This window comes from Paramisgurnus dabryanus, chromosome 2 (genome assembly GCF_030506205.2).
Source record: "Paramisgurnus dabryanus chromosome 2, PD_genome_1.1, whole genome shotgun sequence".
Lineage (NCBI taxonomy): Eukaryota > Metazoa > Chordata > Actinopteri > Cypriniformes > Cobitidae > Paramisgurnus > Paramisgurnus dabryanus.
The window spans coordinates 24,375,239-24,495,545 of NC_133338.1; the positions used below are offsets into that span (position 1 = coordinate 24,375,239).

At 37.3% G+C, this 120,307-nt stretch overlaps 8 protein-coding genes, 1 long non-coding RNA gene and 6 other non-coding genes across 22 annotated transcripts; 13 read left to right on the plus strand and 2 right to left on the minus strand.

The window, feature by feature from the left end:
- Positions 1-2,352: 2,352 nt before the first annotated feature.
- Positions 2,353-19,783, minus strand: rcor2 (REST corepressor 2). 3 transcript variants are annotated; one of them, XM_065248753.1, is made up of 13 exons: positions 19,673-19,783; positions 16,934-17,056; positions 16,603-16,662; positions 16,227-16,307; positions 14,414-14,466; positions 14,130-14,291; positions 13,647-13,771; positions 13,477-13,543; positions 9,949-10,185; positions 7,341-7,418; positions 6,556-6,613; positions 3,851-4,068; positions 2,353-3,678 (listed from the first exon to the last, which is right to left on the minus strand). In XM_065248753.1, exons 2-13 carry the CDS (start codon positions 17,052-17,054, stop codon positions 3,328-3,330), a joined length of 1,611 nt encoding a protein of 536 aa, XP_065104825.1. In that variant the 5' UTR covers positions 17,055-17,056; positions 19,673-19,783; the 3' UTR covers positions 2,353-3,327. The 3 variants fall into 3 exon arrangements, with proteins under 3 accessions (XP_065104825.1, XP_065104826.1, XP_065104824.1); XM_065248754.1 differs by lacking the exon at positions 19,673-19,783 and adding an exon at positions 18,328-18,681 and having other exon boundaries at positions 16,603-16,659; XM_065248752.1 differs by lacking the exon at positions 19,673-19,783 and adding an exon at positions 18,328-18,681.
- A 1,748-nt stretch (positions 19,784-21,531) lies between these two features.
- naa40 (N-alpha-acetyltransferase 40, NatD catalytic subunit) lies at positions 21,532-29,702 on the plus strand. Its single transcript, XM_065248755.1, has 8 exons — positions 21,532-21,908; positions 23,100-23,195; positions 23,570-23,622; positions 23,745-23,840; positions 24,190-24,348; positions 25,120-25,203; positions 25,309-25,386; positions 28,639-29,702. Exons 1-8 carry the CDS (start codon positions 21,903-21,905, stop codon positions 28,781-28,783), a joined length of 717 nt encoding a protein of 238 aa, XP_065104827.1. The 5' UTR covers positions 21,532-21,902; the 3' UTR covers positions 28,784-29,702.
- Positions 29,703-31,270: 1,568 nt separating this feature from the next.
- b3gat3 (beta-1,3-glucuronyltransferase 3 (glucuronosyltransferase I)) lies at positions 31,271-35,090 on the plus strand. Its single transcript, XM_065248756.2, has 6 exons — positions 31,271-31,434; positions 31,640-31,754; positions 31,859-32,018; positions 32,191-32,545; positions 33,823-34,113; positions 34,394-35,090. Exons 2-6 carry the CDS (start codon positions 31,667-31,669, stop codon positions 34,490-34,492), a joined length of 993 nt encoding a protein of 330 aa, XP_065104828.1. The 5' UTR covers positions 31,271-31,434; positions 31,640-31,666; the 3' UTR covers positions 34,493-35,090.
- Positions 35,091-41,342: 6,252 nt separating this feature from the next.
- Positions 41,343-44,181, plus strand: LOC135730816 (uncharacterized). 3 transcript variants are annotated; one of them, XM_065248758.2, is made up of 3 exons: positions 41,343-41,481; positions 41,562-42,241; positions 43,119-44,181. In XM_065248758.2, the coding sequence occupies exons 2-3, from the start codon at positions 41,645-41,647 to the stop codon at positions 43,263-43,265; spliced, it is 744 nt and encodes a 247-aa protein (XP_065104830.1). In that variant the 5' UTR covers positions 41,343-41,481; positions 41,562-41,644; the 3' UTR covers positions 43,266-44,181. The 3 variants fall into 3 exon arrangements, with proteins under 3 accessions (XP_065104830.1, XP_065104831.1, XP_065104833.1); XM_065248759.2 differs by having other exon boundaries at positions 41,347-41,481; positions 41,605-42,241; XM_065248761.2 differs by having other exon boundaries at positions 41,391-41,523; positions 41,605-42,241.
- A 1,366-nt stretch (positions 44,182-45,547) lies between these two features.
- Positions 45,548-49,294, plus strand: LOC135730817 (uncharacterized). Of its 2 annotated transcripts, XR_010526095.2 has the most exons (12): positions 45,548-45,582; positions 46,112-46,153; positions 46,628-46,674; positions 46,857-46,911; positions 47,097-47,138; positions 47,322-47,371; positions 47,540-47,590; positions 47,775-48,090; positions 48,210-48,258; positions 48,436-48,477; positions 48,640-48,677; positions 48,855-49,294. It is a non-coding gene; the product is annotated as an uncharacterized lncRNA (long non-coding RNA). The 2 variants fall into 2 exon arrangements; XR_010526094.2 differs by lacking the exon at positions 45,548-45,582 and having other exon boundaries at positions 45,618-46,153.
- Positions 47,410-47,474, plus strand: LOC135730940 (small nucleolar RNA SNORD29). Its single transcript, XR_010526149.1, has one exon. It is a non-coding gene; the product is annotated as a small nucleolar RNA SNORD29 (small nucleolar RNA).
- Positions 47,634-47,704, plus strand: LOC135730941 (small nucleolar RNA SNORD30). The gene has a single exon (XR_010526150.1). It is a non-coding gene; the product is annotated as a small nucleolar RNA SNORD30 (small nucleolar RNA).
- Positions 47,842-47,968, plus strand: LOC135730889 (small nucleolar RNA SNORD22). Its single transcript, XR_010526103.1, has one exon. It is a non-coding gene; the product is annotated as a small nucleolar RNA SNORD22 (small nucleolar RNA).
- On the plus strand, positions 48,299-48,369 carry LOC135730943 (small nucleolar RNA SNORD31). The gene has a single exon (XR_010526152.1). It is a non-coding gene; the product is annotated as a small nucleolar RNA SNORD31 (small nucleolar RNA).
- Positions 48,508-48,579, plus strand: LOC135730942 (small nucleolar RNA SNORD31). The gene has a single exon (XR_010526151.1). It is a non-coding gene; the product is annotated as a small nucleolar RNA SNORD31 (small nucleolar RNA).
- LOC135730888 (small nucleolar RNA SNORD31) lies at positions 48,715-48,792 on the plus strand. The gene has a single exon (XR_010526102.1). It is a non-coding gene; the product is annotated as a small nucleolar RNA SNORD31 (small nucleolar RNA).
- A 1,458-nt stretch (positions 49,295-50,752) lies between the features above and the next one.
- On the minus strand, positions 50,753-53,033 carry arl2 (ADP-ribosylation factor-like 2). Its single transcript, XM_065248762.1, has 5 exons — positions 52,805-53,033; positions 52,531-52,641; positions 51,471-51,633; positions 51,300-51,380; positions 50,753-51,184 (listed from the first exon to the last, which is right to left on the minus strand). The coding sequence occupies exons 1-5, from the start codon at positions 52,867-52,869 to the stop codon at positions 51,050-51,052; spliced, it is 555 nt and encodes a 184-aa protein (XP_065104834.1). The 5' UTR covers positions 52,870-53,033; the 3' UTR covers positions 50,753-51,049.
- Positions 53,034-54,417: 1,384 nt separating this feature from the next.
- Positions 54,418-58,245, plus strand: batf2 (basic leucine zipper ATF-like transcription factor 2). Its single transcript, XM_065248554.2, has 3 exons — positions 54,418-55,869; positions 55,976-56,083; positions 57,364-58,245. Exons 1-3 carry the CDS (start codon positions 55,792-55,794, stop codon positions 57,700-57,702), a joined length of 525 nt encoding a protein of 174 aa, XP_065104626.1. The 5' UTR covers positions 54,418-55,791; the 3' UTR covers positions 57,703-58,245.
- A 269-nt stretch (positions 58,246-58,514) lies between these two features.
- On the plus strand, positions 58,515-89,394 carry ppp2r5b (protein phosphatase 2, regulatory subunit B', beta). 3 transcript variants are annotated; one of them, XM_065248764.2, is made up of 14 exons: positions 58,520-59,142; positions 59,755-59,952; positions 69,104-69,300; positions 72,253-72,354; positions 72,849-72,941; positions 75,213-75,343; positions 75,457-75,516; positions 77,775-77,883; positions 84,023-84,076; positions 84,171-84,221; positions 84,425-84,544; positions 87,854-87,981; positions 88,095-88,196; positions 88,488-89,394. In XM_065248764.2, exons 2-14 carry the CDS (start codon positions 59,757-59,759, stop codon positions 88,654-88,656), a joined length of 1,512 nt encoding a protein of 503 aa, XP_065104836.1. In that variant the 5' UTR covers positions 58,520-59,142; positions 59,755-59,756; the 3' UTR covers positions 88,657-89,394. The 3 variants fall into 3 exon arrangements, with proteins under 3 accessions (XP_065104837.1, XP_065104836.1, XP_065104835.1); XM_065248765.2 differs by having other exon boundaries at positions 58,515-59,952; positions 88,095-88,215; positions 88,488-88,622; XM_065248763.2 differs by having other exon boundaries at positions 58,523-59,952.
- Positions 89,395-94,923: 5,529 nt separating this feature from the next.
- On the plus strand, positions 94,924-117,390 carry LOC135730667 (NACHT, LRR and PYD domains-containing protein 3-like). The gene is made up of 16 exons (XM_065248555.1): positions 94,924-95,068; positions 99,798-99,896; positions 100,120-100,233; positions 100,391-100,504; positions 102,737-102,850; positions 103,078-103,191; positions 103,436-103,507; positions 103,676-105,463; positions 106,781-106,954; positions 108,292-108,465; positions 108,820-108,996; positions 109,201-109,377; positions 109,876-110,049; positions 112,174-112,347; positions 115,592-115,765; positions 116,582-117,390. The coding sequence occupies exons 2-16, from the start codon at positions 99,847-99,849 to the stop codon at positions 116,598-116,600; spliced, it is 3,609 nt and encodes a 1,202-aa protein (XP_065104627.1). The 5' UTR covers positions 94,924-95,068; positions 99,798-99,846; the 3' UTR covers positions 116,601-117,390.
- The last annotated feature ends 2,917 nt before the right edge of the window (positions 117,391-120,307 follow it).

A 120,307-nucleotide genomic window follows, 5' to 3' on the forward strand; every position in this document is an offset into this window, starting at 1 on the left:
AGGTCATTGAAAGTGCTTGAATCGATTTTGAGTTTTCTGGAAAAAAAATCCATATTATTATCTGTGTAGTGAAGGATAATATTATAAAAATTCTAGACTTTTTATGAACACATGCTAAACTGTTCGCTTTAATTCCTTATATCTTCTGTATGCGAATGTTGATTCATACCAAAATGCTTTTTGCATAGTTGTGTTTGACACATGAAAACGTCTCGGGTTATGTATGTAACTGTTGTTCCCTTAGAAGGGAACGAGACGCTGCGTCTCCCTTGCCATTATTCCTGGGTCCCTGAAACGCCGTCATTGTCAATATTTCAGATAGCGATATACTTCCTGGCTCCTGTGTCACCCTGTCTTTGTTGTTAAGCCTCACCATTGGTTGAATTTGATATACACATTCAGACGCACTTACCCCCTGGAGGCGTCCCCAAAGCGTCACTGCAGTGATGCAGCGGGAGTTCCCTCAAAAGGGAACTGTAACAATGTATCTTAAAAAGTAACACGATGTAACCTTGTTCTTACTTGAAATGTGTCCCCACATTTAGTCCTTGAGTTTAAGGGTATTGGATCTGGAAAGTTCTTGAAATGGTCCTTGAATTTGAAGTTAACTAAGGTGTGGGAACCCTGGTTTTCCTACCTAGGGCCAAAAATCAAACATGTCTGAGGGACGGGGGCCGAAAATAAATGTTGCTGTGTCATATTAAAATTATTGTTGCCCAGATTCTCCTAATTGATAATTTTCTAATATTTAAAAATTAGCAAACATTATTCTGTTTATGCATAACTAATGCAGTTTTATTTTCAAAGGTAACTTAAAAAAATTGAATTTATTTTGCCAGTCATTTTTAAATTTCCCTTTGCCTGTATGCCACTGCCTCGTCCTCTCCATTATTAGCCTATAGTACCCGAGTTTGTTGAGTTTTGTGATGCATGCTATACAATTTCAAGTATGCATGTACATGCAAAAAATGTTTACTTTAATTCCTTACATTTAATTTCAAGTTATATTTTCCAATGTACAAATAAAACAAAAATTTGTAGATGTTTAATTAGAAATATGAACATCTGCTTCAATGACGTTTATCCTTTTTCCTTATCTCACATGCCATGGGTCAAATTAAAGGTCATTGCGGGCCAACTTTGGACACCTCTGATATCAGAGTACCACCAGGTAATTTGTTTATATAACCTGTAAGTGTTGCATGATGTAAACTATTTGCAACAATTAAATTGCTGGTGTTAAAGGGATAGTTGATTTACCCTCATGTTGTTACAAACCTGTATTCATTTTTTTATTAAACACATATGGGTGATTTTCATGAAATCCAGATTTAGAAGGTGTCCAGCATCAGAATTTTTAAAAAGCCCTTGAAGCCATTTTTTTTCTGCACATATAATAAGGTATGAACTTACTATAGCCATTATTAATAGGATTTGAAATATATTTACATTTTTTAGATTATCATTATCAAAAATGATCATTACCGCAACATGATATTACATTAAATATATGCATTTACAAACTCATGTTTCGGTAATGAGAACTAAAAAGTTCTCTTCTATCTGAAGAGAAAAAATAAGAACTGCTTAACTGGTAGCCATCTTGAGTGTCACAGTTAATTATGTCCCTTCCAACAATTTTTTTTTTGAAAATGTTAGTTCCTTGAGGGCTTAAACAATGACTGAAAAATGTTGCGGAGGATGAGAAAATTGGTCTTGGACACATTTATATTCCTTATTATTGTCTCTACATTTACCAATGATCACCAAAACCACATGTTTCTTTATTGTAAATGTTTATAGTATAACATGCACTGAAGCTTTTTATTTTTAGATTTTTTTAATTATAAATATTTCCATGTCAAAGAACCAAAATCCAGTCATGGACACGTTGCGGTAATGAAAATTTTCCCCTTAAATATGAAAAAAAAAATTGGTTTGTATGATGTCATTTGAAATCATGAGCAAAATAGTACATGAAGAGATGTTTGTAACTCTATGCTTATTTTGATACTCTTTGCATTTACTTTTTTATCAAAATGCTTCATGACACCTCATAAGTCTAATTTCGCGAGAATCACCCATATTTGTAATTAAACAGAAAACAGGAGCACCATTAACTTGCTCAAAGACTGTTTGGTTACAAACGTTCCTCAAAATATCTCTTTAATACAGGTTTGTAACAACATGAGGGTGAGTAAATCATGACAGAATTTTCATTTTTTTTGGGGTGAACTATCCCTTTAACACAGGTGATTTAATTGTTGCAAACAATTTTCTTCTTTAAATAACATGTAAAAATGACAAAGTACCTCAAGGGTTTTGTATGCAAAATGTAACAATCTCATTAGGTAATTTTCTCTTTTTTTATTCTGAAAAATCTGAAAACAAACAAAAAATAGTCACAAGCAAATTCAGTTGACATGTAAACAGTTCTCACGTACGACATTTTGGAAGAAACGAGAATTCATCTTATCAGCGTGCTTTTTCAGCAATCATCTTTAGTGTTCGATGTCTTATGTTTGTGCCTTTTAAGAGCAAGGTGAACTCCAGAGTGTATTCCAGAGTTGCAACAAAAACGATCAAGTATTTTGCATTATTTAGTGCTTAGTCAATATTAACTAGTACTACATAAATTCACTACCTAACAATATCTTAAGGACCTAATTATACAAACAACAAAAACTGCTTCACCCAGTATAATGCTATGAACACAATTTCCCAGTTTCCTGATACTGGGTGCATTTCAGAACACTCTGTAGCGTCTTTATAGTCATACACACTAGATGATGTCCGGCTGTTGCCATAGAGATGACGATCGTGCCATTGCAATCCAGTGTATAAGGTTTTCTACCCCTCAATTTTGGTTAAAAATTATACTTTTCTACTTTTTTGCTGAGCTTTCTATAACTGATGGTGTTTCAATAGCTGTAGTTGCCATGGAAACAGTTGTGCTTGGGATTGGTTTCGAGGTATAACTGTAGTACCTGAGGACAGGCGAGTTTGTGGGGCAGTAGAGTTTCTTGGTTTTGGCAACACTGAGTTGTATTTTTTTCATAATATATGCATGTATGTGAAGGGCCTTCACTTCTTTTGTCCTGAAGAGAAGTGTGATTCCTTGGTAAGTACACCGTAACCTCCTGATCTGCGAGTCTAACTCACTAAAATAAGCATATTTTGGTGCATTTCCATATTTCAAACCCAGCACTGCTTCCTGTTAAATTCTATGTTTATTTTTGTCTCATGCCCTTTTACAACCATTTTGCAAATTTTCCAGTAAGACAAAAATTCTTAAATCATTGTAAAAGGGCAAGTACCACATGGCAATCAGTGTGACTGAGGGGATTCCACCTTCAGCCCAACCAGCGAGGGTGGCAGCTGTCCAGCAGAGGAGGAGTTCCTCGCTGCCCCCTGGTGGATTGATGATGCCACTGCAGGTCTGATAAGCGGTGGGGGTGGGTGATTGTGGGGCGTCCGGTTCTGTAGAGGTCGTGTTTGTAGCGGGGGAGGCTGGCGCAGCAGGCTGGGAGGCGCTGAGGGGGGAACAGGGCGCAGTAAGGGTGGAGGTTGAGTGAGGGGTGGGGAGGACTGCGCAGAGTTGGTGCTGCCAGTAACACTGGTGTCAGAGAAGGGCAGAGGACTGTTGGAGTGAGGGGGAGAGACACCGTCCATCCTCACCTAAAGTAACAATGAATAGACAAAGAAGGAATAGATGAACTGATTTTACAATAAATTTCTAGGACAAACATTTCTTCATTGTTCACTCTTTCACCAGACATAGGCACTACAATGTCCAACTCAATTATAGTGTACTTGATAATTTGAGATAATGTAGCGTTTCATTCCTCACCTCATCCTCTTCCACTCCTGCCGACCCATTCAGGTCCACGTCTGCAGTTCTCCCGCTGTTCCCCTGAACCACATCCTGTTCTGCCTGCCATTCACGAAGCACCTCGTCAAGATTAAAGCGTCTTCGGTAGCTCACGAAGAATGAGCTCACCTGTGCTACCGTCTTGTTGCCGATCACATCTGCTATGGCTGCAAAGTCTTTACCGTATTTCCTGACAGCTGTAAAGGACATGGAAGGAAAATAAAGACAAATGAACAAATGCTTAAAGTGTCAAACATGCCATCTGTTATACTTCAATAAACATAAATACTATAGACCAATTTCGTGTTTGCAAACAGAGATGACTTTTTTTTGTGGGCGGAGCCAAACTGGTTGCAGAAAGTGACTGCTCCGCAGTAGGGTTGTGAAGTGTTTTAGCATTAAACCGTGATTGTCGAAGTCTGATTCCCCTATGTTTCCCTTTAGTGCAATGTTTCTTATAGCATTTTAATCACGTTACGTTTATTTTTTAGATAGATAAAAAGTTTAAATGGCTTGGCTACTGATATGTATGTAATGTATATGTATTGTTCTTTTTTGCTAAATCAATTATTTTTACAGTCTGAATCGCTAAAGTACATACAGTATTGTTCAAAATAATAGCCTTACAATGTGACTAACCAGAATAATCAAGGTTTTTAGTATATTTTTTATTGCTACGTGGCAAACAAGTTACCAGTAGGTTCAGTAGATTCTCAGAAAACAAACAAGACCCAGCATTCATGATATGCACGCTCTTAAGGCTGTGCAATTGGGCAATTAGTTGAAAGGGGTGTGTTCAAAAAAATAGCAGTGTCTACCTTTGACTGTACAAACTCAAAACTATTTTGTACAAAAAAATTTTTTTCTGGGATTTAGCAATCCTGTGAATCACTAAACTAATATTTAGTTGTATGACCACAGTTTTTTAAAACTGCTTGACATCTGTGTGGCATGGAGTCAACCAACTTGTGGCACCTCTCAGCTGTTATTCCACTCCATGATTCTTTAACAATTCATTCACATTTCTTGGTTTTGCTTCAGAAACAGCATTTTTGATATCACCCCACAAGTTCTCAATTGGATTAAGGTCTGGAGATTGGGCTGGCCACTCCATAACATTAATTTTGTTAGTTTGGAACCAAGACTTTGCCCGTTTACTAGTGTGTTTTGGGTCATTGTCTTGTTGAAACAACCATTTCAAGGGCATGTCCTCTTCAGCATAGGGCAACATGACCTCTTCAAGTATTTTAACATATGCAAACTGATCCATGATCCCTGGTATGCGATAAATAGGCCCAACACCATAGTAGGAGAAACATGCCCATATCATGCTCCATGCTTCACTGTCTTCACTGTGTACTGTGGCTTGAATTCAGAGTTTGGGGGTCGTCTCACAAACTGCCTGTGGCCCTTGGACCCAAAAAGAACAATTTTACTCTCATCAGTCCACAAAATGTTCCTCCATTTCTCTTTAGGCCAGTGACTCTTTTGGCAAATTGTAACCTCTTCTGCACATGCCTTTTTTTAACAGAGGGACTTTGTGGGGGATTCTTGAAAATAGATTAGCTTCACACAGACGTCTTCTAACTGTCACAGTACTTACAGGTAACTCCAGACTGTCTTTGATCATCCTGGAGGTGATCATTGGCTGAGCCTTTGCCATTCTGGTTATTCTTCTATCCATTTTGATGGTTGTCTTCCGTTTTCTTCCACGTCTCTCTGGTTTTGCTCTCCATTTTAAGGCATTGGAGATCATTTTAGCTGAACAGCCTATCATTTTTTGCACCTCTTTATAGGTTTTCCCCTCTCCAATCATCTTTTTAATCAAAGTACGCTGTTCTTCTGAACAATGTCTTGAACGACCCATTTTCCTCAGCTTTCAAATGCATGTTCAACAAGTGTTGGCTTTATCCTTAAATAGGGGCCACCTGATTCACAAATGTTTCTTCACAAAATTGATTTCTCAGTGATTGAATGCCACACTGCTATTTTTTTGAACACACCCCTTTCAACTAATTCAACTACTTGCCCAATTGCACAGTCTTAAGAGCGTGCATATCATGAATGCTGGGTCTCATTTGTTTTCTGAGAATCTACTGAACCTACTGGTAACTTGTTTGCCACGTAGCAATAAAAAATATACTAAAAACCTTGATTATTCTGGTTAGTCACATTGTACTGCTATTATTTTGAACAAGACTGTATAAAAGCAATACTATCATGTATTATATATAATAGCGTTTATTAAATATTTCATAATTTTCCTGTTTTCTATTATTTCTTCCTTATATTTATCTTACGTGTTTGTTCTAAAACTATTATAAATTATTATGTTTAAACATACATTAAAAAGGCCTGTTTATATATTAATAACACTTTATATCATGTGTGTGTTTGTGTGCTATATTTATATATTTATTAAGTATGTAAACATAATAATTTTAGAACAAACAGGAAGAAAACATAAGCTAAGATATAAGGAAATAAAAAGAAATAATGAAAACGAAAAAATTATGAAATATTTAAAAACGTTGTGATATTATTGCTTTTTCAGTATAAAAAAACTTGATAGCCTTTGGGTTACAAGCCTGACTCTCTATTACCATTAGGCCACAATTGGCCACTATACAAAATAATACATTTATACAGTGATGATCAGAGATGATGATGATGATGTAGCTCACCCTGAACAGCCAAGAGCTGCTCCTCTGTCGTCCAGCGTGAGTTCATTTTTTGGTTGGGCTGAAAAGCAAAGCAAAATTGACATAAATTAGCCTTTCCCTGAGTACACAGAGAGGCTGTTTACACCTGATGATAAAATGCGTTCTGGTCACCACTTAGTCTCCAACTCTTAACTATTTGCCCACCATTGATGAGTTATCTCGTCAATCTGCAATATTGCTGTTATCTTCCGCAACTTGTAAAACCTGGAAGTATCGCCCTAGGGCAAACAGCTGTATGTCCATGTACGTTTTGAGGATCGCTCTGAATCTGATCTCTATCAAAAGTCCTTTACAAAAATGGAATTATCTCAGCTTTTAACTCAAAATGTGATGATTTTGAAGAGACCTACCATATTTGATAGGTGATAAAAAGGGAACTAATGAAGGTAGATGATGAAACTTTTTTTTTGAAAGCAGAGGGTCTGTTCTTTATTGTATATAAATATTGTATATCTTTAAAGAAGAGCATTTTCTGGGAGGCATTAAACCTTTGTAAAAATCATGAAAAATGCTGTCGGGGAAAGAGTTAATACCACGTATAAACAGCCCTATACAGATTTCTTAAAACTTGCACTTTAAAGTGTTTGGAATTCACAGCTTTACCTGTGACCCTACAAAAAACACTCAACACCTTGTATTGTTACTTGCTCTGGGAAACCTTTGTGCTACAATTAGTGCAGTTACACAATGTTAAGATCTCAGTGAAGTGTCATGTGTGTGCCTGAGAAGTGCATGTGAGGAAATACCTCTGTGGCTCTCACTCCATCAATTCCTTCACCTATGTTGTGCTTGAGAACGCTGTTGCTTTGCTTGATACTTTGGACCTGATTAAAAGTAAAGTCATAAAAGAAAGATTAAGATTGATACGTTACGTGTGCCTGTTTGACACAGTTCTAGCATTAAACCTCAAGAAACTAATTCCACAACGGGTAACAGGGTTGCAAATAAAGCTGCTATTTAGCGGTTTATTTATGTTCGTTTGTAAATACTGATAAAGAACTGTTTAGTACTGCATTGTCTATTATTAAATTGTTCATTAAAATTAAACATTAACTAGGGGTGGGACAGTTGTCATGACCACCGCACCACCGTGGTGGTGCATTGCCACCGCAGTGGTGAAGTGCCACCGGCGGTTGTGTGACGTCACATATCAGGTGAATGATTAAACAAAATAATAAGTAAAAATTGCAGTTTTTTGTACACGTGAAATAATAATAACAAAAGTTGTACAGTAATTTATAGCCTAAGATACAAATTTATAACATTGTTTTATGTCAATCTCCACTACATTACCATGTATGGCGTTTCCACTAAACTGGTGGATTTTAGCATAACTCAGCACGTTGGAGTTTAGCCATGTCACTGTGTTGTGCGTCTGCGTTTGTTTCTTTTGGTCTCCAGTGACAGTGAAATAGATACACATCATGTTTGTTGGACCCCACCACCGCAACACCGGCGGTTGTTGTTGATGGTTCCAACGCGGTGGTAAAAATTTGTCACCGTCACAGCCCTAACATTAACAAGACCTCCTGCTCAGGCACGTGCACACATAGACATCAAAGGGGGCTTGAGCACCTGCCCTTTTTATTCCTGGAGAAAAAGTGCCCTTTTTTTCTGGGGTGCTTTAAAAAAAAAAAAATATGATCTTTATTCATATAACAACTGATGTCTGTCTGTTTCTTGTGTTTTTTACTTGTTGCTTATTTAATTTAACATGAATTTATTCAGAAATCATTTAAATGAGATTTAAACTCTTATATAAAGAAAAATAGCGCTTGTGGCACACAAACGGTTAACAGATGAGTCCCGCCTCCAAAATTCAAATCGCTAATATGATTGGCTTTACCTCTCCTTAGTCCCGCCTCTCTAACTTACTTCGCTTTATGATTGGTCTGTCTACACTCGTGCTGCATCATTCGCGCTTCAAGCGCCAAAGCTCAGCCTGCCCTGCGAGACGCGATCATGTGCATGATTATGCAGGCAGGCAGCTACCGGTAAGTGTGTGAGGAAAAAAGCATTCTTATATTAACAGTTTTATGCACAAAATATGGGACACGTTGTTACACATAACGATTCAGGGACATTGTTTTCCATGGCAATCCCATATTAACCTGAAGAATTGCAAACTTGTAACAGTGTAGTGTATGTAGTTTAAATAGACTGCTCATAAAATAATAAAGCACAAACAATAATATAATTGCTAACTACAGTAGTAAGCTTTTTTGTTTGCGTTTTTTGTAATGGCTGTTAAATAAGTATAATGTGTTATACTGGAGTGCTGGAGTAGATTGGGAAGAAATCTAATGGTTCAGTATTTTACTTGCCCAGTCTGAATTTTCACTGACATCACAAAAAAGTAAAATAAAAAATACAAATAAAATAGGCCTAATCTATATTTGTTGTTTCTGACATGTGTAACCCTAATAAATATGAAACCTAAGATTAAAGGTGCCATAGGATGTGTTGTCATAATATGTTAAATTGTTCTTTGACAATTACATAGAAGGTATGTGGCTTTATTAAGTGCAAAAATTATCCAGAAACGTTTTTACATGTCTATTTACAACCCTAGAATTTGTCATTTTAATGAAATGGTCTATTTTTGCCCTATTTGAAAGGGTCATGAATAATAATGTTGAGCTCTGCTCTGAGGCTCATGCCAGAAGCTCACATAAGTAAACAGACCTTATATTTTGAGCCCTTATCAGACAAAAATACATTTTGAGTAACAACTAATCAGCTAAACGCTAGCATATGATATAGCATTTATTGGCATGAAGCGCTAACTCAGCAGTCACAACTTTGTTTTTAGCATTTTAACAAATTTGTAATTAATGTGTAATTTAATGTTTTCAAAACATGCACATTGTGTAATGGCTTCCTTTGCTGCTCTATAAACCTAGACTACTAAGGAGACCATGGTGTCTGTGTGAACAACTGATTATTTTGTAGACATCTTTTGAAAATTAAACAATTGCGTGAGTTTGAGGAAGATAAAATTAATTAACTTTTTTAATATTTTTTTAAAAAGGAAGTCAGAATTGCGTTAATATATATATACTTTTTTACATAATTATGAGAAGTGCCCTTTATTTCACTTGAGCCCCTGCCCCTCAAAATGTCTGTGCACGTCCCTGCTCCTGCTCTTATTTTATGGTTCATTACAAACTTCAAATGCATAAAAAAAACTTTACAACTGCATTTTAAAAATGTTGTCTTAATTGTGTTTTAGTAATCTGGATAGTGGAAAAACAGCACGTTTACATTTGACTCTCCATGATTTATACCAAAAGCACTGTGATTTATTCATTGGATTATGTTTTACACAACTGACTCTATGCCATATGTGGTCACCTGTCTCTTAAGTGACACCAGCTGTGTATCCAGGTGTCTGACAGTAACTGCTCCTGAATCAGTGGAGGCCGAGAGGGCGACAATGTCCTCCTGGCCCAGGTGCATGCCTTTAGGAGGCCTCCGGCGAGCCCGTAGTGGGTGGTGTCGGTACTGTGCACCCTGGTTTTCTTTCCGTGTTGGACCAGACTTGCTTGAGCCCTTATCGCTCCCTCCATTTCCAGAGTGCTGCTTTCCAGCCTGAAAAACAATACATATGAACTGTAAAATAAACAAATTATTAAAAGAGGAATGTAAATTTACTTGCTTTCATGTGGCTCTAAACGTTTTCTGTAGCTCAGATAAAGTAAAATTTGGAAGAAACTCGACATAACTTACTGCCATACAATGACAGTTCATAGTGACCACCACTCCAAAAAGGACTTTTTACATAATATGAAGTCTTAAAGGGGACATTTCACAAGACTTTTTTAAGATGTCAAATAAATATTTGTGGTCCCCAGAGTACATATGTCAAGTTTTAGCTCAAAATACCATATAGATCATTTATTATGGCATGTTAAAATTGATACTTTGTAGGTGTGAGCAAAAATGTGCCATTTTTGGGTGTGTCCATTAAAATGCAAATGAGCTGATCTCTGCACTAAATGGCAGTGCCGTGGTTGGATAGTGCAGATTAAGGGGGCATATTATCCCCTTCTGACATCACAAAGGGAGCCAAATTACAATGACCTACTTTTTCACATGCTTGCAGAGAAAGGTTTACCAAAACTAAGTTACTGGGTTGATCTTTTTCACATTTTCTATGTTGATAGAAACACTGGGGACCCAATTATTATATTATTTGAACATATTGTGTCCCCCAAAAGACATAAGGGTAAGTAAAGAGTGACATCATTTTACACCCTTAATATCAGAATAATTCAGCCCTTACCATCACTTTGGTGATATTTGTTATGAACAGTTATTGATGATAGGAATATATCCTGTAATAGGCCTTAGACCATGGGTCTTCAACCGGGGGTCCGCGGCCCCCAGGGGGTCCGTGACGGAACTGCGGGGGGTCCGCCAAATAATGATGTTCAACAACAAGCTATTTTTTGCTTAAAACGTAAAATATATGTTCAAAACGTTACATGTCCCCTTTAAGTTGTGCACGTGCGTGGCCGCATAGGTTTGAAGGCGCGCGTTCAGTTTAGCCAGCGGACCAAAATAAAATATCTAAAGATTATAAATGTCCGCTCAGGAAGCAGCAGTAGCGACAGATAAATCATCATAAAACAGGTAAATCTTATGTGTGTCTTTCTTTCAGAATGTCATTTTAGAATCAGTGCGACATGTTGTCTCATCTATATTTCTGAACTTGGACGTACGGCTGTTTCACCCGGTTCAGATTTAAAGCGCTAATTCAACAGGCAAATGACACCACACCGCGTCTGCATTTTAAACTGTGACAAAACTATCGCTCGCAATTAAAAATTACTGAAACGCGCGCCGTGATGGTGCTTTGTGCAAGATTCATAGTCATGTTGAAATCCGCCTCTCAAACAGTTTCCCCAAAGAGATGCGCTCGGACTCGTTGCATGTTGTTCTCCTGAGTCCAGTGTTTCCCCTAGGTTTTCATCTTTGGGGGGGGGATTGGTTGGGTATGTATATACAGGGGTTAAATTGTGATTTGTTATGTGGGAGCTCTGTGGGGAGGGGTACTTCGAGGGGTAACATGTTTAATCCTGATGACAGCAAAGCCACTGGTGTGTTTCAACGACATTCTGGACTTCTGATAGGATTTGATAAGTTTCAGCTTTAAATCTGTGTCAGAGGTTGACCCAAAATATTTTAAAAAGAGCGTCTTAAATGATGCAAGTCTATGAGTTTGACACCCTATATCCATTTGTTGCACATGTCATTATGCACAATTGATCAAACGTTGAAGGAAGTTAAAAGAATCAAGCTCCTTGAATAATTCTAGGCATAAGATGCTACCCCAAAAGACTAAATTAACAAGAAAAGGTACAACACACAGTACTGTATCAACAACATGTCTTAGAAATTAGCCATAGAGATTCCCTATGCTGGTCAGCAGCTAGTAAAACAATCACTATATGTTTGATTTGTGTAATCAAAATACATTATTTTACTAAACTATACAATGAGTTATATCCAGTGTTATCCAGTTAACATACTGTAATTAGATGAATGACATACATACTTTAGTCTTCTATTAAGTTCTCTCAACGTGGGCACCATTCTTACCTCTCTCACACAAACACAAAGTCAAAAGATCCTGCGTGCTCGTTCTTGAAGCTGCTCTGAGTTTTTTCGCTTGAGCTGCATATTTTCAACTTGCGCGAAGACGTGTTTAAAGGGAAAAGCGCGTGTTTTCGCGGCAATTGTGCCGCCCGATTCGCGTCATTCGCAAATTCAGAAATATGACAGCATACAATGTTACTGTTACACAGAGTTACTACAAAACACGTGCGTGGGGCGGGCATGTATAGCATGAGAGAGAGGGAGATAATGCGCGCGTGTGTGTGGGAAAGTCATGATAAACTCGAGCAGTCGTCTTCTCTGTCAGTAACATCCGTGACTGTTGATGTTTACGCAGAAAAATAAAGTATACGGAGGCAGACTTTCAAAACACCGTCACCAGTTATGGGAGAGAGAGGCGCGTGCTGCACAGAGAGAGAGCATGCGCAGTAAATTAAGCCCAACAGTAAAATATAAATGTGCGCACTCAATTGGATAATTGTAAGTAAACGCGCAAACACTGACAGAATCATGCCATCGTGGAAATAAGATAAATAACATATTACTTGAGGGCTGTTTAGTTTGTTTAATAAAATAACAAATTGTTCTCTGGCACTTCATAGAAAATCAAATCAAATTTACTTGACCTTCAAGGGGGGCGGGTGGAGCCGTAAGGAGGGCGCGGCGCCCCCCTTATATAATGGTAGGGGAAACACTGGAGTCTGATATGAAGCTATACAGAAAATAAACCTGCGTTACTCAAACTCGTGACAAATATGATACACGAGAAAGGCAACAAACCTCAAAGTTATAAAGTAGCACAACCTCTGTCCCCACCAGAATAGACAGTCTTTGTGCCATTCACCATGATCAGTCATCTTTATAAACTGAAAGCCCTTGTCCAATTCACAGTAAAATGAAAATATATTACATTGCAAATACCTTAAAATAATATTATTATATTATTATTATATTAAAAAAAACTAAATCTACTTTAACAAAACAATTATGCATTTTAATATAGTATGGCTGTGTGACAATATGGTTTGTTTCTATTTATAAAACAGTTCCAGTCCTTGATTCTGATTGGTCATCAGTTGTACTTTACTCCACTTTGCGTTGTGCCCAATACAAAAAGCCAGCCTCTCGTACCTTACTGCTTACTTAAATATCTCTGTTTTACACATTTAGTATTAGGGGGTCCCTGCTCCATGACTCTCTAATCTAAGGGGTCCCCGACCCAAAAAACGTTGAAGACCCCTGCCTTAGACGGTAAAGGCTCACCTCTTTTCTGGCATTAATTTCAAAGTCACTGTCGCTGCCTGGCTCCCGTTCCTCCATCTCATCATTACTGGCAAGTACAAAAATAAACACTTAATAACTGTGTATGTCTGAAAGCTGTACCTTTATATTCATAATTGTTTTCCCTGTATTTTTCTCTCCACTCGTCTCACCTCTCATCCTTTTCTCTTTTGCTGAGGAGCTTGCGTGCTTGGCGGTCCATGACGCTTGTTCGGGTTCTGGTTTTCTTCCAGGAATAGTAGTATTTCACCAGACTTGAGATCAGCTTGTCAGGCAGCTGCGAAATAAATATTACAAACGGTTAACGTAATCGATACACAATGTAATTTTAGGCTTTATCATTTAAGCTTTTAGTTCAAGCTCGATTCCTCTACCATATCTAACGTTGTGATAGTTATAGTGTAATGGGTGACTGTGATTAGAGTCGGTCACAGAGCTCACAGGAACCCTCAGGTCAATACAAATCAATAGTTCAAAAAGGCGAGACCTGGCTATGAGTCAAGGATGTGTGAATCTATACTGGGCTCCATCTACAGACGCCTGCTCTCCTGTAGCAGTAGGCAGATGTAAGAGCAGCAGATGACTCTTATATAAACCATCTTGCCTCCATCCCTCCCGCTCTCTCTCCCTCTCACCATCTGTTGGATGCGGTGGAAGCTCTTGCCGTGAAAACTGAAAGCCTGTTCGAAGAGAACTTTGTCTTCCACTGTCCACTCATCAGGAAAGGGAGTAAAGTTGGCGAGGTCAGCCAGTGACTTCTCGACATCATGCTTGTGCCACAGGAGCATGCCAAGAGCCTGTTGGGATAAGACCAGAACATCTTATCAAGGGCTTTCGTAATACTGCATGCTTTTATCTGAATGATGTGGTTTAAAATTAAAAGTCTAACATTGATATAATGTGGATTGGCAGCCTATACCTGTTCCATGTTGTACCCATGCTTCTCTTTGGCCATCACGATGTACTCATCCACTGAGAGATTACAAAATAAAGTTAAATCAAACCTTCTAAAAAATATATACAAACATTAAAATAATTACAAACCTTTTTGACGTAAATATGCCATTATGAGCTATTTACATTGGTGTATGGTTTGCTAGGATTGGGCAATATTTGACAGAGATACAACTACTTAAAAATATGGAATGCAAGTAAATAAAAATGCATAAAAGAAAAATTTATAATTTTGACGCAAACAGTGTGTTTTTGGCTATTGCTACAAATATACCCGTGCTATTTGAGACTGGTTTTGTTTTACATTTCTAACAAATATAATTGGTTACGCTTTAGCTGCGTGCACACATTTAAATACAATCTTGGCAAGAGGACGTGTCCAACTACGCGACTAACCTAGAAAAGGTCAACTTTATGCAAATGATGAGCGACCTTCGGGAGTGAAGTCCTACCAGTGGAGTTAAAGCAGTGGAGCTCACGTCATCCGTCTCTCTTTTTATTTACTGAGGCTGCGTCCAAAACCTCATACTGTGACAGTAGGTAATGAATTTGACGTTTGTTAAAAAGTTGGTTCTAAATAGTATGAATGAATTCGGATGTACAACATCCACCATGTTTATACATCACATGACATACGTCGCCATGACAGCAAGTTAATCGTTAACTGGAATGACATTAAAGGGGACATATCATGAAAATCTGATTTTTCCATGTTTAAGTGCTATAATTGGGTCCCCAGTGCTTCTATCAACCTAGAAAATAAACAACCCAGTAACTTTGTTTTGGTAAACCATTCTTTGCAAGCATGTGAGAAAAATAGGTCATTGAAATTTTGCTCCCCTTGTGATGTCAGAAGGGGATAATACCGCCTCTTAATCTGCACTATCCAACCACAGCACTGCCATTTAGTGCAGCGATGAGCTCATTTGCACCCAAAAACAACACATTTTTGCTCACACCTACAAAGTGGCAATTTTAACATGCTTTAATAAATTATCTGTATGATATTTTGAGCTAAAACTTCACATATGTACTCTGGGGACACCAAATAATTATTTTGCATTTTAAAAAAGTCTTGTGAAATGCAAAAAAAAAAAAACACAAGGGACAGCTGTTTAATAGATGTATTTGCATTTGAATAGAGCCACTTTCCTTTTTTTTTTTTTTTATAAAACAAAAACCCCTCTGTCTTCTTTTCGTTGGGGGCTCACGGGATAGCAAATGTCCATCGAATGAACACTTCGCGATCTTGTCAAAAGTAGTGGGTCATCAGGATTTTTTTCGCCAACTGTTTTTTGAATACTATGAATTTGGACATAGTACTCACCTCGCCTACTGCTTTTTGCCTACTATATAATATAGAAGTAGGAGGTTTCGGACACAGCCTGACAGTATGATTACTCATTTTTTTCATAATTGTTACTAGGACAACTAGAATTAGGAACGCCTCCTAACAACCTTATTGAAAGAGACGGGTAACACACAGCGACTGTGTTGCTGGCGGTGTGCACCCAGCATTAGAGTAATACTGGATGAATAAACCTGAAGAGAAACATTTTCAATTCAAATGTATTTGTACTATTGACAATAAATCTTGTTTCATAGCAGCTTTACAACGAATACTGCCTTACAAACCCCAGTGAGTAAGATAAAGAGGACTGTAATAAGGAATACACACTAAAAAGCCATTATGGGTATTATTATTATTATGACTAAGTGTATTTCGTTCACTCATCAGCAGTTTTAAACATTTCTGTGTGTGAATAATGGTTTCTTACGCATGGCATCAGACACTATGGTGTTGGGTGACCAAACCAGCATGCTCCTCTGGTCCTTCTCACTGTAACGAGTTGCAGAGTCTGCCAACACATCCAAGAAAAATGTCTGTCACGTAGCTGCCTCTTTCACGCCTGTAATCCTCTTGAGTGACATACAATCCTGCATGGTCATGTTTTATCTTTACACCTTTTTGCTGTTCTTCTAACTAGTATGTTCTATATGATTTATGTTTATAAACGTTAGCTGCTTTTGTGCACAAACACCTACAGTATCCTTCATCCCTTTAACTTAGACTTCTCTTTACCATGCTGTAAAAATGGTAACAGCTGCATCGGGTGTATATTTTAATGAAGAGGATCTTATTTTCCATTTTACCTGGGTTGAATTCTGGGATCTGTGCCTGGTAGTCCCCACCAACGCGAATCATACTGTCTGCTAAAAAAAATGAAAGAAGGATAGTCAAAGAGAGAAAGAAAAAAAACACAAGCCAAGGGCAGAGGAGGAAAAGTGAGAGAAGGAGAACAGGGGAGGCCAGCTCGACCACGGACTAGTGGGGGTCTGCTCATAGAGACATTGATTTATAGAAATATTCGACATTTTTAAGGAAGCATTTCGGGAATGAATCTCTTCGCTGCCATACAAGTAAACGAAGGTGCAGATGGTGCTTTCGGGTTGCTGAGATGGTGTGTGGATGTGTCAGACGTACCATGTGTGTGTTCCTCATCACTGCTCTCGTCGTCAGAGTGTTGGCTGTTGCCATTTGTGACTGTTTTGGCCCTGCTTCGGGACAGAACACCAGAACCGGATCGCTCCATCACCGATGGCATGGCTGGAAGAAAAAAAAAGAATACATTTGCTTTTGTTTTTAATGGCAAAACACAAATGCGCAGCTTTGAAGCAAATTCAATTTAATGCATAACCATAACGCACACAACGGCCTCATGAAAGGGAACTTGATTTTTTATTCATAAGACACATTTTTACTAACACTATTACACTAAACAGATAAGAAACAGGAGAACGTGTTAGAACTAGTACTTGACTGTTACAATAACAGTATTTCAAAAGCCTTTAAAATGTATGCAAATTAACCCAAATTCGTTTTTTGGCTTTAATCAGCATAGATTTGCAATAAAATTATCTGTAAAGAAACCATATGCTCTTGGTCACACTGTGTGTTTAGTAGGCTGGTGATGGAGTCCATTATGCTGTATTCATTTAGTCTTACTAAGGAAACAACTTCTAAAGCGCGGGACATCAATATTACAGTACGGTTGTAATAAACGTTTTAAAGCAGTAACAAAATGTTTGTATTTTTTAACGTCTTGTGGTTTAGATTTTTTAACTTTAATACACTCCATTGCTTTACTAAACTTACAAACAGTTCCAGAAAATATATCGTGTTTTAGAAAGCGGAGACTTATTACAGAATGTGAAAAAAAAATGTGATAGCTAACCAGAACTGAACCGCTCGTTTACCTTCGCAGCTTGAAACTTTTAAAAATGTGCCCTTAAACATACAAAAACTAGCAAAAAGTAAAACCGATCTTGTTAAGTGAACACAAAGACTTGGAGCAAGATGCATTTAAAAGAAAACTACCAGTGAAATCCATAATATAATCAATTTTACAATATATATTATTTTGTATTACGTATCATAAACATGTAAACTACAGTTAGTTGAATGGTTTATAGGTAAAATAATTCGGTGCGTGTCATAAAATGACCCCATCACGACCATTGACTGGGGTTGTGACGTCACGTTCAGGGTCTCATTGATTGAAGTTGCCGTCCGGTATATTGCGAATTAAAACATGCTCTTCAGGTGCTTCAAAAGACTTCATTTGTGGCAGTTAGAGGTACTTCGCTAAACAAACTGTCCCCATCGAGTCTTAATGATGCTTCAATTGGAAAACAGTTATCGATTGCCCCCTTAAACTCATCTGAGAGGTCGCATCACTCCGTCCACCGTCCAATCAACCGTTCCTTGTTCATTTAAACATATCTGAAAGTAAACGCGCACGGATTCTGTGTGCTCTACGATGATAAATCGTCAAACTTGGAAAGTACAGAAAAATTAAAAATCTTATTTACCCTCACCTTACTTTTGGTACAGTCGCTCACTCAAGTCTGAGTCCTTTTGTGTGGAGCCACGCTTATGTCCCTATTCCAGTTGTTGGCTAGCTGTCGCTGAACATTTGCCTTACAACGGTAGTTACAAGTCCGAGTAGCAGTTCATTGCCTGGCTTGCTTTCTCTCCTATTCAAATGTACAAAGCGACACAGAAGTGCTCTAAAACATCAACTCCAGCCACGTATGTTAGTATTGCTTCAAATACATATAAACCTGAATGGATATTCACACGTTTCTCATTCTCTCCAGTTCACAGCATCGGTCGCATACGGATTCAATCCGTGTGTATGTGCCGGGGAGACCTGAGAACCTCACAACTGAGAAAACCTTCCGCTCTGTTCGCCTCTCCCCAACAAACTTCCATGTCAATTATATAGTCCGTTATACTAGCGTCGGATTATAAACAAGAGATTCAGTCGACATGGGGTCTGTTTCATTGTAAGATCATCTTGCATTCATAATTGCGATGTGCGGCATAAATTGATATGTTACTAAAATTCCATAATAATATCGGTTATTCGTGGCTTCTGTGTGCTTAGGTTTAACGTTGAAAGATATATTTAAATCCATTATGAGTATAGCTCTGATAACGCTATCAGTATTTATATCAACAATGTTCTTCGTGCTTTACCTGCGGTGCACCCATATTAAAAATCATACGGAACTACTTCTTGCTGTGTGCGCGGATGGATTCGTCAGCTGTGCAATACAGTGCTGAGGCTGTCCAGACCTTTTACAGGAGATTGAAAAAAATGCTAGAACTTGCTCATATTTGTCATATTAATGAGCATTTCATTAAAGAATCACATATTGAGCTTCAATTATGTCTCATTTTCCATATTTAGTTAAATAGGGGTGAATGAGCCTTAAAGAAATCAATATCATATACACAGTGTAGGCCATAGTTGTTGGTCTACATTGATTAAACACAACCTAGAGGTATTATAGGTAACAACAAACTTAATATCTGGACACAACTCTTATACTGAAATACATATTGAAATAAACAGACTGAAAACTGCATTCAGTTTGATCTCAAACACCTCTTGACACAGCAGGCCCAAATGATGGACAGATCCTTTCTGGCACATCCTCCTTAAACATTAATATCCTGTTTTTTGACTCTTTTTACTTGCAAACAAGAACAGAGGCAGACATACCAGCACTTGTGGCACAAGACCCCTCCCAGCCATCCTCTCTCTCTCTCTCTATCTCTGCTTTTCTCCCTCTCCTACCATATCTTCCCTCCCCTCCATTGTGCCATCTTCTCAGTTACCTTCAAAAGCACCATCTCCATTTGTGTCCAACTCACCTTAGTTGTCCTTTTATGATAATCTTTCCTTGTTTTTTCTCCTCCTTCTCTGTTTCTCCTCTTCCTCTCTGTTAGACTTCCTCCATCCTCCTCATCACCTCTGAGTTCCTCTTTCCTCCCCTCCCCCTCTCTATATTCCTCCTCTTCTTGCACCCCCCCCCCAACGCGGGCGTGCACGCGCGCACATACACTAGGCAGAGAAAGAGGGAGAGTCTATTCTGTGCTCTCAACCACAGGCCTGTAAAGTGTCTCTACCAAAATTTCCAACACACAACAACCAAGCGTCAGATGTGCACTCTGGGCAGTAACAGGAAAGCACATCCTATTGTTATCTTACATTACTATATTACTGTGCTCTTGTTAATACTGGTTTCATGATCTTTTTGCAGAAACGTGTATGTTTATGTATATACCACTGCTAAGACTAAAGACCTGAGTTTGGTGTAAGTTGTGGTGCAACGGAAGCAGCGATTTTAACAGCAGTAAACTCTGTGACCCCCTCCCTTATTTCCCCTCCTGAAAATGCCATCTCTTCCCCGTCGCGAGACAGATTACCCGAAAACAAAAGACTAGAGGAGGGGCTTTGTGACGGGCCATCTGCGAGAGGGGCGGGGCCAGGAATATAGAGCATCCACAGTATTCATCAACATATAAGAACCCCTAAGTTATGGATGTTACCTAATTTTATTAGTCAAAACATTGGCCATTAAATAAGGAATATTGCTAGAGTTAAACTGCTCCCATTTATGTGTGTGGTTAAACATTTACATTTTAATCGTTTTACAATGAATAACAATTAGCTTTCAAATGTACACGGCAATGCAATCCAAAAATCATTCGATCATTGTCTATCTATAGTTATGATACACAGTAGCCGGTCATACAAAGTAACAACTTTAATTGTTGCCCCGTTGTCAACTACTGCTGCCACGTGGACAAAATAGGTACTGCGGTGTTTGTTGTCTTTGCCATTACCAATAGGCCTGTATGTATCTTTTCATGAAATTGCACGACATTTCATAAATCTGTTTAACTGAGATAAGCTCAAATGAAAGTCTGTCACCTCTCAATATCACCAATGTTTTACATTTATTCCCTTTATTCCAAATGTATAGTGCATTCAAGTTATACATTTTAAATCAGCATGTGAACCCACAAGCTGTGTACTTTTTCATTGTAAAACTTTCAATTTCAATTACATTTATCAAACTTTAAATTGTGGGTAGCACTGCTAATATTGAGTATCCCTTATGATATAACAACTTTTTTTTTCATAATTCCGAGACATTTTGCATTAAATTTCATGCAAAATCAATAAATGTTAATAGATAACTCAGACAGATAAAATGTTTGTGTATTCAGCTGTATACATAATACATGAATTTGAAATCACAAATTTAATCAGTATTTGTTTTTTCTTTAAGAGTAAGTAAAGGGTTAATTGCTGAACATGATCACAGTTTTGGTCTTCATCCACTGGTTTCATATCTATTTTGTCAACAAAGCAAACTGTCCTTCTCAAGGATTTACAACATATTTGGCATTGCTATTGATAAACATAATGTTGAATTTCTGAATGTGATAGAAAATAAAAGCAACTATTATATTAATATATAATAATACAGTGAATCTGATAGAAATAAACTATTTTACTGTAAGTACAGCTGCGACATCAATGTTGGCAGTGGCCTTTGTAATATCGTAACAATTTTTCGTGATCTTAGGTTTCAATCATCATCCTGCTTTTATTATCTTGTAATTGGTATTTAAATCAATTAATCCTCATAGTTTCAGGTCATGAAAAACATATTTACGCGAGGAAGCATGTGGCGAGAGCTTGACCCTTAACCCCAAACCCTATGTCGTCATTTCCCCAAGACTCAGCGGCTGCAGCTAATGCCCAATGCTGCTGCTGAGAGGGAAAGAAAGAGTGAAGAGAGGGAGGGAGGAAAGGAGAAGAAGATAAAGAAAGGAAGAGTAGAGCGCGGAATTCACGTCCCCGCTTCTTGGCGCGAACCTGGCAGGAAAAATTTAAAGAGATCGAACGTAGCTAGATGCTTATTTTCTAGATAGCAGACCTTGAGTTGTTGTCTTATTGCAGACTAGCTCGGTCGTTAGCATTTTTAACATTCTTTACCTCAAGCCCCATCTCATCTGTGATCTCTTAACTTCTTTAAAGCATTTAAGGGTACAGTAGTCGCGTCAAGGTGCTCGTATAAAAATCATCACAATGGGGGTGAGTTTGTCCATGTTGTGTCTTGTTAGCTTTGCTCTTACTTTGGTTTTGATAAATGCGTGCAACAATTTGAACAAAGACTGATGGAAGCAAATCATGATCCCCGGAAAGTGTGTGTGGTGTGTGATCGAGCTCATGAATAGCGAGGGGGTGGTAGTGAGAATGTTTAAAGATGTCCAGGTATTGGGACATTGTTGTAGTGACTATCCGAATGCACGCGTGTTTCCTTTAACGTCGAGCCCTCGTTTCTGGATCATTTTAGGTAGAACGTCGACTGCGACATAACACTGATCTATTTAACACGACAAACTGTTGCTTTTTTGTTAAACCTTAAAAAAAACGCAATTATAAACATGTCGATACATCAAAGCCAAATAAGGATATGAAGAACGATAAGTGTAGATGATCAGGGTCTTCATACAGATATTTCATCAGCGGACATGATGCCAGCCAGACGCCGCGAGACTAAACCCCTCGCGCCAGCCCCATATTAATATACTACAACAATGCTAAATCGGGTTTGAATTATACATTGATGGCTGGTTTAAGTAAAAGGAAAGTGAACTTTAACGATATAGAGCACTTCATTGTGAATCACGTAGAAAAGTATATTTAAACACGCGCATCTCCACGTGCTTAACGTCTACTCGGCACCTGTTTCCTGCTTTTTTGCCAGTATACCTGGATCTTTCTTTTTGTTCCCTTAAATAAATGCAAAATCTTCCTCTATTGCGTATAAATGATATACAGCACATTTCTTCAGAGACCCACGTTTTAAACTAAAAAAAAAATACAGAAATATATTTACCTTATTGTCACTACAACGACCAATTCCTGCCATTGGGGACAACTGATAACATGTGTTAAAGTAAAATAAATTACATTTTCTTGCATGTTTTGTAATACAGGTGCTTATTTTATTTCTCCAATTTTGTTTGATAATTTGTATTAGCCTTTACATTGATGTCCAAATGAGACCAGTCAGATTTGCTTTACATCATTTCCCCAGATATTTTGTCATGGATTTGCACCTCGCATGCATATTATATCAGCCAGCCTGTTTTTTTTAGATACCCCACCACCCTATTCCAGAGTAGGATTTTTAAAGTTGGAGTACGAATGACTTGGGCATGGTTTTGTTCAGTTTATGTCTGAGGATGATGTTTGACCTGCTTCAATATTATCGTTTAGAGAAAGTCAAACAGAGCAAAGGAGAAAAAGCAGAGAAGGCTTGAAGAAAGGGCAGCTATGGATGCAGTGTGTGCCAAGGTTGATGCAGCCAATAAGGTATGCATATATGCAATAATGCATTCTGAGAATGATCAAAATTACAGTTTGTGTGCATTGTTAAAGGAAAACACCACCGTTTTTCAATATTTTACTATGTTCTTACCTCAACTTAGACAAATTAATACATACCTATCTTTTTTCAATGCGCGCACTTGATCTGTGCACAGCGCATCGTGAATGTGTTAGCATTTAGCCTAGCCCCATTCATTCCTTAGGATCCGAACAGGGATGAATTTAGAAGCCACCAAACACTTCCATGTTTTCCCTTATTTAAAGTTAAACCTAGTAAAATATTTAAAAAGGGTGGTGTTTTCCTTTTTAAGGTGTTCTTATAATAGAGAATAATTAATAGTGTTATGGTTTGGTTTCAGCTTGAAGATCCCCTCTCTGCCCTTCCAGTGTTCAAAAAATATGACAGAAATGGGTATGCAGTCCTTTTGTCTGTCTTTTCGACTAGCTTCTTTATGATTTAGCAGCAAACTAGTAAAATTAGTTCACTGAGTTTATGCCTTACTAATATTGTGAATTTGTGTAAATGTGTTACAGGCTAAACCTGGAGATTGAATGTAAACGGGTAGCTGCGTTAAATCCAGACACGGTGGAGTGGGCCTTTGAGTTGACTAAAGCCAACATGCAGACGCTGTAGGTATTGAGCAAGTCCACATGTGGGAAAATCCAACATCCCACAATGTTAATGCTTTAGTAGCTTGTGCTTTAATTGCCCCATATTTATACCATCAGACTAGCTTTTAAATTGACTATTTTTAGCTTTTCATGTCCCATTGATATCATTTAGACTGTACTGAAGTTGGTAAAATGTTTACAAGTGAAATTTCAAGTCTGTGTTTTATAGCTGCTCCACTTTTGTAGTCCTTTCATAATTTAGGGTGTTGTTTAATTAGAAGTATCTTTATTCATGTAAGAGAAATGTGGTGTTTACTTTTGAGAAATGTTTTATAGTGTTTTTTGTTACGTTGTTGTGTTCTGCCAGATATGAACAGAGTGAGTGGGGGTGGAAGGAGAGGGAGAAAAAGGATGAGATGAAGGATGAGAGGGCGTGGTATCTCCTGGCCCGGGATGCTGACTCCACACCTCTAGCATTTTCCCACTTTCGATTTGACGTAGAGTGTGGAGACGAGGTTTTGTATTGGTAATGTTTCTTTATTTGTTATACAGGCACGCAGGGCAGCTCTGTTACTTAGACCAGTGGTCACAAACCCTGTACCTGGATATCTACCCTCCTGCATCCTTTAGTTTCAACACACCTGCCTTAAATTTTTTTAGGTAGCCATGAAAAGCTTGATTAGCAGGTTTGTGTGCGTTTCATTGGTATCGGAGCTGAACTATGCAGGTTAGTAGATCGTCTGGAACAGGGTTGGTGACCACTTACTTGGGCAATATCAGTTTGGGGTTAATAAATATTCATTTTTATACGTATTGTAACTTTAATGTCAAGAATCTATATTTAAATTACAATTACATTATTCTTGACTGTTCCTGAGAAGCTAAAACTTATTGTAAATACAGGTGTTTGCACCCAGTACCTATTCAGTTAAGGTCCAAACACATAGCTTTGTGTTTGTAAATGTGCACAACTGCAATGTTCAGTCCAAATTTAGTTGTAATAAGCAAGTAAATGATTGCTATAATTTAGTTTTTAATATCTATGCACTAATCAAATAGGATTGGAATATTGCATAATGACAGTAATGTTATATAATGTTATCTTGCCAAGGGCCTGCTGATTCATGTCCTACTATTCCTATCTGCCTATCTATGAGTTTTTCTCCTATTGTGTGTGTGTGTAGGGGTGCCTCATCTTTGCTTTGTGTAACTTCAGCGATTGTCTGAATCATATTAGACATATGAAAGCAGAGATGACAGTATGTACCTGACTGATACGAGTAATTTTTCTCTTCAGTTATGAAGTTCAGTTAGAGAGTAAAGTCAGACGGAAAGGCCTTGGGAAGTTTCTCATCCAGATACTTCAGCTTATCGCAAACAGGTACCACATCCAGCACGGCACTTCTCAAAGTGGCTTAATTTTTGTCAGTGCGATACTTTTGCTATAAATCTTGCATCAACGTTTGTGGCTTCGTATCTTTTTCAGCACACAAATGAAGAAGGTCATGTTGACGGTATTTAAACACAATCATGGGGCTTATCAGTTCTTCCGGGAGGCTTTACAGTAAGTCACAAGCTTCTGGACTAATATGCTTTCAAAATATTATCATTATGATATTACTATTTCAAATGTCAATTTTAGGGCTGTCAATCTATTAAAATATTGAATCTAGACTAATCGCATGATTGTCATGAGTTAACTTGTGATTAATTGCACATTTTTATCTAGTCTCCACTGTAAAATTTACACCTGTTGCACCAGCTTGGCGTAGGTCACGTCTGAGACTAAATCTAGCGTCTAGTCAAGGGTAGGTGTAAGTATAAAGCCTTGATTTGTTTCTATGGCAAAAATAGAAATAATTAAATTTGACGAGACATTGGCGCGTCTAATGCGCATGATACACGAGCAGTGTGCTTTCATGCATGGCAGAATGAGAGACCGCAGCACTACATCCTTATATATCATAAAATACCTAAATATGTACAAAGACACAGTAAAGTATTAACAGCTTTCAGTTAATTTCGTTTTAATCCAGAACTGTTAGAACTAATCTGCAAATAATTACCTTTTGTGCAAACTGTAAAGGCTTTAGTTTAGTTATAGGTGTGGTGATGGAACAGTGGTTTAAGACACACGCCTTTGGTGTGAGAGACCTGGGTTCGAATCCACTGTGACACACCATTGTGTCCCTGAGCAAGACACTTAACCCCTAGTTGCTCCAGAGGCGTGCGACCTCTGACATATATAGCAATTGTAAGTCGCTTTGAATAAAAGCGTCAGCTAAATGAATAAGTAAGTTAAAGGGATAGTTCACCCAAACATGATTCTGTCATCATTTACTCACCCTCATGTTGTTACAACCCGCATACATTTCTTTGTTCTGATGACAACGAAGGATGATATTTTGAGAAATGTTTGTAACAAACCCTTTGTGGACCCCATTTACTTCCATAGTAGGAATAAAGAAAACTATGGAAGAAACATTTCTCAAAATAATCATCAGAACAAAGAAATACAGGTTAGTAACAACATGAGGGGGAGTAAATAATGACAGAATTTTCTTTTTTGGGTGAACTATCTCTTTAAAGAGCAGGTTGTGTTTGATGGGTCTGTCTCTATATTGTCATGGCGGCAGAGAGTGTAAGGTCATAACCATAGTAATACGTATGGTATGTATCTCAACATCACTGTGGTTAAACGAATACCCAGGGAAGAGCATCATTTTTGCTGAGCGTAGCTGCGCCTGGTCATAGTTTCAGATGTACAACCGGCATAACATGGCTAAGCCCGATGTAGGACTTAAACCCAACTTTGTTACGTCTGGCTGGTGCAACCAGGCCCAGAGTTTTTTCCCCAACAGTTAAAGGTCCCGTTTTTCCTGTGTTTTTGAAGCTACGATTGCGTTTAAGGTGTGCAACATGTGGTCATGTTTCTTGTGTGAAAAAACGATGTATTTTTGACACAATTTACTTCTCTCTATATCGCTGTTTTCAGTGTCCTAAAAACAGGTTGATGTCTTCCTTGTTCTATGAAGTCCCTCCTTCAGAAATGCGTAACAAGTTCTGATTGTGTAGTTTGTTTAGTGTGTTGTGATATGACAGCAGCTTAGCTTAGCACAGCCATTTGAGCTTAGTTGGTGACTGACATATTCCTGTGGGTGAAGTTTTGTCAAACACTCTTGCTTTGATGTCATTCAACCAAAAACTAGAGGGTTCAAACTGGCCGTTCGCTGTAGGCTTTGAAGGGGAAATTCTATTTAAGAAAATATATCGCTTGGCATTTGAGCTTTATCATTTTACAGGTATTATTTATGCTCTAACAGCAACATTACACACCAACTAAAGTTTGCTCAGGAAAATGGGACCTTTAATCAAACGTTTGCTTAAAGGGATAATTCGGCCAAAAATGATATTAAACCCATGATTTACTCACCCCCACGCTGTCAGAGATGCATATGTCCATCGTTTTTTCAGATAAACACATTTTCAGATATTTTAGAAAATGTTTTAGATCTTTCAGTTAATCAAATGTAAAGTTATGGGGTCCACGACCTTGAAGTCCAAAAAATGTGCATCCATCCTTCACAAAATAAATCCAAATGGCTCCAGGATGATAAACAAAGGTCTTCTGAGGGTAATCCGCGCGGTGTTGTTGTATAAATATCCATATTTAAAACTTTATAAACGAAAATAACTACCTTTCGGTAGCGCTGCCATCTTAGACTCCTCTGTATTCAGGAGAGAGTATTAGCGTAGTGTACTCACTTTTCTTAGTGACGTATGACAAATCTGGAGGGCGGGGGCACAGAGCAGTAGCAGAGAAACCTCCGTAAGCTGCGTAAAACTCTCATCCTGAATTCGGACGCGACTAAGATGGCGGCATTACCGGATGCGAGTTATTTTCGTTTATAACATTTTAAATGTGGATATTTCTACAACGAAACTGGGCAGATTGCCCTCAGAAGACCCCGTTTATCATTGTGGAGCCGTTTGGATTTATTTTGTGAAGGATGAATGCACATTTTTTGGACTTGAAGGTCGTGGACCCCGTAACTTCACATTTGATTAACTGAAATATCTAAAACAAGTGAAAATGTCATCGTCTGATAAATGTTGGACATACGCATCTCGGACGGCTTCGGGGTGAGTAAATCATGGGTTTAATATCATTTTTGGCCGAACTATCCCTTTAAGACAAAAAATTATATCAACATGAATTCTTGTCAAAACTGATTTTATTAGTCTATGTATGCATAAATCAGGGTCACAGACCTATGTGCATGTTTCAGATGTGCTAGGAAGTTCATTTTTGAGTCTTGTCACTCTTAATAACTCTCTTAATATCAATCAGGTCCAGAACTTTATCTCTCTTAATAACTATTTTAACATCAAGCAAGTCTTGCACTTTATTCTCTAAATCCTGCATGTTTTAAAACCAAAACTAAAATGTCAGATGTGCAAGTAGATGGACACGCATCTTTGTATTAGTTAAGGATTTAGGACCGTACACGTTTTAGAAAACATACAAATAAAAATAATTTTGGATGTTTCATGAATATTTACTGTCTAAGGATGCGTCTCAATTTATCCAACGATGGGCTAGGCCAAGGTTCAAACAGAAATTGCATGTTGCGTTAATTAGTGTTTTTAAAATGATTTAAATTTTAATTTTGACAGCCCTAGTATATTTATATGATAAACTGGATGGATTATAATGGCAACAAATGCTGAACAAACTACCAAACTGTGTACTTGTATCCCTATAATATATCTTAAAGCATGAATAGTACTTAAATGTCCATCTGCATTCTTTCAGGTTCGAGATTGACGAAACTTCACCCAGCATGTCTGGTTGCTGCGGAGATGACTGCTCTTATGAGATTCTGAGCCGAAGAACAAAATATGGCGAGGGTTCGGGGCACGCGCACGGTGGCGGGCACTGTGGAGGCTGCTGTCATTAAAATGAAGCAAGCCTACTAGTATTTTCTCTGAGCTTCCTCATCCTCATTCCCTACCCACTTAGAAAGCTCTTATAACAGTCTGTCCTGATCATTACCACCGATTTAAGGCCCCTTTACGCTTGCTCCTGGTTTTAACCTAAACTCATTTACCATATCACATAGATACAGTATTCCATTCTCAGTTTCATTGAGGTTTAAATGGCCACTGTGAACCAAATGTGACTTCTCTCACCTCAGGTATCAGCATGGTGAGGCGCAGTTGTATGTCTGAGTTGTACATTCTGTTGACATCCCCCCCCCAAAAAATTGTGTTTTTCCCCATACAGACTGTTGGTTTCAGCTATTTTATTACCATAGTAAGTGAATGCAAGTGTTGGTCACAGTGGTTATTAAAGCCATGGAACTCTATACCACTTTTCAGGGTAAATGTATTTTAACAAAAGCTCAAGTTTGCTAAAATATCTTCTCACTTTAAGAATTAGAAAACAATGATTGGTACTGTTTATAATTCGTAATCACTGAACTGACACAGTCTGTCTCAGGTCATTCAACTTAAGCTTTTAATACGGCTATATTAGGGAATTGGTGGATGAGGGTTATGTTGTTTGTTTGCTAAGAGTTGGCAACTTAGTTATGGTGGACCTTTAGTGTAGAATTATTCTTTCATTTTACTGTTTTTTAATGTATCATTTTATCATGTTACTGTATATTTCCATTTTCTTCACTGTATATATATATTCTGTTTTCCATGTACATTTTATTTGCCTTCACAAATCATTGGAAGAATGATATACAGACTTTAAAAGTGACGAGAGTTGAGCGTTCCTGTCTTGTGCTCTTATTGAATTGAAACGAAAGATTATTACAGCTTTGTCATGTGTTTGATTTGTATGCAACAAATAAAGGAATCTTGTTTGAATTGCTGATTTTTGGGTGATGTTTAAAACCCCTTAACGGGTTGGCCTAAATTATAAAACGTTAATATTTTAAAACTAAAATAATCTTGACAAACTATATATTTTTGGAAAAATCTAAAAGTGTAGTTTTCATATTTCACTCATGTTTTGCAAAACGAATGATATAGGAATAGTTATTTAAAAAATACACATCATGGACCCATACAGGTGTCATAGTTATGACACTACTATACTATTCTAAAAAAAAAATGGAAAAAAAATCTTAAACTTTTATATCATTGAAAAGCTCTGAGTGAAGTTTTCATATTTTAAAGCCATTTGGTGATAGAAATAATGTAGTGGCAGTCATTTTAAGTGTAAATGTCACTAACCCCGTAGAAATGCATATTAATATCTATTCATGACTAATATCCTATTATAAATCTTTAATGATCATGACAAACTAGATATCATTGGGAAGCTCTAAGAAAGTAGTTTTCATATTTTAAAATCTTTTCTACACTAATAATAATGTAGTGACCGCAATGTATCTATTTGTGACAGGAGTATGCAATAAACCAATGACACGCAGTGCACGTTGTTTGTAAATCTAATAGTGTCACAGAAAATGTCAGATTTTAACTTGAAATTAATCTTATCATTGCTGGAGAAAAACAGCATAGACCAGCATAATTCCCATGCTGGTTTGGTGCTGGTTTAGCTGGTGGTCACCAGCATACCAGCAGGGGCGCCGTAAGGGGTGGGAAAGTTAGGACGATTACCAGCACAAAAACACAACATTTGCTGGTATGCTTTTTTTCCTGCAAGGATGGCTTTATTTTTAAGCATATTTGGCATGAAACATTTTCATTTTTATAGATTTCGATATAAAATATATACTTTATACTGTTGTTTTTTATAGTTAATATTAACAAAATACTAGTAGGCTTGCTTTTTATAGTTAATATTAACAACTCCAGACACTTAAGTGAAAAACTTTAAAGTGTCTTTAAAGGGGACATTTCACAAGACATTTTTAGGATGTAAAATAAATCGTTGGTGTCTCCAGAGTACATATGTCAAGTTTCAGCTCAAATTATCATATAGATAATTTATTATAGCATGTTAAAATTGCCACTTTGTAGGTGTGAGCAAAAATTTGCCACTTTTGGGTGTGTCCTTTAAAATGCAAAAAAGCTGATCTCTGCCACTTCTGACATCACAAGGGGAGCCAAATTTCAATGACCTATTTTTTCATATACTTGCAGGGAATGGTTTACCAAAACTAAGTTACTTGGTTGTTCTTTTTCACATTTTCTAGGTTTGATAGAGACACTGGGGATCAAATTGTAGCACTTAATGGAAAGTCATATTTTCATGATATGTCCCCTTTAAGAGACCAAGATTAGCAAACAATACCAGAGTTTATACTGATTTGAAGTCGAACATCAACAACCTTTAAAAAAAAGGGGGGTGGTGACAATTAAAGTGATTAAACTTTATATTTATATAACTTTTAAAAACCACTTGTTAGTAGTACAAAAACGGAACTATGTTCAGTTGCACGTTTTTTCCGGTCGTTAGTCGTGTTGCACACTCTAAGCGGAACTTGTTGGTAGTGCGCAGTAGTTGAATGGGAGCGCTGTATGTTACTATGCGACAGTTAACCACTATGCTCGAAAGCAAAATATTATTCAAAATATACATAATGAAGAAATAGCAAAGGTCTTATTCACCGAAGCTTTACGCCTCACCGTGAGTAATGCATACCTTACGTATTGTGACAGAAGGTTAACAGAGCAATTTATACACCATCTAATATCAACATATCTGATCAAATTGTCACTCAACCCGTGGGGAGCATTTGGGAAGCTGGACCGATTAGCCTTGTGGCTGTTGTCGTTGCAATGCATTCACATGAGTTGCCTTTGTGATCAATGATTTCATTCCCCCACTTCAGTCTTGATTTCAGCATCAACAGATCATCATGAGAGTGAGACTGAAGCTAAAGACCGTGTTTGTCTTTTACTTCACTGTGTCACTACTAGGACTCATGTATGCGCTAATGCAACTGGGTAAGACGCTCTCTTATGCAATTATAATGACGTAGCTTCTGTCATATTCATGTGAATGATGTAAAATTTAGCATGGACGTTATGATATTAACTCTTTAATACAGGTCAGCGTTGTGACTGCAGAGATCATGACTTCTCTAAAGATCAGCAGATCTCTCAACTGAGGGGAGAGATGCAGAAGCTACAGGAACACATTAAAACATCAAAACTGTCAAAAAACTCTGATGTACCCACAATTTATGTGATAACTCCAACATATGCAAGGTATGTAACAGGTTAGGTAGAGTTAGGCTTTTCAGATTATGGTCACTGGGAAGAAGATTTATTTATATTTATATATATATATATATATATATAACAAAAAAATTATCAACTACGACGTAGTGTAAAAATACAGTATGTACAGTATGCTTAAAATTCTCACTTGTCTTTTCAGACTGGTGCAGAAGGCAGAGCTCACACGTTTGTCCCACACCTTTCTTCATGTTCCTCAACTACACTGGATCCTGGTGGAGGACGCCGCCCAGCCAACTCGACTCGTCACAGACTTCCTAACTGCATCTGGCATGACTTACACCCACTTACACACGTTGACCCCCAAAGATCGGAAGCTCCAGGAGGGTGATCCCAGTTGGCTGAAGCCTCGGGGTGCTGAGCAGAGAAATGAGGGTCTGCGCTGGCTCAGAGAGATGGGTGCTGCTGCAGAGGGAAAAGAGGCGGCTGCCTTTGAAGATGCTGTTGTTTACTTTGCTGATGATGACAACACTTACAGTCTGCAGCTTTTTGAAGAGGTGAGCTATTTCAGAGTTGTATAGCAAAGGATTATGCTCATTTTCCAGCTCCCCTACATTTGATTTTTACCGTTTTGGAATCCATATAGCTGATCTCCGGGTCTGGCGCTACCACTTTTAGCATAGCTTAGCATAATCCATTGAATTTGATTAGACCATTAGCATCGCACTAAAAAATAACCAGAGTTTCGATATTTTTCCAATTTAAAACTTGACTCTGTGTAGTTACATCGTGTACTAAGACCGACAGAAAATAAATAGTTGCGATTTTCCAGGCAGATATGGGAGTATAGTTCATACCCATATTTGCCTAGAATATCACAACTTTTAATTTTCTGTCGGTCTAGGTACACAATGTAACTACACAAAGAGTCAAGTTTTAAATAGGAAAAATATCGAAACTCTGGTTATATGTTAGCATGATGCTAATGGTCTTATTAAATTCAATGGATTATATTTAGCTATGCTAAAAGTGTTACCACCAGACCCAGAGATCAGCTGAATGAATTCCAAAAAGTAAAAAATCTAATATTTAACTCTAGGGGAGTTTAAAGGGACAGTCCTTTTTTTTTTTTAAATAGGCTTATAGAAAATTAAAAGTTGCCATTTTCTAGGCCGATATGGCTAGGAACTAACTATATTAATTCCGGCGTAGTAATCAAGGACTTTGATGCCTTACCATGGTTGAAGCAGATGCAATGATATTACACAGTGCCTGAAAATAATCCCCAGTTATTGAAAATTACCAAGGGGACTATATTCAGGTCCTGTGTAATATCATTGCACAACAGGACATGATAAAAAATATAATTAAAAACACAGTTGCAACAATCCTGATCCAAAACCATATGGTGTCTGCTTAAAGAAACGTGTTAAAAACCATATGGCATCTGGTGTTTTCCCTGTACATATTTGATGAGGCATTTTTATGTATCATTTCTTTATGAGGTATTTCATGAAAATACTCCAGTAATTCAGCCAAAGGTCTAGGTAGTATTTCATAAGATCCTAAACGCCCAAGTAAACTTTGTGTCACAGACTTCACAGCCTTGAAATGTATTGCGACATTGCAGTACTTCTCCTCATCTACATACTACATATTTCTGTACATACATGCACAAGCTGCACATACAAAGTGCGTGCGGTTACAAAAATCTTGCGATGTGCATACTATTCTGATTGAATTTGCGTCACTAGACCCGTAGGCGTATAGTGATACCCTAAAGTAAATTACTCATCTGTTTTTATTTAATACTTTCCTACCCTCCTTATCTCAGATGCGATACACACGCCGCGTCTCAGTTTGGCCTGTGGGTCTGGTGGGCGCCATGAAGTTTGAAAGCCCTGTGGTGCAGAACGGAAAGGTGGTACGCTTCCACACCGGTTGGCGCCCCAGTCGGCCCTTTCCCATAGACATGGCTGGTTTTGCAGTGTCCCTGAGGCTGATTCTGGCCAATCCAGAAGCATGTTTTGATGGTGATGCCCAGATGGGGTTTTTGGAAAGCAGCTTCCTTCAGCATCTGGTTACCATGGAGGACCTTGAACCCAAAGCCGATTTGTGTACCAAGGTAAGTCTAGTAAGACTCGCTTAAGCTTGCACTGTAATTGTAGGCCCCGTTTTTGTCTAATATTAAGCTCTTTTTGGAAGATTTTTATATTTACGTTTATATTTTTACATATTTACAAATTTTAAAGCATAACTGTATCTTCAGTTGCATTGTCATGCAAGTGATATAATTGACCAGTGATGTATTAGTACATTCATCTGCCATTAAATCATTTGGGATGAAGTGTAACAAGTGCACTGAACTACATAGCTTTAATTACCATTACTCTCCTCTTGCTCAGGTGCTGGTGTGGCACACCCGAACTGAGAAACCAAAGATGAAGAGGGAAGACGCAATGCAGAAGCAGGGGTTGGGGTCAGATCCCGATGTGGAGGTGTGAGAGGCAAATGCTTAAAACATTCTTGGACTTCCCAGTCACACACTTCCATAGTGCCATGGGGAAATTCTGATATGCTAAAGACACACGAGCAATAAACTGATTCCTGATCCCTACAGATACTAAAGACACTTTAGACTTTGGTTCAAAAGTATTAGGAATGAAAGGAATGTGTTCATGTCAATACAAGCAACGGATCAAAGGAAACTACCGAAGAAATGGATTTCCATAAATGGTTTCGGTGTATCTCATATACAGTGCTTATCATCTGTATACTTGAAATGTATTTAAAAGAGAATTTTACTTATTGTTGAACACAGGTTGTATTTATATATTTGTATTTATATCTTTAGACATGAATGTGTTTAATGTGTGATATGCTGGGTTAGCCTGTGTTATGAAGTGTTAATATCTATGCTGGCTATGTCTCTGTAATGTTTTCTGTATGAACGAGTAGTACCTGCTTGTAGTTTTGTCTATGGTTACAATAGAAAGTGCGTTTTCTTTTTGTCCTATGATTTAACAGTGGTTTCCCTTTTGTCACGGATACATGTTTATTTATGTAATAATTAATCTCTTCTGAATCTGTTTTTGTGTACGTGGCACTCAGGGGCGTCATGCACCAATTTTTTTTAAGGGGGCACAGTGTCAACAGCTCACAGAAATTTGTGCATACACAGACATCAAACGAAATATTATAGAGCTTTCAGTCTTTTCCATGGCACTTACATTTCTAACAATCTGAAAACCCCTGCTTTCATGCAAAAACCTCCAAAATAAAAGTGATGACTACTTTCATATCATATACTATTCAATCGGAATAATGACACATTTGCATCATATTCACATCTGAAACGGCATGTTTTATTTAAGTCTTAATGGCTTGTTTAATTGTGTCATTAATGCATTTTGCACAACAACTACATTATCATATAAAATTAATGTAATTTTAAATCCATAAAGTATATAAACAACGAAAATGACATAAGCTATAGCCACGTGATTGATTTTAATGTTCAATAATGATTTTAAAAAATATGTTTAGATAAAATTATTAGAGGAACGGATTTTTGCATTAAATCTTACCGCATGTGAGATTCCGCGCCCGCGTGAACTTTGGCGAACTTTGGCGTTGTGCCAAGAAGATGAATCTCTGCTAATATAACGTTGAGACGGTCACATTTAAAACCATACATTTTCTACACAGAGAAGGTTAACTGCACATTAGCGTACTGGGGTTTGGAAATGTTGTGAGCGTTTCTAACACGTTTTAATTCCTCAGATAGCCAAATGCAGCAGCAAGCCAGCAACTTCAGCGAGCTCGTGAGCGCGCCCAGACACTGATGACGTCTGCGACTGCGCTCTGACTGCAGCGCCAGCTGCCGCCAGAATAAAAGTAATGTAACATGATCAAAACACTATCAAAACGGCGAAAATCTCCGAAAAGTGACAAGGATGCAGCACAGAATGTATAATATTGTGCATATTAACAGATTAAAAGTCAAATAACAGATTAATGGACGCTTATTTGATTTTGAGGTTGGATGAAAAATCCATTGGCTCAAAAAAACCAAGGGGGCAGGTGCCCCCTCAGTTTGAATGGGCATGACGCCTCTGGTGGCACTGATAAGGCTTGGAGAAACGGTGTGTAAGGTTCAGTGACTTTATGATGTCATTTGTACTTGCAATGAAATAATGAAATTATTTGAAGAATTTAAGAGCATTGCACATCACTGTTTACTGTACAGGTAGCGGTGTAAACAATGTAGCAGATATGATCCTGCACCTTGTGGTGTAGTTTTATATCTATTTACATTTAGGAACTTTATCAGTTTTATCCAAAGTGAGGAAGAACAATAAATCTCAAATGATTTAAAAGCATTATATTCCAGCAATTTAATATGTTTGACTAAATCCAAGGGACATGTCATTAAATGGTTAAGTGCTATAATTGGGTCCCCAGTGCTTCTATCAACCTAGAAAATGTAAAAAAAAAAGATCAACCCAGCAACTTAGTTTTGGTAAACCAGTCTCTGCAAACATTTGGAAAAAAAGGGTCATTGAAATTTGGCTCCCCTTGTGATGTCAGAAAGGATAATAATGCTCATTAATTTGCACTATCCAACCACGGCACTGCCATTTAGTGCAAAGATGGACACACCCAAAAATGGCAATTTTAACATAATATAAATTATAAATAATAATAATAAAAATAATAAATTATCTATATGATATTTTGAGTTAAAACTTCACATACATACTTTATTTTACATCTTAAAAAAGTCTTGTGAAATGTCCCGTTTAATATTGAGGGATCAAGGCCACAAATTATTAACACATTAAAAAAAGCTTTTGGCTAAAGTTAACCAATCAGTCAGTGGCTGTGGGTAGGGCTTTGTTAGTGTGACATAACATTAATTACCGAATCAAACTGCATGTCTAATTGTTTAAAGTGGTTGAAAAAGTAGTAGTGGGTGGATATTTTTCTTTGTTGGGTGGTTGTGTTCACACCATGCCAAACACACATTTATGTCCAAACACCTTGTAAAAGTGGATTTTACAATGATAATATGGGCCATTTTAAGCATGTTAGCTTCTATTTAAGTAACATACAGATGATGTTATATTTTTTTGGTTATATAATGTAAACTAAAACAAATGATTTTCAATGGTATGCTGATGTACACTCTAAAAATGATTGGTTGTTTCCATTATAATTTAAACCCAATGGTTGGGTTTGTCCATATTTGACCCAACCATTTAGGCCTAATCTTTTACGCTCCTTCACAAAAAAAAATCTCTGTTTCCACATGAACACGCAAAACCCGGTATGAAGCTCTGTCAAGAGCATGACAAACATACAGATGGCGATATATCCCCAACCGTAAAGCCATGCTAGCCAATAAGAAAAGTCTTACCTTGGCATAAACAACGATGTAACAAGCCAAAAACTTTGGGTTCGCCTGGCTACACAAAAATGCTGCACCCAAAATTTCTGAAAATCTTCACCCTGGCAGGTGTTTTAATAAGAGTGCGTTTTCAGTCACATGCCATGTGGACGAATGGCCAAACCGCATAGAAAAATCTACAATTTTAAAAAGATGGTGTCCGTGTGGACAGGGCTTTAGAGTGCATCTATGTGTCATCCTTTTCAATAGACTGACTCATTTGGATCTTTTTATGAAATCTTTCACCAGCTACCGATTGCTAAGACGATGTTGCCATGTGAGTTATACCGAAAATCAAAACAAATGAATAAGCAGTACATGCCGTCAGCTTTATGATTCAATACTACACCTCTGCTAGGCCCCTCCACCACACATACAATTACACATGCAATGGCAAACTCATCTCCTGAACAGCTGTTTCTGTTTGTGCCAATATCACCTAGAGGAAGAACATTGTACAGTGAGACACTCCCGAAAGTGATTGTGCAAAGGTAGAAGATACTTTAAACTGCTGTTGCCTTAAGTTTTTAAAAGAAATTAACACACTTGTGTAAAATTTCATGGAAATATTCATGTCCACATGCATTTTCTTAAGTAGGCTATTACCGTGTAGCCAACTGACCATTCGCGGAAGTTTGATTGACAGGTGACCGGTCTTCCATAGTAGAAAAAACTAATTCTATGAAATTCAGTGGGAACCGTCAACTCTGTTGTTTTCATCAGCTGTGTGTTATCATTATTTATAAAAATTTCTGAATATATAGTAATAACTTATATATTCAGTAATTAATAATTTTCACAAATAAACAACATGCGTGTTGCATACAGTGTGAGATTTTCGTGAAGAAATATTTTTTTGACAGTGCAATGCAATCACATCTACAGTGAATTTCCAGTCATTCAGATACTTTAGTAATATATCAATCTTGGCAACACGTATTTAGGGTTAGTTTGTGCAACAAGAGTTTTGTACTGAGATGCTGTGTATTTTGGGAATGGTCGGCTGATACTTCATAAAGGGGTTTTCTTTTCTGTTGGCTGCTTTACCTTCTGTAGGTAATTAAATGGGAGAAGGCAGGAGATACGTCAGCTTGAATGTTGACAGGATCAGACAGTGTGACGATTGTGTGAATCAGAGAAGGTGAGTTGAGCACTGAAGAGAGAGAGAGAGAGAGAGAGAGAGAGAGAGAGAGAGAGAGAGAGAGAGAGAAAGAGAGAGACCAGAGTCACATGAAAAAACAGCCAGCAGGTAAGCTCACTCAGCTTCTTTATCTTCACTTTGGTTCTTTGTACATATATGTGTAAACATTTCAATCTATTAATGGAAACGACTGGTAACTCTGTTGATGTAGTTAACTTTATTGGTCAGTACCTTATTTTCTACACAACAAAACTCAGGTGTACAAATAAACATGATGCTTTCAAATCAGCAATAAAACATTGATCATTCTTGTAATGTGAAAATTATAGCATTATTATTATTATTATTAACATCTCCTAAATAAATAAGTTTTGTATTTTTTTAGGTAGTATTGTATCTTGAACATTGTCACAGACGAGGCTTAAGGCTAGTCCTAGACTAAAACACATGTTTAAGCTGTCTGAACTGAAAATAACTTGCACTGACAGATCTTAAAATATGCCTTTGCCATTGAATTGTCTCGAGAAACCTGGAATGTCTTTTTCTAAGGCATATTTATAAAACATGTTAATTTAACTAAGGCCTAGACGCCTAGTCCTGGCTTTAATTAAGCTAAGACCGTTAGTTATAGGTATAGCTACCATCTATTTGTCCACTGTATTGTGTTTGCTATTTGTAAAGTAGCGTAAAAATCACAGACTTATGCAATTCCTGATATAAGATAAAATACAACAATGATAATATTTACAGGTGCTGGTCATATAATTGGAATATCATCAAAAAGTTGATTTACTTCACTAATTCCATTCAAAGAGTGAATCTTATATTATACGATTCATTACACACAGACTGATATATTTCAAATGTTTATGTCTTTTACTTTTGATGATTATAACTGACAACTAAGGAAAATCCCAAATTCAGTATCTCAGAATATTAGAATATTACTTAAGACCAATACAATGAAAGGATTTTAAGAAATCTGGGCTCACTGAAAAGTATGAACTTGATAAGTATGATCATGTACAGCACTCAATACTTATTTGGGGCTCCTTTTGCCTTAATTACTGCAGCATTGTGGCGTGGCATGGAGTCGATCAGTCTGTGGCACTGCTCAGGTGTTATGAGAGCCCAGGTCTTCTGCATTGTTGGGTCTGGCATATCGCATCTTCCTCTTCACAATACCCCATAGATTTTCTATGGGGTTAAGGTCAGGCAAGTTTGCTGCTGGCCAATAAAGAACAGGAATACCATGCTCCTTAAATCAGGTACTGGTAGCTTTGGCATCGTGTGCAGGTGCCAAGTCCTGTTGGAAAATGAAATCTGCATCTCCATAAAGTTTGGTCAGCAGCAGGAAGTGCTCTAAAAATTCCTGGTATACGGCTGTGTTGACTTTGGACCTCAGAAAACACATTGGACCAACACCAGCAGATGACATGGCACCCCAAACCATCACTGACTGTGGAAACTTTACACTGGACCTCAAGCAACAAGGATTATGTGCCTCTCCTCTCTTCCTCCAGACTATGGGACCTTGGTTTCCAAAGGAAATGCAAAATTTACTTTCATCACAGAACATAACTCAGCAGCGGTCCAGTCCTTTTTGTTTTTGAAATGCTTCTGATGCTGTCTGTTTTTCAAAAGTGGCTTAACACAAGGAATGCGACAGCTGAAACCCAGGTCTTGCATACGTCTGTGCATAGTGTTTCTTGAAGCACTGATTCCAGCTGCAGTCCACTCTTTGTGAGTCTCCTCCACAATCCTCTCCAGGGTGTGGTTATCCCTATTGTTTGTACACTTTTTTCTACCACATCTTTTCCTTCCCTTCGCCTCTCTATTAAACACAGAGCTCTGTGAAAAGTCTCTTTTGCAATGACCTTTTATATCTTGCCCTCCTTGTGCAAGGTGTCAATGGTCGTCTTTTGGACAACTGTCAAGTCAGCAGTCTTCCCCATGATTGTGTAGCCTACAGAACTAGACTAGAGCCGTTTCTCAATACCAAGTATGCCAAACTCGGACTTGTGTCCTTCGTAGTTCGAACTTGCAAGTTCAGACTCCGAAGAACGAACTCGTGACGCGAAATGCATTCTGGGAAACTTCACTGTCATTCACTGTCATAAGTCCACACAAGTCTCCTCTGATGCATCCTTGATAAAATGAGCGGATCAATGGATTTTATGTGAACTTGGGCTTGATGCGAACTTTGATTTGGAACAGTACTTGGTCCGCGACTGATGACGTTTCACAAGTCCACAAGAACACAAGTACAGACAAGAACACATATTGAAAAATGGTTTAAGAGACCATTTAATGGCCTTTGCAGGTGTTTTGACTTAATTAGCTGATTAGATTGTGACACCAGATTAGATTTTAACCAGGTTAAAATAAGATTTTAATATTATGAGATACTGAATTTGGGATTTTCCATAGTTGTCAGTTGTAATCATTAAAATTAAAAGAAATAAACATTTGAAATATTTCAGTCTGTGTGCAATGAATTAATTTAATATACAAGTTTCACTTTTTTAATGGAATTAGTAAAATAAATCAACTTTTTGATGATATTTTAATTTTATGACCAGCACCTGTATCTATGTCTATGGCACCAGTCGAAGTTCCAGCAAGACCAATTGGAGTCAAAGTCAAAACCAGGCTGTGGTTCATCTTATCTAAGTCATAAAGCGTAGTGTATTCCGCTAACTTACTAGACATACTGTCCCTAAAAAGGAACTAACTGATACGCTGTACACACACAGATTGAACTTTGAACAGTGTGGCTATGATGACGTGACTGATAAACACACATTTCTGAGGCATAGAAGGGAGAGATAAACCTCAAGCCATGTAGATTTTCATTTCAGCTGTAGCTTGAGGAATCCAGCTGTTGTTATCTGCCTGATTATGTAAGGAACATTTCTATCAAGTCTTTAAAACCTCATTGACTGGTATATATATTTATAATCTTTGTCCAATGTTTCCACAGACGACAAGCGTCACATGCTAAAGTCATTTTCCTTCCTCTTCAGATGACAAAAAACTGAATTAACTTCTCAAGTTCACAAGACCATGACTATCGGCAGAAGCTCCAAGAAAAACAAGGCCCCTCGTTCTCCTCCTTTTCTGGACAAGGCTAATGGATTCTACGGCCGTCTGGATGAGATAGGTGGAGATGATGTACAGGTCGAGGGTATAATCACTGAAGACCAAATGGGAACCTCGAACAGAGGAGAGAACCAGACAGGGACGGACAACACATCAGGCTGGATGGAAGAGGAGGACCATGCGATTGACTTTAACCAGGGAATGATGGATGACGATGGTACCACCTTACTGAAGAGAAAGCCAAGCCGACTAAGTCGCCGCTGGAGCAGAAAAAGTTCCAGGAAGCCTAAATCTTCCCCAGGAAAAGAAGCACAAAAGCAAAGCGCTGAGACTGATAACAAAGAGATGCCACCAACAGCCCAAAGTCTGGAGGCAACAAACAGCGGAGAACCAGAAATGGTCCACTTTTATATAAAAGAGCATGCGGATGATCAGATTCTGATTTCAAGAAAGAGCGAACGGGAAAAGGAGCTGGAAGATGCAAGAAAAGAGACGGAAGGGAAATTGAATGGAGATTCAACAGAGATTGTAAAGAGGAATACTCTCAACAATTATTGCAAGGTGAGATTTAGCTGGATGACTTTGTGCTTGTGTCTTGTTTCTTTTCATTAGATTAACACACAAAAGCTGAAACATGCTTTTAAAAGTTTGGCTTTTAACCCGCTCAGATGTTCAGTGAGATAAATTCTTGTCATTGATTTTATTGTTGACTGACCAGAACACAATGTCCAAACAAGTTTTATACACAAGTTGTATACAGTATTGTAAGTTTAACCATATTATTTGACTCCTTTTATAATGAGCTAAATAGAGTTAAATATTACTTAAATTGCAAATATTTAAAGTGCCCTTGAACAGGGAGGGCAAAAGTTATTCTGTAACCATCTTTGGTTCCAAAAGGGAACATACTGTGAAAAGTCATGTGGGGTAAAGTTCCTTTTCACAATGTGCAGAAATAAGCAGTCTATTCGTGCCACCAGATAAGACACCATGTAATCTGTTTACTTGTGCTGCAATATATCATGTCAGTCCATTTCAGAAAAATAATCCTAGGTCCTAATATGTACCATTTAGGTACATATGTATATATTTGGAACCAATATGTACCTCTGATGTACGAATATGTACTATTTGGTACCTCTGAGGTACTCAGACATGAACTCTTTAGGTGCAAAGATGTACATTTTTAAAAGGGCACTGCCCCAGTGATAGGGACCATTTTCTGATATAGTAATTGCCCTCCTGTCTACTAGTTTGTAATATCACTTAGTGTTCTTTTTGCATTTTAATATATTCATAGGAAAGGCAAGTGATGCAAGAACAACACTCTTTTTAATCTAGATTTAGTTGACCTTGGTCTGAGAGTTTCCATGATGAGAAATTTCTGCAAATAACCTAAGAACTAATTTGTTAATTTCGTTTTTTATGTCTTCTGTAGGCTGTTGACAGAGCTTTCCGAAGAGGATGGGAGACTTTCATTACCAATCTGTATAGTGTGACCCTGACACCGATCTCATCAACATCTTCCTCACCATCAGTCAAATCCAAACTGAACAGAAATCGTGCTTTAGCAGAGTTCAGATAAAAGCAGACTGATTGTAGGTTAAAATCTAGCAGTTTTTTTGTTTAATTTAAATGCACTCTGATATTTAATATGCTTCTATCTTTGTGTAGAACTGATCAGCACTTAATTTGTTTTAGACTGATCATTATGTAACCAGACAACAGGGGTCAATATGTTTCATCAGTTTATTAAGTTATTGCAGTAAGTATAGGGGCATGTTGCTGATCTTTGTTCCCTCAGGGGAAAACATGAGGCCTGTGCTCTTGATAATCTCATATGGAAAGATTGTTTGAGTCCGGATGGGATTATTTTTTGAGCTGTGAACATTATTGTGGCGTTTCTGTACTGTGGCCTTGAACTTGTGTTCTTTCCAAATACCAAAGGGTTAACTTTAACAAAACAATTTTGGGAGCTCAAAACGCTTTAAAGAAATTATTTCAACAGGTACAACATTATTGGCAGTGAAGTATGTAATAAAACTGAGCCACGAAATGAAGTAAAGATGTTAGACTGTGTTCTGTAGCCTTATTTCACTCCACAATCTTCTAATTCACCAATATGATGTTAGAAAACTGTGGGTTTGTATGTTTTAAAGGTGTCTGTCTTTTTGTTGTAATGTCCTGTTTTAAATGCATTCACATCAAGGCAATACTTGTAATAAAAAAGCAAAGAGAAAAACAATATTGTCAGTTATTTAAAACTTTACAACCCTTAATATTGCATACCACTGGGCATCTTTAAATGAAAAACGAGCATACTGTTTACTGCATGTACACGTCTCAGTATACATGTAAAGAAATGAAACGGTACAAGTATAAACGTGCAATTATAAAAATGTTATAATTTTTTAATATTACTTCTTGTATGCTACATTGTTGTTACATGAGCTTGTTATGTACTGTACATTTGTACCTTAGGGAGTGATGTCGCTGTAATAAAAAATATTTTTCATTTCCAATTTGTGTAACAGTGAACTTTAAGTAGAATGATTGTACAGTAAGTTAGGGAAGTAATGTTAAAAATCATGACTGTTAATACTAACTTGACTCATTCACTACACTAGAAATGTAAGGTAATGATTGATTGATTGATTGATTGATTTATCCTCAAGAGGAAGTTTGTTTCCACCATCGATGCGTACATACATGATACAAACATACATAACATATTACAACAACATAAACATATACACATGTACATATATGGAGAGCATACCTGACATGTCAATGGCCAATTCCTATTTATTTAGAGCTCGTAGAAACGGGAACAAAACTCTTACTAAAATTTTTTTTACTAATGTTGGGCACATTGCTTTGTGCAATAAAATGTGAGAGGTCATCAGAGAAAATGTATGAAATAGGAGTATGCTATGTTTTGTTAAATATGGCCTGTTTATTGGTTCTTCCTAATAGACCCTTTTACTGTTTGTACACAATGATGACGTGGCAGCGTATGCGCGCGCATTTAGGCAACGGAAGTATCGTAAGAATCAACAGTGAAGCAACACAAACAGTAAGTTATTTTAAAAAAGTTGACTTTATCAACATTTTCAACACAGCTACCAGATCCGTGTACTATAGTGGAGTGGATAAAAGACGTTAGCAGATGGCCAAAAATAAAGTTGCCAGATACACATATACGTATATTAGTATATTATATTAGTGCAACCAAACGCAACAACGGGACATTTTGATGTTGAGAAACCGTTTTAATAAACTTTCTGAGTTGCTACCACGTTAGAACCAATGGGGAATAACACCACTTCTGTTGCCCAAATGCGCGCGCAGGCTATTTGATCACGTGAGCTGTAAAAGGGTCTATTGCTGCAGATATTATGCCATCTAGTGGGAACATTTTAAGAAACCTCCAGAGCTCGCACATGCAGGCTGCATAGTGCATACGTCATCAAACCTGTTTTTTTTTTTATTACTTAACTGAGCATAACATTCTCAAGTCATAAGCATATTAAAACAATTTACAATTAAGTAAGAATAGTCAACATTATAGTTGTTAATTTTCTGAAATAAGTCAGTCTTTATGACGTATGTAGACTACAAATGCGACTTCTGGAGGCTTGAAAAACGGCACAAATAAAGATAGAACAAAGTCATAACTCAATAAATAAAGTTTTTAAAATTGTTAAATGCTTAAACCAAAGTTATTTAAACGTTATTTGATAAGGCTCTTAATATTTTTATGCGGAATGAGGGAATGAAACCTTTTGTGAGATTTTTGAATCTTATTGGTTGTTGCAAAGTGGGCGTATATTTCACATGATGACATGTATAAAACGCGCCGATTCCATTTCTTCGTCCATTTTGGAGCAGCATTTGTCTAGGTAAGATGTTTCTTGGTTTTGTTATACTTAACGTAGTTTCTGCACGTGTGTTATATTTCTTGTTCAGCTACGGTTTGATATTTAGTAACAACAAATAGCCAGCATCTCATTGGTTTTAATTTAAGACTTGCATTTTGTAGATGTTACTTCCTTGCACGGCCCCTCCATTGGTGCGTCCTACCGGTTGCGATCAAGCCTATCACTTAAATCTTTATCCATCCGTGCTAGTTTGTCAATACTTTTGTTATATCATGGCTTTATTTTAATGTCGATTAGTTAATCGTCGTTAAGATCATTGTATTTTAAGTATAGCAATTGTAAAATGTCTGTTTTTTTCTCTATGCCGTGATCTCTCAATGATGATAATTTCACAGACCTGTACTGAAACACTGTGATTGTACATTTTATTTATCTGATGAGAGATTGCACGTTTTTACTTAATTCATGAAAGTAAAAGTTGGCGAGTTGCACGTGTTCTGGAAGCGTCACGTGGAATTGCTTGACCTAACCGAGATTTTCTCTTTTGCAGCCATGCGGTCCAAAATGAGTTTGCAGCTTATTGGGTGGAAAGGTCAGTATTTGTATTCGGTCTAATCATTTTATACTATAACTCAATTTATATTCGTGAGATCTAGGCAGTGGTTTGCTACATTTTAAAGCACCATTGCATAATCTTGGTTAAACGGGGCATCTTGTGCCCTCGGCTATCACGCAAGAAATCCCAAATGCTGCACATCTATTATCGTAATTTTGATTGTGTTGTTCGAATTCAGCCAAGCGTAATTAAACTTCCACACTCCTAAATAAGCTTTTCAATAATATTACAGTAATAACACTTGATTTGAGTAATTTAAGTGCATTGGTTTAGGCTTCATCCAGTGCTACTGTGATGACTTAAAGAATTCTCTCTTCCTGATTTGCGTTGAAGACGCTTTTCTTAACTGAGTAGCATTGGACATCCCCCCTCACATTTACAAGGGAATTTCTGGATAATTTCTGTGTGAACAGGGCCTGTTGTTAAAATGCTTTTATGTATGTTTTGCAGGTTCACTTGGTTCTAGTGCACTGAAGCTAAAGCTTTTTATTATAATGGTAAGTTTTGTTGAAAGAAGTTTCATATTTTGAATATTAGAATGATGATTACAATGACAAGCATATGTCTGAGTTTCAGTGATGTTTGCCTTTTTAAATTCTGACTTGATGCAAAAAACTTAACTTGTACTTCAGTAATTTCCCTTTTGTGTAGTATTAATGTTTTATTTACTTTTTTAAAGGGTGTCTACACGTGATGTTGGGGTGTGAAGTGTGCCTAGTGCCTGGATTCTGTTGGTAAGGTTTTTTTTGTTTAAGTCTTGGTCTAACACTTTGTTTGAGATGATTAAGTTTATCTTTTTGAACTGGACGACATTTGTCTCATGGCATTCTAGTCACCAAAGTATGATCAGACATAATCTTGACTATGTTCTTATCTGTGCTTTCTACTTCATACACTTATGCCTCATTTTTGTTTTTAGGTGCTTTTGGGTGTTTATTGGAGTGCAGTCACTGACTTAGTGGTGAGTTCTTATTCAGTCTGCTTTCATGGAGTAGTCTGAGAGGATGAACAGGTTTTAGCCTTAATATCTGGACGGCATTATTGCCACATGGCCTTTTAGTCACCAAAGCCCCGATCAGACAAGAATAAACTTGTTTTCCTTTGTGACCGTTGAGCGAGTCCTCAAGTTTGATTTCTGTTTCAGGTGGTGCCTGCACAAAATGACCATTAATGGATGGGCTGCTCGTGTCAAAGGTATGTTTAGTTTTTTTCTGCCAAGCTTTGTGATGTAGTCTCTGTGATGAAGATACTTAGCTCACTTTGAACCCATGTGAAACGACACGAACAACTGAGAGATTGATTTGGGTTTTGTATTACAATTCTGGCTTTGTGACCGTACTTAACATTGCCATCTCTTTTCAGGATTGGCCATCGTGTGATTGGTCATGGGTTGAATACTCCTAGTACTTTCAGGTGAGATTGTGGCTGCGTTAGTGTAAAATTTAATCCTTCTGTAACTTATGATGATTTCACTTTTGGAATCTCGTTCGTCTGAAATCCTGTTGATAAATCTTATTTCTGATGTTACAGTACTAGCTTTGTCAATATGCGTGAGAAAATGTGCTCTGAATAACTTGTAGCGTTTTTTTTCTTCAAGGTATTGTGCCTGATATCTGCACAGGTGAGTTTAGACATCTGCTATATAAAATGCTTTGCAGCTAGTCCTTTAATGATGCAACTTGCACACGTCTTACGCCCTGTGTCAGCACCAGAACCTGAAAAGGTGAACCCACTGGCGTTGCCTGGGCAAGAAGGGGATGACTTGTTGGGGTTACCAACAGTCTGAGAAGGACTAGCTTTAGTAATAGGCTAAATTTGACTTTATCCCCACAATTCTTTAATATCTATCTTCCTGCTCTCTCTAGTTGTGCAGAAGATGAGTTCTCCAGGAATGGCTGCGGCTTTTGACTTGGGTAAGATTACATGCTTACCGCCCCAGTCTGAATTTAAGTGACTAATTGGTAGCCCTCTGACCTTCAATCGTTTGTTTTTCACTTAAGTTTATTTAAAATTAATGAGTTCATTTCTTCAGGTGAATCCATGGCTCGCATGTGTTGTGGTGCTGTGTAGGAGTTTCTAAGGTATGTAGACAACATTGCATGTATGCAATACAAATTCACACAGACATGATGATTTGTGACTACCGCCCCAGTCTGATTTTAGCTGACTGATTGGTAACCCTCTGACCTCCCAGTAGTTAATGGTTTACTTAAAATTTGATTTAAAATTCTAAGTTTAAACTTTCTTTATTCCCTCAGGTGACCATGCCTTGCGACTTGCTGTCCAGATTGTAATTTAAGGTGTGTAGTTGCAAGTATGAAACAATTTGGTATGGATGTGATGAGTTAGGATTACCGCCCCAGTCTGAAGAGTCATGATTGATTGGTATTCTCTGATCCATACCTCATATGACTGTACTGCATGTTTCTTTGTGCACTAATTTTGGTATTTTGCTTTTCCAGATTTGCCCCAGACGTCAACTGATTCTGAAGTTTGACAGGTTTGTACTGTCAGTGTTGGGTCACTACCATATTTTACTTGATAAATGATGATTTTAAAAATGTACCGCCCCAGTCTGATGTTTCATGACTGATTGGTACCACCTCTGATACAAATGATTAGTTAAAAGTACTTTTTTTACTGTACATCGTTGTACTAATTACTTGTTACTTTTTAGGCAGAAATTGAACTCGTTATGGTCCTAATGAAGTTACTGAAGATTCCAGAGTTGGCAATTGTGGTAACGTTCACTGTACCTTTATGCCACTTAATGCATTCAGATGTTTCTATTAGACCTCATTGCTACAGGCAAATAAAATTACAATTAAACAAGTCTAGTTTGTTTGACCCATTCTTCAAATGTTTTCTAAATGGCTTTGAATTAAAGTATGGTACTTTGAAAGGATGTCATCTTTAACAAGTCAGTTTGTGAAATTGTCATTTATAAATAAAATGCTTAACTGTAAGTGGTAAAATCGGCCAATGTTATGGTCTCTTGGATGAGAAAAGTCTTAATGCTTCATACAAATACCTTTTTGGTAACAATTTCTGTTTTGAAGTTGGGACCTTGTCTGTGTATGTTTTTGGAAGTGTTAAACAATAAATGGCTGCTTCCTATCCCTTTTGTGTTGTCTCTTGAAATCATGCATATTATGCGAGTATGTATCGACAACCTAGAACAATGATTTCCATCCAGGGTCTATGTGTTTTTAACCCTCAAGGGTGTTTCCCCAAATTACATCATTGGGTCTTTCTTGAACTAGGATGTTTATCTGGTACAAAATGGTCCTAATATTTAAATTATTTCAGTATGACAAAGCATAATTTTATACTTTGATTTGTCATCAAATGTGCTAATGTACAGAGTTAAGTTAACACAATCACTATAATAGTTGGAGCACTACAACACTTGTATTTTTGTACATTTAAGTCCATCAACTGATCCTACACAAGGACCGAGGAAGGTTAAATCCTATCCCAGGCTCTTTGGCCACATGCACGGTACATTCTGCATAGCAGAGATGTATACTAAAAGTATTTTAACTTTCTACATAAAAGTACATTTTTCTTTGGAAAACATACATTCCAAAGCATAATCTTACTTCACTACATTTCATAATTGAAAGTTTTTTTATGTAATTAATTACACAGAAATTATGTACTTTTAGTCAAAGTAAATCTATGTAATTTGGTATAAAATTTTTTTTAATATGCAATAAATGAATAAACAGTATAATTCTATGCTTTAGAATGTAGTGAACATTTATTAAAGTAAAGCCCAAATGCTTGGAAAATGTAACCAAAATAATTTAGTATACACCTCTATGTATAGGTTATTAGTTTATCCCAGGGAAATTGGTGACTCCGATTTACCTCATCTGCATATTTTTAGACTGGGGAACTGATGTACCAGAAGGACATCCAATCTAACATGGATAACACATGAAATATACCATTCAAGGGGTGGCTTAATTAAGGTATTTATTGAAATTCACTATTGAGCCTTACTGATTGGCTATGGGGTTGTCTAAGAAATAATCGAGTAATTAATTGGTCATCACATTTACAGATTTCTGCTCTAATACTTACAAAGTGGAAACTTAAATTAGGCATTTATGGTATGCAAAACATGGATACATGTTAACCAATGTCATGATTTGTATTGGAAATGAACACGTCTCCAAAATAATGATGCTTAAAAAATATCAACTTTTGCCAGAAATAAAAGCATGCATATGAACTTTTGAGATATCCAAAGATACATGCAGTGAATCAAGTATCTCAAACAAAACAGTCAAAAAAAACAACAACCTGAAGAAGGTAAAATATAGGCTAAATATATGGACAGTAAAGAGTGACCAAAGACTTTTTCCAAAAGGGTTTTGTACTGAAAAAGTCAAATTTATTTCAATTTCTGACGTATAACCTTTTCATTGCCATTTAAGTAAATCTACTGAACCTCAACATTTGAGCCTGATAAAAAAGTTAATGTCAGACACAAATGGAATTGCATCTGACCCAGAGTCTTTAGTTTTAAATTGTAGGATCTAACACAACTTCTTTCAAACATTGCAGTGATGTTAACATTTTTCAGGTTTAATAAAACAATGAACCAAACACTACATATATTATTAACTTGGAAAATGTACTTTTTTTAAAGCAAGCGTATGGTAATTTTGTTCGTATTTCCTTGAGGCTCAACACTTCACATGCAGCCAAAAGCTTTACAGAAAGCAGCTTTGTTGTGCAACTCAAAAATGTACAAACCCTGTTGGTTGTACAGCTAGTAGGTCTCTGAGATATATTTGCACAAAGCAGGTTCAGCATGAACCTTTTGTACTGTCCATTATTTGTGTTGAAATGCTCAGTCCATCAATCAGCTGTAAAGATCCGAGCTGCTATATCATCAAGTAGCCAATCCACACCTGTCAGCAGGTTCTCACCAGTCACAGCACTGCATCCCACTATACACCAGTGATGGGTCTTGATGTCATCAAGGGATAAAACCTGTATAAAACAACCAATCAAAATATGACCACCAAATTATTGATCATTCACAGTTGTGGCATGTATGCAGGAATAATGCGTTTGTTAACCAGAAGGAATGAAAAAAGAAAATTACCTCTCGTATGGCATCTTTTGATAAAGCACCAGGCAGGTCCTGTTTGTTGGCAAACACTAGTAGAGTGGCTCCTGCTAATCGCTGTTAAAAAGAACCCAAATACATTCAATGGTAATGTGAATCTACAACTAAAATAACACACAAACACATGCTTTAAAAAGATAATCTTACCTCTTCTAGTAACAAAACATCCAACTCTCTTCTGCAGTCCTCCATTCTCAACCTGTCGGCACTGTCCACTACCCACACCAGTCCATCTGTGCTTTCGAAATAATTCCTCCAGTACGATCGCAATGATTTCTGACCTCCCACATCCCAGATATTCAGATTAAACCTACGATAAAGAATACGAGAACAACAAACAAAAACTAACTAACTTTTCATTACATCAAGACTAATGCACCATTATGTGAAATGTACACATCTTCAAGGGATAGTTCACCCAAAAATGAAAATTCTGTCATCATTTACTCACTCTCATGTTGTAACAGACCTATATAAATATTTTTTTTTCTTATGAACACAAGTGAAGATATTTACAGAAATGTTTGTAACCAAACCGATCATCAGCCCTATTCACTTCTATAGTAGGAAAAAGAATGCTATGGAAGTGAATGGGGCTCATGAATGGTTTGGATACAAAATTCCACATAATATTTTCCTTTGTTTTAATCAGAACTGTAGTCTTTAAAAAAGATGCTATGCCGCTTCCTTCCATTATAGTGAACTGAATGTAAAATGTAAGACAATGGGCACTGACATGTTATGCAAAAACATCAGCTTGAACATATATCAGGGTGATAACAACTACCTTAAAGGACCAAAACCATCTTTTGAAAAATTTTACTGGAAGTGTAATTCATTTTTTTATTTTGACCTGAGTCCTGTTTGTTTGCATGGAGAGGGTGGGGTTTATGACTAGTACTGCATCAAAGAGCCAGCAGCTTCACTTTTCAGGATGTAGGAGGCACACCCACATTTTCAATTTGGGGTGAGCTGTCCCTTTAAGACAGCATACGTTGTCCACATCCTGGCAAAACCAGAACGACACATATCGTGTTTGCTTCATTAACCAAATAAGTAATACATAAATAAAGGAACAGAGTTATATATTCCTAAACATGCTCATTAACAATTAAGGGGCCTTAAATAAGACACATTTAAGTAATAAAGACAGCTCTTCACTTCTTGTTGAAGCTTGAGCACAAAGAAAAAACTGCTCATCGTTTACCCCCTATGCTCGAGTGTCTTTATGTTGAATCCCAACGTTGGAGAAATAGTGCTGACATCTTCGCCATTGAACTTCTTCAGGATGGTTGTTTTCCCAGCATTGTCAAGCCCTCTGAAGAGAAATGTTAAGGATCCACGGTGTGATCATCAACACAAAAGACGTTAACATTACTCCTATAAAGAGAACATAATGCGTACAGACGAAGTATACAAATATTCCACATGCCGACGTAATATAAAAACATTCATTTACATGCTTGGTCATGAAAAGATACAGCATCAGTAGTCGCATTTCGCGCTCCTTGTGCTTCATCTTCTTTAAAATCGTAAGTAAACCCATCGTGAATGTTAGCTTCTAAAATACGTAAGTGGCTTACACTCGAAATCATATATTATCTATTAAAGAATCGGAAATACTTCTAAATAAATGCGTACTTGCGTTCCACATGCGTTATTACAAAGCCATTCTGAAAACAAGGAAGAGTTCTTTCGCGTGACGCAAACATACTGACATATGATTGGCTAGAAATTCCACACGTGGAACGTTAGACTAATATGATTGGTTAATGCGCCTGTCGTTTTAACGTTCTTTTAGTCTATTGGCTTAGGAACACCGCTACATAGGCGTGTTCTCGTATTCGATTGGCGAGAAAGCTGACCGTTAAAAATGTGAAAAAATGTGAAAAAAAATTTAAGCCACACGCACTTACATTTGTTGTTTCTATGGCAGCGCCATCTTGTGTGCATTTACCTGAGCAGAAGGCGCCGTACAAGGTAAATCAAATGACAAAATGATATTTAATCCCATACGACAGCTTGACTAAATCAAATTATAAAACACAAATATATATTAAACAGTATCAACAAATTGGAATGCTATCTGTTTTAAAGAGAATATCATTTGGCTTAATACTTGAAAACAATGAAAAACCCTAAATGTAGAGTAACTGTACAGACAGACAGACAGTCAGACCTCACAGATTTCCCCCAATTAACAAACAACCACAAAGATTTTAAATAGATCCAATAAACGACAAACCATAGGCTACATACTAGCCCTACTGAAAAATTAATCTAAGACCAGCATAAATTGTGGTTTTAAGTGGTTTTGCTGGTGAAGCAAGCTGTGTTCGGTCACTTTTTAAGATGTCTAGACCAGTGGTTCTCAAACTGGGGTCCGGGGGCCCCCAGTATTATGACATTTTTATGAAATACATTAATTTATCACGAATTCTGTGAAATTAAACCTAAAAAATAATAAGGCAGCACTACTTTGTATAAATTAATGTTTTGTTTAATTAAAATGTGAAGTTTCAGAACTGTTTTTTCTCATAAATTTTCTTTGGGGGGCCGTGAAGGAATGCACCGTACCAAAGGGGGCCGCACGCAGAAAAAGATTGAGAACCACTGGTCTAGACAGACTTGGTCAGGCTGAAAGACCAGTTTACCCACCAGCTTTGCCAGGCTGGGAGGATCAGCTTAAACCATCTAGCAGCTACTGCCACCTAAAACCAGCTGCCATTTTATGCTGGTCTTAGCCGGATTTTTCAGTAGGGTGGAGAATCCTACACAAGCTTAAACCTGGTTGTGATGTTTGTCAAGTCCTGCCATGACAAAGAGACAACCAGTGAAACAGGACCATGACCAGAAAATATCCAATATAGCCTATTTAGTGGCGGTTTCCCGGAAAGAGATTAGACTAATCCTAGACTAAAATAAATGTTAGAGCTGTTCAACTGAAAAACAACTTGACATATCTTAAAATACACCAGTACCCTTTGTTTTGCCTCAAAATGCACACCAGTAATGTTTTAAGTGAGTCATGTTTGTTAAAACTAGTCAAATTTCCTTATTAAACTAAGTCCTGGTTTAAGCCAATCCTTGTCCGGGAAACCATCCCCAAATATTGTAAAAATATCACAATATCATGTTTTTTGTTGAGTTTCTTATTAATACTCATATTTTACTGTTTTAATTCTATATGTTTCTAAATAAGTGTATTTAATGTGTTTTGCTTTGGGAATTTAAAGACTCACTTTAACATGTTAATAAGCCATTTCCTCTGAATAGTTAATGTAAAGCGTTTATATTTGTGTGATGTTCTCTTTAATGATCGTCACTAATAATGTTTTTATCACTGTATCTCACCTTTTATCATATGCTTCCAGTTATTTATGTGTTACACACCCTTTCATGTGGCTTTTCACATTACATAATGGACAATAAACAAAAGCAACCATAAAACCATTATTACAGAAATCCTCTGTAATGAATTGCACTAACTGTAGGAAAGCCCCTTATTTAACCATAACAGTAAATGTCTCGACTCAGGTTTCTGTTTAGTCTACATAAGCTTGCAACCTCTGTGTTTATAATCATGTTTATTTCATTTAAACTGTTTAGACTATTTCACCAGTAAGCCTTCTTCAACGGGCAAGCAGAACATTTTTAAAGTTTTTTTTAAATAAATGTAATGTGCCACCATATCAATGGGCACAACCATGATTATCATCAATTACAATCTTGAGACCACTATAGCATGCTCTCTTAAAAGTACACATACTGTTGTTCAGATTTTGGAAATGAACTATTAAACAACTTCACAATAAAAAGAGCTGCTATTTGCAGAAGTTTAGAATGGAAACGATGCCCAGTATACTTCAGCAAAACCCATTTGACATGTTAAGCATCATGTCAGCACAACATTAAAAATAAAACTTAGAAAATCACTGTCAATGCATCTCGCAGTTCCTGTCCAGTACTTAAACAGAGGTCCTTCCTTTATTTTTTGTTAACTTACAAGTTTTAAATAGCAAATGAAGCATGCCAACAGCACTTAATCTGTATATGGCTGTTCTTGATGACAGGAATTCCCAGTAACATTTTCGGGAAACCTCTCTGTGTACTGTAGCGCAGGAAGCGAACAATCCAAATACGGGCAACACCCTCCCTGCTATGACCTTCCTCCTAACCGGGCCATTTAAAATAATCCGAAACCGAAAACACATGAATCCTTATTGCGTCACCTCATGAAAAGAGCCATTGGCTCATTTCACCGCCTACTCCATTCATTAGCCTACACAGGGGCACGGAAAGGTTTAAATCATGACCAGGCACTTCATTCGTCTAGAGTCTAGACGATTGTTCAAACAGCTGCTTTAGGATTCATTTGAACGCGATTTAAAGAGGATATTTTCTTAAAGCGTACATGCAAGCTTTTGACTTATTTTAGCGTTGATGAAAGCGCGTCCGTTAGTCAGAGATGCCAGCTGTCATCATGGACAACTTTGACCGAAGTAGCCCTTTCTCTCAAAGTGATTCGCAAAGTCCTCAAGACTGGGTAGGAGGAATATTTATACCGTATTCAAAATAGTTGACATTTTATTAAATGATATTTACTCCATTACATGCATTATTTATATTGCTTATGTTTATTTGGATGAAAGGGCACGGGACAATCTGCTGAACCCAGGTATCAGCGCAGAGAGAAGAACAGAGATGCAGCTCGCAAGAGTCGCAAAAAACAAACAGAAAAGGCAGACGTGCTGCACGAGGTCAGTATCATACTGTCAAAATGATCATACTGTCTTGATCGTGTATTCCTATTCACCTAATCTCTTTATAGAATTAAATCTTTACTTTATTTCTAAGTATGTGCGTTTATATTCAAGCCACTAACACATTCTTTTATCCAAAGCAGCTATTCAGCATTTATATTTCATCAGTATGTGCATTCCCTGGGAATTAAAGGGGACATTTCACAAGACTTTTTTAAGATGTCAATTTAATATTTGTTCTCCCCCACAGATAATTTATTATAGCATGTTAAAATTGCCACTTTGTATGTGTTTCAAAATGCAAATGAGCTGATCTCTGCACTAAATGACAGTGCCGTGGTTGGATAGCGCAGATTAAGGGGCCATATTGTCCCCTTCTGACATCACAAAGGAAGCCAAATATCAATTACCTATTTTTTCACATGATTGCAGAGAATGGTTTACCAAAACTAAGTTAGTGGGTTGTTTTTACTTACATTTTCTAGGTTGATAGAAGCACTATTTACCCAATTATAGCACTTAAACATGGAAAGATTTTTATGATTTGTCCCCTTTAAACCCATGACCATGGGATTTGCAGCTCCTTTCCCTAGAATTTGAGCTGCAGTGAGCTGCATGATAAAAATGTGTCATTATTGCATTTGTTGGCCGTGAATTATAATTAGTATGAGTGATGGTGTATCATCCTGCAGGAGGGTTAATGTCAGAATAGCTTAAAATCATTCTGTGGTGTGTGAGATATTGTACTGCTCTTTACTGTGGAGAATATTTTTGGTAATGATTTCTTGGTAGTCCGTAGGAGGTTATGTGAAAGTGAAGGCATTAGTATTGCACAACCCTCCTATGATGACGGAGATTTCTGGGAAACACATGAATGGGACAGATCACAGCCAGACTTTTAGAGCTGTTTTTGGGGGGGTTTCATAAAAGCTTTGTAACAGTTTTGTTTAACTTGCTAATAGTTTAAATAAGCATAGTATACATTAGAAGTACTTTTCCAGTTTCAATATATTGAATAACATAAATTATTAAAGTTATATTATCAATGAACACACAATCACTGCAATACACTGTCACTTTCATTTTCACTTTCTCTTTTGTTGTACAAACATCGGAGTTTCCCCTTTTTATGCAACTGACAAATCACATCTTATACCTTCTGGGAACACCTCTCAGCTATTCTTTAACTACTTTTTATGTTAGTATTCTTTGTTTTGTTTCATTATTTACTTTTTTAAATTTCATTTGAGTATTAAAGCAACTTTTTTTCCACATAGGAACTCCAAAGTCTAGAACGGTCCAATGCTGCATATTTGAAAGAAATTGCTGAACTGAAGAAGGAGCTTCAAATCTACACGACTGCTTTGGAACAGCACGAACCTCACTGCATTAAACTGTGCCCATCTGTACCCATGACTGTTCAAGGAGGTCCATCCACAGCCACTCCCCCTTCCTCAGATTTCACATTCGTCGCAGACCCTAACCCTTTGCCAGAACTTGCATTTATGTCAGGCTTGCCACACAATTCAGTGGAGTTTTCTCTAACAGAACTTCTTGACAATACTGACTGGCATCCCTGGGACTCTGTGAATGGTGATGGCTTGCAGCAGTTTTAAAACCTTGTATATACAATGTTATTTGGTGACATAGTTTACACACTACAAACCTACTGCATACAGCTAGAAGTTCTGTTCACTTACAACCTGTGTTGGAAATGGTTGGGTTGGCTTATTTATTCACTGGGGGGGACTCTAGTTGGGTACATAGGCTAGTTTGTATTATATAACCAAAGATGTGTAAAACCACACCCCTTTATGTAAAAGTTTGCACATCGATTTGATGCCATTATGTTGAAAATCTGGAATGGAAATAAGCTGAAAGGTCCCCCCTTTGAAATTCACTCCATGGACCCCCCATTTCCAGTTCTGCTGATCATTGGTGCTAAAGTCATTTCCCTCAAAAGTGTGAATATGTTGCTAGTCTTTTTAATTTATTTAAGCTATATTTTTACAAATGAATATATTTAATGTACATGTCGTTATGTTTTGTATATACATCAAAAGACCATGGCTTATATTGGCCCAAGTTGTTTTTTATATATTTGATATGTATTTTATAAATGATCACATGAATAAATCTAATTGTTTTTATGTGTTGGAATATCACTACGAGTAGCGATCTGTCTTTCTCTGGGGCATTGCCGTTAGGGATCTCTCGACAACCTTAACGCCCATACCTTACAGCATTACATTAAGTAGTAGCCTAGTTAGTCACCACCAATAACACGTTGTCGGTAAAGTAATATCACAGGGATCCAAAAATACCTTTTTATTTCGGATTAAATAAAGACAAGCAGATAACGCGGCGGCTGAGCTGGCGTAATGTTGAACGAATATGAAGCGAGAACAATGGCCAACCTGACAGTCCCAAAACACAACGCTTGCTAATAGAGACTCAACCAGAGAGGGAGCGAGCGAGGGAAGAGGCTGAGGTAGATAACAGCTGTCTGATAAAAATACGGCATAGGTAAAAACAAACGTGTCGCTTATATCTAGTCACCTAAACGGTGAATATATGAGCACGGTATAGACATAAGATCGCGATATCTAGCAAAGGCTCGCGCTTGAGTAACGTTAAATAAATAAATAAATAAATAAGAACGTGGCTAGCGTCATCTGCAGTGTGTAGCATCTACATCTACTTGCACCACCTGAAGACAACGACTGACACTGACTGCTGGGAAATAAAGCAACGGTGGGAAAACGCGATCAACGACGGACAAGAAGGACGACAGACAGACGAAATTAAGGAAGACTATCAACGTCCTTGTGATTCAGAAGCCATTGAACAGCGGTTTGTTGAATTTGAGGGAGAGGAGGAGGAGGTATAAACGGGGTATCAGTGCTGCAGCGGCCGCCGTGATGCCGTACACATGTAGGCACGTTTGAAGCAGTTCATCCCCGCCCTGTGTGGATCTGAACCCGACCGAGTGTACAATAACGGAATAAATAGGTGGACTTTGGGAGGCTCTAATAAGGACTTGAGACGCGGAGCTGGTAATATGACGATAATAAACTGTAATTATTAAGTTATGTATTTGTAAGCGTGTAAAGGAGATATATGACAGGATTTTTAATCACGTATTTGTTTTCAATATGGTATGATTGGCCCGTGACGAACGGATAGCAGAATGATTTTTACAGCCGAATTTTAATACGGTACCGATTTATGCCTCTAATCTATAAATATTTAAATAAAGACCAAATTTAGGCCGATGACTTTCCGATGACGACAGTACAGCAGAGATGTCTTTATTGTTGCGATTAATGTCCACATCATTGTCTCTTTAATGATTTAAGATTTAAATCATTACATTTTCTCAGCGCTTATTTTCGCATCTGATCTCGTTTTGGATGGGATTTAGTGTGACACGTTCAAGAGAAGCGTCAAATTGAACCGCGTTAGCTTTCACGATCTCTATCCACATTTCGACCAGGTCAGATAACTTCTGTCTTCAGCCAGTCCTTGCTCGATCATTTTACTTTCTCCATTCAAGAAAGAACCCATTGACTTAGTAACAAGGTTAAAAGACACGAAGGTTACGAGAGCCTTCCTTCGCCGTTGGCTTCCTTCCTCGCACAATCATCTTTCGAGCACCTTCTTTGCAGCTATGGAGACTCCTACGAGGCTGCCTCCGTCGAGCCCATCATCGCCGACGACGGGCTTCTCTGTACCAAGCGCGGAGAAGGTAGACGGCTTTCCCCGCCGCTCGATGCGCCGTGCCCGGCAGCGACGGTCCCACAGCTCCTCACAGTTTCGCTATCAGAGCTCCCAGGTGGAGCTGACGCCGCTGCCCCTAATTAAAGGTAAGTTCCTTTAACTTGGGACGTGAGGTGGTCAGTTTCAAATGAAAGGTGTTAACCAAAATATACTTCACAACATTATTACGGTCATTTGATGTTTTGAGGGTACTTAAGAAGATGTCATGCTATATTGATAGACTTCCATCTCTCAATGTAACTGGATCCTGCAGGGGAGAACAGCTAGACTGGGCAACCCAGCATCTCTGTTTATAATGGTTCATATCCTAAATATCCCTAGGCTTATGTTCTGTGCCTGTAAGCTTATCAAGTTAAATTAAGTTTACTAAATATTTAGGAGACTAATCATTTAATCTCCATCACCCCAACCTGAAGTGAGATCCTGTACCGAACACATTTGTGCGATGTGGAATAAAGAAGTCTATATTATATTGAGGTCCATCATTATACAACCGTAACAAAAGCTCTGGTTAAACAATATTTATTGAACAAAGTAAGCACTAAAATGCACAGTACATTGAGTACCGATGTCATGAATAGAAAGATGGGATAGATAAAACCTAATCTGTAGAGTAACAATGTTTTAATATAAAAAAAAGACAGCCTTTTGTGATCAATACAGGATCTCACTTCGGGTGGGTGTCTAGCCATATGTATTGTTATGTATTGTAGATTCCACAGTTTAATGCACAAAGTAATGATTCACAGGATGTGATTCATTTAGGGGCGGTTTCATGGATAGGGATTAGACTAGTCCTAGCCTAAAATAAATGTAAGAGCTGTCCAAACTGAAAACATATTGCACTGACGTATCTTAAAATACATCAGTGCCCTTTGTTTAGCCTCAAAATGCACACAAGTAATGTTTTTAGTAAGGCATGTTTGTAACAAGTAGTTATATTTCATAATTAAACTAAGGCCTAGTCCTGGTTTAAGATAATCCCTGTCCGGGAAACCACACCTTAGTGTTATCCTGGAATCATCTGAGCAACAATTCCAGTGAAACAAGTTTTAGTATTACCAGGCCAGCCCTCCAAGAGATGCTCCAGCTGAGGGATAGCTGCCAGTTGATGTGTCACAGGGGCCCAGACTGAGACTCTGTCCTGCTTAACCATCCAGCTGACCTCCTTTCAGTCATTCACATGTCACAAGGACAAATCTCCAGTTTTAATCAACATCTAGAGTAGTTTTATTAATCCAATGCATTTTCTTTCAACCCTTTTGCTGGCTGTAGGTTAATTTAGTTGTAGATTTCTTAACCTAGCTGTTTTAAAGGTGGCTTGTTTTGCTTGATTCATACCTCCAAAATATGATCATACTCTTCTGGTTTATTAAAGTTGACATTGACAGTTAATTGTAAGAATGACCTGCTAACAACAGTCATTGTCTTCAGCCAAAATAGATCTTGATCAGTCTTGATTTTTTGACCTTTCTGAACTTTACCGATTCTAAAGATTATTATAGGGAGGAGTACTTTCCAGTTTTCCCTTATAGTAAAAAACAGCGGTCTTTTGATTGCATATATGATTGCAAACATACTTAGTTGATCAATTATAAGTGCATAACCAAACCTAAGTAAACTGATACACCAACCCAGTATCACGAAATTGCATATAGTCACGTATAGGGGTGTCACGATTCTCCAAATCCTCGATTCGGTTACATTTTCGATTCTGAGGCCACGATTCGATTCTCGATTTGTACTTTTTGTTGAAAGATAAAAATGCTATGCCATTATTATTTATTATTATTATTTATTATTATTATAGCTTCACATTAACATGCACATTGCATGCTTTTCCTCGCATGGAGGTTTGTGGGATTTACTTTACGCAAGAAAGCTTGTAGGATTCCTTCTTGCACGCACATGGACTTAATGCGGGTGTCTTGGACTCCTAACATCTGAAATAAATCCAAATCTCGCATCTGATTCTGTCCGAAGTCTAAACATAAACTAAATTAGTAATCCGTACGTATTTGTTCAGTTTTATGCGTTTCATGCGAGCTGAGGTAAACTATCCCTTTTGTTTAAAATATAACCTGCTGCATCTTGGCGCCTCTCTCACTATCGCCCATGTGCAGAGAGCTGCGCTCTGTCCGAAGTCAGAGCACTAGGTAGTAATCCTGTTTATGATATGCATTTCAAGGAGTTGTAGCAATACATCCCTCGTGTTTAAAATATAAATCTCTGAGAGTTTTTCCCCCCCTTGGCAAGCCGAGCAGACATGACATGGGGGCGTGGCAGCATAGACGATCCCTTTTTTTAATTCGAAGTTCGAGGGTGTCACTTAATTTCGATCGATTTAGATTTAAAATCGAAATCGTGACACCCTTAGTCACGTACATTTTTTATTTTTTTCTGTGACACAATTATCAGCGATTTTACATGACCGTATCACACATTTCTGTTTACGTGTCATTGTCATGTATTGGTTACTCAACTGTTTTGTCCTATTTTCTTACCATTGTCGCTTTGGTTAAGGGGTAGATTTACATAAAAATCAGAAAATATAAAAATATTAATCAGAAAAAATAGTATAAACCAATACTTAAAGTGACATAACGCAAACACCAAATCGAACTCTATAAACTGAAGCGACAATGGTTTGAAAAAAGAAAAAAACAGTTGAGTAACCAACATGTGACAATGACACGTAAACAGAAATGTGTGATCGTGACAGTGTCACGGAAAAGAATCAGAAATTTACGTGACTATAGGTACATAATTTTGTGATAAAGGGTTGCAGCATACACTCACTGATGGTCTTCTCACACACTATATTTTTATTTACAATAATAGTGAATAATTATTTTGTTTACAATACATTTTTAAATTTTCAGTTACCACCAATACAAATCAGTCCTTTCAACTCACACATTTTTACATAAATCCTTACATTTATTAATAAAAGATCACACTCATTTATATCTAACAAACATTTTAAATAAACTCGACTATTATTAGCCTCTGCTTCCATTTGCTTTGTGGTTTAGTTGCGCTAGTCCTGCTTTTTATGTGCATTAATGGAGAAAAGCAGGATTTGCTATGTAGACCTGCTGGTTACATAAGCTCAATAACTGGTACAGAAGGTTTCGGTATGACATACATTATAATACAAGATACAAGATGTATTGCAGCATCTCTAAGTGCCGGTTATTCATGAGGTGTTTTTGTGTATGGATTAGAGATCAGGTGAAGAAACCCCCTAAAATACCCTATTAATCCAAAACGCAGAATTGCTTATCATCTCTAAGACATTTGAGCTGTAAGGTTTGCTGCAAGCATGTTACCGGAAATGTAGGCGTGTTAATGGTGTGAGTGATACATTTATTGGTGTTTGTAAACCTTTCAAGTCTACTCTTTTTATCAGCTTGTGTTATCCCGTCCACCTCTGTAGTCACTTGGTTTTTAGAGTTTTTGTCTCTGTAAATAGCTGTTGGGTATACGCAGCAGATTTCTCAGCCTCAGATCTCTATGGGCTCCTAATATTTTTAAAACACTTTAAGCTGTTGATTTATATATTCTGTTGTCTACGTTTAAGTATGTGGATTTGCAGATAAGTTTTGTCCTTTAAATTTTATCCTAAAATTGCTAAATTTTGATTTTAGTGAGTTGTCATCTGTTGAATAATGTATAGTCAACCTGGCTGTCAGTATTATTGTACTAAGCTGAGATTTTGTCGTTGTGGTTTATTATTGCAAAGTGAAATATGTCTTATGTCTGTTCAAGAAACTCAGTTTTACAGTGCAGGCTACATGTATCTGCCCGCTTATTCCTGCAGGGTCCAGCTGGTCAGGGCTGGTGTAAGGTTACAGTACACAGAAGGCCTGCTCCCTCTCTGGCCTCCTCAGATCAATAAAGAGGGCAAGAGAGGAAGAGAGAGAGAAAATAAAAGAGCGAGTGAGTGATTATTGAGACAGCGAGAGAGTAAGAGACAAAAGAGCATTAGAGAAAGAGAGTGAATTGGATAAGCATGTGAAACAGTAAGTGGAGGAGCAGTGGTGAGCTGCAGTGCTGTAGTCTAGTGGTACACACAGAGAATTATTGTTGAGCAAAAGACTTCAGGCCAAATCGGGCCTTGTTCACGGAATGTGAATATAGTGCATGTATTTTGTTTTTAAAATTATTTGATGACTTTAAGATAAGGTTTAAAAACAACAATTACTCAAGTTTGATTTATCTAATTGCTAATAGATGTAAGGCTGTCAAATGAATCGTCTCATCACAATAGTTTGATCTTATTGCGATGATTTCAGATCACCGCAATGATTGCACATCTCTTTAAAAAACACAAGGGGGAGCTGCAGGGCATGTACAAATGAGACCGTATCAGATGGCGCTCCTTAATTGACAGTGTAACGGGATAAATGCAAAGTCATTCAATACAGTGGAAAAAACAGCATTTAAAGAAATGCAAAATTTTGATAGTATGAACTGCCAGGTAAAATATAAATTTCCAAAACAGCAATTCCAAATTTAGGGAAGTAAAGGATACTATTCTAAAGGATCTATAAGGAATTTATTTTTTTGCAGCCACTACAGACATGTGGTCCAGTACTAATATGACCTTATTATGATTGGCTACTATTTAAGGCCTGTTTTGGTATAGTTAGTTTATTTTGATTGCATTTTATTTTTAGTTATTTTTCATACACTTTATTCTGTTTATTTCAAATGAATAATTTTCAGTTTTTTAAAGATATATTCTTTAAATAAATACTTTAAAATATGTGTTGCGTGTATTCATATTTACTGCCAGGTAAACCTTGCAAAAGATTTCATTTAAAGCAACACTATGTTGTTTTTTTACCTATAAATAATGTCTCTAAAATTATTTCAGTGATAGAACAACTTTTAACTGGACAAATTGTACTGTTGCTGCAACCTGAGCAGCCTCCTAGCTGCTACAAGCACACTCTGAAAGTGGCTGTGGAGGGTAGGAAACACAGCCCCGCCCCTCCCCCTGCCTGCAGAAGAGTGTCTGATACCAGGCACTGTTGCGCTTTTGAACCACATGGGGGAGCTGTAAGTCATTTTTACATGGAAACTACATAGTGTTGCTTTAATAATCACAACAATGTGTGAAAATTTATTTTATGAACAAACAAAAATTGTATGAGAATTAAATTGTCAAAGCAATAAAAAAGCTAATTTAATAACCGTGACAGCCCTAAATAGATGTTATACGTTACCTTGTGTAGGGTGCATCCCTTCGAGATCCACAAAAGAAAATTCATGACATAAAACAATGCCAAACTTAGAATTTGAATGAAACAAAATGATACTAAATTATACAAAGTAGTGCTGTGTTGTCAAGTGTAATCTAGCCTTTTTTTCAGAGTAGCCTTATTTTTCTTTAATTGCACTGAATATATGACAAATTAATCGACAACTTTTACCCATCTGGCACCATCTCACGCCCCCTAAGGGGGGCCCACCCCCAGTTTGAGAACCATATAATATACAACAGTTTTATTATTACAGTATTCAGTGCCAGTACTTTACTGGTACTTTACTGGTTTTGGTGGCATTGCCATAATTGAATATTAATTATTTTGAATTAAAGTCATGATACTTTGAGGCTGTTTACACTTGGTATTAAGATGTGTTTTCATCGATCGGATCACAAGTGGACGAGAGAGACACATTACGTTTACACCTGGTATTTAAATCCGTCTCTTTTGTCCACTTTCGACCGCATCTGTCCTGAATACTGTGAGTGGGTGGTCTGTGAGACGGTGGGCGAGTCTCTCTGCTGTCATTCAAACGCGAGCGGGAGTAATTATGAGTTTATATGGACGCAAACTAATATTATGTCGGAGCCCGCTGCTTGTTTAGCAAGTATACATGCTGCACAGTGTTTTGTACGTTTATTTGTTGGAGCTTTCTCTGAATTTTCAGCGCAATTGATGAAATAGGATCGCGCAACTTTCACGCTTTCAAAACGAAACTACGGAGAACACTCGCAGTAGTTTTATCAATGAAAGGCTAAAAATAGCGCTGTTCACCATATGTTCACGGCAGAAGTCAAAAAAAGACGTAAAATTGGTGTTTAATACCTCAGATTAGATAAATGGGCGGAGAGAAGGCGGTCGCGTGTGGCTGTTCGAACGCATTCAACCACATTGCGTTCCGCAACTCCAAAGCGATCCGATCGAAAGTGGTTTCGACTACCTCTGAATGTGGTTGAAAGTGGACGCGTTCAAAACGTTTTGAACACCGTTTACACCTGGCATTAACGTCGTCCACTTGTGATCCGATCGACAAAAACGCATGTTAATGCCAAGTGTAAACAGCCTCTTTGAGTCATTGGAAAAGCCCAAGTGTGATAAGTGAGATGAATTAATTTACTTTTACTTTTTTTTTGAGAAATTTTTTACTGATTCACATCACAATGTCCAAGAAGCAAAAGGCAGATTTTAATTAAAAAATTATTTCACATCCTTAAACAGTCTCATGCCAAATGGATTTGTTCCTGTTTTGTCTTGATGTATTTTTCCTCATCAGTTTTCATGGTTTCGTCGTTTGACCAGAGGTGGTTTTGGTGGCCCCAAATTACGGGCACTTCTGCCACCTAAACACACTAATAATTTTGAAACCAGAAAGAGTTTCCTCATTGAAAATCCACTGCTACAAAAAGAACTACAGAGAGAGAGAGAGAGAGAGAGAGAGAGAGAGAGAGAGAGAGAGAGAGAGAGAGAGAGAGAGAGAGAGAGAGAGAGAGAGAGAGAGAGAGAGCTGGGTAGAAGGATGACGTCATCTCTCCTGCTCTCCCTGCACTGCTTTCTTTCCCTAGTCCCAGTGTTGCTTATTGGCTACTCTATATTTAGCACCTTTGCATTTACGACATCACAGTGTTTAATACAGCGATGACATCTCTAACCAGAGAGATATGGATAATTTAGCTCGTCAACAAAATTGTCGATTTAGACAGAATGTTGTTGTGATTTCTCACATGAGTCAGTATAATTCTCAGACCCTTTCTGTTTTTGCAAATAGTTTTTTAGTATTTCCAATTTGAATTCCTTGTATATCACCAGTTTCTGTCTCACACTTTCCCTGGAAAATTTAACTCTTCTTTTCTGACTGCTGTGGCTGTTGTCATGCTCTCATGGACCTTACATTGTTATATTCCCCCAACCTACCCCAGTTACTAACCCAACTATCACAAAAACCTGTTTGCAGTCTTTAATCTATGAAAAAGTACCATTTAGTATGATTTTTTAAAGCTTTTTACTTCCTGTGTTTGCGTAAACCATGTTTAGAGCATATTAAACATGTCATTATACACTATTCATGTTCCCCATAAACCACATATACCACCCCCCAGACACACAAACACAAGTCTTTATTTTCTTTATCTATTTGTTTATTCTTTCATCTATTTGTTTCTTCTTTGACCTATACCTGCCTCCTTCCACACCTCTTAAATTGGCTCTATGCGAGAGAAGCATGTGAAGGTTAAGACTAATTCATTTTTAATAGGCAGTACTCGTATGAAGTGGCATGCTGGGACTGGAAAAAAGAGAGCGAAACTGAGAGAACATTTTACATGCTGAAGTACAGGCACAGTAGGGCATGTAGTTGTGGGAGTTTTTGGATGAATGGAGCGGATTAGTTATTATGGTTTGAGTAACTGTGTCCGCAGTGGGGCCAAGACAGCGCAGGGTTAAAGATAGCACCCGCTAATCCTGTTAGCACCAGACGCCTCCGCTCATTTCTCATTAACATCTCGTCCATGCATGCACTTGTGAAAATTAACCTGCTATCTACTCTATAGATGCTAATGTGTGTGTTAATCAAACCATTTTTGAGTATATACTTTAAGATGTAAAAAGTAAGGAAACATAAAAACACATTAATATGTTTTGGAATAAAATTGATGCTACACTTCACAGTGATGCCATCGAAAATGATGCCTTTATTTGGGTGGGAGCAAAAAAGTGCTGTTTTCATGTGTATACCTTTAAATGCAAATGAGCATTCTCACTCCTTTACTAAAACAGACAGTGAGCTCCTTCAGTTAAAATAGATCTGATTCAATATTGAAATGGTGGACAGCGTACATCTTGCTGAGGGTGGGCACTATGGTAATGCAGGACTGTCAGTCAGTGCCTCTGCGTGGGGCTTTATCAGTGTGATGTCATATTAACAGAAAATCAAAACATCATGTCTAATGAGACTACTTTGGTTTAATGGGGATTCAAAAGAGAGAGTGGGTGTATTTTTTCACATTTATGTCCAAATACATTGTAAATGTGGATTCTGCATAAGAGGTGCCATTTAAGGTACTTTGGGGAACCAAAAAAGGTGCCACTGTTTTAAAGAACTCTTTGTAGCACCTTTATTTTAGATAATCTTCTATATGTGTTCATTTTGTACTTGAGAAATCATTTCTTATTATTATCATCAAAGTTGAAAATGTTTGTGTTGCTTAATGGTATGTGGTAATCACAGCGCAATATCATTTGTTAGTTGCTGAAGCATACTTGCATTACTTGCTAGTCAAAATGTCATGTGTCAGTGCTCAGTAGCAGCTTCATTAAACATCAGACTTGAGTTTTATCTGCAACAAAGTGGACTGTGTGATTTATTTTAGAGAACATCATAGTCTTACTATTGTACATCTACTGTACATCCAAACACCATAATAACACCTCTGTAAAACCATGATACTTTTTGCAATAGGCTTTATGCCCAGCTGCACTACTTCCTGAACTTCAGCCAGCTCCTTGTTTCCTGTCTGCCATTATTGGACAAACTGATTAATCCAGGTGTGTCTGATTATTGTTGTTGTGACTACTGAGGTCAGGCACACCTGGATTAATCAGTTTGTCTAATAATGGCAGACAGGAAACAAGGAGCTGGCTGAAGTTCAGGAAGTAGTGCAGCTGGGCATAAAGCCTATTCTGTTATTGCATGAGTGCCTTTATTATTTTATTTTTTTATTGTAAAGTGCTTTCCATAGCTTACCTAGTTTAGGGATTTGAACGAATATAACTAATATTGTAAATGTTGCTTGCTAGTGAATTGAAGGATTTATGTTTGAGGCCCTCCCTTGTTTCTGGACTGACATGTCATATGCAACAATATGTAATATTTGTAAACGCTCACGTGTATGAATGGAGATGTGAATGTGTCTGATGCTCTGGATTTGATGGCATGTATCTCTCTGCTCTCATTCCTGTCTCTCAGATGCTCCAGTGGCAGAACTTCATGACTTGTTCTGTAAGAAGCTTCAACAGTGTTGTGTGCTTTTCGACTTTCTGGACTGTGTTGCCGACTTGAAGGGTAAAGAGATCAAACGTGCCGCGCTGAACGAGCTTGTGGAGAGCGTGGCCACCAGCCGCGGGGTCCTCATTGAACCCCTGTACCCAGAGGCCATTAAGATGGTGAGATGGATCGTAAAAGAGAGAGAAAATGTTGGATGAGATTTGATAAACAAGCAGGGGAGGGAGGGGAGAGAAATTGTTTTGAAGAACGTGCTGGATCTCAATGCTCTAAAGTGCACTTAAAGAACCATTTATGTTTCCTTTTGTTTAGCTACATTAAAATTACATTAAAAAGCTACATTGTATTTAGCTTTGTGTGCAGTTATTTATAAAACACCTATATTAGAAAGCAGTTGAGTTTTCGTGAACCAGTCCATTTAATGTTTTGATACTAAATGTGGTGCATTGTTTTGAGATTGGGATTGTCAATAATACCAATGTTTTTGGAGAAATATGTAAATATCATAGCACTGTATATGAAAAGCGTAGATGCAAAACCCTTTAGGCCAGTTTGACATGTTTTTTTGTAAATTTGCAGTGTATCAGACTCTTAATGGATTCTGACAATAGACCGGTATTTCTGAATGACCTAAGGTCGAGATTAAGCAGATTTTAAGTGAAAGTATTTGATTACTTTCTCGTGCCGAGAGCATTCGGTTAATATCATTATCTCATTTTTGACAGAGGTAGCATTTAGATGCTTTTGCATCTGAGCTCCTCATATGAATATGGTAATAATTTAATTTAATAACTTAACATATTATAGTACCATGGTATTATTAGCACTGTATCACCACATCACACATTTAAGGGGCTAAACACACACAGTAAAGGGATAGGGGAAGAATAAAAGGATTTAAAGGATTACTCCACTGTCATAAAAAATCTTGATCATTTACTCACTCCATGTCATCCCAGATGTTTATGTCTTTCTTTCTTTCGTCAAAAAGAAATTACGTTTTTAGAAGGAAAAATTCCAGGATTTTTCTCTGTATAGTGGACTTAAAGGAACAGTATGTAGGATTGTGGCCAAAACTGGTATTGCAATACAAAACTTGTGGCAAAAACTGGTACTGCAATCACCCAACTGGTGGCCAATACACAAAATGATAACATAAACATCAGTTGAGGGCTGCAACTCCAATTTTTAAATGATAATATCTTGACAACCACTGTTGTCAGTGATATAAGTATTTCAAATGAAAATTATTTCTTAATGTCTAGTGACATATCAGGGCTATTTTATGATTAATTGATATCAATTTATTACATACTGTTCCTTTAAATTAGACCCAACATTTTTAAGGTCCAAATTGTGTTTCATTGCAGCTTCAAAGGGCTCTAAACGATCCCAACCGAGGCATAAGGCTCTTATCTAGCGGAATAATTGTAATTTTCTTCGAAAGACAAAAAAGTAATTTTAAACCACAACTTATCATCTTGCACTAACCGTGTGATGCGCCAGCGCGACCTTACTTATTACGCAATCACATCGAAAGGTCACGTGTTACATATGTGAAACGTAAACTGACACAAAGACATTAATTAGTATCATTTCACATACAGCAATGTCGGAACGGCCCTCCTTCTCCACACTTGTAAACACTGGAGCATAAATTTGCATACGTCATGCGTGACCTTTCGACGTAATTACATAAAACGTAAGAACTCGCTGACGTGTCACATAGTGATGTTAGGTTCTCGAACGAATCGTTCTTTTGAGCCGGTTCTCAGGAAGTAACCGGTCGAGCAAGTTCACAAATCGAACTGAATCGAACTTTAGTTTTGGGCATAGGTTCCGGGTTGATGACGCAGGACGCACAGCCGAAATAGCACGTCGAACTAAAAAAGAACCGAACGAAGATTGTCGATGATTGCAGAGGCGAGGATTGCCGATGATTCTGACGGATGAGTTGCTGACACTGCGTGTGAATCACAGAGGATTTGAACGAGCCATTCTTGTTTTATTAGTTTCTTGATATGCTTGTTTTATTAAAAAGCTTTAGTTTTAGTACGATTTATTGTGCATGCAAATCATATTGTAGTTGTTTAAGGAAGACCAATGAGTTTAAAAGACAAGTTTATTTATTCTTTATACTTACACATCCGCAATTGTGCACCAGTGTCTTTTAGGAATCTTATTCAAGTTGTAGGCTAGTCAAAACTGGTAATATGGCATTTACAATCCGCGATTGAAAATGTGACCACAAACATTACTAACTTGAGAATGAAAGGCAATAAATCAGCTATGCCTTCACAAAAACAACTTTTTATTTGAATGTTTTAATGTGTTGACACAAACGACTTTATTTGAACGTTTCATTGATACAAGTAATTCGAAAATAAATGCGTAGCAATGTCATTTCTTGATTGACGTCAGGAACCGTTGAATCGGCTTTTTGCACCGGTTCAATGAGCCGAACTGTCCGAAAAAAAAAACGGTTTCGCGGAAATGAATCGGACTTTGCATCACTAGTGTCACATGGCTAGTACAAAATGAGAAGTTGTGGTAAAAAAGTACTTATCTTTTATTTTTTGCCAACAAACGGTTTTGCTAGATAACACCCTTATGGCTCGGTTGGGATCGTTTAGAGCAGGGCTATTCAAATCTTACCCTGGAGGGCCGGAGCACTGCAGAGTTTAGCTTCAACCCTGATCAAACACACCTGAGCAAGCTAACCAAGATCTTCATGATCACTAGACAATTACAGGTGGTTAAGTTTGATTAGGGTTGGAGCTAAACTCTGCAGTGCTCCGGACCTCCAGGGTAAGATTTGAATAGGCCGGGTTTAGAGCTTTTTGAAGGTGCATTGAAACGGCAAACTGTTGAGGTCCACTAAAGACCACTTTATGTAGAAAAATCCTGGAATGTTTTCCTCAAAAAACTTAATTTCTTCTTGACTAATCAAAGAAAGACATTAACATCTTGGATGACATAGGTGAGTAAATTATACATTTTTTTTAATTAAAGTGTAATGTTCCTTTATGTAATTTATTGCGATTTGCTGTTAAGATGCAGTGGTCTTATTTCCGGTCAACCTTCAAACTCTTATTCACTTCTTTACTCTCTAGATCTCAGTGAACATTTTTAGAACCCTCCCACCCAGTGAGAACCCAGAGTTTGATCCAGAAGAGGATGAACCAGCTCTGGAAGCATCCTGGCCACACTTACAGGTACATGAACATTGTAGCATTTATATGTACAGTACACACACACACACACATACACACACACAAATTCTGGTTTCCATGTGTGTGGGGACATTCCATAGACATAATGCATTTTATACTGTACAAACTGTATATTATATTCCCTTCCCCAAACCCTAACCCCAACCATCACAGAAACCCTTCTCCTACTTCACATTTTCAAGAAACATCATTTTGTTTGATTTATAAGCTTGTTTCCTCATGGGGATATCAAAATGTCCCCACAAGGTCACAAAATACTAGTATTCCTATCTTTGTGGGGACAATTGGTCGCCACAATGTGATAATTACCAGGTACACACACACACGCACGCACGCGCACACACACACACACACACACACACACGCACACACACGCACACACACTCACACTAACAAATGTATTCACACAATGGAGTGAAAAAGCATAATGAGTTTCTCACATAGATCTAATTTTCTTTCTCTGCTTTTGTATACAGTTGGTGTATGAGTTCTTTTTACGCTTTCTTGAGAGTCCAGATTTCCAGCCTTCTCTTGCCAAGCGCTATGTGGACCAGAAATTTGTTCTGCAGGTATATCTGTGCATGGTTTATTTCAAGGGAAGTTCTTAAAGGTGCATTGTGTAACTTTTAGGAGGATCTCTTGACAGAAATGCTATGTAATATACATTTTTTAAAATACTGTTTTTTAAGTGGTGTGTAAAGACCCTACATAATACAACTGTTATGTATTTATTAGCTTTAAAAATAAGCCGTTTGATCTACATACACTGCGGGTCCCCTTACATAAAGGTCAGCGCAACGTTTCTACAGTAGCCCTAAATGGACAAACTGCTTTACAGAACGCGTTTTATCATAATGTTGTCACTATGTTTTTCCTGTGGCAGCTACCGTAGCTACTCTATTTGTTTAAAAAAGGGAGGACTGAGCGATGGACTGAGCCATTGGTTGCAATTCACAATCTTACCAATAGATGCTGCTAAAATGTACACACAGCATCTTTAATACTCCGAGAAAGCTATCTAGTAGCATTCCCATTATTTTCCTTGGGGTTGCTCGGCTGGCGCATGACTTTCTGGACAAATTGTTTTGGGCCAATCACCATTACTGTATTTTCCAAACTATAAGTCGCTCCGGAGTATAAGTCACATCAGTAAAAAATGCGCTTTGAAGAGGAAAAACTTATATAAGTTGCACTGGACTATACGTTGCGTTTATTTAGAAAATTATTTCACAAAATCCAAGCCGAAGAACAGACATTTAGGGCCCTATTTTAACGATCTGAAACGCAAGTGCAAACCACAAAGCGCAAGTGACTTTGTGGGCGGATCTTGGGCGCTGTAGCTATTTTCCTGGCGTGAGAAATAACTCTTGCGCCAGGCGCAAATCAATAAGGAGTTGGTCTGAACGAGGTTCATTATTCATAGGTGTGGTTTGGGCGTGACGTCAAATAAACCAATCAGAACGCTATCCAACATTCCCTTTAAACGCAAGGGCGCAAGTTCCATGGTGGGTTGCTATTATTATGGCGGATTTACCAGGCGCACTCCAGGAGCGGTTCACAGCCAAGGAGACCCACGTTCTTGTAAGAGCAGTCAAAGACAGAGAAATTGTTTTTTTATGGGGATAGGAGAAACCCGCCCAAACCAGCGTCGGTTAAACAGGCGTGGGAGGAAATAGCCACAGTCTCATCAGCTGGCATCCCCAGGACGTTGCGCCGCAAGCGCTACAATGATGTCAGGAGACGGGGGAATCCCAAGCTTGCCAGCATAAATCGGGCACGCCGTGTAACGGGAGGTGGATCTGCCTCTACACAGACGCCAGCAAAGGACATCGCTGCGTCCACCATCACCGCTGAAAGCCAAGAAACGCAAGCAGTCCAACCCCAAAGTACACTTACAAATCAAGTTTATATACATTAAGGTTTCTTATGAAAACATTTTAATTATTATTTACATAAAATAAACGTAATACAGCCACACAACAAACTTATGAAAATATTTTAATCGTTATTTAATTGCGTGATAATTTTTTAACGCAGCCACACAAAATAAATAAAAACTATCACCACAATGCTCACCACAATGATTTCCCTTATCTCATGTGTTAATATTTTTTATTGTAACAATTTATGACTTGCAAAAATAACTGTTGCATCTGTGTAGATTAGAAAAGCAAAGTGTGTGCGCGTTGTGCACGCTATACATTATGGTCAAGCATGCGCCCTTAAAATAGCATAATGAACCACGCGCAACGCACCACTGACTTTAGACTAGTTTTTTTTGGGTCAGTAGCGCAATTGTTTTTTGAAACTGCAAAATAGCATCAGGGATGGTTTGCGCCGCAACACGCCTCCTTTTTAGCGCTGAACCGCCCAGGGAGCGCAAGTTCATTCCCTAGTTTGCCGACGTGCGTCTGTAGAGGGAAAAACTCACTGTGTGCCGGTGCAAAATACGAATGATACATGCGTCACTGACAAAGTCAATTGCGCTGGGTGCAAGATAGGGCCCCATGTCTGTAAAATCCAGGCTAAAGTCTCATAATCTAATTATAAATAAAGGAGCATTAACGTTTTATTTAATTTATTGATTTTTCACATTGATTTTATTCTTTGACATGGCCTTAGTTAATATTACGAATATCAAGGTTATATTTTCACTGAATGTTCTTAGCATTATGTAGGATGATTTTATGTAGAACAAAATAAATCACAAAAATGACTTAAGCTGCGTATTCACAGTCACATATGATTTTAATAATGTGCAAAAGGCTGACAGTGTGTGTGTTTGTGTGTGTGTGTGTGTGTGTGTGTGTGTGTGTTTGTGTGTGCATGTGTGGATGTAGCTGCTGGAATTATTTGACAGCGAGGACCCCAGGGAGAGAGAATATCTGAAGACCATACTGCACCGTGTCTATGGCAAACTCCTGGGCCTGAGGGCTTACATTCGCAAACAGATCAACAATATCTTCCTCAGGTTAGACACAGTAATACACATAACATGGCTAAGAATGATAATAATACATAGCCAGTGTGCTTGCTTTATTAGTACTGTAAATGTCATTATCTTTTTTTGTTTTTACTTTGCAGGTTCATTTATGAAACTGAGCGTTTCAACGGAGTCGCTGAACTCCTGGAGATTTTGGGAAGGTATATCCTTATTCACACCTTAATGACAGAAAGAACACCAATGTTGAGTTGCGTTAATTGTTTAAATTTCACATAACATATTTAATTGAAGTTATACACTCACCTAAAGGATTATTAGGAGCACTATCCTAGTATTGTGTTCAACCCCCTTTCGCCTTTAGAACTGCATTAATTCTACGTGGCATTGATTTATCAAGGTGCTGAAAGCATTCTTTAGAAATGTTGGTCCATATTGATAGGATAGCATCTTGCAGTTGATGGAGATTTGTGGGATGCACATCCAGGGCACAAAGCTTCCACCACATCCCAAAGATGCTCTATTGTGTTGAGATCTGGTGACTGTGGGGGCCATTTTCGCACAGTGAACTCATTGTCATGTTCAAGAAACCAATTTGAAATGATTCGAGCTTTGTGACATAGTGCATTATCCTGCTGGAAGTAGCCATCAGAGGATTGGTGCATGGTGGTCATAAATGGATGGACATGGTCAGAAACAATGCTCAGGTAGGCCGTGGCATTTAAATGATGCCCAATTGGAGAAAACATCCCCCACACCATTACACCACCAGCCTGCACAGTGGTAACAAGGCATGATGGATCCATGTTCTCATTCTGTTTACGCCAAATTCTGACTCTACCATCTGAATGTCTCAACAGAAATCGAGACTCATCAGACCAGGCAACATTTTTCCAGTCTTCAACTTTCCAATTTTGGTGAGCTTGTGCAAATTGTAGCTTCTTTTTCCTATTTGTAGTGGAGATGAGTGGTACCCAGTGGGGTCTTCTGCTGTTGTAGCCCATCCGCCTCAAGGTTGTGCGTGTTGTGGCTTCACAAATGCTTTGCTGCATACCTCGGTTGTAACGAGTGGTTATTTTAGTCAAAGTTGTTCTTCTATCAGCTTGAATCAGTCGGCCCATTCTCCTCTGACCTCTTGCATCAACAAGGCATTTTCGCCCACAGGACTGTCACATTCTGGATGTTTTTCCGTTTTCACACCATTCTTTGTAAACGCTAGAAATGGTTGTGCGTGAAAATCCCAGTAACTGAGCAGATTGTGAAATACTCAGACCGGCCCGTCTGGCACCAACAACCATGCCACGCGCTCAAAATTGCTTACATCACCTTTCTTTCCCATTCTGACATTCAGTTTGGAGTTCAGGAGATTGTCTTGACCAGGACCACACCCCTAAATGCATTAAAGCAACTGCCATGTGTTGGTTGATTAGATAGTTGCATTAATGAGAAATTGAATAGGTGTTCCTAATAATCCTTTAGGTGAGTGTATCATATTAATCCCTATCAAAAATATTTACATAGCAAATCAATGCATGTCAAAGTTTCATATTTCTTTTATAAGGTAGATCCCTATGATTTATTCGTTATTTACAATGTTAAAAAGTACATACATCTTGTGACATTTGTACTATAATTTCATAGCAGTAAATTATAGTGTTACATAACTTGATGATATCCCTGTGTTACCAGGGAGAGGCTATATGGTGTGCATAAACTGGTGATTCAGACACTTTGCAGCGCCTGTCGCATGTATCTGCAGTCATGTTGCTCATCTTCGTCCATGTCATTCATTACCACGTTCTCAGCAAACCGCTGCCGTTTTGTCTATTTGATTTAATGTTCGATGCAATCAAAATGGTGCCTATTTATGAGTCTGTTTAATAGCATAAACAAAGCAAACCTTTGACAGTGAGAAAGAGGGGGAGAGTGAGACAGATCCAGGGGAAGGGATGAGTCAGAGTGTTGGGGATGGAAGTCTAAATTCAGGTTGATGCCAGTAGTATTTATAGTGCCTCCCACCCACACATCTCTCTGATCACTACTGAGAAAGAGAGAATGAGGTAGGGTGAGAGAGCTGTAGAGGGAGATAAGATAGGTAAGATAAGAGATAAAGTGAAGAGATATGCAGAAGAAGATCGAAGGGAGACGGCGATTGAATATGTAAACTGAGAATGATGGAGACAGGGGTAGATGGCATAATAATAGAGAGTCAAAAAGATAAAGTGTCAACAGAGTGAAATAAAATACTAGTTAAGCAATGAAAAAAATAGACTGAAGATAATAACACAAGTAAGAAAAAGAGATGCAGGAAACAGAAAGAGAGGAACAATGATGGGGTTAGTCGGGAATTAGCGAACGAATGTAGAGAGCATTATCAAGACAACTGATGCTAATCCTGTTTACTCTCCTTTTGCTCTTTTCTGCTTCCTACTCACTCCTCTGCTCTCCTCTTCTCCTTCAGTATCATAAATGGCTTTGCTCTGCCCCTCAAGTCAGAGCATAAACAGTTCCTGGTGAGGGTCCTGATCCCCCTGCACACTGCCAAGTCTCTCTCCATTTTCCATGCGCAGGTAAGAGTCAGACACACAGATCTGACGCTGTTAATTAAATGCAATTTTAAAAGAATTATGCATGTCTGCATCTCTTTACTTTTTTTCTATCCAGTAGGAGGTTATGAATTGAAGTATTTAGTATATTTACTTGTTAAAGCCTCTATATTGGAAGGCAATACAGATTACATTGTAACTCGTGGATTTTATGAACAGGTGAACTTAGGAATGTACTGTAATGAAATAAAACACCACAGGAGGGTGCTAAACACTAAAACTAAGAATTTAACTAATAGCAGCCCTAAAAAGTGTGATTTACTTTTCATTCCTTAATTTTAATTTTTTCCTCTTACAATATTAATCACTTTGTCAAGACTTTTTAAAGATCCCATACAATATAAAGTTGGTTTTTACTGAAGAAATAAGTTCTATGGAATACTTGGTACATTATGGCACTTTCGTGGTGTTTTTGCACTTTTTGAAGTTTCACAGAAGTGGTCAATACAAAGTGTTGTTGTACAGACAGAGCTATTTTAAGATTAGATTAGGTTATCCAAAGCATAAAAGGTCCCACTTTATATTCATTTCTTTACTGCATACTTGTTCACACAGTTGTAGACATACATACTGCATTTGAAGTATACTGTGAAAAGTTTAAATAAAAACAAAAAAATTACTTCATTTGGTAACACCTAAAAATTGCAATTATTCATCTTAAATTTGAATGTGGGAAAAGCTTAAATTTTTAACTGTTACCCACTGAACTAATTCTAAGTAAAAAAAATTATATTCTTTAATTAAAGGCGTATTGTGTTACTTTTATGAGAATCTCTTTACAGAAATGCAATAAACCAATAAGCCCCAAGAAGCAGTGGGTTACCAGTGCATTTTATAACAGCTAAGGGGTGTTGTTAGGCACGACGCATTCTAGCTGTTATAAAATGCACTGTAACCCCACTGCTTCACGGGGGTTATTGCTTTTATAAAACGGTTACTTCATATGCATAACGTTAGCGGGATTTTATCAAATAAAACACAAATAAGCTGTAATTATATTAGTACAAATATTACTCTTCCGCCAAACAAAGTAGTTCCTCAGAATCAAGTGTGACTGAAACAGAGCGCAGTTCACAACCAACACAGACGCAGCAAAGACACAATGAAAATATGATTTAAGACTGTGGTGTTTATTTTATAAACCAAAATTCATCTAATTTATACATTAACATTTATATCGTGCAACTGTTGAAGTAATGATCAAATATGCTTGGAAGCATGCTGAACTCTTTCCCTGTCAGCGTTTTTTTTTTAGTTACCACCCAGTTTTAGTTTAATGCCTTGCAGAAAATGCAATCTTCTTTAAATAAACATAAAATATCAAATGAAAGAACAGACCATCCGCTTTCATACAACAACAAAAAAATACAGTTTCATCCTACCTTCATTTGTTCTCTTATCATCTCTCAAATTTTCAGCTAAAAGTGGAGATAATTCCATTTATGTGAATAACTTTTGTAAGACATCAGATTCAAAGCCTGATCAAAACACGCTGTTTTTAGTGTTTAGTGAATGCGTCAGTGTTTAAGTTGGGTAAGATCGCCACCCAGTGGATAGCGGAAATATGAATTTGAGGTAACTCCTCAGGGAACGTTTTTTTCTTTATTGATTAGATGACTCAACAATCTTTATTGACATTAATTTGAATATTGCCATAATTGTGCAATTGTATACAAATTAAAAATATGATTAAAGTGGTGTTTATTTTCATAAATCAGTACGCAGCAACAGTGGCGCAGTGATACTTATGTAATGCGGTCTGAACCGTGGGTTTACCGGAGTATTTTATCACAGCTTAGAACGCGTTTCAACCAACCAGAATGAAGAACCAGAACTGCCCGTTTTATAATATAATATGCATAACTATATTATCAAAGGTGTGTAAAGAACTTACATAATTAACTGTAATGTTTTTATTACCTAAATACGCCACTGGTCCCCTTAAATGGAAGTCGCCGTCATGTATCTACAGTAGCCCTAAATGGACAAACTGTTCTACAGGGCACGCTTCATCCCTAGGTTGTCTCTATAAACTGTAAAAATATGGACGTTGTGTCCGTGACATCTCCCATAGGTTTGTGAAGATTGTTTTTAAAACCAATAGTAGGCGGTGCCTGCTGTTGCCATCTAGGCCACGCATCACTTGGGGATATCCAAAAATGGGTAAAGAGGTGCGAGTTGCAGTTTAAATCAATTCCTTATTAGCTTTATTAGAGAGATCGAACGGAAGCTCCTCGGTTGTCTCAGATGACGACGACCACATGTTTGTCCTGTGGAGGCTACCATATGCATTTTGAAATTGAGAGGTGAGCTTGCAATTTGCAATCTCACCACTAGATGCTGCTAAGATTTATACACACCACCTTTACTGTGAGAAAATGTAAGATAAATTTAAATATTTATTAAGTTAAAGATGAATATTTTAATTGTTACAAATTTAGATCCATTTTTCACTTTTTTACACTTTTTTACATTGTTGACCATATCCCTAACTAAGATACCCTGAACACCATACACAAACATTAAGTATTAGCCTACATGCTTTTTACCTATGTAAGTACCAGTAGCGACCGCTGACTTCTTTTTCGAGGGCGCACAATGCATAGTTTGTCACAACATGTATTTATATCCCGTCATGTGTGTGGCCCGTCATTTCGAAATATGTGTTCGGTGCGTCATGTGAACCTATGTGGATCACTTGTCTTGTTAAAATAAGTGCCTGCTGCAGATGCGTCTAAAGGGTTTATGATCAAAGAGACGCTTGCGTTGCCAGATACTCGCATAATCTCATGCGTAATCAGAGTTTACTGTTAAGTGAGTGTGATTAAAAAAAATGGTGTACTACTTAGTACTTGGAGTACAGTGGTCCCCAAAAAAAACTAATTTCCCTATGTTTGTACACATAAAACATATGCATTATATGCATTGCATTATATTCTTTGCAGCTAATTATCATGTTATACCAAGGTGTTAATTTATAATGTTAATGCTGCCTGTTTGTATACATACATGTGTGCATCCCAAAAGTGGTTGCTTTACATTCCCACGCTTTTCCTTTCCTTGTCAATATCACCCCATCCATAATTCAGTGGCCACACTCGGGGCTGTTTGTACTTCTTGCTGCCACAAGGGTATTTAGGGTTCTCCCAGGGAATGCCTTTGGTTGGCCAGCAGCCTCCATAGAAACATAGGCACAGTGCAGCCAAAATCTTAAGCACCCATTGCTTAAGGCTACCCCAATACATAACACATTTCCTACGAGCTTTTAGAGAGATTAAAGGCTGAACAGAATTAGTTTTTTGACATGTTACGAAATGGTTTTAGCAGCAGCCCATGCATCATTAACTGTATGTTTTAGTGATTATTTTGAATTGTCTGTATTTTGACTGAGGGGGAAGAGAAATAAACATTAGGAGGATGTCATAGGCTCAAGGGATAAAACTAAGATTTTATGTGACATCAGCCCTTTTAAATTAAACACACACACCCTCTCCACACTCCAGGCAACCATGCGGAAGGGCTTCCTTGGTAACAAAACCACAAATGCACTCATGGCCATACCAAAGGCACACATGTGCACATGCACATATTTCCTATGGAAATATATTTTTCTCACTTTTGCCTGTCTTCTCTTAAGAGTATATAAATGAAGCATGGACATGTGTGTGTGCACACTAAGGACGTCATCATTCACTTTTGTATAGTATCAGTAGTTCAGAGACATTTAAAAAGCATAGATTAAGTGCTTTTTGAGTCTTCTGTAATGTATAGTGTCATTAGCTATAAGTCTGTAATAATTGCTTTTTTACTCTACATATAGATGATCATATACAGTCTTGTTCAAAATAATAGCAGTACAATGTGACTAACCAGAATAATCAAGGTTTTTAGTATATTTTTTATTGCTATGTGGCAAACAAGTTACCAGTAGGTTCAATAGATTCTCAGAAAACAAACAAGACCCAGCATTCATGATATGCACGCTCTTAAGGCTGTGCAATTGGGCAATTAGTTGAAAGGGGTGTGTTCAAAAAAATAGCAGTGTCTACCTTTGACTGTACAAACTCAAAACTATTTTGTACAAACATTTTTTTTTTCTGGGATTTAGCAATCCTGTGAATCACTAAACTAATATTTAGTTGTATGACCACAGTTTTTTAAAACTGCTTGACATCTGTGTGGCATGGAGTCAACCAACTTGTGGCACCTCTCAGCTGTTATTCCACTCCATGATTCTTTAACAACATTCGACAATTCATTCACATTTCTTGGTTTTGCTTCAGAAACAGCATTTTTGATATCACCCAACAAGTTCTCAATTGGATTAAGGTCTGGAGATTGGGCTGGCCACTCCATAACATTAATTTTGTTAGTTTGGAACCAAGACTTTGCCCGTTTACTAGTGTGTTTTGGGTCATTGTCTTGTTGAAACAACCATTTCAAGGGCATGTCCTCTTCAGCATAGGGCAACATGACCTCTTCAAGTATTTTAAAATATGCAAACTGATCCATGATCCCTGGTATGTGATAAATAGGCCCAACACCATAGTAGGAGAAACATGCCCATATCATGATGCTTGCACCTCCATGCTTCACTGTGTACTGCTTGAATTCAGAGTTTGGGGGTCGTCTCACAAACTGCCTGTGGCCCTTGGACCCAAAAAGAACAATTTTACTCTCATCAGTCCACAAAATGTTCCTCCATTTCTCTTTAGGCCAGTTGATGTGTTCTTTGGCAAATTGTAACCTCTTCTGCACATGCCTTTTTTTTAACAGAGGGACTTTGCGGGGGATTCTTGAAAATAGATTAGTTTCACACAGACGTCTTCTAACTGTCACAGTACTTACATGTAACTCCAGACTGTCTTTGATCATCCTGGAGGTGATCATTGGCTGAGCCTTTGCCATTCTGGTTATTCTTCTATCCATTTTGATGGTTGTCTTCCGTTTTCTTCCACGTCTCTCTGGTTTTGCTCTCCATTTTAAGGCATTGGAGATCATTTTAGCTGAACAGCCTATCATTTTTTGCACCTCTTTATAGGTTTTCCCCTCTCCAATGATCTTTTTAATCAAAGTACGCTGTTCTTCTGAACAATGTCTTGAACGACCCATTTTCCTCAGCTTTCAAATGCATGTTCAACAAGTGTTGGCTTCATCCTTAAATAGGGGCCACCTGATTCACACCTGTTTCTTCACAAAATTGATGACCTCAGTGATTGAATGCCACACTGCTATTTTTTTGAACACACCCTTTTCAACTAATTCAACTAATTGCCCAATTGCACAGCCTTAAGAGCGTGCTTATCATGAATGCTGGGTCTCATTTGTTTTCTGAGAATCTACTGAACCTACTGGTAACTTGTTTGCCACGTAGCAATAAAAAAATATACTTAGTCAAATTTTACTGCTATTATTTTGAACAAGACTGTATATATATATGATTGATGTGACCTAATGATTAAACCTTACAGCTAAAATGTGTCTGATTTGATGCCACAAGGAGCAAGAAATCACCATTGTGTCTTTCAGGAAGGCAACTTAGGAGCAGATCATCCCTATTACACATTACTGTGTCAAGAGCCATCTAAATGACTACTTGCCTAATCTAACCACCTTGCAGGACTGCCATTACAACTACACATGAAACAGTCCTATTATCTATACCCACACTCCTGGCACTTAAATATGTAGTTCAGTATGGGTATGTCACTGCTGGCAGATTGATGATAAAGCCATGCGGTGCTGTTTAGGATTCTGATTAGCAGAAGGATTTATTTGTAAAGTCAGCTCAGTCTTTCAGACCAAACCGTGTTAGACAGATAAGAGCCTTAATCTTTCTTTCACCGTGTAAGAGGAACGTGTTTGTGCGATAATCGATAAACAATCTCTCCAAAGCATGCTGGCTGCACTGACCAGCATCACACCCCCCAACCCAAACCGAAATCTTTCCCTACCCTAACCACTCCGCTCCACACACAATCACACATCTCTTTAATCAGTAGCACCTGCAGATAAAATCAATAAGGCTTTGAAGACACGCAGGCAACCTGTGGACTTGAGGTGACTTTATTAAAAATCCTCTTCTTGTTCTGTTTTTGTGTAGCTGGCTTACTGTGTGGTGCAATTCATGGAGAAGGACGCCACAGTTACTGAACATGCAAGTCCAATTTATCTGTCATGGCTTACTTGGAGTATACACAGACATTTTATTCAAATCACAGACGTTTCTCATTTGTCGGCTTCTTTATTAGATCATCAGAGGGCTGTTGAGATACTGGCCCAAAACATGCACTCAGAAAGAGGTAAGAAAACTATGGCTGGATAAATTGCAGGAGATCTTATGGAGAATTATGTTGATTAAGGTGAATGATTGGCTGGTGTTTGAAATGTTTCGATTATTGGCACTGGCTAATAACAACGTTTCACTCATTTAATGAGAAGTTTATCGTACAGAAGAAATTTTCTTCTGCAAAAGGAAATATTAAATGATATCCTTTAACCACAGGTGATGTTCCTGGGAGAGATTGAGGAGATTCTGGATGTGATTGAACCATCTCAGTTTATCCGTGTGCAGGAGCCTCTATTCAAACAGATCGCTGCCTGCATCTCCAGCCCTCATTTCCAGGTCAGCTTTCAAGCAGTAATACCACACTGTGTTCGAACCCTACCTGTGTTTAGCAGCCGATGTCTGTCTGAAAGAAATAGTTCACCCTAAAATGTTAAATTTGGCATTATTTACCATCATTTTGTTTAAATAGCTGCACTGTAAAACAATTGCTGGTTCAATTTTAAAAAAGTAAGTTAACTGGTTGCCTAAGAATTTTGAATATATTAGTTGATTTTAATATACATTTTTGTCACAAATTTTATTTTTAAAGTAGAATTAAGGCAACCATGTAACTTACAAGTATCTTTTTCATCTTCTGAATTTAAATGCAGTTTTTTTTTAAAGTGTGGGGGGGTTACAGTATTTTATGCATTCTGACTTTTCACAGTTTAAGAGTTGGATTCCTCATGCTAAACAAATGCAAAGTGTCAAAAAAGCAGTTGGACGTGTGACAGAGTATTTCTGTGCCGAATGCACTCGTACAAGTTTCGGAAAGTTTTTTCGTAGCATGGGCAGGCCTTACGTATCATTTCTTTTATGAGCACTTCCCCTATGAAAGCACACCTGAGAACCATGGACGCTAGAAGTCACAGGCATCACTTCACACAACATCTTGTTTAATATCAAGACTCAACAATGGCATGAAAGAAGAAGTTGGTTTTGGGATGTAAAGAGAAGAAAGCCAGCCTTATGGAAACATTGGGTATAGTTTGTTTAACCGGGGTAGCAGCAGCATTTTGCGTGTGTGTTTGTTTTACGCTGTTTTTTGTTGAAAAGTCCCAAGTGGGTCATGAGTTGCAGGCGGTAAGTAGGGATGGGCATTTTCCAGTAATTTAATATTCGACTATTTAAGCTCATAAAGAAGGAATATTCAAATATTCGTTTATTTAAATTACGTTAATTAAGACATACATGTTTTGTATTTTTCATTTTGTCACAATTTCACAGAAGGCTTATAATTAGGAAATATCCACAACAAGCTAAGCTTATATTCTGTATATATGTGTGTATGTATTTTTAAGTTGAAAACATTGTAAAAAAATTTTTTTTATAATTCATCTTAAAAAAATAGCCTACAGAAAATGGTGTTAAAACCCGCGCGGAGCGAAGTCTGAGTCAAATAGCTTCAAGTTGGTGGTTAGTACGAATTCAGTACTGTTTGATCTTACAGAAATTATATTATACCAAATATAATACCCAAACTCAAGTGAAGTTTAAAGTTTGAGGACTTGACAAAGTACACTATCTTGTAAACAGACTCAAAACACCAAGGAAGAACCCGGAGCGAACGAAAAAACATAGACTACATAACAGTCTGCTCAGTCGGCATATGGATATCTTCTCTGTTTAGTTTGACATGTTTTTGTGAAGAAAGACAACCAAATCTGTCTCGTTATTAACAAAATAAAGTAGACTATATAGCAGGAAGCTTACAAATCTCTCATGATGCGCTGATGCAGGTGGCAGAGAAGCACGTCTAAATAACACGTGAGCCGGTGGCCAAAACCGGACAACCCGGAGTTAAAACTAAATACTTGAATTCGTCTGCAATCTGAATTGCCAAACAATCAGAAATTCATACAAATAAATGTTCTTGTATATTCTACATTAAAGTCTGTAAAAGACAGTATAGATGAAGTGAAAAAGCATTAAATAAGTCGTAACCCTTCGGTGCCACATTAAAAAACAAACAAACATTCGAATAGCATTTTTTAATTCGATTATTATTGCAGATCGGATATCCGAAAATTTGAATATTTGTGCCCATCCCTAGCGGTAAGTAAGACTTCTGTGTTATGTTAGAAATCGGCGCCTAAGTGCATATAATCTAAATGACACGAACATGTAGTGAATCATAAGTTATCCAGTCAGTGTTGTATCTTGTGTTGCTTGGCTCGTGACTCACTCCTCCCGCAGCTTGTGACTCCTCCACCTGAATGTTTACGTGTGTTTTCGGAAGGACGATACTGCTCTATATCAAGATTAACATCAGATATGCAGGGACAGTGTGTGATATGGGAGCTTTAAATGTTAAGGGGAGTTCACATTATAACAATAACTATAACGATAACTAAACAAACTCGCACTGTGCAAAACTCGCGTTTGAGTCATGGTTTAAATAGTGAGTAGTAAATTCTTTAAATAAGAAAACATAGACTACTTACAGTCTGTGAGTCAGAAGCGGAATAATGATATGACCGTCGTGCGCACGTCAAAAAGCCCAGGAAGAAAACTGTTGCCTACAGTCCGTGTGTTTATAGTAGTCCAAGAAAAGAGATTTACGTTGAAGACGATAACTCGCATCATCGTTTACTTTGGGATTTCTACCTTTGCATATCGTTAAAGGCGTTCTAAGCGAATCTGCGAAACGTTTTTGTTGACGTTTGAATTGTTTTCAAACAGACGGAGCGTAGTTAACTCCTCCCCCTCCCTTCCGTGCTTTCATGAACGCGCCCAACCTCCACCCCCAAATCCTTCTTGTCGTTTATTGGCTGGAACACTTTGTTATGGTTTCTGTTTGTAGGTTTGTCCACTATGTTGTTATTGCCGTTTGTGAAGCCTGGGCTGTCTACAGAGATCGCGGTTTTTTACAGCCTGATCAGCGGACAGGCAGCAAGCAGATAGTGAGGAGATGTTTGCTGTATGTAACAAAAAATGTTTTATGGTCTAAAACGCGTCAATTCGCTTAGAGCACCTTTAACATGAACTAACACACACTTACACACCATAGGATGTGTAAAATTATGAATAGGAAAATATGTGCTCTTTAAAAATGAGCTAATAACATAGATGAAACCAATACTGTGTGTCCATAGTTGTGGCAAGGAGCTGTGCCAATATAGCCAGCCATTTGTTATCGCAAATAAATTTATTCTGCAATAACAACCAGCTGGCTGTACATTATCCCTTACGTAATGCATCATAGACTGTGCCAGTGATGCTATTCTGGCACAGAAAATGCACAGAAGGGAACAATTTCTTAAAATAATGGATTATATTTTCATTTGTTTAGGATACTTGGAACACACAGGTATTTTCTAATGCTTTTGCAACACTTTGCGGAGAAAAGGTCACAAGTCTCTCTCTTTGTAAACAGACACAGCAAAACAGACTTTATAATTCACATTTTGGTTTGAACACAGAAAGCCATAGCGGGTTTTAATGACACAAGGGTGAGTAAATAATGACAAAATGTTCATTTTTGGGTGAGCTAATCCCTTAAGCACTATAGCACGCAAGGAGGTGCGAAGAAAGCTCTTGATAAACGAACATGTTTGTGTGAAGCTCGAGCAAATCTCACATTCACACTCTTTGTATCTCTCTCAGGTTGCAGAGCGGGCTCTGTATTTCTGGAATAATGAGTACATTCTGAGTCTTATAGAGGAGAACTGCCAGGTCATCCTGCCTCTGGTCTTTGGCACACTGTACAGAGTTTCCAAAGAGCACTGGAACCAGTCAGTATCTTTTAAAGATATTCCTAATTTAAAAAGCATATTGACACGAATCAAAATGAAATCCACTTCATAAGCTAACAGGACTTTTGTTCCTATCTGTTCTCTTCTTAAAGGACCATCATCTCTCTCATCTACAACGTGCTGAAGACGTTCATGGAGATGAACAGCAAGCTCTTCGATGATCTCACTGCCTCTTACAAAGTGGAAAAACAGAAGTGAGTTCAGAGCAGAGAGGTACTATGACTCGAGACGAATATAAGACACATTTAACAAGACATATTTCCAAGTGAAACCAAAATGGTGGGTGGGACTTTTTAGGATTTTATTTCTCAGGAACTGATTATATCGGGAAAAGTAGGCTTTGCATACCAGAATTAAACTGGGTGGTTCAAGGGAAGACGTTTTGAGTTACTGGTAATGTCAACTCAAAACAGAGTTTCTATTCAGTTCAGAGTTTTTATCTTTCCTCACCTTTTTTTATCTCCTGATCCCTTTGCTCTCCATAGGGAGCTGAAGAAAGAGAGGGAGCGAGCCGAACTGTGGAAGAATCTGGAGGAGGTGCAGGAGAGGCGAATGCAGAGTCTGGCGGAGGCCAGCAGAAACCAAAGGAACCTGCTGGAAAGGGAGAACACCAGCAGGAGCCAATCAGAGTCCAGCGCTACCAACACCACCTAGAAACCACACGCGAACATACACTCACTCACACTTTTCACAGATTTATCAATAATTCTGACTTTGGAACCAATCAATGCCTCAATTACGTTCTGATATAACACACCATGCAAACAATACGATCCCAAGCACCAGACAGAGCACATATACAACGGGCTGTCCATATGTAGATATTTTACACTTAAACACTGAAGCACACATCACACGCCGGGGAAGATATAAAAGATAAAAAAATCAGTACCTCTCACATGCATCCTACTCTCGCTTCACACTTCTGCCTCTCCGCATCTTTTCTTTCTATTCACACACCTGGATCGCAAACCTCACCGTGCAAAACACACCTGCATGGGGTCCGATCGTCACACATGCGCACACTCCAAATCAAACATGTACACGTCGTTCATAACCGCCATTCCAGAACTGCCTGTTCCTCCCGGGCCCGATCTGAGCCCCCGTCAACCGACCAACAGACTCTGCATAATGTCAAAACACTGAAGAGGAAGTTGATGATGATGATTTAATGATGTAATGATTCTAATGATCCTACTTCTACAGCTTATTCTATAAGTACTACTTCTATGCTCCTATAACTGATGTTTTATATATATATATAATATATATATATATATATCTATAAATATGATATCTATGTCTGATTATAGTGTTGGTGGGGGTATTCTAGTGTAGCACCTCATAAACATGACTGACGTATGCTGCTAGGTAAAACTAAACATGTTATGAAGTGACTTTAGTCTGATTTTTATTTTTAAATATCATCACATTTTATTTTAGCAATATTGTCATTTGTTTAAACTATATGTGTCGATTTTTATTTATTTATTTATGTATTTATTTATTTTTTAATATCAATATGCTTGCTAACACTATTGTGTTCCAGTATAATTTTACGAGGACTGAGTCCTGTTTTGTATACTTGTTTTTTGTATGTTTGTTTCTTGCTGTTCATATTTATTGATGTAGAGGCTTGATAATGGAAAAGAACTGTGTGCGTAGGCATATTGAGAAAGCCTATAGGAGAAGATTGAGATGTTTGTGAGAGACTGTGTGTGTGTGCGCGTCTGTATGAATGTTGTAGAGCAGAGGTTTATCTCCAGTTTAGAAAAGATCAGAATGTAAGATTCACTTTGATTGTGCTTTAATGCTCAAATGAACTGCCACTGTCGATTATTGATTTTCAGTAGTCTCTAATTTATTGAGAAAAGAATGAAAATAGAAAACAATGTCACTCTTGTTCTTTGAAAAAAAAGTCTCCAGTTTGACTTTCTTTTTAAACTGGTATTTGCAAAGCATCACATTTCATATGAGCAAACAGGAAATAGGGAATGAAATAGAATAGAGATGGCAATAAATATGGACTGAAATTGTATGCAGAAGTAGCATCAATAGAGTTGCACTGTCCTTTTGATCAATGTCTTCATGTGTTTAAACATAGCAATGTATTTTTGGGGGACAAACGGCTTTGGGGTTTGAATGTATGAAAGTGGGATGTAAACATGACAATTTCTGTTAAGTAACTGCGCATGAAGAACACTGTCATTATTTACTCATAACCTTTCAAATGTAACTTATATACATGGCTCTCCATAGGTATTGGGACAGTAAAGACCAATTTGCTTTGTTTGCTGTGGGGAGAAGAAATTTGTAAAATAAATATGAGACAAAAGTACAGAATGTTACATTTTATTAACATTGATTATGTTTATCAAATGCAGAAGCAATGGATTAAACTGATACTACACATACATTGCTTTTGCTCTGTTACAATGAATGCATCAGGACACAGTTCATCACTTAACACTTGTGATGTGCTCACATTTGATATAAGAATTAAAATCCAACCGTGCTGCTCTGTTGAGTTGGTTAATTGTATATGTTAAAACAGGTGCAAATAGACATTTCTTAAATCCACAGCAAACACATGTATTGTCACAATACTTAATTGAGGACACTGTATCTAGCTTTTGACTTAGTATACATCTAAAATGTTCATAAATTTAACCCTTAGTGCGGTATTAATGATCCTGATTACTTTCCTTAGAAAAATTAACCATTGCTTTAAAGGACAACACCACAGTTTTTCAATATTTTACTATGTTCTTACCTCAACTTATGCAAATTAATACATGCCTATCTTTGTTCAATGCGTGCACTTAATCTTTGTACAGCACGTTGTGAATGTGTTAGCATTTAGCCTAGCCCCATTCATTCCTTAGGATCCAAACATAGATGAATTTAGAAGCCACCAAACACTTCCCTGTTTTCCCTATTTATAGACTGTTACATGAGTAGTTACACAAGTAAGTATGGTGGCACAAAATAAAACATGGTGATTTTTTAAGCAAATAAAAAATGAGAACTATATTGTATGGCGGAAGAGCACTTAGGTTGCAGCACTTTGACCTTGGGCGCAGTAACATCAACACTCCTGTCTTTGGAAGTTTGAGCGAGATGGGGGAATAGTCTTAACTGGTCACACCAGATGCAAGTTTAACGATTTGCGCGAGTAGATTACATACAAAGAGTCAATGCAAAGATGCGATCATACGCGTCTTCACGTGGGGCAATCTCTTATGAAAATTAACCATTTTTTTTTATGGTAAAAGTGTAGTAACCATGTTTTTTTGGTGTATTGATTACTATCAGCAAAACCATGGTTTTACTGCATGAAAAAATGTGCCATTCGCCTCAAACGCGTCTTTACCCCAGTTGAAAATATTCAACTCAAGTGAAAAATTAGCATGACACGAAGTAAAATCCTACGAGTAATCTAAAGTGAGTAACACGATGCCTTGCGTTTGGTGTGTATGTAGCATAAGTGTAGTGGTGGAGTGGTGTTTTCCTTTAACTACTGACACTGGTTTAAACATGGTAGTTCTCATTTCTTTCATTCAAAACACTAATGAATACCACACAAGTGCGACACATGCTGGTCAAACGTTAAAATTACAACTGCTTGTGCATAGTGGAGAGGGACTCGGAAATGTTACGAGTTCAGAGAACATGAACGACCAAATGAAGTGTTTACGAGTAATTTTCTGAATTAAACGTGTTATATGTTTTATGCTGCCTTCAAGTGCACATGTTAAGTTCGAGCATCGTGCATGCGTTATAACGATGTATCAAATATAACAATAACATAAAAGCAGCACAACTCTATCAATTCTTAAAGGTACAGTAAGTAGAATTTACCCCCATCTAGCGGTGAAATTGTATTTTGCATTCAAATGAATAGTGCTCTCTAGCGTCCCGCATTTCCATATGCGTGTTGCAACTACGGTAGCCATTATGTAGTCACTGATCTCCTTGTCCGTTTCAGCTAGTTCACGTGTTCTGAATGAAAACGCGTGGTGGAAATGCGTATGCTAGTGCTTTTTGTCCCTCTCTGCTATTATACTGTAGTTTATCAATACAGCGCAATGACATGGAAGCCTCATGGGACTTACCCATTCAATGTAAATAAAGAGAAGAAATTCTAAGCTTTCAAAGAAAAGTCAGATCACTGGCAAATGTCATTTAACATCAATGAGGACATATTTATAAATAAAGACATTGATTTTGATTAATAAAACGCTTAAAATCCTACTTTAAGTCCCTTTAACTGAATCATGTTTATTGTTCTGGCTAAACTGACTTTAAAATAAATAGCTTGTGGAATTTTTTTTTTTTTTGGTTTCCAAAAGACGAGGGGAGACATCACCCACCACTGTGCTGATTTGGCAGCCAGGCAAGAATTTAAAGTTGCCATGAAATGGAAGTAGCAATTGTCTTATTTTCCCCGTGGTGATGTAGCCTATATCCAAGTGAAACAGCTTCTGAAATGAAATAAAGGTAGGGCTGGACTGGAATTTGTCTATTGAAAATTGATTGGAACGTTGGAAGTTGCGTCATGTTGCTATTTGCTAATCAGTTTTATCTTTTCCTGCACCCTGCCTACCTGCCATTCCTCGTGACCGGAAGTAAAAAGAAATCGTTTTGAGGAGGAGAGGGGATATGCAATTTTGATAAAAGATTATGAGGGCACATGCTTTTTATTAAAAAAATAATAAGGCTCTCAATATAATTCATTTGAAAAAAAAAATCCACAATATTCCAAAAATTACAGTTTTTTATTTAAATTTCATTGTGATTTTAAAGGCGGGGTGCATGATTTTTGAAAAAACGACTACCAAAACACACTTGTAGCCAATCAGCAGTAAGGGGTGTCTCTACTAACCGACATCGTTGCGTATGTGTGGGGCGGGTCTACCAAAAGAAGGTCCAGATTCTATTGGGGTGGGGAGCGTGTTTGTTTAGGTGATTTCAAATGTCAACATTGGCTTTCAGAGATCATCCACCTCGCCATTAAGGATATGTAGCTAATGATACATTAATTTTACACAGTAACATTAGCTTTGTGTGATGGTTGATGATTTGAACAAATCTGGTTACTGGTTATTTATTTAGCTTGTTATCAAAAATAATCTACACTAGAGGGACTTTTGTTATTGATTCTTTGCGAAATATAAGTTTGGTCCACAAAAGATGTTTGTTTATGAAAACGTCTGTACGCTTGAGACTTTGTGATGTCATAAGGTCACAATTGAATGACGTCATGGCACACATATCACGTGATAGCATTTAAATGTCTTCATATTGTATATTTAATTTCAGTGCTGGATATTGGTTGAGCTACATGAAGGGATTATAGATTTGAACAGAAGATATTCACAACCCACAATTTTGTTCAGACCCACACCACCAGTTTTTCCTCGGCCACATACAACAAAGAATGATGGCCCTACAATGGCCCAGATCTGGATTACAGGTCACAACTGGCCCAAGTTCCAGCCACTTAATAGAACCCTGGCCCAGACCTGGGTCTACCAATTCTCAACCATAGATAAACCACATCAAAACTGAGTCATACCCCAGCCGAATTCCGAACAAAAATACTAGTTTGTTCAAATACATTATTGGCATCAATCTAAACCAACAACTTAAATGACTAAGTACTTTTATCTTTAGTAAACATACAAAATTTTAGAACAAACTGATAATTAAACAAAAAACATTGTGACAGTTACATTAATGTGTGAAACTTGTCCAAATTACCAGGTTTACATGAATTTAATTAATTTTATGAATTTAAATTTAAATTAATGACTGTGGCTAAATACAAGTTTGAACCAAACTGAACTTAAAAATTAGTTAATAAGAAACAATATAACAACTTCATGTGTATGTCAGCCAGATTTACACAAAAATATAAGTTCCAGTTAAAGTATTAGCATGAATCTAATTTAGGTATGCTGAGAACAGCAGCATTAGTTATCTTATACATTTCATTTCTCTGCACATTCAACACACGCTTTGGATTTTAATAAAAGTCGAGAAAATAAAGAAACTATAAATAATGTTTCTTACATACTGGAAAAACTGTAATAACCCAAATGTACTTTAGGTGGCAGTAAAGGCATATTTTTCTTTAGCTCTTTAGATTCGATTTTTGTTGAAGAATTAAAAAAAGGACATAAGTCCACAGTTATGGAATGATTTGCCCTTAGAGTTAAGATAAGGACCCTTTCTGACTATTTTAAGTCTCTTTATCTGTTTTCCTTGGCATATCAATAATTTTCCTTTTTAATTTGGTTGAATCCTACATTCTGCTCTTATTATTTATTGTATTATTTTTCTCTGTGTAATTTTACTTACACTTTTTTTAATGTACAGCACTTTGATCAGTCCTATGGCTGTTTTAAATGTGCTAAGAAAGTGAACTTGAACTTTGTGGAATGAAGTTTTTCCAGCTGCACAACCTTCTACTCAAAACAAAATCCTTTAAACCTGAAAAACCAGAACGTGTGTTTACTGTTTAAAGGCACATAGGATAGGAATACATTTGTGCTTGGTGCAAACCAGAAGAGTTTGACAATTCCGTATTTAATAATATTTTGATCAATTTGATTGTTTTAAGAGTTGCTTAGAAGAAACTTAACCCCATTTACTCTCACTTATTACACATGTGACTAAACTTTGAGTTTAGAGTTGTTCATAAAGTTAACTGATGTATTTTAACAGATTTTGACAAAAATAAAAGTGAAACAGTGATAACCGAAATCAAGTATCGCGAGAACAAACTGCTTTGTATGCTTTCGAATCGCTCTCGCGGTAATTTTATGTCATTCGCTGATCGGTCTGCGCAGCGCCGCATGAAGTCAAACAAAAACATCAACACAACTATTCAAGTCAGTCACAAGAAATACCTGCATCTTTACCTGTCGCCATTTTACACTCGGACAAACGCATTTCTTCAAAACAGAAATCTTGACTATCAAAATGTCAATATATTGGTTTAGTCGCTTAATTGTACTTGTTAACTACGACTTGAGTAGGCTATCTAAACATTTTCATTGAGGTAAGTGTTTTGGGTCACATAAACGCAACTGTTGTTATTTTACTAGATGTCTTTTTATGTAAACTCAAATTAAAATCATATTCATATTATTTATTCTAAACTATTACTATTATTAGTTTAATGTCATTATTTTAATAGCCTAACTTACATAAGTACGGTTAAACTTTGTAAGCAAACGGTTACCCTTGTTTGCCTCATTTTTTTTGAGTCACTTTTGGATAAAATCGTCTGCTAAACACCTACATGCAAATGTAAGGATTTCAGCTGTGGGTTTTACTTAATTTGAACGGCATCTTTTTTTTTTTTTTTTTTTTTTTTTGAACGGCATCTTGCATGATGTTTATATAAACACAAGTAAAGTATTTAAAGCTCAATAAATAAAAATAAATATAAATGTTTTTGTCAGAATCAGCGCAGAGACTCACAGATAGATAGCCTAATGGGGGATCACATTTTAAGGTGGCTGTGTGCCCAGGCTGTGCCACCCGTTGGACCAGGGGTAGGCAAATATTTTTGACTCAAGTGAATTATTCCAAATTAACACTCAGTTATTACTGTACAATTGGACATGGACATTCATCTTTACCCTGCTTTTAGTAACACAATTTCATATTTTGAAAAAAAACCTGTACCTCTACTCTTGTGCATATCACATTTACGGTTTTCAATTAAACTTGAAATATATATTTAGTATATATTTAGACACAACTGAGCCATTGTGAGCTATATTTACAATTATCATCATTTAAAACAACGATGTTTACTCTAACAGAATTTCATTTCATAAAAAGGTTTTCATGAAGAGTCACGTGAGTCACAAACAAACCTAAAATGGCAATCTTTCTATCTACAAGTTGGGAAAGAATTAACTTAAGACACATTCTATCTTGCGTCCAGTTTGGTTTTCTTTTACTTCTGCCCAACATCTTACTGTCAGCTAGTATTATTCAAGTCTGTTTATTAAAATGCTGTTTATACAAATCTCAGTACAGAACCGAGGTCTGTAAGAATGTGGAATGAAGTTTTCCGGGTGCATATGTCACTCATCGAGCGGACCTGTTAATGTATAGATGCAAAAGATTCAAAAACATTTTATAGACACAACAAGATAATTTAAATAAAAACAAACAGTATAAAAGTGTCTTTAGTGGAAAAAAATGTGTACTTGATGAAAAAGCGAAAATTTTGAAAATTCCGTATTTAATAAAATTTTGATAAATGTGAATTTTGTAAGACTTCCAGAGGAAACTTAAAGCTATTTAATTTCACTCATGTCGGTGACCAAAATTAGAGATTTGAGTTGTTTATAAAGTTTGCTGATGTATTTAAACAGATGTTAGCAATAATTAAAGTAAAATTCGACTGCAAGATTGTCGTTTGACCTGAATTATCGTGAGAACCAACTGTATACTTTTGAACTTGTGGTATTTGATGTCATACGCTGATTGGTCTGTGCAGCGCCGCATGAAGCCAAACAAACCTAAACACAACTATTCCTGTCAGTCACAAAAAAACCCTGCATCTTTACCCAGGGCCGGTGTCGTGGCATTTGATCCTACCCATCAGATTGTCCTACCCTTGTTTTAGGAGATAGGTGGGGAGGGGGGGTTATAGGTTAGGTCAGGGCCGGTTCTAGATATTTGGAGGCCCTAGGCAAAATTTATGTTGGAGGCCCCTCACACTTCTATAATTTTCAGAGTAATCGGAGAAAGTGTTTTTTTCCTACCCTGTAAGAATTAATTTGACCACTACAGTGATTAAACATGTTTTCCCCATTACTTTTCTGTTTTATAAAGTTAACAAATTGATTAAATTTATGTTAAAATTTAATTAGAAATTATGCAAAACCACACGTGTTAATCATTTTAAGGCAGGTCAAATTTGTTGTTGTGGATGTAGTAATTTATTTAAAACACCGCCTTTTTGTGATAACACATGAAAACACAAAAACAACACTAAGACAACACATTGCAAAAACCCTAACTGTAAAAAACTACTGATAAACACCTCCTAGAAAACGTTTTTTATTTTTTTTTATTTTAGCTGGGTATGAAGAGGAATTCCCCTCTTACTGAACCAATATATAAAGTTATCTATTAGACTATGGATATATTTCTATGTATTTCAATACCTTTTTATACCTTAAATATCCATCAGTTGCCACTGGAAGTTAAACAAACCTAAGCAGAATAATTAAATAGTTTTTTCCCCAATAAATGTGCATCATGTTTTCATGATTTGAAAACTAAAATAAAGGACTTACAGGGAAAAGTAGACAGTTTACTTTAGGTAGGCTACTTTAAAAAGTTTTGTTTGCTATTTGACTTTAAATACAAACTTTTTTAACTTGACTATTTTGATAGCCAGCTCCCCACGCAATGCTATTGTGCACATTCAAAGTGTCTAAACAGAGTCAGCAGTGCTCAAGTTTGATCTGTCCTTAAATGACAAAGCTAAGTTTATTTTTATTTCAAAATACCTGCATCATGTGCTGAACTGTCTTTGCATGCAGCTTTTGCTAAGCAGGAATCACAGGACATTATAGCCGCGTCACTCAAACTCAGTCAGCTGCAGAGATTAAACTTCATGAGGCACTGCAAGAACAGACAGTGGTTGATATCAAAACACAGCGAGAGCAAATCGAGAAATCATATAGAGTCTGCTTATCAGTCGTTCTCTTGATGTCATCCGCCTGCGGTTCCTGCGGCGGAAGCTCCGCATAAAGTCGAACTCACCTTAAAACTTTACTTAATGCTGTCAGTAGGGATTGTCGGACTAGCGCACATGGATTTAGCAGTTATGGAGGCCCCCCTCCAAGCTTGAGGCCCTAGGCATTTGCCTACTCTGCCTATAGCTAGCGCCGGCCCTGGGTTAGGTGTAACTTGTCACACTCTAGAAATTGCTGGGTTATTTTTGCAACCATGGGGTATAATGACCCAGAAGTTGGATTTAAACAACCCAGCACTGGGTCAATTTTAACCCAGTCTCTACATCATGTGTCACTTGGAAAGAGTTAAACGGCCATGTGCTTGTTTGTGTCCATGCTCTGTCTGGAAACAGTTAAAGGTTTCTAATAACAGCGTGATTTGTGAGTACAGGTTGGGTTACGGGCTTTAAATCACATGGGTCAGGTCAAAAAGTTAAATTAATGCTGCTGGATATTGGGGCAGGTGTTTTGTTAAAGGAATAGTCTACTCATTTTCAATATTAAAATATGTTATTACCTTAACTAAGAACTGTTGAATCATCCCTCTATCATCTGTGTGTGTGCACGTAAGCGCTGGAGCGCGCTGCGACGCTACGATAGCATTTAGCTTAGCCCCATTCATTCAATGGTACCACTCAGAGATAAAGTTAGAAGTGACCAAACACATCAACGTTTTTCCTATTTAAGATGAGTAGTTATACGAGCAAGTTTGGTGGTACAAAATAAAACATAGCGCTTTTCTAAGCGGATTTAAAAGAGGAACTATATTTTATGGCGTAATAGCACTTTTGGGAGTACTTCGACTCGCCTGAAAAGTCCGCTCCCCTTCTCACTCTCATAATGGGAGAGGGAGGGTGTTACTGCGCCAAGTCGAAGTATTATTTTATGGCGTAATAGCACTTTTGGGAGTACTTCGACTTGGCGCAGTAACACCCTCCCTCTCCCATTATGAGAGTGAGAAGGGGAGCGGACTTTTCAGGCGAGTCGAAGTACTCCCAAAAGTGCTATTACGCCATAAAATATAGTTCCTCTTTTAAATCCGCTTAGAAAAGCGCTAAGTTTTATTTTGTACCACCAAACTTGCTCGTATAACTACTCGTCTTAAATAGGAAAAACGTTGATGTGTTTGGTCACTTCTAACTTTATCTCTAAATGGCAGCATTGAATGAATGGGGCTAAGCTAAATGCTATCGTAGCGTCGCAGCGCGCTCCAGCGCTTACGTGCACACACACAGATGATAGAGGGATGATTCAACAGTTCTTAGTTAAGGTAATAACATATTTTAATATTGAAAATGAGTAGACTATTCCTTTAATTACTACAAGTTATATCAAATATTAAGGTGCACCTGCCTGCTTCAGGGTAGCTGCGGTCATCTTAGCTTCGACCCGGCATTGAGACTTCAGTTTATACTAAAATCCCTTCAGTATATACTGAAATGGTTTCCGTTTATACCAAAACAAATTTTGCGATTTTAAATCTTGATTTTCCCAAAAGTACCAAAACGTGTGCTGGACTCTACCATGGAGTAAGTCTTTATAAAAAAGCCCTGCCTGCAGCTCACTCGCTTGTAATTACAAAAACGATTTATTAGATTTTTTGTGGATCTAGGAGGACCTGGATCATTGTCTATCACATTCCATCCTTCAGTTAGTTTGGAATGTGCCTGGTGCACGGCTCCTGCTCGCGTTCTTATTGCACCTTGGTGTTCTGCATTTAACCAAAATTAGGGCTGTGGTATTAAAGGAATTTTCCCTTACAGTGATTTTGAGTGTCTAGCTGGGTATGTGGCTTAACCACCTTCTTTTTTCTTAATTCATTCATATTGCTATGTAAGGAATAATGTATAGGCAGGTCCTAATCACACTGTCAGGGCTTATTTTGTGATAAAACATGCTGCTGCCTTTACATTATTCCACTTAAAGTAAGGCAAGGAAAATTAAATGTATTCATAAGCAAACTAGCGAAGAATGTTTTATTAGCCACGTGGCACCTCATAAAATGTTTTTTTTTTCATTCAGGGTCAGTTGTAGAGATCAGATTGATCAGATTCACCTCTGAAGCTCCATCATGGATCGAACACAGAAATCAACAGAGAGAGATTTTTCTCCAGGAGACAGGTACGTTATATAAACACTTTATTAAATAACCTTTATATCGTAGAAAAATTGCAGTATCTTTGTTTTTAAATCAAATTTAAATCCTTAATAAATGCTTCTAAAATCTCTTTCTAGTGATTTTTAAAAATGATGTTTAAAATCGTTTTAAACAGAGATTTTATCATGGAGATTATAAATGTAAATTAAAGTATTAAATCTGTTGTGTGTTATTTTTTAACTATAGTTTATTTCATCGGAAGGGATCCGATCCAGGGTTGAGCTGTGTGTCTATGAAGAGTTGCTGGTCTATGGAGCCGCCATTAAAATTTAAGAGTGAAGATACAAAGCGTGATCTTAGGTATGTAAAAGTAATCTGTAATGCATGTTTATGATTTAACATTTTTATGTACTGATACTAGACACATTAACAATTGCTTTTAAGTAGAAGATGAATGTTATTTATTATTTGTTGAATACAATCATCAGTATTTATTGTAAACTGCTGTGTGTTATAGTTCAGTTCATCGAAAGAGATCAGATTCAGAGTTGAGCTGTGTGTCTATGAAGAGTAACTGGTCTATGGAGCCGCCAGCAACGTTTAAAAGTGAAGATACAAGGCCTGATCTCAGGTATGTAAAATTATAATTCATAATTTTCATTTAACATTTGTGACCCATATTGGCAAAATAAGTCGCAAAGCGCAATGTCTCATTTTGAGTAAGAGGCAAAAAAAGTATAAATGTCAAATTTGGTAGAAATTGAGTTTTTCATAAAATAAAGTACATTAAGCCCTCGTCAAGCAATCCCACTGCTCTAAATAGTCATTAATCATCTAAATCATCTCTGGTTTTGACAAGAATTCATGCTAATATAGTAGGCCCTATTTTAGCGATCTAAGCGCATTGTCTAAAGCGCACAGCACAACGTCTAAATGGGCGTGTCCGAACTCACTTTTGCTAATTTAACGACGGGAAAAATGGTTTGTGCGCCGAGCGCATGGTCGAAAAGGGTTGGTCCTTTTTTTAATGAATAATGTGAGTATTTTGGGCGTAACGTTCAATAAACCAATGAGAGTCTCAGCTCGCATCCCCTTTAAAAGCCAGTTGCGCTGGCGCTATGTCTAATCCCTATTTAGATGACGCGCTTTGTAAACTTAAAAACTAAGCGGAGGACCAAGATCCCCAGTTTAGGATTAATGTTAAATAATTGTGTTGTTTTTCACTTGTATTGAAATGTTTATTTTTTATTAAAACCTTTAAAACCTGTTTTCTTTTAGTCATGGAAGTAAAAAAGCAGGCTTTCAATTGCTTTAAATGTATGGCTATCCAATATCATCAAAAAATAATTTACAAGTATGTAAGATAAGGTTTGTACTCTAAAAATACTCTATTTGTAACAAACATGAGATAAAGAATTTACAAACGGCTCTCCGCAAGGTTCAGCACTTGGACAGCGTCAGTTTTTTTTAAAGCATTACTTAAAAAAAAGTTTCTCATTTCACCATATCCACAGGTCATCAAATAAAATAAATCCGTGAGGTAGCATTTAAAAAAAAAACATTTAAAAACAGATACATTTGTTTAAAGCAAAGCATTTATTTACTTACCAGGCTACAGGTGAAGCAGCTCTTTTTGTCTTCTAACGTCTCATCATCGGTCCTCATTTATGTCCAAGAGACTCAATAATAATCTTTTACATTTAATCCTTTAATCTTTCATATTTAAAAGCGTTTTTGTGCTGTTGCGCATCCATGTATGTGTTAAACAAACTCGCGTTGTCGTCCCGTTTAGGCGCATATTACTAATGCGCTCTTTAAAGCAACACTATGTAGTTGTCATGTAAAAAATGACTTACAGCTCCTCCATGTGGTTGAAAAGCGCAACAGTGCCTGGTATCAGACACTCTTCTGCAGGCAGGGGGAGGGGCGGGGCTGTGTTTCCTACCCTCCACCGCCACTTTCAGAGTGTGCTTGTAGCAGCTGGGAGGCTGCTCAGGATGCAGCAACAGTACAATTTGTCCAGTTAAAAGTTGTTCTATCACTGAAATAATTTTAGAGACATTATTTAAAGGTAAAAAACGACATAGTGTTGCTTTAAATAACAAAAAAACATATTGCGCCATTGACTTTAGACTTTAGACCAGGTTTTTGTTGGTCAATGGCGTAGTCTATTTTAGTTGCCACAAAATTGCAACGTGCCAACAATGCGCCTGAACACACCTCGTTTTTAGACCAGAACGCCCATGGGCGCAAAAGGGGGCGCAAATGCATTTGCTATTTCAACAATGTGGCGCTAAACGTGAAAATGATAATTGCGCAGGGCGGAAACTAGCAAAAGACACTTGCGTCGCGCATTGCGCTGCATTGCGCCGGGTTTAAGATAGAGCCCAATATGTCTTATGTGAATGTTTGGTTAACTGTTGGGGAAAATATCTAATGTGTAACATTATTTTAGCTCCTTGCATTACAGTAGATATTAAAGCTGTCTGTCTCAACGTCAGACAGCTCTGTCATTTTTTTTTGTCAGATTCCAATGAATCATAAATTGTTTTGAAAGTATTTACTTTTTAAAAGAGAATTTTTAAATATATATATAAATTTTAAATATACAAAATATAAATAACTCATTTTTGATAATTAGCTCATTCCAACTCAATTTGCCAGCCCTGGTCACATTTTTATATATCGATAGACAAACAACAGAAAGCAGAGTTCCTCACACGGTGAATCTTTGAAATTGTATCTTTTCACAACCAAACACATGAACATTTTAGTTCAATACAGTTTTTGTAGTAGCATAATAAAAAGATCATAAGTGTTTTTTAATAGTAAATTAATGTTATTTGTTATTTCTCTGTTATAGTTCAGTTCATCAGAAGAGATCAGATCCAGCGTTCAGTTCTGTGTCTATGAAGAGTAGCTGGTCTATGGAGCCACCATTAAAGTTTAAGACTGAAGATACAAGGCCTGATCTCAGGTATGTAAATATAATTTGTTATGCATGATTTTGTTTTAACATTTTTATGTATTAATAGACAAACAATTGAGCACAGAATTTCTCACACGGTGACATCTGTGAAATTTGTTCTTTTTACAACCAGACACATAACAATTGGTTTTTAGTGCTAGATACATTTTATTTGTTAACAAGTTATTTCTTGAAAACAATCATCAGTATTTATTGTTATTTGTTTTGTGTTATAGTTCAGTTCATCAGAAGAGATCAGATCCAGAGTTGAGCTGTGTGTCTATGAAGAGTAGCTGGTCTATGGAGCCGCCATTAAAGTTTAAGAGTGAAGAGACAAGGCCAGATCTCAGGTATTAAATATCTATGAAGCATTTGATTACAGTATAACATTTTATATCTTTTATTAAAGGTATGAAATCTATGAAATATAATCGATTCAGATCTGTGAAATATAAACCATTTATACACAACCACATCTGTGCAAGCATTTAGTTCAACCAACAGTCTTTATATTACAGAAAAAGACCACAAGTAAGCTCTGTTAATAAATTAAATTCACAACATTGTACAAACTTTCTCAATTCTGCTGCTCAGAAAAATCGTAAAAGAACCCATCTGTCAAAGGAGGAAGTCTGAAAATCCTGTGTCCTTGTGTCCTGATTTCAGGTAAATCATTGGATACTATTGATTAGTTTGTTTTTATTTTCAAATAAACTAAACATTTCATAAGCTCTAATAGTATGTCCTGTTATGAGTGCTACAAACAAATAATAGTAATTTGCTCCATACATTTTTTTCATATTTGTGTCATTAACTGCTATTTATATTTTACAGCCTTGAGTCTGATCTTGCTAAAGTTCAAAACACATTCAGATCAAATCTGAAAAAGAAGTTTGAGTGTTTGTATGAGGTGACATCAAACGAGAGAAACCCAACGCTGCTGAATGAGATCTACACAGAGCTCTACATCACAGAGAGTGAAAGTGGAGAGATCAGTAATGAACATGAGGTCAGACAGATTGAGACACAATCCAGAAGAACAGCAACAGAGGAGACACCAATCAAATGTAAAGACATCTTTAAACCTTTACCTGAACAAGACAAACACATCAGAAGTGTGCTGACAAAGGGAGTCGCTGGCATTGGAAAAACAGTCTCTGTACAGAAGTTCATTCTGGACTGGGCTGAAGAGAAAGAGAATAAGGACGTCCACCTCATATTTCCACTTCCTTTCAGAGAGATCAATTTGATGAAGGACAAAACCCTCAGTCTTTTAGATCTTCTTCATCTTTTCTTCCCAGCAACAAAAGAAATGGAAATATTCAATGATAAATATAAAGTGTTATTCATATTTGATGGTTTGGATGAGTGTCGTCTGTCTCTGGATTTTCACAGCATTGTGAGGTTTTGTGATGTAAGTGAATCAACCTCAGTGGACGTAATGCTGACAAACCTCATCAAGGGGAATCTGTTTCCCTCTGCTCTCATCTGGATCACCTCCAGACCAGCAGCAGCTAATTTTATCCCCTCTGACTGTGTTGATCGAGTCACAGAGGTACGAGGCTTCAGTGATCCACAGAAGGAGGAATACTTCAGGAAGAGAATCAGTAATAAGAGTCTGTCGGATCAAATCATCTCACACCTGAAGTCATCCAGGAGTCTCTACATCATGTGCCACATCCCAGTGTTCTGCTGGATTTCAGTCACTGTTCTAAAGAGTATGTTGAGTGAAACCGAGAGAAGAGAGATCCCCAAGACTCTTACTCAAATGTACACACACTTCCTAAAAATTCAGACGAACATCAAAAATCAGAAGGACTATGAGAAGAAAATAAAGGATGAAGACATGATCTTCAAACTGGGCAAACTGGCTTTTGAGCAGCTTGTGAAAGGCAATCTGATCTTCTATGATGAAGACTTGAGAGAGTGTGGCATTGATGGAGCAGAAGCATCAGTGTACTCAGGATTGTGTACTCAGATCTTCAGAGAGGAGTTTGGTTTGTATCAGGTGAAAGTTTACTGCTTCGTTCATCTGAGCATCCAGGAACATCTAGCAGCTCTTTACGCTCACATCTCCTTCTCAAACAACAACAGAAATGTGTTTATTAAAAACCCTAATCCAACTCAAAGAGAGAAGGCATCAACAGCTAAATTTCATCAGAGAGCTATAGATGAGACTCTACAAAGTGAAAATGGACATTTAGATCTTTTTCTTCGTTTTCTTTTGGGTTTGTCACTGGAGTCGAATCAGAATCTCATACGAACTTTGATGACACAGACACATCACAGCTCTCACAGCAATGAGAAAACAATTGAGTATATCAAGAAGAAGATCAGGAGCACTCAATCTCCGGAGAAATCCATCAATCTGTTTCACTGTCTGAATGAACTGGGTGATCATTCACTAGTGGAGGAAATCCAACGTCATCTAAAATCAAAAAAATTAAGTGAAGCCAAACTCTCTTCATCTCAGTGGTCAGCTGTAGTTTTTGTGTTGTTGACATCAGAACAGAAGCTTAATGAGTTTAATCTGAAGGATTTTGTTAAAGGAGAAAACAAAACTGAAACGCTAAAAGTTCTTCAGAAGCTGTCGCCTGTGATTTGTGAATCCAGATCAGTTCAGTAAGTGTGAACAGTCACTTTACCATTAAAACATTATTAATAAAAAAAACCTCACAAATCTTTAGTCCTACAGAGTTTTGCAAAATGATCTCACAAAGTTCCGTGGAATAGTCACAGAATATTTTGCTAATTTTTCCATGGCATTGTCACGGATCTCCGCATTTTTCTGTGGCCGTACCACGGACTTTCTTTTCTGTGTCATTCTCACAGATTGGTTACTCAACTGCTTTTTCCTATTTTCAAACCATTGACGCTTTGGTTAGGGTTAGATTTGGTGTTTGCTTTAGGATGTCACTTTAAAGGTACTGTAAGTAGGATTTTAAGTGTTTTATTAATCAAAATCAATGTCTTTATTCATAAATATATCCATTGGTGTCAAATGACCTCTGCCAATGATCTTACTTTTCTTTGTAAGCTTAGAATTTCTTCTCTTTATTTACATTGAACGGGTAAGTCCAAGGAGGCTTACATGTTGTTCCGCCGTATTGATAAATTATAATAGCAGAGAGGGACAAAAAGCACTAGCCTACCAACGCGTTTTCATTCAGAACACGTGAACCAGCTGAAACAGACAAGGAGATCAGTGATTATTACATAACGGCTACCTTAGTGCAACATTTGGAAAGGTGAGGTGCTAGAGAGCACTGTTTGTTTGAATGCAAAATACAACTTCACCACTAGATGGGGGTAAATCCTACGTTATTGTAAAAATTTAAACCCGGATCAAGTGAAATATAATGGCGCTATTTCATTGCATAGTACCCCACGGTTTGGGTCAGCTTACTTTTGTGAGCTTTTCCACTGGGTGCAGTACGTAGTACCTGATACTTCTTTAGTACCACCTGGGTTGGGGTTCCAAGCGAGCCGAGCTGATACCAAAACGTAACACCAAAACACTGTAGATCACTGATTGGTCTGAAAGAATCATCACTACCAGCGTCATCGCTATAATGTAAAGATTAGCTTTACCTTTGTGCTAGCTTGCGCTGTCTCGAGCAAACATGTGGCATCTGTGCTCTGCTATTAGTTCCCAAACTCCCTTTTAGCGATGAAAAACATCCACAGGTTGAGAATCAGGAACACCATACCAGTTTGTTTCCAGACTTGCAGTTTGTGGCGGAAGATTCACGATGTGCACATTTGCATATATTTTAAACTGAACCAATAATAAAATAGTTTATAGTACATAATTTAAGTTTCAGTACCATACAACATGTTTTGAAAGAGTATGTTCACCTAAAATCAAACATTTGTCATCATTTACTCAAACTCATGTTGTTCCAAACTCATATGTTGGTTTTCTTTATTTCTCTACAGGTTGAAAAGTTGTAATATCACAGATGAAGGTTGTGTCCCTCTGACGTTAGCTCTGAGATCAAACCCTTCACACCTGAGAGATCTGGATGTGAGCTTGAATTATCTTAGAGATTCTGGAGTGAAGCTGATCTGTGATGTACTGAAGAATCCTGACTGTAAACTGGAGATACTGAAGTAAGATCATCTCTATAATGATTTGAATAAGATATCATTTGACATGATAATGATTGTATAATGTCTTTTTTCATAACCCCCACCAATCGTTCAGTGACAAAATTCCAGCTCAAACTATCAGAGTCAGGATATTTTTACAGCCCTCATACGTTTGAATATGATTATATTTGTATGATAAACAACTTTAATAGTCAACAAGAATACATGAATACAAAAACTAAGTCCATTAAAATGTAAGTACACTTAAGCAGCAGCAAATATATCAGTTAATCGGAGTGATCTTACTAGAGATTATTTAGTAGCAGCAGTATATTTCAAAGGTATTTAGAGTATGAACCATGAAGACATTTAAAACTAATGCACGATTATGTTAAAATCAGTGGTGAAGTTCACAGACAGACAGTGAAGAGTTCTGAGTGATGAGTTTATAATGGTTGTGTCCGAAAATTTTTAATTGCTGCCTTTTGCAGCAGCATTCCAAGGCAGGAAAGTCAATGTGCGCAGGTAATTCTCCCAGAACCCGCCAGTCCCAAGCAGAGCAACCGACTACTTCTCCATAAAGCGCTGCTTGAATGATGGGTTTATTATTTTTCTTGATGAAAAACCAAACAACAAAACGATCTCGCTTATATTAAACATCATATATGTATTTTATAACAAAAACGAGTAAGCACGCGGCTTCTGCCATCGTCTGGTCAGTCAGCTCGCCTCGCAGACTCTGACAGAAATAAATGAAATCTGACACCTGCTGCTCTGTGACGCGCGTTCAGCTCCACTGAATTCAGGCAGCAAACACATTCAGTTGTTAGTGTTTGCTCTCTCTAACGAAACTAAATGATTTAATTACACGAAAATATCAAAACAACTGTGAAAAACGGTGTCGCGGTGGGCAAGTGATCTAACCGGTGAGAGGCTGAAGCACCGGTAATCACCGTTTCACCGACTGTCGCGGCAAGCCTAGTGTAAATAAATGTATATTTTCACTTTTTACACCTTTTAATTGCATTTCTAGTGAGAAATTAGTATTGTAGTTTTCAAATATGTGATTAGTTCACAAAGGCGCTTTCTGTTTATATTTCATGAGGCAGCGAGGCAACAAGTCAGCTGCCTAAGTTTTCGGATGCAGCCAATGTGATTTATTATTTCACTCAGAATCACTTCTTGCACAATTTCATTTGCATAAGCTTTACTGGTGCTGTATTGCAATTTATATGTTATGATTTATAATGAACTGCAAAACAATAAATAATGAATAAACCAACAAAAGAAAATCAATGTTGTTCTGATGCATGTGTTGTGATCTGAGAGAGTGAACTGTTTGTCCCTGTTCTGAACAGGTTGTGTAGGTGTAATATCACAGCTGAAGGTTGTGTTGCTCTGACTTCAGCTCTGAGATCAAACCCATCACACCTGACACATCTGAATCTGTCCGAGAATAAACTGAGAGATTCAGGAGTGAAGGTGATCTCTGATGTACTGAAGAATCCTGACTGTAAACTGAAGATCCTGGAGTAAGAAAATATTATGTGATGTAATAATGTAATGAAATCTATTTGACATGTTTTGAATTCTGGAGATTGATCTTCACATGATCTGATCCTCAATAACATAATACTGCAGATCTGATAATGAGAGACTCTCGCAGATCGCTATTAACATCTACATCTGTTTACATTAAAAAGACTCAGACACAGTCTGAAGATGATGCTTAATGTATTCATTCTTTAAAATTAAATAAGAAATGAATGTAATTTTTCTGTGATATGTAATGGTTTAAATCAGCCATCAGATTTCTTTTAGATTTGTAATTATCTTTAATGATTACATCATAGTTGACCTTTTGTGTGTGTCTCTGTTTCTTACAGATTGTGGGGTTGTAATATGACAGGTGAAGGTTGTGTTGCTCTGACTTCAGCTCTGAGATCAAACCCATCACACCTGACACATCTAGATTTGTCTTATAATGAGGATTTAAGAGATTCAGGAGTGAAGCTGATCTGTGATGTACTAAAGAATCCTGACTGTAAACTGGAGATACTGGGGTAAGATTGTCTCTCATATTTGTTGTGAGACAAATAAAGAATGAGCAAATCGATCTTTAATGTTTCTTACCTTACTTATGAGGTAAATAGTCATGTAAGCCCCTTCAGTTTAATACAAGACTCTCCGCTATGCTATAGATTATTCCTAACGTGTACAAAATTTGTAGTTTTGCATACTTTGCATAAAGTCATTGTTCTCTACAGGTTGAGGAAGTGTAATATCACAGATGAAGGTTGTGTTGCTCTGACTTCAGCTCTGAGATCAAACCCATCACACCTGAGAGATCTGGATCTGACTGATAATAACAATCTAAGAGATTCAGGAGTGAAACTGATCTCTGATGCACTGAAGAATCCTGACTGTAAACTGGAGATACTGGAGTAAGATAATATGATCTAATGTGATGTAATAATGTAATGAAATCTTTTTGAAGTGTTTATTTTTTGTTGTTGTGAATACAATCAGTGTTAGTTTAGGGACGACACACTAAATGCGTTTTCCCAGAATATGCATATCTCTGTGTTATTATTGGAACAACACAGAGACTTGTGTTTTATTTTAACACAAAAACAACACAAAATGACATGTAATGTGTTAAAAGCATAACACAAAAAAATTGTTAAAAATGAACACATCCTTTCTTAAGAGTGCAGTCAGTACTTTAACAAATGAAGATTATTCTGAATTTATTCATAAGTTTCAAATGTGATTTTTTTGTTGTTATATAAACTCATGTTTTTTCTCTGAGACATGTAATGGTTCTGATCAGACATCAGACAGATTTAGTTTAAATTAGTAATGATCTTTAATGATGACATTATAGTTGTATGTTGTGAACTGAGAAAGTGATGTGTGTGATGTGTCTCTGTTCTCTACAGGTTGGAGCGGTGTAAAATCTCAGATGAAGGTTGTGTTGCTCTGACTTCAGCTCTGAGATCAAACCCATCACACCTGAGAGATCTGAAGCTGTCTGATAATAAACTCACAGATTCAGGAGTGAAGCTGATCTCTGATGTACTGAAGAATCCTGACTGTAAACTGGAGATACTGGAGTAAGATAATATGATGTTATGTAATAATGTAATGAACTCTAATTGAACTGTTTATTGTTCTTCTGTTGTTGAATATGTGGCTGAATTTATTCATTCTTTAAACTGAAGTTTGTAAGGAAAAAACACTTGTTGGCCCAATGGTGGAGTCCAATCAGCTCATTAAAGACTTTCAGCGAGTTCTGTATTTTTCGGCAATTCCTGATGACTTTTTAACATTATGTGATTTTGCTAATTTTATTTGACTCCAAAAGATAAAATATCGCTGTTTGTAATATGATCAAATCAATAGTTATCTCAGATTACTGTAAGAAAAAATGATGAGGAGGACGTTGAAGGTCTTAATCAAAAGGTAGTTTATTCAATTAAAGCAGTATCAAAGTACATGAAGCACTCAGGGTTCATCGGAGTTGGATTGAACCGTGAGCAAAGTCAGTCTTAACACTTTATAGTTTCAAACCTGTTTTCTCACCCCTAATGCTAATGAAGTATCCCTTTAAATGTAAATTAAGTAAATTAAGACTAATACTACAAATGACCTCTTTATCTCCCATTGTGCCCAAATGGGTCATTGTATTTATATGATCAGATTACCTTAGTACCTAACTGTGTGCTCAACCAAGTGGTCAGATAATGTTTAGATAGATGTCTTTTATTATCATGAACCCTCTTTGATCTGTGTTGGTTCAAGAAGTCTCACATTTGCTCCCATACTACTAGTAAGAAAGTATTACTTCAGGTAATATAATTGTATTGCTTGAACTGAGATTACCTTTTATGATTATCAAGCCTTTTAGAGGGATGAGCTTTATTCAATAGCTAAATTGGAGGGGAATCTTTGTCAAGGCTGACTATAAATTCTTACATTACCGTGAAATTTGGACAGTTATCAGTGTCGTATCAGTCTGTTGTGTGAGCTCCAAACTCAAACTCGCCACACCAGAGGTTTGGCTAAAGCAATTTATTAATGCCGCTCCTGCGTGTTATCATTAAAAGATACCCATGCAGCCAATGTAATTGTATCACAACTTAATATAGAGCCCACACAATAATTAGGCGTTCGAACCAGCGCCTTCTGGCCTGATATAGTGTATAACATGACTATATAACTACTTACTTAACGCAGAGAAAATGACCATTTCAATATAGATTTCAACATAGAAATCCCTAGAACCTTTTACAAATGTTCCTTCAAATAACAAATCCTTGTAATAATGATAGGAATTTGTTAGGGATTGGGTCTTGTGGACCCAAATGCTGCATCTAATCTGCATACAGTGGGGATTGGTTTACATGTCTAAGGTGGGTGGTGTATTCCAAAATTTTGAGCAAAAACCTGAGACAGAGATCAGATTCAGAGTGATCCTCAAAACATACAAGGAGTTTGAACTGTTTGCCCTAAGGGGTTGCTTTCGGGTTTTATAAGTTGGGTAAGAGCGCCACCTGGTGTATAATAACTCGTCATTGACAGGGAAGTGTTTTCTATTAATTGACTAGTTAACTCCGGACTGAGTTAACTTGTCAATGGTGGGGAAAGAGGTTAACATGCTAGACAGAGATTTGTACATGTATGAGAGCGTTCGCTGACATTTCAGAGGAATTGATGAAATAAGCTTGCGCAACTTTCACACGCTCGCATTATGAAGCAAAAATTAAAGAGGCGAAGAGCCGCATCAGTTTTATCAATAAAACCTAAAGATGCTGCTGAACAATGTGGGTTCGGGCTTGAAGTCATGTCCTATGTTAAAACATTGTGCTCAGTTTATTACATTAGATCAGCAGGCGGAGAGTAGGCAGTGTTTTGTGGCTGTTTAAATGCATTCGACCACATGCCTGCCTACACACAAAAGCAATCCGGTTGAATTTGTTTTCGACTACCTCTGAATGTGGTCGAAAGTGGACTAGCTCAAAACGTTTTACATCCGTCTTTACCGTCGTCCACTTGTGATCTGATCGACCAAACGCATCTTAATTCCAGGTGTAAACAGCCTCCTTGAGAAAGTTCTGGTAATGGAAATGTAATGTAATGGTTCAAATCAGACATCAGACAGATTTCTTTAAGATTTGTTATGATCTTTAATGATGACATCATAGTAGATTTTATGTGTGTTTCTCTGTTCTCTACAGGTTGGAGCGGTGTAAAATCACAGATGAAGGTTGTGTTGCTCTCACTTCAGCTCTGAGATCAAACCCATCACACCTGAGAGATCTGAAGCTGTCTGATAATGATCTAAGAGATTCAGGAGTGAAGCTGATCTCTGATGTACTGAAGAATCTTGACTGCAAACTTGAGAAACTAGAGTAAGATAATATGATGTGATGTAATAATGTTTTGAAATCTGTTTGAAGTGTAAATTGTGGTGATTGATCTTCACATGATCTTATTCTCAATAACATGATACTGCAGATCTGATAATGATGACGAACAAGAGACTCTCACAAATCACTATTAACATCTGTTTATATTTAATAGCAGTGGCGCAATTCTTTAATATTTAAATGGAAACTCTATTAAGAAACTCTAATAACAAATAAATCTATTAAAAAGTGCACTATTATAAATGCCCTCAGACTGTGCCAAGTGTGTATGATTATTCAGATATGTGTGTGACCCTAGTCTGAATGTTAAGTGCTTACATCAGGTGGATGGCGCGAGATCTGGCTCAGACAAAAGCAATGCAAGAGAGCTATGTGAGGTATACAGCTGGTCATACCGTTTAAAAAAAATATTTTTCCTGTTTTGTTTTATGATTTTAAAGCCGGAGCCAGAGGGTGTCCAGGGGTGACACTGGACCCCCCACATCTGACTGGCCACCCCGGGTGCCATCCCAAATTAAATGCGATACTCCAATAATCCCTCCAATAGTTCACGTGTTAATTAATCTACGTGTTTGTTTTGACGTGCTTCAGCGCACAACATTGTAAAAAACAAATATTCAAAATATATTCTTGTACTTTACAAATATCACATAATGATTATCATAGTGTGTATACGCTATTTGTCTTTCTGTGGACTGAATAAAAACTGAACCTGGGCTCAGGCTCGCCCTCTCTGAAGGTTCAAAGCTCTTTTCGAGTACAGCAAGTATGTTTACTATTAATTAAAGATGCAATTTGTATTTATGCGCCGCTAGATGGCGCCAGATCAAACAATAACAATGATGTTGTTTAATGACGCTCTGAAGCAGCGTGGAATTATGGGATTTGTAGTCTTTAACTCAACCGCTGATGGCCATCAATCAGACGCGAACGAGAAATCACGTTGATGAAGAAGGTAATGAAGTCTTATAAATGTTGCGTTTGATGACATCGTTTATTTCATTATGTAAGTTTATATGTGATGTTCAAAACGAAATTGTTAGTCATAGATGTTACACTATTAGTCCAAATTCGATGGTTAACACAGCACAGAATTAAGTTTTCAACTTACAATCTACAATGATTTTTCACATAAAGTATTGACAGTACAAATCTTTTTGTGAAGTGTCTTAAAATGACCATTTATATTGCTGTACAATACATTTTGATGTGCATATCGTCCGCGGGAAGACGCGCTGATTACAATCTACACACTTATGTTGTGATCAATATAATAGCATACGTTTTTTGAAGGGTTACGAATCAAAACAACTCACCCATCGCGTAAAACACAAGCAGGATAAGAATATCGGTCTAGTTAAATGTTGTTGTGAAGCTCTCTCCATCCAGATAATGCAACAACAAATTGATCCTCTCTTGTTTTGTTCCAAACTCTTCTTGGGTCGTTTGGTTGGCTCGTATGCTTACGGGAGCTGTCTTTGCTGACACAACGAGCGGCAGATGGTAAAAATTAATCCATAAGTCCATAAGCAAGGCGCTAACGCATTGTTCCGCATTTGTCCAGGACACTGGCTCGCTGTGTCCGAAAACTCAAGGCAGTGACTCGTTGCCTTGCTGCCTCATGAGGCCATGACTTCGGAGGCATGAAGGCAGCTCGGAGAAAGTCTTTCAGACGCACTTCAAAGGCAGCGTGTTTGAAATATAAACAGAGAGCGCCTTTGTGATAACTAATCACATATTTGAAAACTACAATACTAATTTCTCGCTAGAAATGCAATTAAAATGTGTAAAAAGTGAAAATATACCTTTATTTACACTAAATTTGTGCTCCAGTCGCTTCTTTGGCCGCCATTTTATTTTTTCGAACTCGACCACTGTTGTCATGTGGTTTTTACGTCAGTAAAGGCGGCGACAAAGGGTCACATGGATATTAACGTCATTGATAGGAGACTACACTGCCCTGTGTCAATGTTTTGAATGGCAATTTTCTCACGATTTACAAGTAGTTGAAAACATTACAGATATTGATAGGAATCAGCTGGACAAAATATATAACACTGGTTATACTAGATGCAAAGTGTGTGCGCGTTGTGCACGCTATACATTATGGTCAAGCACGCGCCCTTAAAATAGCATAATGAACAACGCGCAACGCGCCACTGACTTTAAACTTTTTTTTTCTGGTCAGTGGCGCAATTGTTTTTTGAAACTGCAAAATAGCATCAGGGATGGTTTGTGCCGGAACACGCCTAGTTTGCCGACGTGCTTCTGTGGAGGGAAAAACCTGCTGTGCGCCGGTGCAAAATACGAATGATACATGCGTCACTGACAAAGTCAATTGCGCTGGGTGCAAGATAGGGCCCCTAGTGTTGAGCTCTGTCATTTGAAGTTTAAGGTTAATCATTAAGTTTAGATTTCCTAAACAACTTTACTGAAAGGTACTGCAGTTAACATTAGATCTTTTGCTTCATTAACAGACAGGTCATTAGATGAAAAATAAGAAATAGAAAAGCTCAAAATTCAACCTTACCTTACATCATGTTTACATCTGTGCTAGTAATGCAGTGCAGTATAGGAAAAATTATCTGATGTGTGGTAATGTAAAGTAATCTGCAATCATGGGATTCATTCACATTCTTGTTTAAATACAGGGCCACACATAGTTTTCTTTAATGGACTACGGTCCCCCTAAAGTAGCATTGGCACCCCCTGGCCACCACGGTTTTTTTTTATTCTAGTTCCGCCACTGCGTCTTAATAATGTAAATGCTCTGTTACTCACTCTGTTTATCCATAAATTTGTAACACAATATTTCCAAGCTTGAAAAACATAAAAAGTATAAGTAATGAAGCACTGAGCTTCAACAGGACTAAAAAGCATTCTGCCATAACCAGACTAGTCCAGTGATGTGTATTTAAGCTTGATGAAGCCTTGCAAAAGCTTTCCATGTAGGATCATGGGATATATGTGCAAAACTTAATTTGTAAGTTTCTAATGCAATAAATATATTGTGTAATTTTCTAAATTTAAAGACTTGTCACCATTAGTTTTTTTATTACTAGAAAGAATTTTCTTTAATTGTATAAACTCTCTAATGTTTTTATTTGTGTCATGGAAATGTAATGTAATGGTTTAAATCAGACATCAGACAGATTTCTTTTAGATTTGTAATGATCTTTAAAGATGACATCATAGTTGATCTGATGTGTGTCTCTGTTCTCTACAGTTTGGAGCGGTGTAAAATCACAGATGAAGGTTGTGTTGCTCTGAATTCAGCTCTGAGATCAAACCCATCACACCTGAGAGATCTGAAGCTGACTGGAAATAATCTTGGAGTTTCAGGAGTGAAGCTGATCTCTGATCTAAAAGATGATCCACATAATAAACTAGAGACTGTGGGGTGAGTAGAGCTCATTTGAAATAAATGTTTAAAGTGAACTCATGCAGTGCAATTTAAATACTAGAATATAAATATAAGAAATAAATGTAAATTAATCTGGTGCTGTAATAGGCTTTGTATCCTTTAAGACCAACAAAATTTGAAAAAATATGAAGTGTACATTAACTAACTGTGATGTTGAGTTGGTTCACTCCAGCATTTAATACTGTGATCTTACGGTTCTTACACACTACATAAAAGATGTTTGTTAATGGTGTTTGTTTGATAGGCGCACACCTCTATAGTTAACACTTGGGTAGATGCTCATTTTAATGAGCAAAATACAGATTATACATTAAACAGATGATGACAGATGGAGTGTCAGTGGAAGTGATGTTTTGGTACAGTGAGGTACAGATGTTCATGGATCATGCATTGAGTTTATTATTGTGTTAAAGTGAAGTAAATGATACATTAGAGTCCAGAGTCCTGTTAGGTCAAAGTTGAAGTGCTTTTTGAGTTACAGCACAGTTTCTTTTTATTTAAACTACTGTCAACCTCCTGGACTTTTAAAATAAAGCATCACCTTCATTTTCTTACTGTGTGATTCTCTGCATTTGTGTGTGAACTACACACATATCAATACATTTATCTACATTTATTTACATTAAATGTTTAAAATAAATAAAATAAAAATAAAGACTTTTTTTTTTGTATTGTTGTAGCTCATGTGTATGTGCTAAACAGATTGTTTATTATGTTTAAGATTTCATTTATATCTCTTGATCTGACAGTGGTGATGCTCTGATATCTGATTGTCTCTGTGTTTCATTTTAGGCCTTACAGATGGTGGTAAAAATGTAAAGATGTCTGTCTGATCTTCAGTATCATCTGATGGTAAATAGGAAGAAACAAATGTGACATGACAGACACTAATTCAACACAGACTGAAAACACAATAACACCTCACCATGGGTGTCGTAAGACTATTTTTAGGAATTTTGCTATGTTAGCTCCATAAACTGTATATACACGGATTTGTGATTGCTTCAGTCTCCTTTAAATTTCATATGAAAACAGCAGCAGGGCAGACTTTGGCTCTTCCCTCTCTTTAGACTGTGACTTTCAGAGCGTTCAGCCCATCTCTGCAATCCAGTGGAATACTCCAGATAAAGTGGTGGAGCTAGAGGGGTGTCCCAGGTGTCCAAATTTAATGCGCTACTTCACTCCCTCCAAAAATTCATTTTCCGTTAGTTGACTTGTTTATTTCGACGTGTGGCAATGCAGCACTTTGTTTTATACAAATATTTAGAAAATATTAACCTACGGAAATGATTTCATTGTAGTCTCGAAGATGGTGCATAGTATTTGTCTTTCTGTGGACTGTATAAAGTCTATGCCTATAGATTAGGCTTTCTTTTTCTCTTTGTACTGTTTTACAACAAAACTCAATGCCATGTTTTTATTCTTGAAGTGATCTTTTTACTGTATGATGATTAACTGTGTGGGACTGGACTGCCGCCATGGGCACATCATGGCGCTTTCTACCCATCAATAGCGCGCGTGCAGTGCAGAGAGCTAAATGAGTTAATTTTTGCGTCTTTTTGGTTTATGGACAAGTACACATAAACATGTCTCAAAAGCTGTCTAAGGCTTCAGTCACACCAAAAGCGCTTTAAACGCTTGCAAACGCAATGCGCGACGCACTGCCTTTTTTAAAAAAAGAGCAGTGCGACGCGGCTTTTCATATTGCTAAGCAACCACCGAGTCAGCTGTCTTGTCAATCAAATATTGAAGCGTGAGCGCTCTTTTGCTGTTAACTGTCATATCAGCAGAAACTTTAAAAAGAGGACGCTTGCTCTGACCTTGTTTGAGGATGAGAGGTGCAAAAACACGCAGGAGAGAGTGAGCGAGTGTAGTCCGGTTCTTCAAAGCAACTGTACACTTCCCTCACCACAACGTAAGGCCCGCCTCTCCCCTCATTCGATTGGACAATGGAAAGACACGAATGACGTCGGGCGCTTCTCCGCTCTCAGCGCTCCTTCAAAAACGCGTCCGCGGCAGGCAGCAAAAAACCGCAAGGCGCTCGGCGCGCATAAACAGCGCGCAAACGCGCCCTGCCCATAGAATATCATTCAAAAAAGGCGCCTGCAACTGCCATAAACGCTATTGGTGTGACTGGCCCCTTAGTGAGTATCATAGTAAAAAAATTAATCTTAAATCTTAAATTGATTATAGCAAACAATTGATTTCAAAAATGTAAAATAAATCTTGTCCCCAGAGTACATATGTGACATCACAAGGGGAGCTAAATATCAATTACTTATTTTTTCACATGCTTGCAGTGAATGGTTTGCCAAAACTAAGTTACTGGGTTGTTATTTTGCACATTAGGTTGATAGAAGTACTGGGGACCCAATTATATGATATGTCCCCTTTAACCAAATGTAAACATTTTATTGCATTAATTGTCTAGCTGTTAAAGTCTCTGTCATTAAAGTTAACTGAAAAAGAAAAGAAGAAGAGAAAATCACTCCATATTAATCATATATTTATTCTAAAAAGGCTAAATAACTTTTAGCCAAAAATCCTTAGTGTTAAATATAAGATGTTTAGATTTCCTGAACAATTTTAACAAAAGTTTCTGCAGTTACTATGAGATCTTTTGTGGCATTAATAGAAAGTAAATCAGATGTAAGAAATAGAAGTTTAAAATTCAGCCTTACATTATGTTTACATTAGTGCTAGTAATGCATGCAGTTAGTGCAGTAGTCTAATATTTATCTAATGTGGGGTAATATGAAGTAATCAGCAATCATGAGATTCATTCATGCTTTTTTGAAACAGGTTGCACATCATTTTCTTTCATGGACTATGGACTTCATAAAGTAGCATTGGGCACCCTATTTTATTCTAGCTCTGCCACTGTTCGCCTACTTTTACACCGTATTCAAACAATTTTTTATTTTATTCATTTTTTTTGTCAAAATATTTTTGTGAGTCTTGTGTTCATTGTTGTTAAAACATTTGTACAGTTGCTTTAAATAAAAGTGTCTGCAAAGTGAAATAAATGTTAATATAAATTATAATTTTGCTGAAGTGACAATAAAACTTTTTTCACAAAAGTATTATTTCTCTGAATAACTAAGAAACATTTCTTAATATTTTCAAACAAAAATCAAACAATCTCATTTTTAACACTTGCTTCACATTCATCACTTATATTATTCCTTGCACGTTACTCTTTTCCACAGGCAAAAACTGTAAGCTTTCCCATCACGCACGCACACACGTGTCTTGTGGACAAGCAGAAACTTACAATACAATAAATGACTCTTACATTCCAGACCCTTCATTGATTATGACAGGATGACATAACAATTACAAAACAGGAGCCATAATAGTTTTAAATGTTCAACATTGCATTTTGTTCAATAAAAGCAAATATTTACACTAATTTCTTTAGTCTGGCGAAAGCCGTCAATTTAAGTTTTTACGTGCAGTAATTGTCCGGACCTCGGCTTGGAGGAGGGTTCATTTACTGGACCTCAAGCTATTTTTATTGCTGATTAGTCAGGCTCATTCTTAACCCTGGAGAACCCACGGGGTCAAATTTGTTCAATAGAAGAAATGGGTTTTTGGCAGAGGTGTATAATACTTAAGTATTTTAGTTACATTTTCCAAGCATCTGTGCTTTACACATGTGTTTGTCTTGGGAAAAAAATTAATTTTCTTTACTAAAAAATGTTCACTATATTCTAAAGCATAGAATCATACTGTGTATTCATTATATATTGCATATTAAAATTGATTTAATGCCTAATTACATAAAAATTGTGTACTTTTAAAAAAATTACTAGATGTTTAATGTACTTTAATATTAAATATAAACCAAAAACTTGGAATTATGAAATGTAGTGGAGTAAAAATTATGATAATCTGTTTTGGAATGTATGTTTTCCAAAGAAAAACACTAATAAAATACGATTAAATGAAAATGTACTTTTATGCAGAAAGTACAAATACTTAAGTACTATACAACTCTGGTTTTTGGGTTCTCCAGGGTTAAGATGCAGTCTTAACTTCACGCCTGTGTTTATGCAACTGGCCACAGGATTCAGGCCTCACCATAGCACAGCGACAGCACTGCATGGATTGAATGGATTATTATCTTTAACAATCCTGAACTTTAGATAAATGTTTATTTTACTTTAAGTTATTTAAAATCTATAGCTCCAGATTTCACTCTCTTCCTGACAAACGCAGGGATTTGAAAAGCTCTGTGTCCCTGATTGGCCAGCTAATCTGTACATTGTGATTGGCCTGATGTCAGCCGGAAATGTCACGCTCCTTACCATGTTTGAAAGATTCAGTTAAGTAACAGGCTGTTAGTCCGAAGCGGGAGGAATTATGATAATGTCGGTCTTGTCTACATCACCAATCCCAGGAAGTAAACTGTTGCCTACAATCCGTGTGTTTGTTGTAGTTCAAAAAAAGAGATTTACCTTGGAGACGATAACTCACGTCATCGTTTACTTTGGGATTTGTACCTTTTGCATATCG

Excerpts from the sequence above, each read along its gene's own strand:
- rcor2 (XM_065248753.1), bottom strand. The coding sequence starts at position 17,054 with ATGCCATCGGTGATGGAGCGATCCGGTTCTGGTGTTCTGTCCCGAAGC. Across the intron at positions 10,186-13,476 it reads AAATTAATGCCAGAAAAGAG|GCTGGAAAGCAGCACTCTGG; the intron begins GTGAGCCTTTAC and ends ATTGTTTTTCAG. Across the intron at positions 6,614-7,340 it reads ATGGAGTGAGAGCCACAGAG|CCCAACCAAAAAATGAACTC; the intron begins GTATTTCCTCAC and ends TTTGCTTTTCAG.
- naa40 (XM_065248755.1), top strand. Across the intron at positions 23,623-23,744 it reads AAAAAATATGACAGAAATGG|GCTAAACCTGGAGATTGAAT; the intron begins GTATGCAGTCCT and ends AATGTGTTACAG. Across the intron at positions 25,387-28,638 it reads TTCTTCCGGGAGGCTTTACA|GTTCGAGATTGACGAAACTT; the intron begins GTAAGTCACAAG and ends GCATTCTTTCAG.
- b3gat3 (XM_065248756.2), top strand. The coding sequence starts at position 31,667 with ATGAGAGTGAGACTGAAGCTAAAGACCGTGTTTGTCTTTTACTTCACT. Across the intron at positions 32,546-33,822 it reads GTCTGCAGCTTTTTGAAGAG|ATGCGATACACACGCCGCGT; the intron begins GTGAGCTATTTC and ends TCCTTATCTCAG. Across the intron at positions 34,114-34,393 it reads AAGCCGATTTGTGTACCAAG|GTGCTGGTGTGGCACACCCG; the intron begins GTAAGTCTAGTA and ends CCTCTTGCTCAG.
- LOC135730816 (XM_065248758.2), top strand. The coding sequence starts at position 41,645 with ATGACTATCGGCAGAAGCTCCAAGAAAAACAAGGCCCCTCGTTCTCCT. Across the intron at positions 42,242-43,118 it reads CTCTCAACAATTATTGCAAG|GCTGTTGACAGAGCTTTCCG; the intron begins GTGAGATTTAGC and ends TGTCTTCTGTAG.
- arl2 (XM_065248762.1), bottom strand. The coding sequence starts at position 52,869 with ATGGGTTTACTTACGATTTTAAAGAAGATGAAGCACAAGGAGCGCGAA. Across the intron at positions 51,381-51,470 it reads ATGTTTTGTTACTAGAAGAG|CGATTAGCAGGAGCCACTCT; the intron begins GTAAGATTATCT and ends TCTTTTTAACAG. Across the intron at positions 51,185-51,299 it reads CAAAAGATGCCATACGAGAG|GTTTTATCCCTTGATGACAT; the intron begins GTAATTTTCTTT and ends TGTTTTATACAG.
- batf2 (XM_065248554.2), top strand. The coding sequence starts at position 55,792 with ATGCCAGCTGTCATCATGGACAACTTTGACCGAAGTAGCCCTTTCTCT. Across the intron at positions 55,870-55,975 it reads CGCAAAGTCCTCAAGACTGG|GGCACGGGACAATCTGCTGA; the intron begins GTAGGAGGAATA and ends TTTGGATGAAAG. Across the intron at positions 56,084-57,363 it reads AGGCAGACGTGCTGCACGAG|GAACTCCAAAGTCTAGAACG; the intron begins GTCAGTATCATA and ends TTTTCCACATAG.
- ppp2r5b (XM_065248764.2), top strand. The coding sequence starts at position 59,757 with ATGGAGACTCCTACGAGGCTGCCTCCGTCGAGCCCATCATCGCCGACG. Across the intron at positions 72,355-72,848 it reads CATCCTGGCCACACTTACAG|TTGGTGTATGAGTTCTTTTT; the intron begins GTACATGAACAT and ends TTTTGTATACAG. Across the intron at positions 77,884-84,022 it reads TCTCCATTTTCCATGCGCAG|CTGGCTTACTGTGTGGTGCA; the intron begins GTAAGAGTCAGA and ends GTTTTTGTGTAG.
- LOC135730667 (XM_065248555.1), top strand. The coding sequence starts at position 99,847 with ATGGATCGAACACAGAAATCAACAGAGAGAGATTTTTCTCCAGGAGAC. Across the intron at positions 103,192-103,435 it reads GAGACAAGGCCAGATCTCAG|AAAAATCGTAAAAGAACCCA; the intron begins GTATTAAATATC and ends TCTGCTGCTCAG. Across the intron at positions 105,464-106,780 it reads TGTGAATCCAGATCAGTTCA|GTTGAAAAGTTGTAATATCA; the intron begins GTAAGTGTGAAC and ends ATTTCTCTACAG.